This window comes from Sus scrofa, chromosome 3 (genome assembly GCF_054392235.1).
Source record: "Sus scrofa isolate SSC_HxYL_T2T_F1_AM1 chromosome 3, Sscrofa_HxYL_maternal_Yorkshire_Landrace_v2.0, whole genome shotgun sequence".
Classification (NCBI taxonomy): domain Eukaryota; kingdom Metazoa; phylum Chordata; class Mammalia; order Artiodactyla; family Suidae; genus Sus; species Sus scrofa.
Window position 1 is genome coordinate 58,178,583 of NC_139385.1, and position 119,397 is coordinate 58,297,979.

General features: G+C 45.1%; 3 protein-coding genes across 9 annotated transcripts; all 3 read right to left on the reverse strand.

The window, feature by feature from the left end:
- Window positions 1-19,015: 19,015 nt before the first annotated feature.
- MALL (mal, T cell differentiation protein like) lies at window positions 19,016-46,018 on the reverse strand. The gene is given in 4 exon segments (NM_001243633.1): window positions 19,016-20,856; window positions 22,989-23,111; window positions 25,738-25,905; window positions 45,857-46,018. Coding segments are annotated over 4 exon segments (459 nt in total). The 5' UTR covers window positions 45,962-46,018; the 3' UTR covers window positions 19,016-20,793.
- A 9,532-nt stretch (window positions 46,019-55,550) lies between these two features.
- Window positions 55,551-114,495, reverse strand: NPHP1 (nephrocystin 1). Of its 7 annotated transcripts, none has more exons than XM_013995824.3 (20): window positions 114,381-114,495; window positions 109,076-109,149; window positions 102,355-102,415; window positions 100,908-101,032; window positions 98,452-98,680; window positions 98,038-98,139; window positions 94,613-94,710; window positions 93,917-93,959; window positions 92,949-93,033; window positions 91,267-91,361; window positions 89,003-89,131; window positions 78,195-78,269; window positions 76,357-76,467; window positions 75,094-75,176; window positions 72,074-72,150; window positions 70,779-70,878; window positions 62,190-62,302; window positions 60,042-60,115; window positions 57,984-58,028; window positions 55,551-56,024 (listed from the first exon to the last, which is right to left on the reverse strand). In XM_013995824.3, exons 1-20 carry the CDS (start codon window positions 114,447-114,449, stop codon window positions 55,752-55,754), a joined length of 2,061 nt encoding a protein of 686 aa, XP_013851278.2. In that variant the 5' UTR covers window positions 114,450-114,495; the 3' UTR covers window positions 55,551-55,751. The 7 variants fall into 7 exon arrangements, 6 of the variants coding, with proteins under 6 accessions (XP_013851278.2, XP_013851277.2, XP_084874596.1 ...); XM_013995823.3 differs by having other exon boundaries at window positions 92,949-93,036; XM_085018470.1 differs by lacking the exon at window positions 102,355-102,415.
- Window positions 114,496-116,000: 1,505 nt separating this feature from the next.
- MTLN (mitoregulin) lies at window positions 116,001-118,804 on the reverse strand. The gene is made up of 2 exons (XM_003124818.5): window positions 118,472-118,804; window positions 116,001-117,900 (listed from the first exon to the last, which is right to left on the reverse strand). Exon 1 carries the CDS (start codon window positions 118,779-118,781, stop codon window positions 118,611-118,613), a length of 171 nt encoding a protein of 56 aa, XP_003124866.3. The 5' UTR covers window positions 118,782-118,804; the 3' UTR covers window positions 116,001-117,900; window positions 118,472-118,610.
- Between the last annotated feature and the right edge of the window lie 593 nt (window positions 118,805-119,397).

The window sequence follows — 119,397 nt, forward strand, 5'->3', positions numbered from 1 at the left end:
TAGTTTTTGTCTGTGATAACTGATAGTGTGGGCCTTCTAGGAGGTTAAGGAAAAGGAGGTGGGGGCTTGCCCTTAGGAGAGTGATCGTAGCCCCTTCTTGGGACAGTGCCGTTATCCTCCTCTCCTCTCCCCAGATCTGAGGAGTCAGTCCCTTTGCACGTTAGTATTCAGGAGTGCTCAGTCAGGCCCAAGAACACAGTTTGGGCTCCCATAGGTATTGGGGGTGGGGGGCCATGAACTTCACACTACCCCTGGGGATCTAGGGAGTGGGAAGTGTGCTGGTGACAGCAGCGGATAAGCAGCCGCACACAAAGAAGGCGGGGAGGCTGCTGCCCCCAACCTGGGCCACTTGGGCAGAGAGATGAGTGCCATCTTTTCTACCTCAGGGGGGTCCAAGCAGCACCTCTTCCCACAGGGTTGCCCAAAGCACGCAAACCAGAGTCCTGCCCCAAAGGACAAAAAAGAAAAATGACACCAAAGACAGCATGAGGCCCTGGAATGGCCTTCAGTAAGTACCTGTTGCTCTGGAAACACATCAGAACACCCAACCCAGAAGAGCACTGCTCCTGTGACCCACACTGCAGTGACCCAAAAGCAGATGTTCTTGAGCAAGAATGCAGTCCCCAGAGCCTGGCCAGTTAGCACCCTTCATTTGGGTGTTCCCACGCAGAGGAGGTGTGGGTAAGGAGAGAGTGGCAACTGAAAGGCTGACACACATGCCCCAGTTCCATCCCAAGCCCTCTCACTGTGGTCTGGAACCAATAAATAAACCAAGAGCAGTCTCCCGACAAAGCTATTCAAGAGCCAGCGATCACAGCCACGCCATCCTGCTCACAGCGCCAATTGTTTTGTAAGACTTAAAGGTTCCTTTGATGGTGGACCCAACACAAAGATCCTCACAGAGATGAAAGGCAATCTCTTTGTTACTTGCAGCATCAAACCAGAGCAAGCTGCCAGGCAGGGCCACATGGGGGCTCGCACCCAAGGACCGAGGGCTGGGGACTAGGCAGCTGGAGCTATGGGGGCAGCTTGGGAGTGGCAAGTGGGTGGGATTAGCTAGGTTTCTCAGGCTCCCTGGAGATTGGCTACCATGAATAATTTCTCATTTGTCATAGAGTCAGGCCCGAGGCCTTCCGTCACAATCACAATGAGCCTGTCATCTAGTATCCCCCAGTGCAGAGCCCAAGGTGCAGAAGGCCTCCCGCCCCCCGGCCTCTGATGTGCCAGGACCTGGATATACACAGTGGCTGCAGGGTCACCAACAGGCTCCAGAGTTCATAGCCTGGCAAGAGGCCCTGGGATGTAACCTGGGTTTCCATCACTCCACAGCTGGGACAGGACTGAACATCACTGGCCCATGCTGGGCTGGGCCACTGGTCACTGGGTGCCTTTAATCCTGCATCCATGATGGACTGTAGGGCAGAGTCCAGTGAGCCTACAGTGAGACTGATGGGTGAGAACTTGGTCCCAAGATAACTGGCCGAAGGAAAACAAAGACCTAGAAGAACTGCCTCAATATAAGTGATTTAAATCACCCCTTTGGCACATTCTCCAGCAGCAGCAGCGTCCACACTCTTGCGTGTGCTGATTAGCTTCTAAACTCCTCCCTTGCGTGCTCTCCCACATGTTGTACTGTGTCTCTTATAATAAACTGCACCTTTCACAGTCTCTGCCTCTGAAACATTCTTGCTTTCAACAGGGGCAAGAATCAGGCCAGTTCTGCTTTTAACCTCTGCTGGTCTAGTGGCTAGGATCCCTGGTTTTCACCCAGGCTGCCCAGGTTTCGTTCCTGAGCAAGGAATTAAGATCTTGCTTCAAAACATCAGTCACTGATGTCTCTCTGAGATCTGCCATGTGGAAACTACGATGTGAATTTCCAGTAACCTGGAAAGAGGTTCAGACTTACTCCATGAAGGGACTGTGTGTGGTTAAGAGCTCATTTAGCTGTACACGTGTGTGGTGGACATTAACACGGAAACATAGGTTTGGACAACCATGGACAGTGGATGCTGCATTTCACAGGAGTGACTGGACTTCCACTGTGTAGGAGGAGGGGCCAAGTGCACTCTAACCGAGGTTGAGATGCAGTTGACTGAGGACATGGAAGATGTTGGGGCCAGGTGCACAGCTGTGCAGGAAGGAAAATGTTCTAGAACAGAGACCAGAGTGCCTGTTCAGAGCAGAACCATCTTGTGAGAGAGAGCACAGCACCATGAGGTCATGTGTCCAAACACCCATGCATCTAGTGGATGAAGAAACCCAGAAAGGGCATTGGGAGGCCATCCCAGAAGCCCGGAAGCCACGTTGCTTTAGATCACACTTGGGGAAGCTTTGGCAGAGAGGGGAGGGCTGGTGCCGGAGGGCTTTGGAATTGTGTTTTTGCAAAACGAGGTGGTGAAAATCAGTTACTAGACTCCTAACTGCACACTCATACCCTGGGGTAAAGGCTGAGAGTTGGAAATGAGAAGGAGCTTTTGGGCAGCCAGTGGGAGGATCCCCAAGGGGAGGGAGAGGGTATAGTCTGCTTCCTTTCAAGGCAAGTGCTTTAAGGAGCCTGCTTGAAGAGTCTAACCTGTGACCCCACCATTTGAGGGTACTGGTCTCGGATTCCAGCCTGAAAAATTCAGAGCGGGAGTGCCTGGCTGGTGGTCAGCTCTCCTGCTGGAGTGCCAGTGGATCGTGACAAAGGATGCTGGGAAGGTGTGCCAGGGACCCCCACAACGGGGGAGGGTCCCGGGGTGGTGTGACTCCTGTGGGAAAAGGGCCACACTAAGGGGCTGGAGGCGGAGCTGGCTGCCCCGGCTTCTCAGTAGGCAGTCAGGAGAGAAAGACACAACTTCCCTCAGGGTCTGCAGGCTAAAGGTGCACAGAAAGCACTTGAAGGGGCAGGATCTCCCCAGGAGAGAAAACACCTGTCTGAGAAAGGGACCACTCCCACCTCTGCCAGTGCCAGGTCACACCACAGGACCCGACTGATAAAATCTTTCCCACTCATTCCTCCTTCTCTGCCACTCCTTCCTATTTTCCAATTTACCTGGAAGCATTAGAAGCTGCATTGGCTGGAAGGGGCATGAGGAAGAGGGGAGAAGCCGGCCATGCCTTCCCCTACCCTGGGCTGCAACAGGCTGGAGCTGGTGGGGGTGGCATGGTGGGTGAGAAGGGACATTACATGGGATCCAGTCTTTATCACCTAAGAATGACCTGGCCACTGCCCCTGTTTGCATCCAGGATGAGGACTAGCCCCAAAGAGTGAGTGAAGGGTCAGAGGGAAATTAAAATGCAGCTGCTTTTCTGAACAGATCAATCAGTCTGTTGGAAGGGCTGTGCTTGGTAGGAAAAGTAGAAGCAACTCTATTTCTTCCTCTCCCTCTCCCTACCTTCAGATGCCCCACTGAGCCCTTCCTCTCCACTCCTGGCTGAAATCTCAGCTTCTCCACTCACAGCAGCACTGTCACAGAGAGAGAACGTGAGCCACAGTTGGTGCATCCTTAGGTCCAAACATTCTAATAACCTCAGAAAAATGGAGCATGTAGGGTTAATTTTAATAGTGTATTGTATTTAACTCTATATGTAAAGCATTATCATTTAAACTGTAATTAATATAAAATTGAGATATTCTACATTTTTTTTCATATTAAGTCTTTGGGATGCAATTTTTTTTTTTTTGTCTTTTTGTATTTTTTGCCATTTCTTGGGCCGCTCCCGTGGCATATGGAGGTTCCCAGGCTAGGGGTCTAATCGGAGCTGTAGCCACCGGCCTACGCCAGAGCCACAGTAACGCGGGATCTGAGCCGCGTCTGCGACCTATACCACAGCTCATAGCCACGCCAGATCCTTAACCCACTGAGCAAGGGCAGGGACCGAACCCACAACCTCATCGTTCCCAGTCGGATTCGTTAACCACTGCGCCATGATGGGAACTCCGGATGCAATGTTTTTTAAGATTGTATTTTGTTGATGGTTTCCTTGACTGTACAGAAGCTTTTTAGTTTGATGTAGTCCCATTTGTTTACTTATGCTTTCTTTGCCATTGCCTTTGGAGTCAGAGCCAAAAAAATTCTGCCAAGAGCAAGGTCAAGGAGCCTCCTGCTAGGGGTTTTATGGTTTCTGGTATTACATTCAGGTCCTTAGTCCATTTTGAGTCAGTTTTGTGTGTGTGGTATCAGATGGGGTCCAGTCTGATTCTCTTGCATGTGGCTATCCAATTTTCCCAGAACCAGTTATTGAAGAGACTGTCCTTTCTCCAATGTGTATTCCTGCCTCCTTTGCTACATAAGTTAATTGACCATAAACTTGTGGGGTTTTTCTAGGCTCTATTCTGTTCAGTTGATCAATATGTCTGTTCCTAAAAACAAAAAAACAGAACAAATGGGCAAATGAAACAAAACTTATAGATACAGAACAGATTGGTGTTTATCATAGAGAGGGGTTATGGGGTGGATGAAAGGCTGAAGGGGGCCAGCTGTGTGGTGACAGATATGGAAACTAGACTTTTGTGGTGGTCAGTTTGCAGTGTATACAAACATTGAGTCTGTTATACAGCAGAATTAGTATACTGTTAATATCGGTTTTATGTCAATTGAAAAAAATGAAATGCGGAGTTCCCACTTTAGCACAGCGGGTTAAGGACCCAGCATTGGCTCGGATTTGATGCCTGGCCCAGGAACTTCTATGTACTGTGGGTGTGGCTAAAAAAATGAAATGCAATGTGTCTGTTACACTTCTCACACATCTTCAACCGGACCAGCTTCGTTTCAAGTGCTCCATAGCCTCATTTGGCTCTCAGATAACAAGCGGTGGTTTTGTTTTCAGGTATTAAAAATCTGGTCCGTTGTGGAACCAAAGCTGTGGTCTTTTATCTAATTCAAAAGTCCCCTTCCAGCCCAGACAGACTTGGCCTTGGAAATCTGCAGGAGAAGGGGCAGTGGGGATGGGGGTGGGGGTTTGCTATTTTCTCTTCTCACCTTATCTCCTCCACTGTCTAGATGGTCTTTCTGCCCCTCCTCGGCACCCCTTTTCCTCTGACCAGGACGAGGGGGCAGCGGCAGTTAGAGAACAGGGCAGGATCCTAGGCCCCTGTGTCTCCCTGAAGTTGTTCCTGCCAGGGTAGCCAGGAACGCCACCTCCGGTTCCATGATGGTGGCTCCTCCTCTGCTGGCTGTTTGCAACTGTTTGCAACTGTTTGCAACTTGGCTCTGGGCTCCTGGCTGTGCCCCCTCCTGGATTCCCCTGGGGGAGGTCACTCTACCTGTGCAGGCCTCCCGGACCCTCTGGAGGTGCCCATTCCTACAACTGCTCATGCTGCCCACCCACGGAGACCGTGCACGCCTGCCATCACTCTTTCCCGCTCTGTGCTGAAGGCAGCTCCAGCCACAGCTCTTGCTCTTGGATTCCCCAGGGCGCAGATCTGGTGCTGCGCCCTGTCGTCCACCTCCCCACCCCCAGGGGACCTAGCCAAGTTCTCTGGCAGCTCCTTTGATGCCCCTTTGTTTGGTTTGCGAACAGTATCCTGCTACCCTCTGCCATCAAAGTGGGTCATGGACAATAGTGGCAGAACATCCCTGTGGTAAAACCTTCGTGGCTGGACTTCTCATCTCTCCATGGAGACACTAAGACCCCGTTTTCACCCTGTCACATTTACAAATACAGTCAGGAAGGGCAAGCCCCCAGTCCCCAGATAGAAGCATTCCAAGGGATTTTTATTTTTACTTTTTGCATCTTGGCTTTTTAAAAAATATTATATAAATGTCTGCAATTTATTATTTCTATGATGAGTTGTTTGTTTTTTCTCTTTTTAGGGCCTCACCCTCGGCCTATGGAGGTTCCCAGGCTAGGGGTCTAATCAGAGCTGTCGCTGCCGGCTTACACCACAGCTCACGGCAACACTGGATCCTTAACCCACTGAGTGAGGCCAGGGATCAAACCCGCAACCTCATGGTTCCTAGTCGGATTCATTTCCACTGTGCCACGGTGGGAGCTCTGAAATTTTTTTTTTTAGAAAACAAATGATTCTTGGAGTCAAATAAGAACATGAATATTCTAGAGGAAACATGCATAAAGAGTGAAGTAACTAGCCTGTGTTTTTGTGCGGGATCTGTGTACACACGTATAAATAGGATGCTGTGTGTTTGGAGAATAAAGCTTCTCATACTGCAGCCCACCTCCCTCCCTTCCTCTGCTCTGTTCCACGTCATCCCCTGGGCTCCTGGATGCTAGTGTTTTCTTGCCTTTGGCCAACGGACAGGGGTGGGAGGAACCCTATTCTTTCCCTGCTGCTCCCAGTGGTTGTTCAGGTTGCAGGGTTGTTTCTTCTCTTTCTGGTGGTTGTTCTGGCTCCGGGGGCCTCAAAGTCCCCCATGGCCATGATCCACAGCAGCAGTGTCCGCAGTGTGGCCTCCTGGGCTACATAAGTGTCACCACCTCCCCTCCTGTGTTCCCCTGGCACATACCTCCTGCAGTTACTAATCTCTAGGTTCCGTCTCATTCCCCTTTTTGTTCCTTCAGCCCTTCAAACCATTTGTAACAACTTCCCTAAATTAAGTCCCTTCTCTGTGAAATACCTAGCATGGCTTCATTTCCCACCCTGGACTCTGGCGTAGTGAGTCAGCCGAGCACTTCCCCACCATCAGCCTGGGACTACATGGTGCAGCACCACGACTGGATCTGCAGCTTCCAGCTGGGTTCTCTGCCTCCCACAGGGAGCAGCCTGGTGCACTTGGCCTGCGGCCACCTTGGTTCTGGGCCTGCAGTGGCCAGTGACCCCTCACGCCAGGACTCCTGGTCTCCGTACCTAAGCCTGGCCCTGAGAACCCCCAGCCTTCCAGGGACAGGGCACATCCCTGGAGACCTGTCTGTTCCTTAGACCTGAGGAGCCTCTCACCTGTAGCCTTGGGCCACACTGACACCACAGCTACGACCCCAGACTGTTCACACTGAAGGACACCTTTGGGACATTTAAACCTTTGTCTTCTGGATAAGGAAATGAAATGCACATGGAAGCAGAGAGAAGTGGTCTGTCCAGGGTCACACAGTGACTTGATGCAACAGCCATGGCCAGATTCCAGGCTTCCTGCCTCCTCATCCAAAGCCCTTTAAAAAAAAGCAAACTCCACGTTTAATTTTAGACCACTGTAGAGTCCCAGGCAGTTGTAAGGGTAATACAGAGAGAGTCTGGTACCCTCTAACCAGTTGCCCTCCGTAATAACATGTTGCCAAACCATAGAACAGCATCACAACCAGGATGCGACATTGACCCAGGCCCCTGGTCCTGTTCAAATTTTCCGTTCCTCATACTTATTTGTGTATATGTGCATGTATTTAGTTCTGTGTAATTTTATCACGTGTTGAATTGTCTATCCACCCCACAGTCAAGATCCAGACCATTTCCACCACACAAGGATCCCTTCTGTGTCCTTTATAATCACACTCACTTCCTGCCTACCCCACCCCCTCCTTAGCCCCTAGCCCACTAATCTGTTCTTTATTTCTATAATGTCATTTTAAGATTATTTTTGATGGAATCACATAGTATGTGACATTTGGGGACTTTTTTTAACTTAGCATAACTGTCTGGAAATTTATCCACATTGTTGTATCACTAGTCATTTCTTTTTAACGACTGAGTAGTATTCCATGGTATGGATGTACCACTGTTTGTATAACCAGTCACTCACGGAAAGACATCTGGGTTGTTTCCAGTTTCCGTGAACTCTGGTGCACAGGCTTTTGTGTGAATAAAGTTTTTATTTGTCTGGGCTAAGTGCCCAGGAGTACATTTATTAGATCATACAGTAGTTTCAAGTTTAGTTTCACAGATTGCTATGCCATTTTTTATACACTCCCATCAGCAGTGTAAAAGTGATCCGGTTTTCTGTATCCTTGCCAGCTTTGGTGTTGTCATTGTTTAAAATTTTAGCCATCCTGATAGGTGTGTGGGTTTAATTAGCATTTTCCTACTGGTAAATGAAGTTAACTTGTCATGTGCTTATTAGCTTATTAGCCAATATACATATTTTTAAATTCAGATTCTTTGCTCACTTTTTAATGGGATTTGGTCTTTTTATATATTCTTTATATATTGCCTTACAATTTCCTTATCAGATATATAATTTGCAAATATCTTCTCCAATTCTGTGAGTTGTCACTTTACTCTTTTAATAGCATCCTTTCAAACATAAATATTTTTAATATTTATCAAAGCAAGTTTATTTTTTATTTCTTTTCTTTTTTTTTTTTTTTGCTTTTGGTTTTGGTGTCCTACCTAAGAAACCATTGCCAAGGTCATGAACACTTACTCCTATGTTTTCTTATAAGATTTTAGTAGTTTTAGCTCTTACATTTAAGTTTTGATTCATTATGTATTTCCTTTGAGATATTCATTAATTATTATTATTATTTTTTGGCTACATCCATAGTATATGAAGTTTCCAGGCCAAGAATTGAACCTTTGCCTCAGCAGTGACCTGAGCTGCTGCAGTGACAATGCCAGATGCTTAACCCATGATGTCACAGCAGGAACTCCAGGATGTTCATTAATTTTTATATCTGGCACAAAGTAGGGATCCAAATCCATTCTTTTGTGTGTGGGTATCCAGCTGTCAGCATCATATGATGAAAAGACAATTCCTTCCATTCTTTCCTCATGTCAAAAATCAGCTGACTATAAATGTAAGACTTTAATTCTGGATTTTCAGTTCTATTCCTTTGATCCATTTGTCTAGCCTTTTGCCAGTACCACACTGCATTGATTACTGTGCTTTGCATTAAGGTTTTTTTTCTTTCTTTTTTTTTTTTTTTTTTTTTTTTTTGTCTTTTTAGGGCTGCACGCACAGCATATGGAGGTTCCCAGGCTAGGGGTAAAATTAGAGCTGTAGCTGCTGGCCTACACCACAACCACAGCAACTCCAGATCCAAGCCTCGTCTTCGACCTATACCACAGCTCATGGCAATGCTGGATCCTTAACCCACCGAATGAGTCCAGGGATCGAACTTGTGTCCTTATGGATATTAGTCAGATTTGTTTCCTCTGAGCCATTATGGGAATTCCTGTATTAAGTTTTAAAGTCGGGAAATGAATCTTCCAACTTTCTTTTTTCTCAGAATTGTTTAGGCTATTCTGGGTCCTTTGTATTCCCATATGAATTTTGGGGTCAGCTTTTCCATTTCTGCAATATCTGCCACTGGAATTTTGATAGGGATTGTGCTGAATCTGTTGGTTTATTAAGAGAATATGCCTATCTTAACAATGTTAAGTCTTCTGACCCATAAACCTGGGATGTCTTTTTGTTTATTTAGTTCTTTTAAATTGCAGCAATGTTTTGCAGTTTTCAGTGCGTGCAAGTTTTGCAATTTTTAAATTTATTCCTAAATATTTTTTCTTTTTGTTGCTATTTCACCCAGAATTCTTGTCTTCATTTTCTTTTGGGGTTATTCATTGCTAGTGTACAGCCAGCCATCACTTTTAATGGGCCTTTGCTTAACATTTGTTTTCATTCGCAAACTTAGTTAAGGAAACAACTTCCAACATTTAAAACTGCCTTTCTAAGTATAATATATGTTGTTTTCCTTTTTAAATATTTCAGTGGTCTGACAATGAAGTCATTTTGAGTCTTTTAATTTCAAATATTGAACTTGAAATGTGATTAAACTTACATTCTCTTAAATGTTCCAGCACTGTTTACAAACTTAGATTTCAGCCTAAAACCACACATCTAAAGCAGTTACCTACTGGAGTCTGAAAGTCTCAATGTCTAATACATTCCTTGCCTAGAATTCCAGACATGAAATTCCTTCTTGACACCCAGACCCAAACGTTTCTGAATTCAAGCCCAGTCCTTCTGATGTGGGCGTCCAGGTGCCTGCTGGGAAGGACAGGTCCTGTCCCAGTTACCTGCAGACCTTGGGGGCAAGTGCACTCACTCAGCTGAGGAATGATCTACAAACGTCTTGATCAGGAAATGACTGTAGCCAGAGAAACAAACAAGCTTACCCCCGAAGGGATGTACGTAAATGCAAGTGCAAGGTTTTTTTGGAAAATGTATTTGGATGTTTCATACCAATTCCATGTTTAACATCTCCCCAAACTTTTGCATTTATTTTTTATCATACTTATGTGTTGTATATATAAAAATAATGTCATGAATTTTTTCACTGAGCCCTCTGTGGTTATCCCAGTTTATCCCAACGTGCAAAAAAAGTTGTATTACTTTCTATGTGTTCCTCAAAGTGTGAAAGATTGGGCAGTAAAAGGTGAAGGGGTTCTACTACGTGCTAGGCTATTGGTCCACATTGCTTTACTTAATTCTCACACCAGAGCAGCCACAAGGAGAGGGAACTGCCCAGGATGGAGCCTCTGACTGCTTCCCAGTTGGATCTCAATAAATAAAACATTTGCTAAGGAAGGAATGGCCTATGTCTGCCACTTATACTTTGGTGTGAATTTACTTTGCTCTCTCCTTGTGAAAGGAGAGGCAAAGGCTTCATTTAAAATGCACCAGTAAGAGCTATCCATGGGGCTGGCTGCTTTCAGTCACACAGGTGTTTCAGCCTAGGGCTGCAGAATTCTCTGGCCTGACTTGGCCCTGAAAACAGACAAGATCTATCAATGTTGGGCAGATGAATCCACCTACCTTGGGAATTGTGGCTGCACTTCAGGCTGGAGGGGAGTCGGCAGCTTTCTGTGGGAAGCCCAGTGCCTTGCAGGCAAGGGTCCTCCCCAGAGCTGGGGTCACTCACGCCCTGCTTTTTTCCCCCCTTTCTTTTGTTAAGTTGAGGTAGAGTTGATTTACAATGTTGTATTACATTCAGGTGGGCAGCATAGTAATTCAGCATCTTTACAGATTATATTCCGCTAAATTATGACAAGATAGAGGCTATAGGGGTTCCTGTTATATGTAGCTCAGCGGGCTAAGAACCTGACTAGTATCCATGAGGATGCGGGTTCGATCCCTGGCCTCATTCAGTGGGTTAAGGATCTGGTTAAGGATCTGAATTAATTCCCTGTGCTGTATGATATACCTTTGTCAGTTCTCTATCTTATACCTGGCACTTTGTATCTCTTAATCTCATGTCCCTAACGTGCTCCTCCCTGCTTCCCTCTGCCACTGGGAACCACTAGTTTGTTTTCTGTATCTGAGTCTGTTTCACTATATACATTCATCTGTTTTATTTTTTAGATTCCACATAAACACACGGGGACTAAACAGAATGGTACTAAAAACCCAGTGGGTTAATGACATCAAACAGAAAATCAGAAAATACCTCCAGACAAATGTAAATGGAAACGTTTGTCATAATTTCAGCAAAGTAAATCAGTAATACATATGCACACATCTGTTCCTTTTCAGATTCTTTTCCCACATGGGTTATTACACAGTATTGAGTAAATTTCCCTGTGCTATGCAGCAGGTCCTTGTCACCCATCTATTTTATATCTAGCAGTGTGCATATATCAATCCCAACCCCCTAATTTATCCCTCCCCCCAACCTTCCCCCTTTGGTAAACAAGTTTGGTTTCAAAATCTTTGAGTCTGTTTCTGTTTTGTAAGTTCCATTGTATCATTTTAAGTGAAGTCAGTCAGAGAAAGACAAATATACATGATCACTAAGATGTGGAATCTAATAAAAAGGATACTAGCCAGATTCTCACACAAGCACCTGAAGTCAGGGGAGGAACCCTCCCCTTGACAGCCAGGGGGCGCCACTGGTCCCCAGCTTTGAGAGCTGTGGGCTGGCTCTGTCCCTTCCCCCACATCCATGAGCCCCCAGCCCACACTGAGTGAGACCCAAACCTCCATGTCAAACACCAGCCACGGAAAGCAGTGAGAAATCGCCTTCCCTCAGGGCTTCTCAAGGCTCCTCTCCTGGCCTGCCCCTCTCTTCCCTCAGCTGGAGGCAGCTGGGTTCGCCCACAACCCTGCAGCTTCCAGACAGTTCTCCACACAGTGCTGGGTGACAGCTGCTCTGGGCTTTGCCTGGGGGCTGAGCCCAAAAGGAGAGGTTGCCAGAGTTCCCAGGTACCAGTTCAGGTTGAGATGGCACTATGGCAGCACACTACGCTGAGGGTGTGTGCGTGTGTGTGCATGCAGGGCTGTGTGTGCGCCCAAGTGTGAACTATGCAGGCTGTAATTTCCAAAACTAAAATGGACTTTTTCCTGCTTTGTACATTCTTTTACATAAAGGAATTTTACAGAAGCATAAAAATGAAATCATATTCAGCTGTTGTTCTAGCGGATCACCATTGGAAAAAAAGAAAAAAAAATTACTTTCTATGAAGCTGGGGGTCTTTTAAGACATTCCAAGATTCCCAGCAGTAGAGGTTCTGGCTAAAGACAAACCTGGGCTGAAGGTAGGAGCAGGAGAAAGCGGGAGCCTGTCCCCAGGGCTCAATTTGGCCCTGAGGATGGCAGTCTCTGGTGGTGTCCACCTTGGCACCCACCTCAGTGTGCCCGGCACCTTGCTCGGCCTCTTTTCAGCTTCCCTGGTTTCCCTCACTGGGGCTCTGTGAGACCCTCAAGAGCAGAGGCCTTTTTCTTTCTTTCTTTCTTTTTTTTTTTTTTTTTTTTTTTTGCCTTTTCTAGGCCCACACCCGTGGCACACAGAGGCTCCCAGGCTAGGGGTCTAATAGGAACTGCAGCTTCCAGCCTCCTCCAGAGCCATGGCAATGCGGGATCCGAGCCGCATCTGCAGCTTACACCATGGCTCACGGCAACTCTGGATCCTTAACCCAATGACCAAGGCCAGGGATTGAACCCACAACCTTATGGTTCCTAGTCGAATTCATTAGCCACCGAGCCACAATGGGAACTCTGGGCAGAGGCCTTTTTCATCTCGGTGCCCAGCCTGTGCTGCAGTAGGTGCCTTGAAATTGTCGGAGTATCTGAGACCAGGTCCAGGGTTGGGGGGAACATAGATGGGCCCTGATTCTGTGCTTCGTCCCCCTCCTCAGAGTCCGATGCTTCTGACCCTGCTCCCTCACATTTCAGGTGACCTCCAACCAGGACCAGGGCCTCCCCGCCTCCCTGGAGACTTGGGCTCTAAGCAGGGTTGGAAGAGGCCCACGTCTGGAGCCTCCTGTCCCGGCTATGACATGGAGGCTCCTGGGAGCCACAGTGGTGAGGGGACAGCCCTCTCCCACCCCCACCTGGAAGCCCTCACTGGAAGACAGCACTTCCCACTCCCTTGCGGGGAGACAGCCAGGGTGTCACTTAATACCTGTCACATCTCCTCACAAGCCTCCCCGATGGCCAAGGGAGATGTGTTCACAGGAGGGCTTGAAACTATGAAGATCTATGAGAATTTGGCTATTGTTAAGTTACTGATATAATCACCAATTTATTACTAGTATGAAAAGTGTAATCTTCCATATATATGTATATATCTCATGATGTGCAATCCAAAATGGCAGTGTTTTGTCCTTGGAGAATTTAAAGTGCACAGAAGAAGCCACAAGTCCCCAAAGAGGCTCTGGGCTTTGTCCCCCAATGTCCTTCTGCCTGCCCAGGAGGCAGGGTGGCCAGTGTAGGCACAAGGACCTGCCACTCCCTTAACCCTCCACCTCTACCCTGAGCTCCCCACCCCTGCAGGAGAATCATGGTAACAGCCAACACCTGTGAGTCCAGTCACCCCTGACCTTGGCTGCTGCTGGCTCCTGAATTGGCTGCTGTGGACCCCAGCCCTTCTCTACACGGTTTCCCATCCCGACTGCCTCCCCACCTAAAGGCTGCATCTCACCAGCTGGGTATGTGGTTGAGAACGATCCTTCTGGTAACTTTCTGGGGCCCTGGTTTTGTTTTTGTTTTTTTGCTTTTTAGGGCCACACCTGTGGCATATGGAAGTTCCCAGGCTAGGGGTCAAATAGGAGCTATAGCCACTGGCCTACACCACAGCCACAGCCATAGCCACAAGCAACACCAGATCCTTAGTCCACTGAATGAGGCCAGGGATTGAACCCAAATCCTCATGGATACTAGTCTGGTTTGTAACCCGCTGAGCCACAGTGGGAACTCTTGGGGCCCTGTTTTCTAGGAGGCCCTGGGTAAAACCCCTCCCCTGATTGCCCTGAGACATGAGCCCTCCAGCCCCGCCACACCCCAGTCCTGAGTGCCTGAGAACAGAGCCCTGCCCAGCCAGGCAGGCAGCAGACACTGAGCAAATGCACAGGTGACAGAACCAAACCCGTGGGTTTTCAGGGCTGCCCCAGAAGGCATGTGCCTGGGGCTGTGCCCTAGCTGGAAGCTCTCAGCTGCTCCCACCCTGTCTCCTGAGTCCACACCAAAGGAGCCTGGCTTGGAGGGGACCCCTAGGTATGACCTGGACCTCATGACCTGCCCTCCCACTGTACAAAACTGGCCTGGGGTCTCCTTCCTCCATTTTCTGCCCCTACACTTCTTGTCGCCCCCCTCCCCCGCCCCAGAAGAGGCAGTGGCCCCAGAGGACTTTCGGGGCATCTCGCATGCCCCTTGGTCCACAGAGAAGCAGACCAGGGTTGTGGGTGTTAGTGCACAATGGATCCAGATGCGGAATTTCAGCCACGGGTAGAGCTGAGTAGCAGGGCTGGGGCCCCAAACACCTGCATAAATGCATCTGTTCAGGGGCTCCAGAGTGGGCTGGGGAACTGAGGTGGGGGGGGATGTCAGGGGTGCCTCTGGAAGCATCTGGAAACCTGAGCATATACCAGACAGGCGGGTTGGCTTTTTAACACTGCTGAAACCCTGTGATCCTGCAAGTTCAGCCTCCCTGCCTCAGCAGCCCCTGGGAGCGGCCTGAGCTCAGCTCCTGCCCAGCGTGCTGGCCCTCAGCACAAGCTCATTGTCCAGGAGACCAGCAGTCTGTGGGCACTGGGTCAACACAGCTGAGCAAAGGGGCTCAGTGGGTGGTGATGGCCCCAAGGGCATCAGGCAGAATCCCTCCATCCCCCTTCCAGGAAGGACAGACCTCTCCCCATGGCTTGGGGCCAGCCATCACTTGCCCCCTCAGCGACAGAAGGGTCTCCGTATGACCCCAGCCCTCCGTTTAGCTCTGATCCAACATGCAAACTGCCCAGGTAGGTCTGTCCCTGGGCCTCTTTGCCCACGTGTGAGGCTGTGGGTAAAGCCCTGAAGGTAGGGGGCACTTCTGTTGCTTCCTGCCCAAGGGGCAGCCTTTTCTGGCAAGGTCTTCGAAGACCCCACCGGAGTTGGCCACTTCCCACCACTGGCCAGCCCTGACCAACTCCCAAGACCAGGAACGCCCGCTCGGTCCCGCATCGGAGTGGAGCCCGCGCGCCGCCCACTGGAGCCCTCGGGTAACTGCACCGAGCTCCTTCAACCAGTTTCCCATCTCCATCTGGCTCCTGAATTATTCTCTCTTGAAAGGAGTTTGAACTCTGAAGGGAGATATCGTTTCAGGATCTTAACAGCGGCAGAGTTGTTTCCTGTCATTCCTAAAGGAAGGGACTATACCTTGGGGGCACCCTCGTGGGTTCCTGCCAAGATTGATTCTTCAGGTCAGTAATGATCCCGCTTCACAGGCTCCTCTTCTGTGGTTGTCATGGCTTTTACAAGAGCCTGCAACTGATCTGCACCTTGAGATAACGTGACACTACATGCACCTTAACATAACAATATCTTAGTACAACTACACCTAGCCTATCAGCACCTTAACCTAATACCCTTGACATCACCAAAGCTTGTGCAACTGCATCTTGACCTAAAGGCACCTTGATGTTACTCCACTTCTGCCTAAGTCATGGCACCTTAACTTCTCTGTGCCTGGAACTAACTTCACCTGGGCACAACTCTACCTTGACACAGCCCCGCCTCCATGTAACCACACCCCAGGTGTTACAGTGTGGGGACCTCATGCCTCCCACTTTCTGGAGAAGAATTGAGTCCGGAAGCAGTAACGTGCCTTGCCTGAGTTCACAAGGCTGGAGGGAGGCAGAGACAGATTCCACATTCATTCAGGACGTAGAGTGTCTGGGGTCAGCCCTGAGGGGAGGCCAGGTTTGGGGAGAGGGGAAGGCCGGAAAGAGCACGTCTCGGGCAGCAGTGCGTTCAGCTGCTGTGTCCATCAGCTGAGCGTGGGGCGGGGTGGGGGGGTGTTAGACATCGAGTCCTCTTAGATAATGAAAAGTCTGAGGGAAGAGGCCTGTGTCGGGGCCGTCTTTGCCATCTCCTTGATGGTAGCTTGGCCTTGATGCTGTTGTTCAAGGCAGGAAGGGGACAGGGTGGGCCTGGTGGGGCCTGCTCAGCTCATCTCTTGAGCTGATGGACACGTCCCTCCAGAAATGACCTAATGCCAGTGACGGCTGATGGGGGAGACAAAGGCTCTGACTTTTGACCCAGGGAGGGGAACCCTGGAGAAGCGGCCAGCGCATCTGCCAAGGCCGTGGCTGCAACCTCATTTCAGGCCACCCCCTTCTTCTCCCTGGTCCCACCTCTCCACCTGGCCAGGTGCATCTCCTGAGAGTCCTCCCCAGTAAATCAGCACCCACATGGCCTCGGCCTCAGAGTCTGTCCCTGGGAAACTCAATCTAAGATGGCCAGTGAGGTCTGACCCCTCTATCCAGAAAGCAAAAGGTTTCCCAGATCCTGGACCCCACCTTCCCCTGGGGCCGACCTTGGCTTCTCCCTCAGTGGCCAAATGGAGCCCCAGTTGCAAGGCAGCCCAGGTACATCGCTGCCATGGGGCAAAAGCAGGATCAAGCTGCCCTGGGGCAAAAGTAGGATCGAGCTGGCAAAAGGAGGAGGCAAATGTGGGTGTGGGAGCCCTGACTGTCACACATGCTTAACTAACAACCCTGCACTAATGTGACAGTGGGAAGAGAGTGTGACTCAGAGACACAACTTTCCCAGGATGTTTTAATAACTGCAGGTTTTGATAAACAGGGCTATATTTTTCTGCTTTCCATGTTTTGGCAACTTATTACAGCTAAGGGTCAAGACAGGGAAGACAGCGTGAAGAAACACCAGGGCTCTGATCTACGACTTGATGGTGCAGCCTTCTGGATGTGAGATACAGATGTTTTCCTCTTCTGGAAGGTGAGGACATGGCACTTCGGGTGGGCAGATACGGGGAGCGGGGCGGGCTCTGCAGGGCTCGGGGAGATGAAGTGGGGGGTGGGGTGGGCTAGAGAGGCCTCTCCTGGTTCAAACCCTCTACCCCCACTCCCAGAGAAGCAGCCAAAGGCCCTGGAGCAACAGTGGCAGTTGGAAAACTGGGGCCATGGGGACACTGACAGGTGCGCAGAAACCAGCACGCCTGCTGGGCGCCCCAGCAGGTAAGTTAGAATAAAAGAGGCACTTGTGGGGACTTGACTCACCCCAGGTGCTTAACCACTGTCCCCAATGTCCCTTCTCTGATAAAGACATGCATGTGGGAGTTAGAGGGCCTGGTCCAGGTTTGTGTGCAGAGATAAACCCCAATGTGATCAAGCCCAAGTCCACTAGGTGGTGAAAGTTCCTGGGAGCGAAGCCTCTGGGCAGGGACGGTCCAGCATCACTATGGAAATGTCACCCACACACTCCCAGCCTACGGGCTGCTAAGAGGTGATGGACTAGCTGCTGTGGAATGACCAGAGGCAGGGACATGCGAACTTGGTGATGGTTGACCTGGAGAGGGACAGGTGTGCAGGCAACAAGGAGGCTTATTATCCTCCAGTGTCCTGGGAAGCACCAGGTGCTGCCTGGGAGACTCTGGCCCTAGAACATGGGGTTTGAGCTCTGCAGATGTGGGGGACAGAGGCACGTGTTTCCTCGCCCCCTGTCACATTGATCAAGAACTTGCATGTGGTTCTGCACAGTCAGGGTCTGGCTTTCACTGAGACGTGTTCCATGTCAGAGTCCTAACAGAAAGGTCAGTGACAGATTAGGGGGCAAGAAGGGGAGGGAGGTGGGGTAACACCCTGTCAACTGAGGGATGTCTCAGTCCCCCTGGGGTTGACCCCAGAGCTGGGTCTATTGTTTATTTGAAACTGAAGTCATATTTTTTCCCTGTCTCATTTAAAGATCGTAGCCTCATAGTAAAACAACAACAAAACCCACAGCAGTCCAAAAGGAAATGTTACAAACTCTACACATTGTTTATATATTTTCCTCAAAATGTTCTCAGATTTTCAAAACAAAACAGCAGACAAACAAAAAAATAAAGATCATAGCCTGGTTCTTGGCCAACACAGAACCCCGGCTGTCCTGGACAAAGCTTCCAACCCAGCCTGCTACCGGCCTGTTCAGCAAGGGCTGTGGGGTGTGGCTTGAGGGACCCCATGGCCCATCGCCTGCAGCCCGGCCCCCAGCACTGCTGGGTGCTCAGGTCATGGGAAGTCTTAGTCTGAGTTCCCAAATGAGGCAAGGACTTGGGTGCAGGGTCCAGGGAGCCTGGTGAGAAAGCATTGGGGGTGGGGTGGGACAATGAGGGAAACCCAGCAAAGCCGAGCCTCGGCCCAGGGGTGCGCCCCTGCTGGGGGCTCTGAGGAGCCTTGTAGGGTGCCTCCTGTCTTCCCACAGAAGACGGGAGCCAGGGAGAGTCCTAGACAGAGGGAACAGCCGTCCTGAGTGCGGGAAGGTGGCTGGAACTTAAGCAGCTGCAGGTGAACTGGGTGGTGGGGGTATGCAGCTCTGAGCTGGGCCCACAGAGTCTGCCCTGGGGGTGGGGGTATTGACAGGAGGAAGGGACAGCAGCCAGTGAAGGAGAGCAGGGATGTGAGGCCGAAGGCCAGTTGAGGGGTCTGCTCCGCCCACCCAGGCCTCTGTACCTCCCTGGCCTGGCCAGGCCACCCCTAACTTGGCATAAGTTTGGTTTCTGGAACTTGCACCCAAACTATTCTTACTGAGGTAGAAATAACCGCACAAACCTCTGAGCCCTGGAGACAGAGCTGCCTCTGCGTGCAGTTGCCCTAGAAGCAAGGCCGGCGGGGGTGGCGTGGGTGTTGAGCCCTAAAACCTCCACAGGGGGCTTTTGGTGCAATTGCTGTCGGGACCTGTGACCTGATGGCCAGTTCCAGCTGCCAACACCACGAGAGCGATCAACTCAAGGCTTTTTACTGTACAAAGGACTTTTATTTGGATGTGGCTACTCAAGTAAATATTAACAGTGACCATCCCAGCAGCTGCCAGGCAATAACGTGAGAGATAAACAGTGGCTTTTCAAGCAATGGGGATAGGATTAGAAAGTGAGCTGTCAAAAGTGAAGCCAGAATTTTCTCTCCATGACTCCCCCTCCCCTGTATTTCCCCCACCACCACCACCCCGGAAGCAGAAAAGAGTTGATACAAAATTGTAAGCCCTGGAATCAGCTAAGACAAGTCCCTTCTACCTAATAATTTCATTTTAAAATGGCAGCAGGCCCAGGCGTTACTGGGCTGAGTCCTCACTCAGGCCAGGAGACTGACCCTGACTCGTGTCAGAGACTGGGGACAGGCAGCTGGAACCCCAGCACAGGGCCAGAGAGCAGAGAGCACAGCCTTCTTTTGAAAAACATTTCCTTGGAGATCAAGCACCCGGATCTTACATTTCTGGCTGCCTTTGAAAATGGTCCTGAAGTGCAAATGCCTTTGCACATCCAGGCCCCTGGGAGCCCTTCGCTGCAGGAGGTGGACTGGGTGGTCCCAGACCCCACCCAGCTGGACCACTGGGGGAGGCACGTGGAAAAGCAAGACCTGGGGGTGGGGCCTTTGTGGCTTCTTTGAGGAGAATCCTTGCAGGTAACATCTGGCTTCTTCCCCAAGGTCGTTGCTGAGGGCCAGTCCTTAAGCAGCCGGATCTTGGAGGCCTGACTCAGGCATTCAGCTGAGCAATCTGACTTAAGAAGCAGGTTAGGAGTTCCGTAGTGGCTCAGTGGTTAACGAACCGGACTAGTACCCATGAGGATGTGAGTTCGATCCCTGGCCTTGCTCAGTGGGTTAAGGACCTGGCATTGCCATGAGCTGTGGTGTAGGTTGCAGATGTGGCTTGGACCCAGTGGTGCTGTGGCTGTGGTGTTGGCCGGCAGCTGCAGCTCCAATTCAGTCCCTGGCCTGGGAACTTCCATATGCCGAGGGTCCGGCCCTAAATAGACACACACAAAAACACCCAACAAAAAACTTTTCCTTCCTGACCCCTTGTGCCCCCCACTCCCCGCCCAGAGTCCTTACTGTATAACAATTTTGCAGTCATGCGTCTTTTTCCCCACAAATCTACCCTCAAAGCTGATTTTACACAGATTTCCCTTGGGTCCCAAATCTGGGGAGGGAAGGAGAGGAGACATGAATGGGGGTCGGGCAGGGTGGGAGGGGCAGGGGGTCTGGACCACGGCGGCCAAAAGAGGTGGGACCACTGGAACAAGGTCTGTGAGTCTTCAGATCTGAAAGCGTTGACAGCACCATTTCCATTTTAAGGAAATCATGACGGTTCCCATAAACCTGCTGTGGGAATCTCCTGGCTGAGGTGTGACGTCACCAAACAGGTGTGATGACGGTTGAGCTGGAATTTTCCACGGCAATAGCTTCAGATGTTAGCTTTCCAGAAGAGCGAGGTTCATTGTCAGATAATTCCAAGAGACAGTTACTTTCCCAGGCAAAACAAAACAAAACAACACAAAACAACAAAGCCCCCCAGCCCCGGCTTTTTCATATTCATCACAGTGAATTAAAATGTCCAAACAGATCTGCCTGAGTGGGATGTCATCACTCAGTCTGAAAAGATGGTCTGTTGATCCCCTATGTCATCGTTGAGCTTCTGTTTCGCATCCAGACAGCGAATGCTGGAAACTACTTCCAGGAGCCGATGCTCCAGGTTTTCCTAGAGCATCTTCCAGGTGGGCGAGGCCCCTGCCTCTTCAGTGGTAATAGATGCTGAAGGCATGGAGGATGTAGAGCAGGGCAGTGATGAAGGCAAAGAACTGGGGGGAGGGGGGGCATGAGACTGCCTTAGAGATGCCGGACAGCCGCACCCCCCAAGGGCCCTCAGCCTGGGAGGCCGTGTTCTGATCCTGCTTCATCCACTGTCTGCCCACAACCCGCCAGGCCTGAGGGCTGCAACCCCTGGCCAGTGCTCCATCCATCCTAGGTATTCTGAGGCCACACTCCCACTGTCCCGCTGTGACTGTCTAGGTGTCCCTCTTTGCCTGCGCCCCTCCACCTGGCTGTAAAGTAGGTCCGTCTCCATCCCCACCTTGCCCCCCTCCCCCCACTGTTCTCTCATCCTGGGCTCTCTGTACAGCTGCCCCCCCCCCCCCCCCGCTTCAGCCACTGTTTGTGCTCCATGAGTTTTACTCACCAGCCCAGAGCCTGACTCTGCACCCCTGCCTCTGGGCTCCTCAGAGCCTTGGAAGCCTCACAAATTCTTTGTCGTCCAAACTGTAATTTTTTTTTTCTTTTTATGGCTATACCTGCGGCATATGGAAGTTCCCAGGCTAGGGCTCAAATCAGAGTTACAGCTGCTGGCCTACACCACAGCCACAGCACCACCATATCCGAGCCATGTCTTAACCTACACCACAGCTCAGCTCCTTAACCCACAAGTGAGGCCAGGGATCTCTTCATGGGTGATCTTCATGGGTTTGTTTCAGCTGAACCAAACGAGAACTCCTCTATGGTCCAAACTGAAATCCTGAGATTTCCTGAGAAGCTCGTTGGGCCCAGGACCCCCACCTCACCCAGATTCCCAAGCCGGAAGCCTGTGATCCCTCAAGCTCCTCCTTTTCCATCATCCACCACGTCCGAGGCCACCCCCAAAGTCTCCTGACTGCACTGCCTGACAACCTCTTGGCCCAGACTGCAGCCTCACGTTGCCTCCCTATCTAATCACACTCTGTTTCATTCAATCTTTCATTCATTCATTCATTCAACAAGTATATTGTAAGCACCTGGTTTACTTCAAGGACTATGGGTTTAATGGTGAACAAAAAATCCAAAAATTCTTATCCTCAGGGAGTTTCCATTTTAGTTGCAGAAGCAGAACATAGGATAAACCGGGAGAGGAGTAGGTAAGATGGGGCTAAGTGCCCAGGAGAAAATAAAGTGGGAAAAGGTGGGGGAGGGACATGGTCTCACGGGGAAGGTGACAAGTGAGGAAAAAAGGAGGCAAGGGAGCTGCTGAAATACTTGTGACCACCCTAGCGGGGTCACCGCGCTTGCCCGACATCATTCTAACAATGGGGACAGCACCCCGTGCCGCACCCCTGCTGCTTGATCCCTACGAGGGCCTCCAACTGATACAGGACTTGATCTTTCTGGTCAGGGGTCGAAGGGGACCCGCCTGGGCTGAGAGTGCTTTTAAGGAAGGATTAGGGAAAGGTAGGCGGCTCCAGAGGAGGAATCTGTCATGTGAGCCATCGGCCACGCGAGGGCGCCATCCCACCGCGAGAGGCAGGAGGCTGCGGTGCAGAGACTGGAAAGGAAAGGCCCGGGCCGCTCTGCCTGGCGTCTCAGGTCCCAGCGGACCTAAGGTCTGCCGGGCGGGGGAAGGGGAAGGGGCGCCCTGCTCATCCCACGACTCGCCCAGACACTCTGCCTTGGATGCCGCAAGCCAATATACTGTCACTGAAATAAAAGGACATGGGAACAGCTCAGAGGAATCCCACCTCCATTCCACCAGCAATGGGAGCCATCCAAAGATTTTCAATAAGAGATTTGAAAATTTGGAAAATTTTTGTTTTGGAAAATAAAGAAAATTGTGTTTTCAGTTTGCATTTTGAAAAACAATTATTCTAAGGGCAGCATTGTAGGTGTAAGAAGGAGCAGGAAAAACAGCAGGTGAGAGATGACACCTGAACTTGGACTTGGCATGATGTGAGCTTGGGCGCACACCTGATGACACACATACACACACACACACACACACACACACCCTCTTCCGCCTGTCCATTCCACACCTGATGACACACACACACATAACCCCACGCCCTCCTCCACCTGTCCATCCTGCAAAGCTCCTTCAGCCGAGAGCTGAGGGTTGCCTCCTCTGCACAAGACAGAATGAAGCCTCATGCCCTTCCCTCCCCGGTGGCAGATGCTCTTGTCCAGCACTCACCGAGGCCGCGGTGTTTATGAAATAGTTTTTCAGGTCCTGGGTCTCAGACACAATCGTGGCATGCGCTTGTAAGACGGCGGCGCTCATGTACAAGATGCCGGTGGTGCCGTGGTACAGGCTGTCCTGGAAGGATGGAGCAGAGGCCACGCCCACCGTCACGCGGGCACATAGGCCAGCGGAACTTTTCTCTCTGACTATGTGGCTGGGAAGAGGCAGCAAAAGACCCTGCTCCCCAAACTCCTGCTTTTTCCTTTTGCAGTGTTTCTAGGGAAATGTCTAGGTCGTGAACAACAATGGATTAATAAATGGCAATAATAATACCAACACGGGCCAACAGTTACTGAGCCCTTTTCCTTGCCAAGCTCTAGGCTAAGCCCTTCCCCCATTTATCTCATTTAACCTTGACAACTAGGAGGTAGGTACTATTGATCATTAGCGCCATTTTGAGGAAAAAGAAGTTTCAAAGTTGAGGTCAGTGATTAAACCTGAGCCAGAATTTGAATCCAAGTGACATTAATAACACCAAACCTGTGCTCTCAACCATTAGTGTTATGAAGCCCAGCTGTGTTCTGGGTACTGTCCTAACCATGTGCACATGTTGTGTCATTTTATTTTCACAGCTAATTTCATATGGCTGCTACGACTGATAGCCCCAGTTTACGATGAGGAAAGAGAGGATTAGCTGACAAGTGCTAGAGTAGGCTAATCCGACTCTAGACTTCAATTTTTGAACCTCTGTGCTAATATCTTCAATGCCACAAAAATGTCATACAATCAGTTCTGGAAGGAACATCATAATAGGCCAATCGGCATTTTGCAACCCCTGAAGACATATTCATTCACTTTCAGAAAGATCCTCAGTAGATGGAAGACAGCATTAGAGAAAAAATTGATGGGGTAGGGCTGTCACTGGAAGAGGGACCACAAGTAACGGTGTGTGATGTGACTTAAAGCCATTTACAAAACATTCTTGCCAGAAAAACTTAACCTATCTTCACTTTGGCCTTTTAAGTGCTAACTTTCAGTTTACAGAAAACTCAGGCATGAGAGGAGCAAGTCAGATCCCACCAGGAAGAAGCAAACAGATAAACTCCCAAATGTAAGCCCCTCTACAGGACAGCTGACCACCCCATTTCTTCAGCAAGTAACTGGCAGGGAGAGCCATTCTAGATTAAAGTACCCAAGAACCATCACTACCAAGTGGAAGCGGGTCTCGTGAGGACCTGAGGCCAAGTGTAGAAACAGGCCAAGTGCAAAAACATGTCTCAGTTAAAACAGAGGACCTTGAATGTGACCTTGGTCTTAGATGCTACTGGGGAATTAACTTTATGTAAGTGCAATAATGTAAGAAAGTTAATGTATTTTTTTGGAGGTATGCTGATGTGTGTAGAATGGAATGATGTGATGTATGGGGGTTGCTTTAAAATTCTTCAGGGGAAGGGTTCCCATTGTGGCTCATTGATTAATGAACCTGACTAATATCCATGAGGACGTGGGTTTGATCCCTGGCCTCGCTCAGTGGGTTAAGATCTGGCATTGCCGTGAGCTGTGGTGTAGGTGACAGATGCAGCTTGGATCTGGCATTGCTGTGGCTGTGGCTGTGGCATAGGCCAGTGGCTACAGCTCTGATTCGACCCCTAGCCTAGGAATCTCCATATGCTGTGGGTGCGGGCTTAAAAAGACAAAAATAAATAAAGAAATAAATAAAATTCTTCAGGGGAAAAAAGGGCTGGGTGAAGCAAGTGTAATAAAACTTAAAAATACTGGAATCTGGTTTGTGATTATGAGGGGCCGTAATGTAATCCTCCCTCCATTTTGAGTTGTTCAATATAGAAAATTTTTCAGTGGGTATCAAGATGATGTGGTGACATGAAAAAACTTAATGACAATATAAAATCAAAGAATCTACATCCAAAATTATAGGTTCCCAATAAGAAAAAGAAACAGACTCATGGACAAGAACAGACTTGTGGTTGCCAAGAGGGAGAGGGATGGGGGAGGGAGGGCATGGAAGTTTGGGGTTAGTAGATGCAAATTATTACATATAGAAATGGTGTACAATAAGGTCCTACTGTTTAGCACAGGAAACTATTTTCAGTGTCATATGATAAACCATGTGGATGATAACATTAAAAAAGAATATTAAAAAAGAATTATTTTGTTGTTCAGTAGAAATTAACACAATTGTGGCTATGGTGTAGGCCAGCAGCTGTAACTCTGAGTTGACCCCTAGCCTGGGAACCTCCATATGCCCTAAAAAGAAAAAAAAAAAAAAGAAAGAAAGAAAAAAAAGAAAAAAAGAAACAAAATTATTGGTTCAGTGTGATTATATTTACATATTGCAAAAAATGTGCCAGGAGTATGGAACCCAGCAATTGCGATAGGACCTTGAGACTGGGGTGATTCTTTTTCTGCTAGCATTTTCTTCAATGCTGCTCCAGTGATTTTATCATAAACTAAATTTAGAGGGAAATGTTTCAGGATGTGTTTGATCCAGGAGTAGCCAGGATGCATATATCCCTCACAAGCAAGGCAGTGGAATGCCATAAAGGATGGATGCTGGCAGAGGAAGGCTCTCCTTCTCATCTGGTAGTAAACGCATCCAAATAAAAGCCAGGGTAGAGAGGGTCCAGCCCAGGAAAGGTCCCAGCTTCCCCCTCCCCATCCAGGAGGTCCACTGTCCTCAGCACACCCAGGACTGGAGTTTGGGAGGCGTCCCAGGGACTGGCTCACTCTCACTGGTTCTTACCAGGATTTTCCAGGACTCGTATCTTTTGTAAAATCCAAACACATAAGACAACAGGAACATCAGGGAGATGAGGAATGAGGTGAGCGAGACGTACATCACCCATCCTTGCAGCAGCGGATTTGCTACCTGGGTGGCGGCTACCAGGATCCAGACCCAGAACCCAAATACCTGTAAGAGAAAAGCACAGGCGAAGGGGCTTCATTGGCTGGTGTGGGGTACGTTTCCCTTTGCAGGTTGTCCTCCGGCCCTGGTTAAACATTCTTCACACGGAGTTAGGTGGGAATCAAGAGGGAAATGGGGAAGGAAGGCTGGCCTTCGAAGTCAGAGTAAATTTTGTTAGGAAATTCAAGTGGTCGACACAGAGGGTGCCAATGGAAGGGCTTGGCTAAATGTGGCCTGGGGATGTGTGTCTCCTTGGCCCAAGTAGCTTTGGCATATAAAGTTTTAAAAACATTTCTCAATAAGTTTCCAACATTTGAAACAGGATATTTCACAGGAAAAATCCAGATTTCAGACATGTCTTGGGAACTTTATAATCCTGGCCACAGAGAACCCATTTCCAAGGCCAGAGTAGTCTGAAGGCAGTTGTGACTCTCTCTTTGAAGAGGACCTGGAGTTCTCAGTGGACCATATCCCCAACTTTCCCAATGCCAATGCCATTGCGTGGCCCATTCCCTGGTGCTCACTTTCACTGTGGCTCCTTCTGCCTCCCTTCACCCACAGACAGTGTCTGTCTGGCCCTGTGGACTTTTGGTTTGGAGCTTCCTGGTAACTGATGCCCTGGAGTCAGTTACCAGTTGGGCAGTACAGCTTCAGTTTCATCACCTCTCAACTCTGTGCAGCCATTTATTATTCCCTTGGTGGAGAAACCCAACCTTTTTCCTGTTGTCTCTGGGCTCTGCATTTGTTTGCTTTGGGGCTAGGCTTGTAGCCATGCTGGTGAGTCCAGAGGAGCAACTAAATGTCCACCAGAGAGCACCTCAGTTAGAGGCCTGGAGGGGAGGGTCACATGCCCAGGAGCACCAGGTGGTTTTTGTTTTTTTATTTTTTTGTTTTTTGTTTTTGCTATTTTAGGGCTGTTCCTGAGGCATATGGAAGTTCCCAAGCTAAGGGTCGAATAGGAGCTGTAGCTGCTGGCCTACACCCCAGCCATAGCAACTCGGGATCCAAACCGCATCTGCGACCTACACCACAGCCCACAGCAACACCGGATCCCTAACCCACTGAGCAAGGCCAGGGATCAAACCCTCATCCTCATGGATCCTAGTTGGGTTTGTTAACCGCTGAGCCAAGAAGGGAACTCCACCAGGTGGTTTTGTTCTTGGTTTGTCTCCTCTCCTCCCGGGCCTCCTTAGGATGTCCTCATGAGTCTCCTGGATGCCTCCTCTCCTCACTCCTGTTACACCTGTGCTTGGAATTTTCTCTGTGTCTCATTAGATTTCAATTTTTGTGATTACTAATGAGATTGAGCTTATTTTCCTATGATTCATGTATTTCCTCTTCTGTGCAATTTTTTGTTTTTTATTGGTGACATATTTCTTATAGGCTTGTCTTTTTCTTATTGATTCACAGGAATTCTTTCTACAAATTTTATATGCCATGAACTGTTATAAATATTGAGATATATTCTGCCAGCGCATTGTCTCTCACATTCCTTTGTTTTGTTAGACTTATTCATTTATTTTTTTAGATTCCATATATAAATGAAAATATAGAGTAGTTGTCTTTTTATGTCTGCCTTATTTCACTAAGCATAATACCCTCCAGGTCCATCATATTATCATAAATGGCAAAATTTCATCCCCTTTTAGGGCCAAGTAATATTCCATTGTATACATGTACCACATCTTTATCCATTCATTTGTTGATGGACACTTAGGTTGCATCCATGTCTTGAATGTTACAAACAGTGTTGCTATTGGAGTTCCTTTGTGGCACAGAGGGTTAAGGATACGGCATTGCATGTAGCATGGGTTTGATCCCTGGCCTGGAAGCTTCCATGTACAGCCAAAAAAAAAAAAAAAAACAACTTTTATAGACACTGAGGTGTGTATATCTTTTTTTTTTTTTGCCTTTTCTAGGGCTGCTCCTGCGGCATATGGAGGTTCCCAGGCTACGGGTCTATTGGAGCTGTAGCCGCCAGACTACACCAGAGCCACAGCAATGCAGGATCCGAGCCGCGTCTGCAACCTACACCACAGCTCACGGCAACGCCAGTCCTTAACCCACTGAGCAAGGCCAGGGATCGAACCCGCAACCTCATGGTTCCTAGTCGGATTTGCCAACCACTGGGCCACGACGGGAACTCCAACAACCTTAACAATGTATATCTTTTTGAATTAGTGGTTTTTGCTTTCTTTGGATAAACATCCAGGAGTGAAATTGCTGGATCATATGGCATATGGTAGGTCTATTTTTAATTTAGAATTTTATATATATATTTTTAAGGCTGCATATGTGGCACATGGAAGTTCCCAGGCTTGTGGTTGAACTGGAGCTGCAGTTACAGACCTACACCATGGCAACACTGGATCCAAGCCTCATCTGTGACCTATGCTGCAGCTTTGCAGCAGCGCTGGATCCTTAATCCTCTGAGTGAGGCTGGGGATCGAACCTGCATCCTCACAGAGCCAACATCAGGTCCTTAACCTGCTGAGCCACAATGGGAACTGCTATTTTTAATATTTTTGAAGCTGTTTTCCATAGTGGCTGCACCAATTTATGTCTCTCACATTTTACGATGTCTTTTGATAAACTTCTTAATTTTAATGTAATTGAGTATGTTAATCTTTTCCTTTATAGACTGTGTTTTTCTGGTCAAGTAGAAGAAATCCTTAAGAAATGAAGATATTCTTGCATCTCAGATATTTCTTCTGGAATCATTTTCTTTCTTCCTGCAGTACAACCATTAGTGTTTTTTTAGAAAAGGTCAGCTGGCAGTAGTCAGTTTGAGTTGTCCGCAAATGTCCTTATCTCCCCCTGACAATCATTTCCTTCTAAGGTATTTACCTCCCACGGTGTTCTCTGTTTTTCCATATTATTCCATTGTATTCTGGCTTCCAGTGCTGCTGCTGAGCGGCCAGCTGTCAGCTGAACTGCTGCTCCTTTGTCAGAATCCATCTCCGGTATCGGGCTGCTTTTAGAGTCTTCCCGCTGTGTTTGGTGCTCTGCAGGCTGTGCAGGAGTGGTGCAGTGTGTTGTGGCGTGGGTATCTTTTCATTCATTTTGCTTGGTATTCCATTTTTGGTCAGCATCTGACAACTGCATTGTCTGGGTCTTGGGGTTCTGATTCTGCCCTTTGTGGCTTCTGTTAACTTTCATTCCTGTTCACTTTTCCCCTCCTGTGTTTACTGCAGTTTGATTGTGATCATGACCGTGGGGGTAGCTCAGTTCTGAATGATGCTCTTAGAGACTTTCTGGACTAAACAATTCCACTTCTGTCTAGCTTGGATGGAAGATACACAACTTTCAGGTCCTGGTTTTCTGGGACTAGCAGTTTTCATGTTACAAATGAAAAAACATAGCACAGGAGTTCCCATTGTAGCTCAGTGGTAATGAACCCGACTAGGATCCATGAGGATGTGGGTTCGATCCCTGGCCTCGTTCAGTGGGTTAAGGATCCGGCATTTCTGTGAGCTGTGGTGTAGCTTGCAGATGCAGCTCAGATCCTGTGTTGCTGTGGTTGTGGTGCAGGCTGGCAGCTGTGGCTCTGATAGGATCCCCCAAGCCTGGGAACTTCCATATGTCATGGGGCTGCCCTAAAAAGACAAAAACAAACAAATAAACAAACAAGCAAACATAACAAAGATATGTCATGCTTATGACCCTTCCACTGCTGTTGTCCTGGAGAGGAAAAGCACTTTTGAATCTGTGGAGAATCCCTAAACTCCTATGAAGAGGAAGGGAATAAGAGGAGAAGCCAGAACAGACCAGGGGGTTGACCACGAGGCAGAGCCTATGAGGCTCTTGTAGGGCCGGCGACGCTTCCAGTCTGGCTGCTCCTTAAAGCACCAGACCTCAACAAACAATCTCCGAGTGGATTTTTTTTTTTTTTTTTTTTTTTTTGCTTTTTAGGGCTGCACTCTTGGCATATGGAGGTTCCCAGGTTAGGGGTCGAATCAGAGCTATAGCTGCCAGCCTACACCACAGCCACAGCCACACCAGATCCGAGCCACGTCTGCGACCTACACCACAGCTCACAGCAATGCCGGATCCTTAACCCACTGAGAGAGGCCAGGGATCGAACCTGCCTCCTCATGGATACTAATCAGATTCGTTTCCACTGCGCCATGATGGGAACTCTTCCAAGTGGATTTTGGAAGTCCTAAGGTGAGTGAGTCAGGTTGGGCTGCCCTGAGGATGGGCTGCTGAGGGACGAGGGCCACCGTCCCTCTGAACGGGGCTCTTGCATGTGGATCCCAGAGACGGGGGCTGCTGATGTTGCAGGGAGGTGCCGGGGTTGGGCTTGTGGGCACCTGCCAAGCATCTCTCCCGCCAAGCCAGGGGAAGGGCAGGAAGGAACACGCTGGCCCACTGCCAGTACCCGAACAATGCTGGTTACTAATGGGAATGGCATTCAGGACTTAGTGACTGTACCACAACTCGTAAAATTTTAGACTCACAGGAGACCTCTGAGAGCAGAGAATGGTCGGTGCCCTTCATTGCTGTATTCCTGGTGCCCAGCACAGGGCCTGGCACGAGGCAGGTGGGGAGGGTGTCAAGGAACACCCTCTGAGTGACTCAAGGATAAGCCCCCCATCACCCCATCACCTCACATTCACTAGGTGCTTTAGAGTTTGTGAAAATACATTCACTCGGATGGCCTCATGTCATTTGTACAGCAGTGCTCATCCTCTTGGGCTTTCCCAGACCAGGAGCTGCCACTGGATACCTGCCGCCACTTACTGCCAGCTCACCTGTGCCAGGCCTGCGGCAGAAAGTGTGCCTCAGCCCCACGGGCCTGTCAGGGCTGGCCAAGGGGTCCCTGACCTGCTCCAGCCATCAGAGGCTGCCCTGGGCAGACACTGCCGCCTGCAAACCACCTGTGTGTCCGCACTTGGTTCTCACTTTGGACCACGAGGTGGTGCCGTCCTGGAGGGGACCGAGGGTCTGAGGCTGCCCGGGATTCAGGGTAGGATACCTCCGGGTCTCTCCTCACAACCAGGTTTCACAGCCCGAGGGCAAGGCCTCCGAGTATTTGGGGATCTTCTCAGATTGCACGGGAACCTTCTGAAATGGTGTTAGGGTTGCATAACCAATGTTAGGCAGAGGAATGTTATTGACTTTTGATTCCCGCACCCTCTGCCTTCTGAGCAGTAGGAGGGACCAGGGCCCAAGACAAACTCCAGGTGAATTTAAACCCAGTGGAGTGTGTTGTCCTGTTTCTGCCTCAAGCAGCCTAGGCTGGATCCATCATAGGTAAGGCAACCTTGAATATTTGTCTTGCCTTTTTTTTTTTTAATAAAACATATTTACCTTTCCAAATTTTCTTGGCAGCCTAAACTATTCTCTCGTTTTAATCCTCATTTCGTATTTCTCAAGAGCAGGAGATATTTTTAGATGTTTGGGGCTGGCCCTCGATGTGAAAGAATCTTTTATTATAGGTGGACATTTTGAGCAAGTGTATTTCAAATACAATTTAGGCGGAGGCAAACACAAATTGCTCATCCTTGCCTATTCTAAAGGCTGAACCGAAACTTGAAAGGATCGTTTGAAGGAGGCTAGAGTGTAACAGTAAGTTTATTTATTACTCATTCTCTAGAACACAGAGAAGAACTCTTTCACGTTTAGAGAGCTGGTTAAAAACTAGAGGATGCAGAGTTCCCGGGGTGGCTCAGCAGTGACGAACTCGACTAGTATCCACGAGGACGAGGGTTCTATCCCTGGCCCTGCTCAGTGGGTTAAGGATCCAGCTGCAGCGTAGGCTGTAGATACGGCTCGGATCCCATGTTGCTGTGGCTGTGGCTGTGGCAGGGGCCAGGCTGCCACAGGGCAGTGAACTTCACACTCTATAAGCTTCTGAAGCTAGAGCTACCCTCGTGGTGACCCCATGTGAGTAGGGAGGAGAAACTGTCAGCTCTGGGCCAGGCCGGAGGTGTGGTCGGGATGGGCCCGACCAGAAGCTGAGAACCAGGAGATGATACGGAGGCAGGTTCTTCTGCGAGGCTGGGCGGGACTTCGGCGTGGTGGATCCCCTCACCACCAACACTGAGCTCCTTCTCTGACCTCTCATCTTAATGTTCACGAGGTGTTCCCTGCCCCCCCTCCCTTCCCTGGTACTCGGGCCAGTGCAGGCTGTACTGCAAAGCCTCAGAAACTGCAGGCAGGGAGGAAGGGCCCGAATCAAGATGAGGCAGCCCACCCGCAACAGGGTCGGGGTGTCTTGGGAGCGCTGGGTTTCAGGTTCCATCCCCAGCCTAGCACAGTGGGTTAAGGCTGCGGCTTAGCTGGCAGTTGCAGCTCACATCTGACCCCTAGCCCTGGAACTCCAAATGCTGCAGGGGTAGTGTTGCCAAGTGAACTGTGGCTCCTGGTACCTCTGAGGGTCCAGGAGGAACAAGCTCCTTGAAGACAAATTCTAGCTTTGCCCACAGTGGGGACCAGGAACGCCCCCCCCCTCCCCCACCCCCAGGGCTCCCTCCAACGATGTAGTGTTTCCAGATGAAGAAAACTATAGTCCCTCACATCCAAGCTGTGCTAAGTCCAGGGTCCCTTGGCCCTTGTTTACCCCCTTCCCCTTTTCCCCCTTTAAAAAAATTGTGGTAAAATACACTGAACAAAATTTACCATTTTAACCTTTTTTTTTTTTTTTTTTTTTTGTCTTTTTAGGGCCACACCTGTGGCATATGGCAGTTCCCAGGCTAGGAGTAGACTGTAGCTGCCCGCCTACACCAAGGGCACAGGAATGCCAGATCTGAGCCAAATCAGTGACTTACCACACAGCTCACAGCAACGCCGGATCCTTAGCCCACTGAAAGAGGCCAGGGATTGAACCTGTCCCCTCATGGATGCTAGTGATATTCATTTCCTCTGAGCCACGACGGGAACTCCCATTTTATCCATTTTGAAGGTAAAGTGGTATCAAGTGCATTCACATTGTTGTGTAACCATCACTGCCATCCATCCCATCTCTGCAATATATTTTATCTGGCAAAACTGAAACTCTGCACCTGTTCAACAACAACTCACCATCCCCCCTCCCCCAGCCCCTGGCAACCACCATTCCTTCGCCCCACAAACTGGACTACTCTAAGTACCTCGAATAAGTGGGATCATGAAGGCTTATTTCACACAGTGTCACACCCTCAAGGTTCATCCCTGTTGCAACATGTGTCAGAATTTCCTTCCTTTTTCTGGGCTGGATAGTATTCCACTATATGACTATATCACATAGATATCTTGTTTATCTGTTCATCCATTGATGGACACTTGGCTATTGCTGAGTAGGCCTGCTATGAATGTACAATTATCTGTTTGATGCGCATCCTTTTACAGGGAAAAATAAGAGTTCCCATTGTGATTCAGGGAGTTAAGAACCCAAGAGAGTGTCTGTGAGGATGCAGGTTCCACCCCTGGGTTAAGGATCTGGCATTGCTGCAAGCTGAGGTGTAGTTGGCCGACTCCGCTTGAATCTGGTGTTGCTGTGGCTGTGGTGTAGGCCAGGGGCTGCAGCTCCAATTTGACCCCTAGCCTGGGAACTTCCATATGCTGTGGATGTGGCCATAAAAAATAATAGTAAAAAGGGAAAAATAAGAGGAGGCCCATCCAGTGGGTGTGCTTTGGACCCCATCAGGCAGTTCTGGTGCACAATGCCCTGAGAGTCATAGCTTGAAGGAAGCAGAGCTGCCCTCACCCTTCACGCCCTGTGGGTGCCCCTGTGGGTGCCCCTGTGGTCAAAGCAGGCGTTTCTTGGGAGCTTGGTACCATCTGCTCAAAATACCTCGACTCCAGGGTGATTGCAACGGCTTAAACTGCATGGTAGGAATTCGATCTGTAATTGTTTTTCAACCTTAAGATTTTAAATTGATTGAAATAATGTTAACAGCAAAGGCATTTTTCATTATGTTGTGTTCCTTCCCAAGCCTAGTGAACATGTACACGTATACTTGATAAAGCTGCAAATCATGGTGAGCATACATTTTCTACTCTTTTTATATTTTTCTATTTTGCTACGTGGCTTAATAACAGAATTGATTCTTGTTGCTCAAGGCAGTTCTATAAAGTTGTCCTGGATACTGGCAAATTTAGTTATGAATCCTGAACCACTGTTCTTGGGGAAATACAGAACTAAGTTCCTGCAAGCTTGTGGTCACAATATTTTCATCACTGGTAAACACATAACTTTGTTTTATGCGTGATTCTGTTTAAAGACACTTTGTTAATATATATTGCTGATCCATTAGCCTTGAGCTCTCAGCCAACAGCCCTAGAAGAATAAGCTTATCTAACACAAATTTCTCCGTAAAGCCAATCACAGCCTTCTCAATCTTAGGAACACTAGACACTGCTTTAGCAGTGCACTTGGGACTATTTTAAACAGCAAAATCACCAACAAAAAGCACGAAGACACATGAGACATAGCACTAAACAGACCTGGAAGAGGACTCTCATTTACAGTATGAGCTGAAACAAGAAGGCAAGTATCGACCTCGGGTTGAACGTGTGTGTCTCAAATTTGTGACTCAGATGTTTCCCCAGCTGTGCACCCGTCCTCGAATGATAGTGACAACATTGCAAGTATTGATTTGGGGGTTACAAATAAATGCTAGTGAATGTGCAAATGCAGCATCTGGGTAATGAGGCCTTTCAATGCCTCCATTATATTCCACTACGTTGATAAAACATCATTTACTCAGGCCCCAGCGCTAGGATGTTGGATGTCTCTAGCTTCTCCCTGTTGTTGATGATGCCACAGTAAATAATGTTGCAGAGACAGTTGTCTTCTTTTAAATTCTCCCTGTGGGGTAAACTGCCCAGCCGGGCATGCTGGTGGATGGTGTGGGCCAGGAGGGGATGTGGCGGGTGACTTCCCAACAGCCACTGGGCTCGTTGCATCTCTTGGCTGGGACACATACGTGACCACCCTGACCAGCGAGATCCACACCTTCTGGGGACTCCTGGGAAGGGTTTCTTTCTGCCTCAGGGGACCAGGGTTGAGACAGTCCCTGCCCTTGCTCAGGCGGTGGCTGTATCTGGTATTAGACCTGGTGACACCATGTGGAATGTGGAAGAGGACAAAGAAGGAGAGAGCCTGGGCCGGACGACACAAACTAACCAGCCCCGGCAGAGCCCGCCCGGCTCTGGGCTTCCGGGGACCTGAGATGGTTCAGCCAGCCTGAGCCAGCGACAGCCCTTGTCACAGCACTGCCAGGACCATTTGGAATGTGAGTCTGCTCACACCACCCACACCTTGAACCCTCCCCTCTTAAAACTCCCCACCGGCTCCCCGTGACGCCCAGGCCAAACTCAGCTACCACCCAGCAGGCCCTGCCTGTGCCGGCCTCCCTGAGCCCCCTCGGAGCCCCTGCCCTGGGCCTTCCAAATGCGCTCAGAGATGGGCTGGTGGGCCTGAGATCTTCTAGTCACCACCAGCATTAAGAAGCTGAGCGGACTAGCCGCGGCAGCATGGACGGACCTAGAGAGGGTCGTGCTAAGTGAAGTAAGTCAGACGGAGAAAGACAAATATCTTATGAGATCACTTATATGTGGGGTCTTAAAAAATGGTACAATGAACTTATTTACAAAATAGAAATAGACGCACAAGCATAGAAAACAAACTTATGGTTCCCACAGGGGAACAGGAGGGAGGGGGAGGGATAAACCAGGAGTCTGTGAGGAACAGATACACACTACTGTATGTAAAATGGATAAATAAGAACCTACTATAAAGCACAGAGAACCATATTCAATATCTTGTAATAATCTATAATGGAAAAGAATTTGAAATATATATATATATATTCAGATAAAAGAGTATATATATATCTATATCTCTCTGAATCACTTTGCTACATACCAGAAACTAATACAACATTGTAAATCAACTGTACATCAATAAAAAGCAGTTTGCTTTGAAAAAAAAAGTTTAGAAGAGAAAATACAGTGCATTGTCCATAGAAAGGGAAGTGCTATTTCCTGAATCTTGGGTTCAGTCTCTCACACACACAAACACACATATACACACGCATGAAGAGGTGGTGCATCACAGGCAGCTGTGGAAACCCTGCTGCCGCCTGCCTCTCTTCCTCCGGCCCAGGGCCCTGCCCAGGCTGCTGACCCCCTCCACACAGTCCCTGTTCACAGCACCGTCCAGGCAGGCAAACACCCACCCCAGCATCAGCTCACAGCTGTGGGGGTTGCTGCCTCAGGAGCCCCTCCCGGGGCCTGGGGGTGGGGGCCACACTGAGGCCTGAGAGGGAAACATGAGCTGCTGACAGGAAGGGAGAGGGGACGTGGGTTATCCACCACTCTCTGCGGTGATGGGACTCAGGGTAAGAGAGCTGGGGCCTCCACAGCTGGAGGGTCACTCCGGGCTGCAGGCAGCACAGGGCCCCCAGTGCCCCCGTAGGTGCTATGGCTGGAGCCTGGCAGCCGGTGAGGCTCCCTGGGCTGGCATGTCACCTCCACTGGCCAGGGGAGGAGACCAGTTCTGAGAGGCCAAGCGACTTCCCACAGTTACCTGTGGCGGGTGGCAGGCCTGGGTGGCCACCCAGGACCCGCAAGCAACCAGCTCATGGGGAAGGTCTACGCTCCATGATTCAACCCGGGACGTGTCCACCCAGAGTTACCATGTCCTGACTCCAGGAGCAAGAGCCTTCTTTCTGGGGCTTTAAGGTTAGCAGGAAGTTGGCTACCTGGTCCCCTTGGCCTCCTGTGAGGGCCCCTGTCTCATCTGGTCCCCTCCAGCAAAAATGGCACCAGACAGAGCTCCATCCACCACAGGTCCCCAGCAGAACAAGTCCCATAAGGAGCCCTTGGTTCCCATAAGTGCTCTCAGGGCTGGGCTGGCTGCGTGCCAGGGAAATCAGTGCCCGTTCTGGGGTGTGTGCCTGGGAGGGGCAGGATGCCAGGGAGGGGCTGGTGAGTCAGTGGCCAGGCCTCCTGGCCTTCCGCCCCTCCTGCCATTGGCTTCCTCCCCCAGGACCGCCCCCGCCCGTTCAGACGCCACCCCCACTGACCCAGCTTCTCACTGACTCAACAGTCCAGACGTACAATGTCACATAAAATAGGATAATAAAAACATTCTTACTCCTCCAAAGTCTAAAGGGCTTTTCCTTCTTGTCTCTTAAAAAAACCAAAAAACAAACAAACAAACAAAAAACCCCAAAAAACACCACCAAGCATTTTGGAGGACAAATTATTTTTACCTTTAGAACAAAAAACAAAAAACGTGTGTGCCTTAGAAAGGTTAGAAGGTACAGAACAGCTGCAAAGAAGCAGGATAAATGGTTCCTGCTCCCCAAAGCAGCCCCGTTCCCTGGTTTCCCTCTCTTGGGCTCCAACTACGTTTATTAACCTGTGTCCCCTGCCATGTGCCCAAGAAGTCCTCAGAGGAGCCCTGGAGTCGGCTCGGGAGGGCCTCACCTCCTCCTTCCCTCAGGAATAGCAGATGTTTTGTGACCAGTAGCCACCATCCCGCCCTTCATCAGGCACTGAAGACCCAAGGATGTCACCATTCACTCTGGCCTCAAATGACTCCTGCTCAGTTCGCCCCTACCCCAGTGTCTAAGCACAGACCCTCGAGGGCAGGGACCAGACCAATGTCACCCCCTCTAGGAAGCTGCTCCTGACTACTCCTCCCCTGTCCCTGCGCTCCCAGATGCAGGCCCCTGCCCTGTGGTCTTCATGTCCCTACGTGTGGCACGGAGCCTGGCACAAGGCAGGTGTGCAGCAGCACACGTTGTTCCAGGAGGAGGCAGGAGGCAGCTTGTTAGACTCTCCACTCGCTGGCTACTCCATCCCGTCTGCCTGGGCCTGATTCCTACACAGATGGCAGCACCTGGTGCCCTCTAGGCCTGCCACTGGCCCTGCCACGGACCGTCATTTCTGCCAGGAGCCGGGACCAAATGGGGACAAACACCCACTGTTTCATCTCCATCACCTCCCGGGCCCCAGAAACTTCCAGATGGGGAGCGTGTCCTCTGGGAGAGCAGCTAGGACTCCCTGTAAGCTTCCCCCATCGCCTGCCTCCTCCTCTGGCGCATGGGAAGGACTAGGCAAGAATGTGCGTTCAGAGAGGAATGGTGTTCAAATAAACACACCACCCCTCCCACTCCCAGCGGCATCTCCTGGGAAGAGAGGGTCCCAGATGGGCCTGGGCGGGGGATGGGGTGCTGTGAGCTGTGCAGGAGCAGAAAAGCAGAGAATCCCCCCCAAAAGAAGGGACTGAGAGGGATTTATTTATTTATTTCTTTTGCAGTAGGTCAGAGGAATCTGGAGCCCCAAATCTGTAATATCTGGCCCTGCTGTGGAGGCTCCCTGGAACCTTCTAGATCCAACCTGAGGCAGGAGGAGGGGAGCTATGCTTCAAGGCCCTGTGGGACGTGGGCACCAGGTGACTCTGCTCAACAGGGTTGGGTTGAGATGGACAAGATCTGAGCAGGTAGTGACAGCTGAGGGACAGGCTGGCTGGCGGGAAGGGGAGGAGGCAGGGAGGGGCTGGCGAGAGAGGAGAGGGGTCAAAGTTAGGGGACCTGTGTGGGGCTCCCGACCCCGCCCTCCTCTGACCTGCTTCCTGCCACCTGCCAATCGGAACAACCCTCTAGAAACCTCTCCTGCCTCCCTCAGAGCTGCTGTGCCCTGGAAAGTTCTCCAGGCAGGAGCCTCGGGAAGGGCGCTGGCTGCAGGTGGGGCCTTCTTATCACTAAGACTTCTTATCTGGGGCTCCCGAGGCCCTGGGGGACAGGGTGTGCTGGTCCCCTCCCTGCTACCCTCGCCCGGGGGACCCGGCTATTTCCTTCAGGGCACCGGCTGGTAAGAGAGATCCTCCCTCTGAGTTCCCATTGTGGCTCAGCAGAAACGAACCCAACTAGTATCCATGGGGATGTGGGTTCGAACCCTGGTCTTGTTCAGTGGGTTAAGGGTCCAGTGTTGCTGAGGTGGTGCAGCTCGGATCTTGCATTGCAGTGCCTGTGGTATAGGCCGGCAGCTGAAGCTCCAATTCAATGCCTAGCCAGGGAACCTCCATATGCTGCAGGTGTGACCCTAAAAAAAAGAGAAAGAGAGGGAAATCCTCCTGGTAGGCTGACCTTCTGGCAGCAGCCTTGGTTGCCTGTCTTATCTGAACTGGGAGACTCCAGCAGCTTAGGGAAGTTTGCTCGTGGTCTGAACAAAGGGGAAAGGGAAGAATAGGACCAGAGTGCCAGCCTTGGACAGAGGGGAGGGTACGGCTGTGGGGATGTGGACTGTTAGGTAGTTAGTTAGTTCCGAGGGTCCCTCAGTTTAAGCCCATCCTGCGGTGGGCTGAACCCTGCAAGCCATCCCGTCCCCAGCTCCCTTTGAAGCTGGACTCCTGCTGGGATCTGGCACTGGAAGGGACTGGAGGAGGACTGGGATGGGAGGCTTTTCCAGGTCCTGTCACTGTCACTGCAGCAGCAGTTGGTGCCAACCCCAAGGTCCCCGTGCCCCTCCTCTGGGGTGACCACTGCCTCAGAGCACCTCCTGCAAGTGGCAGCTGGGCGGGGCTCCCTCCGGAGGTCCGAGCACCTGCCACCTCTCACCCCACTCTGGAGATGGACAGTGGCGGCTCTGCGGAGTCACTGCTCTCTGGCGGGTCAGCATCTTCTTTCTGCTTTCTCAGCCTTTTAGCAACTGTGTAGACCACTCCTGATGCTGAACCCACCTGTGGGACAGTGCCTTCCATTCCTTTCTGCACTCCGACAGGCACCACCTATTGGCCTCCTTGGCTAGTCTCCATCTGCCCCCATTAGGCATCAAACTCCATTAGGTAGGGGCCATGTCTGTCTTCTTCCTCTTCCTATGTTTGTGATTGGCAACTCAATAAATGTTTGTTGAGTGACTACATGGGATTTTTGTTGTTGTTGTTTTGCCTTTTCTAAGGCCGCTCCCGCGGCATATGGAGGTTCCCAGGCTAGGGGTCTAATTGGAGCTGCAGCCACCAGCCTACGCCACAGCCACAGCAACACGGGATCTGAGCTGCATCTGTGACCTACACGACAGCTCACTGCAATGCCAGATCCTTAACACACTGAGCAAGACCAGGGATCGAACCTGCAACCTCATGGTTCCTAGTCAGATTCGTTAATCACTGAACCAAGACAGAAACTCCTACATGGGATTTAAATGGGGCCATCTTCCTCTTTCCTTACAGCCTGATTTGTTTGTGAACACATTCCCATCCTAGGAAGTCCTAGTCTGAACAAGCAAACATCTCATCTCTTAATCCAAACCCATTAAGAATGCCGAGCCCTCACCCTGAGGGAGCTTGTCCTGACAACTTCTCTAGCTCCTGGAGCCTTCGGCAAGTGTGGCTGTACACCCCTACTTTCTACCCTGTTTCCTATCTTGGGGTGCTCGTCAATGTTCATGCATCACTCCCTTAAGACAGGGTCCATGACTTAACCACATCCCTTCTGTTATTACCTCCTTATTCTTGGCTCTGCCTGAGTGCAAAGCGTGGGGCTGGAGCAACAGTAGCATCTCAGTAAAGATTTGCTGGTTTACAACTGGAATTTGCTCACAAGAGACCCAGGCTTTCTAGTGAGAGACCGGATATGACCACCACCACCAACGTGGGACGGGCTCACGTTTCTAGAGCAGTTGTCCGGTGCTGATGCTTCTTCTAGTCAGGGTCCTTACTGAAACCCCAGAGCTGACCTGGGAGATCTTTGCTGCTGCTTTCCTCATTATTGAAGCTCAGAGTGGTTAAGTAACCCACCCAGCGTCTCACAGCAATGAAGCAGCAGAGCCAGGCTTACCCTGTTGAGTTGATTCAATTTTACACAACCCGAACGTGCTGGGGGCCTCCCAGGGTCAGGGCTGGGCCTGGGAAGTCAAAGTGGGTCCTGGAGATGGGGAGGTTGATCTCCGACTCCTCTCCACACGCCCTGCCTCTGTTCTTCTGAGGGGAGGGGCTTGCTCGACCCCGGCCCCACATTCTAACTTTCCTTCCCTTTGCCCCAGTCTCCCTTCCTGTCACAGCCCTCCAGGGCCTCCCAGAGCATCATTCTGTTGGGACTCAGTGGTGCCCTGGGCATGGAGGCTGTTGGTTCCCTTCTCCCGCAGAGGATGGCAAGGTTGGGGCGAGGCTGGGACAGGGCGTAGAATGAAGAGAGGGACAGATGCCACAAAGACGGAGTAAAAAGGGGCACACTGAGTTGACTTTGCTGCTCTGCAGAAGTATGGAGAACTGAAGGGGGAGCGGAGGAAAACAAGAGAAAGGACTTCTCCTTCTAGAAAACGTGACATCCTGAGGAGTGTTCCAACAAAGGGAAGGCGCTTGGCCTCAGCCAGGCCCGAGATGAGCCCTGATTCCCTCTTGGCCCCACACAGTTGACAGACAGCGCCAGGGCTCAGGAAGTTCACAAACAGGCTTTTACATATAAGTGGAGTAAAAGAAGAGGCAGGCTGCAGCGCAGGTGAAGCTGGGGGCTGGGCTAAGACAAGAAAGTGAAGCTGGAACCTTCTGAAATGAGCTTCTTGCGGGGGTGGGGGTGGGGGCAGCGCTGTTAAGTAATTCCTTCTGACCACTGTGCAGGCACGTTAAAAAGCCGAAAACAGAGGCCGAACAGAGTGTCCAAATCTCTGATTAACTGGCTGACTCTCTAGAAGCCTTCTTAGCTGTTTCTTTGTAATTAGTCAAGTTTCTAATTAATAAGTGAAGAAGTGAAAAGGTTGGAAGTTAATAGACTTGCTTGGACTCATTCATGAAGCCCTCCCTCCCTCAGTCACAGCTGCCTGGGTCAGCTCTGTGTCCACCTTCATCTTGTAAAGTAGCTGATGCGCCACCTCACACCAGGCAGGCAATCGGGTAGTCACGTGACCCCCAAGCCTGCTGCCTGCATATCTGCTAAGAAGAGCGAGGCAGTGGGGCTGTGAGTCACCTGGTCCCCAGCCCCTTCAGCGCTGGCAACCAGTGGGCTCCCACACTCACTGAATGGAAGAGACAGGAGAAAGCGTCTCTACTCCTCTTAAAATGCCCTGATTCAAAGGTTCCTCACACTTTGAGATTACATTTTGGAATTAATACTGTTTTCAGATGAGAAATCTGAATTCAACTGTAAACTGAGCAACATACAAACTTGAATGTTAAATCTCAAAAGCCTTATCTGTTGCAGGTGGGAAGATAAAATGGCACAACTACTCTGGAAAACAGTTTGCCAGTTTCTTAATGAAAACCAAGTATACACATTATACAAACCAGTAAACACACACTCACTGGCATTCCCCAGAGAAGTGAAAATTACATCCACCCAAAAGCCTGTATATGAACACTCACAGCAGCTTTATTTAGAACAGCTAAAAACTGCAAAGGACCAAAATGTTTCTCGATGGGTCAGTGGTTAAACAAACCACAGTAAATCCACACCATGGAATACTATGCAGCAATGAAAAGGAGACATGACTGATACACATATGATTTGAATGGACCTCAAGCACATTATGCTGAGCGGAAGAAGCCAATTTCTAAAGACTACATACTGAGTGGCTTCATTTACTTCTATAACTTTTTTGGAATAACAGAAGTATAGAGACAGAATAAATGGTTTCCAGGGGTGAGGGAGGACCAGGTGGGGTGACTACAAAATGGAGCAGGAGGGAGATCTTCGTGGGATGGAATGCTTCTGTGTCTTGATGACGGTGGTTACAGGAAACTACACATGGGAAAAAGGTATGGAAGTACAGACAGCTTTCCAGCATCAGTCACCTGGTGTCCATATCGTTATAAAGAGTGATGAAAGATGTGACTACTGGGGGACACTGGGGGAAGGGCACGGAGACAGCCCTGAACTATCTTTGCAAGTGCCTGTCAATCTATAATTATGACAAAAGCTTTATTTATTTGTCTTTTTAGGGCCACACTCGTGGCATATGGAAGTTCCCAGGCTAGGGGTCAAATCAGAGCTGCAGCTGCCGGCCTACACCACAGCCACAGCAACATGGGATCTGAGCCACTTCTCTGACCTACACCATAGGTCACAGCAATGCTGGATCCTTAACTCATTGAGCAGGACCAATCGAACCCATGTCCTCATGGATGCTAGTTGAGTTCGTTACCACTGAGCCACAATGGGAACTCCATGACAAAAAAGGTTTAAATGTTCATTTTAGTGTTAAAGACTCTCAGATAAAGCAATTTGGGAAAGATCTGTAAGAGTGGGCTGTGGGGAGCAGAGTTGGTAGGAAGCATGCAGACCCCCTGGTGTCTGTGCCACCTCGTATGTCATCGTCACTGATGTATAAGAGCTGGAGGCTCTTGGCAGCAGAGGTGGCCCGGGGCCTCAGGGGAGCCCTTGTTTAATTCTGCTCTCCTTGCGTGTCTGGCCCCTCGTTCCTGTGGGAGGCCCTCACTGTCTTAGGAAAGAGTGGCTGGAGGGAGGTGTGCCTGCAGTCACCTCCGATGTCACCCTGGCCACCCCTATCATGGACAACCTCAGAATCCAGATTAGGGATTTCACTTTCTCTGCCCCCTTTGGCTGCCCTGAGCTCCCAGCTTTAGCATCCACGCTCTGGACTGATGGCCTTAGAAAAGCACAGGCCTGCCTGTGATGCTTTAGGCCCTAGGCTGAGAACCTGAGGCCCCAAGGCCTGGGACTCTGTGGTCAGCACCTTGGGCGGCCAGGGACAGAGGGGCTTCTGCAAGGCCGATTCTGCCCTTTCCTCTCCAGCCCAGAATGTCTCCTGGCATCAGACTCGGCCGCCAACTCAACAGTCTCCCCTCCTCTCCCATTTACATCCCCATCTGCACCCCAGACATACCTGGTCTAGCTTTCACGCCAGGAATGCTCCTGGAGGAAAAGAGCAGGTGCAGAAGAGCATGTACAGAATAACCCTGTGACACAGACACACGTGTGTACATATATGGATATAGGCATCTATATGGATGACAATTCTTTCTGCATTTTCTGAGTTCGACCATGAAAAAAGGATTACTTGTAAATTAAAACTAAAGTTTCGAGGAGGAAACATCAGACAAAGCTGAATGGAGGGACGTTGTGCAAAATGACGGATCAGCATTGCTCAAGAGTGTCAAGACAAAGACGGGGGAGCTGGCCCAGAATGGAGGGAGGAGGGCGACATGGCGACCAAACGTGATGCAGAATCCTGGACTGGACCCTGGACCAGGAAACGGAGGTTTGTGGGGTATTCAGCACAACCTGGACAAGGTTCACTGTGGCAATTGATGGTACAGTCCTGATGTGAATTCCTTGTCTGTGATGGTTGAACTATGTAAGCTGTGGCCCTGAAGGGCAGCTGAGTAGATAGGCTATGAGGACTCTGTACGATTATTACTAGTGTTGCCATACATCTAAAATTATTTCAAAGAAAAATAAATGAATGAAATTGAATCAGTGACAGCATCCCACACCCTAAGGCACTTCAGTCCCCGGAGCCAGCAAAGCACTCACTTTCCTCCCTTGGGGGATTCTGTCTGCAGGAGCCCAGTGTGTGGGGGTGGGTGCACCAAAGAGGTGGCCATTCGAGTGACTGCAGGATGTTTTCCTGATTCCAGAAGCCCCTCCCTTTCGCCTCCTGCCCTGCTGGCCTCTCCTGGGTTCCAGGCCTTTCCCTCTCCTGGCCCCCAGCCTATCCTTTGAGGCTCAGCTGCAATGTCGCCTCCTTAGGGAAGGCCTGGACCCCTCCCTCCCTGATGTGACAAGGTCCAATGGCCTCTCCTTGCTGGTGCCCAGCCCAGGACCATCGCCCTCCCAAGTCTGGTCTAACTATAGGGAGAAAGTGATCTCCAGCCTCCCTCTGGCAGACAGGAAGCCTGGGGGGTGGGGCATGGGGGCAGTGGCCCTGTGGCCAGGGGTGGGTGTGACTGACTTGAGCATGTGGTCCATGGAAACAGAGGCATCAGTCATCCCCAGCCCTGGACGTTCCTGTGGTTGTGAGGGGCATGCCCGGGCCTGGCACAGAGAACTCACAGGAGCACGGAGACCCATCTGTCTGGCAGAATGCCCTCACTGTGTCCCCAGGTGGCAGGCCTGGAAGGAACCTGCTTCTTGTGGGGTTTCGGCTGGAGCCAAATGCGGGGCCCACCCTGCCTGGCTTCCCTCTTTAGCCAGTTTGCGGAAAGGCTGCTCAGTGGGGCTGGCCTTCCAGGCGGACGACAGGGTGAGAAGGCCTTTGGGTCCAGCTGCAAGCTGGAACCACTTTCTGTCTTTTCCTCCCTGCCACGGGGGCAGCGCTGCCCAGTTCAGGACTGGTAAAGCTAGATACTTCAGAAAGTGTCTGAAAACCAAAATAAACTCTGCCTTCAATTAATCACACAAACTTGTGTGACAAAGGACACAGTGACAGCTGGCTCAGAGTGTTCTGTTGAACACTGTGGACCCGGGAGGGGTTGGGGTCCCAGTTCAGCTGCAGGGACCCAAAGAGGAAGGCAGTAGCATGGAGCTGAAAACACCCAGCGTGCTTCACAGGACAGTTTTATGGCAGATGTGGTCATAAGCCATCTCCCATGGGGAGTCCACACAAGTCAAAGTTCAAAGTCAGCTGAACAATGAAGAAATGACCATGAAGAAAATACTGGAAGAGCTGCTCTCAGAAAGAAAGAAGTTCTGAGAAGTTCTGAACTTCAGAAAAGCACAAAGGACAAGTAGTTGGAAAACAGAAACCATGTAATTAAAAGTCTATTCCCAGCATCTTCCTGAGGACCCAGGATATTGGAGCAGTTCCCCCAAACCTCTGATCACCAGGTCACCTGGCCAGCTGCCCCAGGGGGGTTCGTTTCAGAAGGAGGAGCCCCCACCCTGTACTGCAGAAGCCCAGAGAAGCTCAGGGAGGGGCCCTGAGCCCCATGGGGGAGATCAGAGGCCACGGCAGCCCAGGCCTGGTCCCCCTTCTCCAGGGAGATTCCACCTCCAGGTCGGCTTCTCCCAGCAGCACCGCCCCCCCCCCCCAACCTTCTGCAGGTGGCCCCCACGGCCGCACTCACCAGCTCCGGCACGAAGAAGGTGTAGGGGATGGTGAGGAATAGTGCGACCCCTGAGGGCACATCGGGCGGAGCGTAGGTGGTGGCGGGCGGGTCCCGGGAGGCCATGCTCTCACCCACTGCCTGGTGCCCTGGCTCCACAGCCCGCGCCTGCAGCCCGTCAAATATCACCTCCTGCCCGACACACCCATAGGACGTCGCCTGGAAAGAAAAAAAAAAAAAAGAAAACGTTCCAGCCGAGCAGGTCCTTCCACTGGCTCCAGCCAAGAGTATCCTCAGTGAAACTCGGTTTGTGCATCAGACGGGCGGGGGCAGAGCCGCTAAGGAAAGGGAGCGGGAGTCCCTTCCTGTACTTTCCTTCCAAGGAAGCTCTGCATCCCGGGCGTGTTAATCCGGGGGAGGCCAGCTACAGCCACCACCCCAAGCCAGTGCCCAGGGGACAGGCTGAGCCCCTTGTGACAAGGATAGTTTATTGAGAACCTACTAGGAGCCAAGAAATCTGCAGACAACTCTGGTGCCCCCCAGCCCGGCATGTGGCTGTTTTGCCCCCATTTCTGTGAGGAGACCAAGAATCTGCCAGGTCAAGTCAAGGTCACAGTGCTGGTCACTGACAGTCCTGCTGCCTGGCTCCCACCAAAATCCTTGGTGGCCTCAAGGCAGAGGCAGAGGGGCCGCTGCCACTTCCAGGTCCCATCACATCCTGGGGGCGTGGTGCTGCCTTCTCTCTCTGTACACTTGTCACCCTCCTCCTCTCCTCTCATCCTCACCAGCAGAGGGAGAGGCTCCCTGTCTGGGAGGGATCTGCCCCAGGGGCGCCTGAGAAGGGCCCAGCCGCTGGGTGCTGCTTCCAGACTGGGTCCGCCCCCCTACCCCGTGCCTCCACGGTTCCTTCCTGCCTCCCGCCCACCTGCTGGCCACACTCTGGGGCTGTGACCCAGTGGCTCCTTTCCCTCTAAAGCAAAGGCCTGGAGGTGTGGAACCTTTTCATATCTGCCTTAGAATCGGCCACCCTGCAGAAAGGCCTGGTGCCCCAGAGTCTGCTGGGGGTGCTCCTGCTGCAGCAGCGACCCAAGCCACAACAGTGACACCACATCCCGCCTCCCTGCCTCTGCAGGCTGGGGTGGAGGGGAGGGGACGCCCATCCCTGGAGGGAATGAGGGAGGAAGATATGACAAAACAAAATATGAAAAATTTGGCATATTTTAAATGTTTTACATTTAACCAAGCAATGTTTTATTCTATGTGACAAAGTACAGCATACTCTACAGGCTATTTATAAGAAAACTATAAAATTCACAATGGAGCAAAGGCAGTGACATTGCAAGAGGGAGGAAGTTTAGAATTCTAAGAGGAACACCTTTGCCTTCCAGCCCAGGGGAGGCCTCACTAGGGCCGTGGGTATGAACGCACTTGGAGACAGGGTCAGAAGCCAGATGTGGAGTTGTGGGGCATGGCAATCTCAGAAGGGCCTTCCAGACTCCTCTGCAAAGGCCTGCTGGTTTCTACCTCATGAGAATTAGAATTAGAAAACTGAAATGGCCCGTTGTGGCTCAGTGGGTTAAGAACTCTACATAGTGTCCATGAGGATTTGAGTTTGATCCCTGGCCTTGCTCAGTGGGTTAAAGATCCAGGGTTGCTGCAAGCTGCAGCACAGGTTGCAGATGCAGCTCGGATCTAGCTTTGCTGAGGCTGTGGCACAGGCTGGCAGCTGCAGCTCTGATTGGACCCCTGGCCTGGGAACTTCCATATGCCATAGGTGCCGCCGAAAAAGAAAAAAAAAAAAAAAAAAAAGAATGTCCCCAAATAACTCACATGGTACTTGGTGCTGTTAATCACTATTATCATTGCCTGCATTTTCTTTGTTAGTTGGGGCAAGGAAATGAGATAGTATATTTGAAAACATCCAGGGCAGTCTGGCTTATGGCAGATGTTTTACAAGTACTTGTTCATCTAATTCTAATTCTGAGATCATTTCTCTGCTGGTGCTCCTTTCCAGAGAAAACCAATACCTCCTCTGCTAATATTTCCTTTCTGACTTTTAGAAACCATTTCAAAATGGTTTTATTGATGCATAGAATGATTATAGAAAAATGCACAGAACATTTTGTGCAAGACCATGAAACCATCACCCAGAGCAAGAACTAGAACGTTGCCAGTCTCCACCCAATTAATTAACTCTCTCCCTCCTCCCCAAAAGTCTGCTCCCCTGATGTCTAACTCCACTGATGGGTGTTGCCTGATTTTGAATGAATTCCTGTATGTCTGGCAATGCAACTGTATTTACATACATTGGTGGATATATAAATGGTTTAGCCACTTCAAAAAATAGTTTGACAGTATCTGTTAGGAAACACATACTACATGACCCACAATGCCATTCCTAAGATATTTCCAATAGAAATGCATACCTAGGAGTTCCCTGTGGCTCAGCTGGTTAAGGATCTGGTTTTGTCACTGCTGTGGTTTGGGTTTGATCCTTGGCCCAGAACTTCTGCATGCCATAGGTGTAGACAGAAAAAATATATATAGAATTCTGGGTTGACAGTTTTATTTTTCTTTCAGCACTTAAAAAAAAAGTTCTGCTACCTTCTGATTTCTGGTTTCTGATGAGAAATTCATAGTAATTCAAAGTGTTCCATGTTGAAGGCATTTTCTCCCTTTGGTTGCTTTCAAGACTTTTTCCCTTGTCTTCAATATTATTGTTTGATTCTGCTATGGCTGGGCATGGCTTTCCCCTAGTGTATTGTTTTTGAATCTGTAACTTTAAGTCCTTCATCAAATTTAAGAAGTTTTCAGCCATTATTTCCTCAAAAACCCTTCTTTTCTGTACTACGCTCTTTCTCCCCTTCTACTGAGATTATGGTGATGAGAATGTTAGACCTCTCTGGATTGTTCCATAAGTTCTTAAGGATTTATTTCTTTCAATCCATTTCCTTTCTGCTGTTTAGTTGGACAATTTGAACTGATCTATCTATACTGATTTATGTTGATCTATTTGAACTGCCTTTAAGTGTACTGCCTTTTCTATCATCTGCATCGTTATTGAGTCCATCCAATTAATTTTTTTCATTTTGGTGACTACATTTTTTTTCTAAAACTTCAGTTTGGTTCATTTTGTATCATCTGTTTCTCTGATGAGACCGTCTCTCTATTCATTTCATGGGGATCTGCCTTTACTCCTTGGAGCATGACTGTTAACAGCTGTGCAACCATCTCAATTCCAACAACTGGGTCATCTCAGAGTATCTCTCTTATTGTCTTTTTGTTTTTTTCCCTTTGAGAGATGTTGAGATGGTCCCAGGTCTTCAACTCTCAAGTAATTGCAGATTGTATCTTGGGTTTTGAATATTACGTTACGGGATTATGGGTCTTATTTAAATCCTATAAGAAATGTTGATTTGGTTTGTTTGGAGGTGACCAGCCTGGTGAGATGCAGGTTGCAAGTTGCTATTTGCCTTCTCCGGTGTGAAACCACCTGAACTTATATCAGCTGTAAGACTTTGCGGTGCTAGTCAGATCTGTTTGGTGTGTGTGCTGGTCTTGGACCTGGTCTGGGACCGAGGAGCTCAGTTCTAAAATCCTTTGATATGCTATCTAGGGGTAGCTGTGACCTTCATACACTGCTTTGTGGGATCACTTTCTTTAGCTCCCTCCTCCCATGATCCCCCAACACTTTCTAGTTCCTAGGAGACCTTGACCCCTCCTCCCTCTCCGTGGTCCTCTGGCTGTAAAGCCAGGGTTTTACTTTCTCTGCTGCACTCTGCCAAAAAGCAACAAGATATATTTATACAGAGAGAGAGAGAGAGAGAGCACACGAATGTGCATGTGTGTGAGAAAGAGACAAGATGTGTGTTGTGTATGTGAGAGAGAATGTGTGCGTATGCAAGAGAGAGACAGAAATTGTGTGTGTGAGACAGAGAGAATGTGTGTGTGTGTGTGTATGTGTAAGAGAGACAGCGTGAGAGCAAGAATGTACACAACAGGGATTTCCCCCCATGCTCTTAGGACCACAGTTCTTTTGGTCAGAGAGGAGGGCTCCCCTCCTCAGAGTTTAGTTGTCTATCTGGCTGCCACCGCCATTGCCACTCCTACTGTCACTAGATTGCCTGGGGGGAGGGGCGGGGCAGGGGCAGGGGCAGGTGAGAATGGGGGGGAACCCACAAATAAACAGGGGGTTTCTACACTCTCTCTGACCTGAACGAGCTGTTTCCCACTTCTCTGACCAGCAGTGGTAGGCTTCTCTGGAGATGGCTTTGACTATCCTGTGCACAGTGCTGGGTTTCACATTGTCTCTGAGCTCAGGCCTGTAGGTACTAGAGGGGGAAAAATGAGAAACTCACCACCAGTTTAGTAGTATTTTAAATTCTGGTTTCCTTCTCAAATCTGCTTGCTTTTATTTCTTGTCCAGAGTCCTCAGACAGCTGTTCCATGTGTTCTGCCCAGGGCATGAGTTGCATTTAGTGGGCAGAAGGTGTAGAACAGCCATCTCTAGTTGACCAGAAGCTGAACTCCACTGGATTGTTTTGATTCTCTGCGGCAGCACTTATCACTACCCAATATTTTGGTTTATTGATTCATTTGCATATTGTGTATCTCCTGCCCCTGCCCGTCCCTAGGGTCTTGGCTTCAGGAGAGCAGTAACTTTGTTCATATTGAATATTGCCTGGCACACAGCAAGCACTCAATAAATGTTTTTGAAAGACTTTAGAGACAACAGCATATCTCCTTTTTTTGACTCCTCCCCCTCGAACTCTCTCCCCATCAATAAATCACCTTCTATTCAGAAAATATTTTTTTTGATTGCTGGGGCAGGCCAGGAAAAAGCCAGAGCTACTTGGGAAGAGAACAGACAGTGTGTCCATTCTTCCCATTGCAAGAGTTAGATGAACCCATCCCACCTGGCTCTAACAACCAAGGGAATTTATTTCCTCAGGTGGGTAAAAAGTTGGGGGAATGTTGGCTTTAGGTGAGGATTGATCCAGTGACTCAAATAATGCTACCAAGACCTAGACCCCCTCTGTATGTCAGCCCTGCCTGTCACTGTCACTACTGTTGGTTTCATTTAGAACCTCACTCAGCACTACCCCCATGTACACACAGCTCTAGACTCTCACTTCCTGGTAGTAAAATCACTGCCGCACAAAGAAGCTCTAGGTCTCACCTCTCCTGCTACACTGGGCAGGTAATGAGAGTGCCCTGGTGAGTAAATCTTCTGGGATTTGCTTGCTATTGGTCCATTCCCAATCCCAGTCACTGTGACCAAGGGAGCTGGGTATGGATCCTGGAGCTGTGATGAAGGAGTGTGTGTGTGTGTGTGTGTGTGTGTGTGTGTGTGTGTGTGTGTGTATGTGATGTAAAGGGGGCTCCTCTAGGAGGAGTGATGCTACCAGGAGAAAAGTCTATGGATGCCGGGCATATGTCCCACTGGCTCCAGCCTGATTTAGACATGGCTGGACAGCAGCTCCTGTCTCTACAAATCAAGGTCACTTCGACTCTCAAATGGGGGAGTTACAACGCATGCACTGATTGACCCAGGCTGGGGAGGGGGCTGTGGTTAATGGAGCTGTGGTTATCAGGCAGAACTTGGTTTGGTTCCCAGTGTCCGAAGCCAGGGAGGGAGGTCTAGGCAGACACAGGATGCTTCAGCATCAAGGGACAGCTGCCAGGCAGAGGACAGACTCAACACGACAATGTTTGGGTCATCCAGTGAGACCTACCTGGAGAAGGGCTCAGAAAGCCTGGAGCCTTTTCTGTGATCTCCTGAAGAGACCTCTTCGAAAGGACAAAGTTCTGCCAAGTTAATCCCTGCTGGCAAAGTCTGACTTGAACGAGCAAGGTTAAGGTTCAGTCTGTCTCCAGAGTGTGAGAAATGGACTAAATGACAGCCATACCGCAAAGTCCCCAGTCCGAGCTGTCTTCCATTCACCGGTTCTCATTTCCCTTTCACTCTGCTGCCCGCACCCCTGCGAGACCCTCATTCAGGCTCAGTCACCGAGAGTCGCAGAGGCCGAGGCCTCCGTTTTCCTACCCTGCAGGACACAGCAACTCACTCCCCATCGCTGATGTCTCCTCCCAGCCCTCCCCGTCAAATCTCATTCCTCAGTTGCTGCCTTCAAATATCAGAGGTTCAGCCAGCAAGTCTGGATCTTGAGGGATCCATGGGGTACTTTAAAATGTTTTTTATTTTTTGGCTGTGCCTGTAGCATGTGGAAGTTTGGGGGCCAGGGACTGAACCTGCACCACAGCACTGACAAGCTGGTTCTTTAACCTGCTGCACCACCAGGGAACTCCCGGGACCCACATGTTATTAAACCCTTGTATTCCTGAGTTTCAGACAGTGAGTGGGGACAGTTCAGATAGTGAGGGATTCATCCGAGAATTGAGCGGGAGCTATCTGCTCCCCAATGTGGGATGAGGGCGTTTAGAGAGTGGGGGATGGGGGCATTTAGAGAGTGGGGGATGGAGCCTCTGCTTACCTGGTGCTGGCTGCTCTTAATGCCTCATCTACAGGATTGTTGGAATTTCAATGTTGCAGCAACAGAAAGACACAATGAGAGGCCCCTCGAGCAGTCTGCGGCTGGTCCACTGAATGCCTGGTAAGTCAGAATGGGGATCCTCTCGGGCTGTTCCACTGTGTCCTCAAAGCCTAAGGTGGTGCCTGGACTGGGACAGGTGCTCAGAGAATACACACCGAATGAGTGAATGAGCAAACAGGAGATTATAAACCTTGGATGCCTTGAGTCAGTAGGGTTCTGTCTTGGATGCTCTGTTTTGAGGAAACAGAACACAAAGCAGCTAGGTGACAGCCAGCTCTGGTGACCTCCACACCCCGAGAAAACCTCACAACCTGGACCACTTCCCATGAGAGGAAGTCAGAGGTCCACGGCAAAGGATGTCCTGTAACACAGCATACCAATGGAGGCCTGGGCTGGCGGGTGACCGCTCCAGCCCCTCCCTGGTCCCTGAGGGTTTCCCAGATGCTTCGGGGTTGGCCACTCAGACCTGATCCGTTTGTATGTGGTATGATGCATTTCTACCAGTCCCTGTGAGCTGTTCTGGCCTCAATCTCAGACCATAAAACCACTGGCAACTGAGGTCGTACCTGCTCTGCAGTACGTGCCCCAGCCCAGCCACCCAGGCCAGGGAACTGCAACATTTTCCACCTCCAGCACACCTGACAAATCTGATGCTCAGTCTACAGCATGCTGGTGTAGGAGATGTGGGCAGCATCATTCACGGTTTAGAATCCTCTTCCCCCCAATGGGTCTGGTGTCGGGGACCCCCACCCCTGCCCCCACCAAGAAGGAAGCACTGTGCTCCTGCCACCCTCTTGCTGCTCCCCTCCCTCGGCTCACAGCTGTGTGCTGCCAAGTTCTGCTCCTTGACACAGACCCCCCAGGATTCATTTCCAGGGCGTTTTTGGCTCCTCGACAACCTCTTCCTGTTTTGGAAGCTAAAAAGTGGCATTGAAAAAGCCAGAGAGGTTTCATTGTTTAAAAAAAAAAAGCCTCCGCTGACTGAAGAGAGAAGCTGAGTCTCTAGATGGCAAGGCTGCTCGCCCCTGGGGGAACGTCCCCTCCAAGCAGACTAACTGCCTTTAGCCCCACTTTGGGGCCTAAGCATTACTGGAACTTTTCTCTCCAGTCTCCACGTTTTCCGTATGTGTCAGACACTCTGAAGTTGCCCACATTCGTCAATCATGACACATCGCAAATGAATACGGAAGACAGTCTGTGAAAACACCCTCTAAAGAAAGCTCCCTCTCTCTGTGCTGTGCATTCACTGAAAGGAATTCACCAGCAATATTTTCTTTCATTCAAAATGCTCCCCAGCCTGATGCTAAGAATAAGCTAAACGATTAGAAAACTAGAAAAAAGGTGGAAGTTAGGAATTAAAGAGTCTATAGGAAAATGACCTTCACAGTGGGGAGTGACATGTTTTCATGTTCCTTCACACCACACCTATGACGAGACAGCTTGGGCGGATGGGGAGGCCCTGTACACATTCCTGCCACCTCCGCTTGCAAAGGCGGGAAGCCCGCTCCTGTGTAGATGGGGAGGTACCACCTGGGAAGGGGACTGGCAGCCCATCACGATGGCAGATAAATGGTGCCTGGACACTGAGCTTCACACGCTTCCCTGAGAGGTGGGTGAGAGGTGGGGGGGGTAGAGGGAGAGAATCTCTGGAAACCAGATCTTGGAGAACACAGTGAAATCTTTTTTCCAAGGCCAAGTTCCCTGGTGACATTTGCAGCTGGGAGCCCTTTCAGACCACGTTAATTTCTGAGATGAAGGCCCAGGTGAAGTTTCGGTTCAGGATTTAGCATAAGCTAATAACTAAGTCAGATGTAGCCCAGGCATCTCACAAGTAATGGATCTCTAAAAGTAAACACCTTTTCAAAGGCAGCACACTGTCAAAAAAAGTTTCTCAGTTGGCACTCTGATAATTTAGGGTTAACTCCAATTTGATCCTATTTTTCTTCACGTTTTATTTTCACTGCAATTCTTAAATCTTCGCACTGATGAGGGATCGTCTTAGGCTGTAGAAGATTATACAGGGTATCTTTACTCAGTATTTTAGCTATGCCACTTACCTGCTCTCCAAGGCAAATGACTTCATCTGCCCAGTCCATCTCTTCAGCAGTTATACAGGAGCAAGCCTGTGCGATTTCCCATAGTCGTGAGGATGATCCACTTAAATGAGAACACACACAGCAGGCACCTGATAAACGCCAGCGGTACTGTTACCATTAACACCAAAGGCTTGGGGAGTTCCCACTGTGGTACAACAGGATCAGCAGCATCTCTGGAGCTCTGGGACACAGGTTCGATCCTGGCCTGGCACAGTGGGTGAAGGATCTGGCACTCCCACAACTGTGGCAACTGCGGCTTAGATCTGATCCCTAGCCTGGGAACTCCATATACCACAGGGCAGCGAAAAAGAAAAAGAACAAAACAAAACAAAACAAAATGGTGAAGGCTTGGGACGATTTGTGGGCAGTCAGGTACAGGGGTGGGTTAACTTATTTCCCAAAGCCTGGACATTTTCTGTTTGTTTGTTTGTTTGTTTGTTTTTGTCTTTTTGCTATTTCTTTGGGTCGCTTCCGTGGCATATGGAGGTTCCCAGGCTAGGGGTCGAATCAGTGCTGTAGAGCCACAGCAACTCGGGATCCGAGCCACGTCTGCAACCTACACCACAGCTCACGGCAACGCCGGATCCTCAACCCACTGAGCAAGGCCAGGGACTGAACCTGCAACCTCATGGTTCCTAGCCGGATTCGTTAACCACTGCGCCACAACGGGAACTCCTGTTTGTTTGTTTTTTAATAGCACTAATTATATGGACTCGAAAAGGTAAAACTAAGTTCTAATATCTAATTAAAGTAAACCGCATTCATATAATAGACTAAGTGATTAATAACATAACTTTCTCAAAGATTTCTTTGATCTCTCCCTTTCATTTCACAACATAAATTTTTCTAGCAAAACTCAGGTATTTAATATATTTTGGATCCTAGATACTTATCATATATATCATTTGAAAACATCTTCTATTTTGTGGATTAAATTTTCACTTTCTTGAATAATCATAAATTTAGCTTTTGATAAAATCTTGCTTTTATATAAATCTGCAGATACAGTCAACTTAAATTAGTTGGGTTTTGAAAAAATTCTCTTTAAATTTAGATGTGACAGTATTCCTTCTAAAATTTTATTTTATTGTATTAACACGAATTCGAATTATCAGATAAATATTTCTTATAGAATGTGGCATGTACAAAGACGCATAAAGCCTAAGTTATAATGTGACAGTTACTTGCGGTTCTGTCATTTATTCGGGTCTTTGTGGAGGGTCTGTCAGACTCAGGGCGGGCGCTGAGGGTCAAGGGCCACCACTGTCAGGCTGTGTTCTTTCTTATTTCACCCAAGAAGTCATAGGTCTGCTCCGAAATGTCAAAAGGTTCATGGACTCCCTCTGGTGACAGCAGAGCTTGGAGGGCGCCGTCGTTTTCTTGGTTCTGCTTAAGGAAGTCGGTGATGACCTTCCAGCGGGCAGCCTCACTCTCCTCCTCTGCCCACCGGAGCTGGGGCAGGAGCGTGGAGTGAAGAAGCGGGAGTGCACAGTCGTGGTAAACCAGGAGGAATGCAGCCTTCAGGAGCTCCTTGTCACTCTGGGAAAACACCAGCACCACCAACTGTGAATGGAGCCATGTCATCACTTTCCAAGTGTTACATTCTATCAACTCTGCTAACAGCAGCCGGCTAGGGGGTGAGATGGAGGTGCCCTCAGTGCCTGGCAGGTAATGGGCTCTGAACCAGCTGGGGACACAGGCAGGAGTCACTGCAGGAGACATGAGTGGTTCTCTCTGAGTTTCTGTGAGGGGCTCCCTGAGACCAGGCCGACTTGCACAATTCCATCAGGGAGATGGGCGAGCTGGAGTCTAATCCTGGGGACGAGGGTGTGGTTCCAGGTAAATGGAATTAGGACAAGGTATTTCAGGAGAAGGGCGACAAGTGCACTGCGTCTGAAATCCAGAGAAAGGAGCCCCCAGGAGTAAGACTGTTTGTCAGGTCCTCTCCAGAAAAGGAGCCCCATTGACACTGGTTGGTGGCCTGGCTCTGACAGCTGGGGTGGGGAATGGCAGCGGAGAGACGGCCCCTCCAGGAAGGCCGTGTGTGGAGAGTCAGCTTCCACAGGCTGAAGGCCCAGCACCTGCTGCCCACTGCTGAGCTAGAAGAGCATTACATCTGCCACTCTGGGTCAAAGGGAAGCTCAAATAAGGACATAATATGTTCACTTTTTCCCCTTCAATTTTTAGTGTCTTTGTTTGTTCTCTCACATTCCTTGAGGATAATGAGAAGTTCAGATTAGGAGTTCCCTGGTAGCCTAGTGGTTAAGGATCTGGCGTTGTCACTGCTGTCTGTGGTTTGGGTTCGATCCCTAGCCTGGGAACTTCTGCATGCTAGTGGTGTGGTCAAAAACCAAACAAACAAAAAGCTCAAAAAAGAAAAAAAGTTTGGAAGTCCAAAGAAAACCATGGACCATGAGCCCAATGCAGCCGTGCCAACAGTTTTACAGAAAATAACCCTGCTCAGGGCTGTACTGTCTGTAGCTGTATTGTCTGTAGCTGCCTTGTGTTATGACGGCAGAGTTGAGTGTTGGAGACAGAGACCACAGTGGCCTGAAAAGCTGCAAATATTTACTCTCTGGCCCTTTACAGAAAGTTTGTTAATCTCGGATTAGAGCAGTCAAGCCACTGCTTGCTGACCACTGACAGTTGGGGGCTCTGTTTGGTAATGACCTTGCCCTATAGCAATGGAAGCAATGGAAACCGTGCATTTTCTAATGTATGCAATAGCTTGCACCAATTTTCTTCCTCCTTTTCTTTACCTGATATGGACTTTGAGAGCTAGAGGACTTGTCTGAAATGAGAGAAGTCTGAGAGCCAACTGGGGACATTTTGTCTTAGAAACTTCCCCCCATTCAATACAGCTCAGTGATGTGACACGACTGTCTTGATCAAATGTTTCTCTCTGTTGCCCACAATGTCCCCTATGACACCTACCTGAGTATCTGCCTTGAAGATATACAGATCTCCTAATTTTTGTTGGCTCTGATATTTAAGTTGAACTTTATGAAACTCTCATTTTTGAAGGCCAAAAAAATGGCTAAAAATTAGAGATTTCATATGGTTCAACCTAACATCCACCTTCTTGGAAGGTGTCTTTGCAACTGTAATCGCACAGTTTAACTGTCAAGAGGGATTACGGGAGTTCCCTTCATGGCTCAGTGGATAACAAATCCGACTAGGAAACATAAGGTTGCGGGTTCGATCCCTGACCTCGCTCAGTGGGTTAAGGATCTGGCATTGTCATGAGCTGTGGTGTAGGTCACAGACTCGGCTTGGATCCTGCATTGCTGTGGCTCTGGTATAGGCCAGCGGCTACAGCTTCGATTAGACCCCTAGCCTGGGAACTTCCATATGCTATGGGTGTGGCTCTAGAAAAGACAAAAAGAGACAAAAAAAAGAGGGATTACAACCATCACTACTTGGGCTAAAAAAGAGGCATGATTAGAATGTGCAGCAAACTCTGTGCACGGGTGCACTCAGGGTGAGCAACCACACTACCTTCTCTGATCTCTTCAGTGAACTCTCCTTCTCAGCCCAGGAACTCTAAAAAGCAAAAGGAAATATTACATTAATCTGAGAATTCATAAGTCTTTGCCCCACCTCTGCAACTTCACCCTGTAATTAAACTTATGGACGAGGTACCGAACCTGCACGTATACAACGTGACTCTCTCATTAGACATCAATTGCTCACAACCCAGAACCAGACCAGCTAGGGGGTGCATTAGTGAAAGAGTCCTCAGAAGCCCATAATTCTTACAAGTCAAAACTAGTTTAAGAACAGAATCAGTGAAACACTAACACATCCACATAAACTGCACCAACACAGCACCTGAACAATAAAAAAGCCCATAAAGCTTTTATGGTAAGGCAGTCATGAAAATAGAAAACTGCCAATACCATACTTCTTTACAGTTCTGCCTGCTGAGATGGTGACAATGTTCAGGGAGAAAGAAAACAGTACAGCTTTGCAAATAAATATTTCCAATCTGGTCACAAGGTTTCACAAAAGCTTCTTTGAAGAAATAAAAAACCCAGAGATCAATGAATCCCATAAAAGTATGAATCAGAGACCTTCCAGGGCCCACCATGGTGTCCTAGCCACAGTGGGCCCCTGTGAAATAGTTGTTGAATGAATCAATGTATATATATTTTATACAATGAACAAACACTATGACATCAAAGGGGAAGAACGAGAAATTCTGCGTTATCGAACTATAGTGCCAAATGAATGTGTCTGAAGTTGTGGGTAACTATACATCATGAACATTTTCTTACATCTTTTTGCTAAAACCTTGCTGTCACTGTTGACACCCCTACTCCAGCCAAACTAGCAAATGAAATCCAAGTTAAATAAAAATCTCTGCAGGTGTCTGCTTCCTCCTTCCATTGCTGCCAGGCCCGCAGGCCCTCCCTGTCCCTCCTTATCAACAGGAGTCACCTCCCATCATCACTCGCTCCCTCCCTCTGGTACCTGTGCTTTCCCACCTCTCTGTGCTGGCAAGTTTCTCCTAAAGCAAAAGCCTTCAGGGATTGTCCACCACCTGCCATACTCCTCACCCACAAAACGGGACTGAGACTGACCTTGACTGTCTAAAGACGACATCCGACATGGCAAACAGGGTCACCTGCTCTTCTCAAGGACAACTGCCTCGAAATGTTTGCTCATGCTGATCCTCCCACCTGTAATGGCTTCACTCCCATCTCAGTGCAGCGGCCTAACTCGGTGCCCAGCCTTTTATTCCATCTCACCGAGGACACTATCATGATCCCCACCTGCTGCCCTCTTTAAGTCCTCAGGTGCTGGATTACACATCCCCTGTAACACACTTATGTTACCTGAGTATCTGCCTTGAAGATATACAGGTCTTCTAATTTTTGTTGACTCTGATATTTAAGTTGAACTTTATGAAACTCTCATTTTTGAAGGCCAAAAAATGGCTAAAAATTAGAGATTTCATATGGTTCAACCCAACATCCAGCTGCTATTTCATAGAGCAGGTAACATATGTCAAATTAAAATAAAAATGGGGGAGTTCTCTGGTGGTTCAGTAGGTTAAGGATCCAGCATTGTCACTGCTGTGGCTGAGGTCACTGCTGTGGCATGGCTTTGATCCCTGGCTTGGGAACATCTGCATGCTATGGGTGTAGGCCCCCAAAATAATAAAATAACATTAAAAAAATGATAGGCATGCCTTTGCCCCTGACAACTCAGTCAGTTTATCTACCAAACCATTTTGGAGTTTTGCTCTTAGGACACAATCACTAGCCATCTTAAGTCAAGACACAGATAATAGGGAAGAGACTGCAATGGCGTACACAGCAGGCACTCCATCTGTTTACTGGGTCAGGGAAGGCAGGCCTGGGGAAGTAACATTCCTACTAAGAAAGGAAGGATGAGACCAGGTTAGCGAGATAACACACAGGGATCGGGGGACGCCAACCAGATAGGGGGAGAAACGACAACATCCTTGAGCAGGTGTTGGAACTCACTAATGTGGTGTATCTAACCACTTTCAGAACCCGTCAGCTTTCCATCAGGATGCGTGCTACTCACTCTGAGTGCATCCATAATGTCCGGCTGCTCTAACAGCTTGGGGAAAGTGGCCAGTACTGGATTACTAATTAAATCTGAAATACAAAAGAACAAAAGGGACTTTACACAAACTTCATCCAATGTACTTTACTGTAGCAGACGTAATGGCAGCCATTCAGGTTAAGCTGTTGTGCCACATGATTTGTTGATCACCCATTCTATACACTTTCCCCTCGAGGAGGGCTGGAAGCTGCCCCCTCGAACCTCCATCTGCCCACAGCCATACCCTGGGAAGTTCTACACTGAGCCTGCTACCAAGTAGACAGGGCTTTTAGGGTGGGAGTAAGGTGGCTCTGAACAGAATAAGACAAGGAAATTTTGTTCTTCTTTCTAGGTTTTTTCCAACTTCTCTTTCCTCCCTTGACTGCAGTGTGGTGTGGTAAGAAAAGCCTTCCAGTTAGGAGGCATCCAAGCTCTTGGCAAGCCGAGTGGGAACAGGAAGCAGGGGGAAGGAGGCGGAGGTGGGTGGCTCAGGCCTGGCTCCCGTCCACTGCTGTGCAGGGAGGGGCCTCCGCCTGGAGCTGCTGGGTGGTAGCCAATGAAATCCAAAGGAATCAGGAATTGGGGAGTCTGGCCATGTGCCTAAATACCGTGCAGGAGGATACTGATATTTCACAATCAACAATGGCACGTGAAGGGCTGTGCAAAGAGGAAGGACACTTCAGAAACGGCAAGGCAAAGAACTTCAATAATCTTGTGTCCTCAGGAGAGAAAAATCCTTCCTGTAGATCTTCCCAGGTTTATTTTGATGTTCACATTCAAATCAAGTCAAAAATTCTGAGTAGCCTGCTTACATATAGGAAAACTAATAAGCCTTATCCTCTTTAAGAAGTCATGTCATTCAGTGAAGTTTTCCTATAGTCATTCATGAAGTTTTCCTATGGTCATTCCTAGAGTCATTGAAATAAACTGAAAGGCAAGTGATGATGAAAAGGCTCACATTGCCCTTTCTTTAGAGTTATAGTTATTCCTTGAGAAATGCTGGTGCTCATCTGTCTCCAAGTTCCATTTCTATCTACCTACCTAGATGGTAAGCTCCAGGGCCAGCGCTCAGGTTTAACCATGAGCCCCCCTGTCCACGAGCGCTAGGCTGTCATGGGCTCTCCCTCTTACTCTATTCCAGCCACACACCTGCTTTCAATTTCAGTCCAACATACTCTGGTTTTCTTGCTATGGGTCTTCAGACATGCTGGGTCATCTATGCAGAAGGATCCACCCCATTCATCTCCCCATGTGTCTAACTCCTCTCTCAGGTCTGGTCTGAAATATTTCTCGTCCAGAGAAGCCTGGCCTTCTGAAGTGTATTTCCTTTCAGAACACTTAAGGTTGAAAAGAATTATTCACATCATTTTGCATTTGGTCTGTTGCTCTACCAGGGTAGGGATGACGGGGCCTGTCTCATTCATCACTGGGCGCAATGCCTGGCAAATAGCAGGCACTCAATAAAGAATGTCCAATAAAATTAAACTTTTTTTTTGGAGGCAGTTCTTACCACACATGCTTATCTCTGTGCAAGTCCAAACATGTGTGACAACTCATTGACTTTTTAAAAAACTACTTAACATTTTACTCGGAAAAAGTTTCAAGCTTACAAAAAGGCAGTGAGAATAAAACTAGATACTTGGGTACCTCTTACCAAGATTCACTCATTTTACTGATTTCAAAACTTCTTGCATAAAGAGCCAGTTACTTTGGGCAGTTTTGGTCTCTTCCCCAAAAGATGATATACAGACCAAACATGTGATAAAAAAAATTATTAAAGACATTACATTAGTAAATGTCTTGAATAATTATTAATAATGTCTTTAACAATTATTAAAGACATCATAATTAAAATAACGATTATATCTGAGTTTCAGGGTTTCTAAGCTCTAGGATTTGAAATGTGAAAATATGTGTATCGTAAAGGACAGAACATGTACTCAGCTCACACAGGATGCATACTGAGCACAATGCTTTGCACCTGAGGCAACTGTTAGACGCTGATGCTATATCTAAATATTTTATTCCAAAAATCACCTTCAGAAGCAGAAAATAAAGGCTGGCACAGGTTACATTTACTCAAAGCAAGATGCACTGCTGTGCATAAGGAAACTGCAGACTTCTCACCAGCACTGTCCATGCTCATCCTGTCTTTCAGAAGCACATCTCCAAGAATTTGGCGATAAAATATCAACAGGTGAGTGGAGCACATACTTCCGATTAATGTTTCTGGCAGTAGACTATTGAAGAAGAAAAAAAGGTATTCATCATTAAATAGCCCCCTACAATCAAAACTACAGTGTTTTTGTTTGTTTGTTTGTTTTGCTTTTTAGGGCCTCACCTGAGGCATATAGAGGTTCCCAGGCTAGGGGTCGAACTGGAGCTGCAGCTTCTGGCCTATGCCACAGCCATAGCAACACAGGATCCAGGCAAGATCTGTGACCTACACTGTAGCTCACGGCAATACTAGATCATGAACCCACTGAGTTAGACCAGGGATCAAACCTGCATCCTCATGGACACTAGTTGGGTTCTAAACCCACTGAGCCACAATGTGAACTCCCCCTACAATGTTTTTTAAATGTATACTTACTACTATAATGAATAGCTCTAAGTTTTCCTATATGATTGGAAAAATTTTAACAATTTTAAGGAAAATTTCTACAAGTAGGCTATGTTAAACTTCAGAAAACATTTTTTACGTACATACTTTCAAGTCACAACTCTGTTACCTACCATTCCTGCATTTCCATGTTAGCATATTTACCCATGTTAAATGTCAAATAAAAAGAAAAGCCATAAATTAGGTGTTTTAAAAAGAATGGGACTAGTCAGCTACAAGTTTTAACAAAACCATGTTCCTACCCAACCTGACTGATGAATGCAGAGGAAACATGAGTTCAGACTGTTCATGGTGCTGAGTGGAACATGGGGGAGGGTGTGGCAGACCAAACTGAATTCTGACTTTGCTACTTCCTAGCTATGTGACTTTGGGTTAATTATTTATTCTCCTTGTGTTTTGGTTTCTTCATTTGTAGAACACTTATGGTCATACCTGTATCTTGGGTTACCAAAGGATTAAAATGAGGTAAATGTGGAATGCTTGATGTAATGCCTGGTGCATACAAAGGGCTCAAAAACAAAAAAGCAAAATCAATACTGAAGTTGGTATCAGTCTAAAATAGATTGTAAAAACTTGAGGATGTTGTACATAATCCTGCTGGTAACTATAAAAGAAAAAAATCTAAAGAATATACACAAAAGGTAGTGAAAAGGGAATCAAGATGTATCACTACAAAAAAAAATCAATTAAAAACAGGAGTTCCAATTGTGGCTGAGTGGGTTAAGAACCTGACTAGTATCCATGAGGCTGTGGGTTCGATCCCTGGCCTCACTTAGTGGGTTAAGGATCCGGTGTTGCCATGAGCTGCAGTGTAGGTCACAGAGGCTACTCGGTTCTGATGTTGCTGTGGCTGTGACATAGGCTGGCAGCTGCAGCACTGATTCGACCCGTAACCTGGGAACTTCCATATCCACAGGTATGTCCCTAAAAAGAAAATAAACAAATCAAGGAAGGCAGTAAGGGAGGAAATGAGGGACAAAAACAAAAACAAAATTTAAGAGTACAGAAAACAAATAACAAAATGGCAATAGTAAGCCTTTCCCTATCAGTAATCACTTTCTTTTTCCCCCCAAGACTAGGGGTCCAGTCAGAGCTGTAGCTGCTGGCCTATGCCATAGCGACAACAACGCCAGATCCAAGCCAGGTCCCACATCACAGCTTGTGGCAACACCCGATCACCAACCCACTGAGCAAGGCTGGGGACCGAAACTGTATCCTCTCTGATACTAATTGGATTCGTTTCTGCTGCACCACAACTTTAAATGTAAGTGGATTTGGGAGTTTCCTGGTGGTTAAGGATTTGATGTTGTCACTACTGTGGCTCAGTATGATCTTGATCCCTAGCCTGGGAACTCCTGCATGTCATGGGTGGAGCTAAAAAAAAAAATGTAAAAGGATTAAACTCCCCAATTAAAAGTCATAGATTGGCAGAATGGATGGAAAAAACAGGATCCAACTATTTTCTATCTATAAGAGACTCACTTTAGATCTAAGGACACTCATAGATTTAAAATGAAAGACAGTTAAAGATATTCCATGCAAACAAAAAAGAGGATGAAACAGACTTAAAGCCAAAAAGCTATTACAAGAGACAAAAATATTATGTAATGATAAAAGGGTCAATTCACCAGGAAGATATAACAATTATAAACATATAAAACAAATAATAGCACTCCTAAATATATGAAACAAACACTGACAAACAGAGCTACAATCTTAGCAGGAGACTTCAGCACCCCACTTTCAATAAGGGGTAGAACAACCAAATAGATTAATAAGGAATGAGAACTTGAACAACACTGTAGACCAACTGTAACTGACAGACGGAGTTCTGTAGAACACTCTGCCCAAGAACAGAATATACATTTTTCTCAAATGGGACATTCTCCGGGACAGCCATATGTTAGGCCACAAAAGAAGTGTCAACAATATAAAAGACAAAGGAGTTCCCATTGTGGCTTAGCAGAAATGAATCTGACTAGCATCCATGAGGATGCAATTCGATCCCTGGCCTTGCTCAATGGGTTAAGGATCCGGCATTGCTGTGGCTGTGGTGTAGGCCAGCAGCTAACAGCTCAGATTTGTCCCCTAGCCTGGGAACTTCCATGTGCCATTGGTGCGGCCCTAAAAAGACAGGGGGAAAAAAAAAAGACGAACCATACAAAATATGATTTTTTTCTCAAAGTTTCTTTTCTGATCACAAACTAGAAATCAACAGCAGAAGGAAAACTGGAAAATTCACAAATATGTGGATATTAAACAACATACTTTTAAACAATCAATGGCTCAAAGAAGAAATCACAAGGGAAATTAGAAAGTATATTGGGACAGATCAAATGAAAACATGGGAGTTCCACCATGGTGCAGTGATTTAAGGATCGGTCTACAGAGGCTAGGGGTGTTACAGAGGGCAGGTTTGATCCCTGGCCCTGGCTCAGTGGGTTAAGGATCTGGCGTTGTTTGTCTTTTTGCTATTTCTTTGGGCCGCTCCTGCGGCATATGGAGGTTCCCAGGCTAGGAGTCGAATCGGAGCTGTAGCCACCGGCCTACGCCAGAGCCACAGCAACGCGGGATCTGAGCCGCGTCTGCAACCTACACCACAGCTCACAGCAACGCCAGATCCTTAACCCACTGAGCAAGGGCAGGGACCGAACCCGCAACCTCATGGTTCCTAGTCGGATTCGTTAACCACTGCGCCACGACGGGAACTCCTAAACATTATTTTTTTTTTAATTTATTTTTTTCTGTGTGTGTTTTTGCCTTCTCTATGGCCGCACCTGCGGCATATGAAGGTTCCCAGGCTAGGTGTCTAATCAGAGCTGTAGCTGCTGGCCTACTCCACAGCCACAGCAATGCGGGATCTGAGCTGTGTCTGCGACCTAGGCCACAGCTCATAGCAACGCCAGATCCTTACCCTACTGAGTGAGGCCAGGGATCGAAACCGCAACCTCGTGGTTCCTAGTCGGATTTGTTAACCACTGAGCCACGATGGGAACTCCCAGCGTTATTTTTAGAAATACATGAACTCTGTCACTAAGCATGAAGAATGATCATATAGGAAATCTCGAAAGCCTTGCAAACAATGGTCTCATTCAAGGGAAAAAAGTCTTAGGGCTAAGAAAAACCACCTAAAGTTAAACAACAGATTTTAACTCTCAGAAATTAGTCCTTTATTTGAATTTTAGGGATGAGAATATTACAAAGGAAAATTAATCACAGCTATAACATCCAGGCTTCCAACCTGTTGGCAGAGAACAGAATAAATGCAATCCCTATGATGGTGCAGGAGCAATGGGTCCCCATGGGTAGTTTCACAGAATTTAGATATGTGTCCTTGACCACTCCCTAGTCCTTGCATTAAAATGCAAGATAGATTTCTCCTACCATATTTAAGTTCATAGAGACATTTGGTACACAGAGCTAGAAACCACCTTTTTCCAAGCCTGCTAAAACTCTGATCTCGTGTATTCCTGACCTAGATTTCAAAGACTGGCTGCAGGGGAACCTGGAAGCTGCCCTGATGCCACCACATCCCTTCTTGGTGCCATGCTGTGATTCCCAAAGGCTGTTCTAGGTCCTGCCCTTTGGTCTAGTGCTCATGCACACAGCATTTCAGCTGTATGCCCAAACTTATGTCTCATGCTGAAAAACAGCCAGTAACTTGCCAGGGGAAGGGGTGGAGACCTCCTTCCGTTCTTTCCTCCCCCCTCCCCCAAGGCCCGCCAGCTCTGTCTGTCTGGCAGGCACCACATCCAGCCTGCAGTAGAGGCCTTCGCTGCCCATGTTGCAGGCACTCCTATCCTTTTGGCACCTCCCCATTACATGAAGCAATGCTGCTGTATCTTTATCAGAGTTTCCTTTAGGGAAATCCTTCGATTTTCCCAAACCCAAGATGACCAAAAAGCTCTGAACTGAAGACAAAAATATACTTCCTTCTGATCTCATGGCTAGACAAGCAGAAGTGTGACGAACATAATGGGCCAAATAATACTATTGCTTCATTTATTTTTAGCAACAATACAATGGAAATAAAAGAGAAAAAGAAAGATGGAATACATCAGCAAGGTGAAGGAAAATAAACACATTTATAGCAAATTTATACACAGGCACAGAGCCTACTCTATGGCCCACTGTTTCCTGGTATTCAGAACCCAGGCACTGGGTGTCTGAGTCTAAGTTCAGGGCTTTTCCCAACCAGGGGCTTAAAAGCATACCTTTGGAAATTACACCAGGTTAAACCTCATCAAAAAACAGCTCCAGAATGAGAAAGGCAAGTCCTGGTGAGATAAGGGATCTATTTGCTCCCTCTTCTGTCTCAGCTGTGGGGCAGTGTGATCACAGCTGTCTCCATAAAAGGAGACCCGTGGTCAGGATTCTGGTGCTGTGTCTTTGCTAAAGAAGATAAGTCTAGGAGTTCCTGCTGTGGCTCAGTGGGTTAAGAACCTGACATAGTGTCCATGAGGGTGCAGGTTCAATCCCTGACCTTATTAGTGGGTTAAGGATCCAGCGCTGCTGCAGCTCTCATTCAACCCCTAGCTTGGGAACTTCCACATGCTGCAGGTGTGGTTGAAAAAAGAAAAAGGAAAAAAAAAAAAAAAGAAAAAAAATGTTCTGCATTTTCACAGGGCTCCGGCAGCCAAAGGTACACACATGGAAGCCTGCTGGCTGGCAGCAAGGCAGGATGAAGCCAACCAGCAAGGATGGTGGGGAAACTGGGCACCAGCGCAGACTTTAAGTGGACTGCCTGCCCTCGGCCCTGCCTGCGTTGTTACATGTCCCTCAGCATCACAAAAAGAGCCCCTATCTCCTTCAAGCAGAGAAATCTGACTAAACAAAGATGAAATTCTAAAGCCACGGAGAGTGGGGACAGAGGTGGGATGTACTTCTGAAGGAGAGGATGAGAGCTGTTGGTGCCATCCTTGGCCTTCTTTTCCCACCCACTGCAGGTGGCAGTTCAGGAGGAGGAGAATGAAGGGTCAGTCCTGCCTCAGTCTCCACCTCCACGGCGCATAGGCCTGAATCCAGCCTTCATCTGGAACCCATAGCACAGCCCTCGCACTGCAGCCCGCGGCCCTGCAGCAAGGCCTGGGGCCTCTGGGTCCACTGTGCCCACGCCTGGCTCTGTGAGTGCTGCCCAGGCCATGGCCGAATGGGTGGATCCCACAGCCCACACCTGACTGTGCCAGGAATGTCCATCTCCAGGTCACTCAAAGTGGGGGGCGGTCTCTCTCTGGGCTCTAGGGGGTTGTGGGGGTGGGAGTGGGGAGAGAGGAGCCCTCCCCAAGATAAGGCCAGGGACGCAGAGCAGCTCCTGACCCATACTGTTTCACACCAGCAGGAAGATCTCTACTTTGAAGCTATTTCACAAACATTTTCTCGGGCGTCTACTATAGGCCGTGACCAACAAGGGCCTCATCTCCTGAGGACATGGGATGCTTCTTTGGGAACCCAGCTTACAGAGAAGAGTGTTCATGGTATGGGAGAATGGCCTGCGTAGCTGACCTCCACACATCCAGTCAGACCTGGGCTCTAGACTGTAAAGTGTATCTGCAAACCAGTACTTGGGGCCAGAGAAACACTGGTAAGAGCAGTACTTGAACGATACGCTTGGCAGCACTTGGACTCTTGGAGGCTTATCAATGAGAGGAGCAGTAGGAGCTGAAGCAAGAGGAAGAATGAGGCCAGACAGGATTCTAGCTTTTCTTTTACAAAGACTGCTACTGTGCTGCTTTTTTTCATCATGAGAAATAACCATTATCCAAGGAAAGACTGGCCAAAAAAGGGGAATTTATAGGCTTTAGGAACATCCAGGAAAGAAAAAAAAAAAGGCAGGAGAAGGAATACTACCCATGAATATATTATTAACGGCTATTGAAAGATTTAACTGTTAACACTATAATTGTAAAAGGCATTTCAGTACTAGAGATAAGAACAAGGGATATTTAAACCGGGAGCATGGTCTGGAATGAGAAAAGCAACCATCGCAGAGGTGTGCCAAGCTTCCCTGCCTCCTGATGACCCGAGAGCAAAGAACAGGTCATGGTGGGACAGTTCACCTGCCCTGGCCCCAGCCACATGCTTCCCTCCACCCCTCTCATCCACGGTGTGTTCCCCACACCCCCACGTCTTCAAATGGCACATCTTCCAGCCTTCGGAGCCTATTTCTAATCACCTCGATCTTACCAGCTACATAGCACATCCTCACTTGAAAAATGTTATGACAGCACTAGCTACCTGGCAATATGTTTACAATTATCTAGACATATGATAATAGTAATAGCATGTAATTACAGCTGATACTTATTGTGTTTTACTGGTGCCATGCACTATAACTACTAGCTCAGCATTTTAAATATTTTCTTTTCATTAAACCTCATTAGAGCTTTATGGGGTTGATATTATTACTATGCTCATTTTAAAGATGTGGACATTGAAACCCAGATAAAGATGGTTAAATGACTTGTCCAGGAAGTTAATGGTCAGAAATAGATCTGGGATTCTGCCAGTGTAAAACCTCCCTGAAGAAAACACAAATTAAAACCACTTATTAAAGAGGACAAAACAGACAAAGAGGGATCATATCAAATGTCAATCAAGAATATGGAGTAATGGGGGAGTTCCTGTCATGGCGCTGTAGTTAACGAATCCGACTAGGAACCATGAGGTTGCAGGTTCGGTCCCTGCCCTTGCTCAGTGGGTTAACGATCCGGCGTTGCCATGAGCTGTGGTGTAGGTTGCAAATGCGGCTTGGATCCCGCGTTGCTGTGGCTCTGGCGTAGGCTGGTGGCTACAGCTCCGATTCGACCCCTAGCCTGGGAACCTCCATATGCCTCGGGATCGGCCCAAAAAATAGCAACAACAACAACAAAAGACAAAAGACAAAAAAAAAAAAAAAAGAATATGGAGTAATGGGACCTCTCAAACATTGGTGGCGAGAGGATAAAATGTCTCTTTTGAAAACAGTTTGGCAGTTCTTTATAAAGTTAAATACTAGACAATCTAACAATCCCACTCCTAGGTATTTATACCCATGAGAAATGAAGGCATATGTCCACACACAAAAAAACCCTCATATGCAAACATTTAGAGTAGCTTTGTTCATAACTGCCCAAACCTAGAAACAACCCAAATGTCTGTCAACTAGTGAATAAATAAGCACATTATGGTATATTCACCAAATGGAATACTAGTTAGAACAAAAAGGAACAAAATGATAAAACATGCAATAGCATAGATGCATCTCAAGTGTGTTACAATAAGTGAAAGAAGCCAGACTCAAAAGGCTACATAGGGTGTGATTCCATCTGTAGGACATTCTGTAAAAGGCAAAACTGTTGGGAAAGAAAGTAGATGAACTGCTGCCGGAGACCAGAGCCGGGGAGCTGATTACAAAGGGGCCTGAGGTTACAATTTAGAGTGAAGGAAACATTCTTTACCTTGATTATATGACTGTATATACTTGCCAAAACTCAAAGACCTTAAACTAAAAAGGGCAAATTTTAGTGAAAGTAAATTATACCTCAAAAAAATTGATATTAAAAACAAAATTTCCCCAAAGTTCCCTGGACCATGAATGTTAAGTCCCACTCAGTCACAAGTTACTATACTATTTCTGACCACATCTATCATTTGTGCTGACGGGTAAACAGAAGAGTAAGCCAATTTGAACTTTACTATTATTCCACGTCCCTACTTATCTTGGACAGATGAATTAGTGGGGAAAAACAACAACAACAACAACCCCCCTCCCCCCCCCACCCCCCAGAGTTCCTGTTGTGGCTCAGCGGTTAAGAACTGGATATAGTCTTTATGAGGATGCAGGTTTGATCCTTGGCCTAGCTCAGTGGGTTAAGGATCCAGCGTTGCTGTGGCTGTGGCCTAGGCAGGCAGCTCCAGCTCTGATTTGACCCCTAGCCTGGGAACTTTCATATGCCACGGGTGTGGCCGTAAAATAAATACATACATACATACATACATACATATATACATAAACTAATAAAAGATGACCAAGCAGGAGAAGAAGCCAGAAGCAGAGATGGTTCACAGATGCCGAATGAACTCAGCTTCACAGAGAGGGAAAAGCAGATACCAACCTTAGCATGTTCCTTGATCTTCTGTTTAAAGATCTCAGTTTTACTAGAAGTTGAGGCTGCCTTCTCATTGTCATCATCTGATGGAAAACACTACCATGTGCTTTAAAAAAAAAAAAAAAAACCCAAAAATAAATCTCAAAACTTTAAGTGCTTAGGCAGGGAATATAATAAAACAGAATATTTTACATAATTTTTTAAATAAAAATAGGATGAAGTTTTTCTAGTACCACTGGTGCTGAACTGTATGAAAAGCAGGAGTGACCCATATACCTGAAATGAGCCCTACCAACCTTCAGAAGGTGCCCCTTACCTGCCCCCCTCGAGCTGCCACTGCCTCAGATACTTTGACAGCATCACTGCTGCCAGATTACAAAGAAAAGGAGAGTTTTAAAAAGCATCTCTGAGACCAGGTAGAACTAAATGCATCCCAGATCCCAACTTCCTGTTCCAAGAAGGTAGGACTGGCATTGCTGGGGTGGCAGCAGGGCTGTGTGTCCTAAATTATGAAACGAGGGGAGGGATGTCTGAGGTGTGAGAGCTTGGGAGTTTCAAATCTGTTGGGCTCTGAGCTCCCAGAGTCAAGGACCCTATCTGTCTTAGTCTCTATTTTCCCCTTACCTAGCACAGTACCTGGTCAATCAACCCACTCAAAGATGGTCATTTCTGGAGTGCAACTTGGCATGTATATCACAATTTCAAATGTCTATATCTTTTGAACTAGCAATAGGCAGTTTCTGAATAGGCCTATTCAGTTAGTTCTGTGGCCCAGAGTTCAGTGAAAAGGAACTAATGCAGGGCCCTCATGCTTCCTAATTTCCTACATTAGATTCTCATATATGCTACCAAGAAAATAAGCACTTAGATAAAAATGATTAAGCTCTTTTTGCTTTTTGTTTGTTTTTGCTTTTTAGGGTTGCACCTGCAGCATATGGAAGTTCCCAGGCTAGAGGCTGAGTTGGAGCTACAACTGCCAGCCTCTGCCACAGCCACAGCAAGGCCAGATCAGAGCCGCATCCATGACCTACACTGCAGCTTGCAGCAACACATGATCCTTAACCCACTGAGCAAGGCCAGGGATTGAACCCGCATCCTCATGGATACTAGTTGGGTTCATACCCCATGGAGCCACAACAGGAACTCCCTGATTAAGTTTTAAAACCAAATGACATATTTTTACACAGGTGAATTCAAGCAAAAAGTGTCATGCTTATTAGACCATAGCCATCTTCTCTGATGCATCTTCCACTAGTTTCATCTTTAAGGAAAGGAAAGGAAGCAACACAGAAGAACAGTACCTCTTCTGGATACTGAAGGGTCCACTTCAACACCTTTTTCGTATGGGGTGCCTCCATTCAAGAAGAGTTCGTAAGTTCTACAAAAGAAAAATATACCATGACAGATACATGTTAAGGATATCGTGAAACAGTGGAGTCAGCAGTGGAATATTTTTTAGCATGATAGTTCAGAGACATTTTATTTAGGTCTCACTGGCAAATGAGAATTAAAGTTGTTGATCCTTCCACGAGTTATCATCTCCAAAAACAGAGTCTCTCTCTTTCTTAACTATGAAATGTAGTAAATATATTTTCCACATTAAAATGAGAAAGATTAATTGATGTCATTGAAGTATCTTGACCTTAATGACTTATTTAAAATATATTTTCCAAATGTTTCAAATCATCACTTGAAATAAAGCTATTATGAAATTATATTATTTTTTAAATATAAAAGTAACATGTAGGGAGTTCCCATAGTGACTCAGTGGTTAATGAACCCAACTAGCATCCATGAGGACGTGGGTTCGATCCCTGGCCTCACTCAGTGGGTCGAGGATCTTTGGTGAGCTGTGGTGTAGGTTGCAGATGTGGCTCAGATCCCATGTTGCTGTGGCTCCGATTAGACCCCTAGCCTTGGAACCTCCATATGCCGCTGGTGCAGCCCTAAAAGACAAAAAGACACACAAAAAATGATATATATTATTTTACATATATATGTATATAAAAGTAACATGTAGATTGTTGTAAAAAAAAGTTTAAATGGCATAGAAATGATAAGTAAAAATTGAAAAATTTGTAAGTAAAAATTGAAAAATTTGTTCCTCTCTTTTCCACCCCATTTTTTTTTTTTTTGGGTCTTTTTCGTTTCTGCTGTGCTACAATGGGAACTTCTTTTCCACCCTATTTGGGTTATCCTACCTCTTTCTGTACAAATGGAAACCAAAACCTTCACACAGTCAATCTCAAACTGACCAACACTTCCTTTTAAAGTTGTGGACTATGTAAGTGTGGAAGCAGAAGGAAAAAGGCCTTGTTTTTTCTTTTTGCTTTTTAGGGCTGCACATATGGCATATGGAAGTTCCCAGGCTAGGGGTAGAATCAGAGCTACAGCTGCTGGCCTACACCACAGCCACAGCAACACGGATCTGAGCTGTGTCTGCAACCTACACCACAGCTCACCATAGCAATGCTGGATCCTTAACCCACTGAGCAAAGCCAGGGATCGAACCTGAGTCCACATGGATCCTAGTAGGATTCGTTAACTGCTGAGCCACAAAGGGAACTCTCAAGAGGCCTCTTTAATCCTGTAGTACCACCTCCCCAATTCTGCTCCCCAGAGGCAATATCTGGCAACAGTTTCCACACATGCATACAAACAGAGTTCTTTGTGAACAGAAGTGTCTTCGGGATACACAGAAGATTTTGTGACTTGCTCTTTTCATATAGTAATAGACACTGGAAATATTTCTGCATCAATACATAGGCCTCCACCTCATTTGAAAAAAACAGTTATGACTTCACTTTAAGAAAGACTGAACAGACACACTTTTCCCTCCCACTAAGCACAACTAAAATCTTGAACATTATTAAAAACAACAACAACAAAAATCACAAGAACCCTGGGTTTCTACTCTGCAGGCAGTAGGTGGGGGTGGGGATAGGGGTGATAAAGTGCCCCTCCCCCTTCCGCTGGGGTGATGTTAGAGGTGGCCCAGTGGACTCAGGACTTCTGCTCTGCCCTGTGCTAAGAAGGTCACCCCATCCTGCAGTGTCAGTAGAGGTGGAAGGGGAGCATTATCTGAATTTAAACTTTGGGGTTAGGAACTACTGTAATCTCCCATTTTAAAGAGGGGGAAATTGAGGCTAGAGACATTAAGGAACCTGCTTACAGACAGAGCCTGGACTACAGCCCTGAATTTTATCGTTCCAAATCAGAGATCTTAATCACCATCCTACTGACTGGCCATCTGTATCTCTTCTGTGACTTTCTTGGATATATCCTAGACTGAGATTTTTGTGTATGTGCCCATTTTCAAATTTGCATTGTCTTCTTAATTTTTGAGAGTTCTTAATTTTTTTCTCTTTAAGTCTGCACCTGTGGCATATGGAAGTTCCTGGGCTAGGGGTTGAATCGGAGCTGCAGCTGCTGGCTTTATGACACAGCCATGGCAATAGCGGATCCAAGCCACATCTGTGACCTACACCACAGCTTTTGGATCCTTAACCCACTGAGCGAGGCCAGGGATTGAACCCACATCCTCACAGACACTACGTCACGTTCTTAACCTACTGAGCCACAATGGGAACTCTGTGAGAGCTCTTTTTGTATTAGGGATACTAATCTTCTGATTGCTTTATATATGTTGCAAATATTTTCTGCTAGTTTGCCTTTTGGTCATAAATTTTAAATGTGTTTACAGTGGCTGCCACCACAATTCAATTTCAAGGTACCACTTACAGAAGAAGATGGCGTTGAAGACCCGGGGACCCCAGGGCTCACCTTTCTCAATCTTTGGTGAGCATCTGGCTCTGTTCAGTACCCTGAAACGGGCTAATACCACAGGGAATTACTGAGGGAAAATTCTCAGCAGGCAGCTGGCACAAACATCTTTTAAAAAACCCTTTCCAAATGTGTCATTTCTTCCAACCTAGGATGAGACCATATATGCCATTTTCATACACTCCCTAAAAGAACATTAAAATCAACATTAAAGTTCCCATTGTGGCTCAACGGGTTAAGACCCGACATAATGTCTGTGAGGATGTAGGTTCGATCCCTGGCCTTGCTCAGTGGGTTAAGGATCTGGTGTTGGTGCAAGTCATGGGGTAGGTTACCCCTAGTCTAAGAAATTCCATATGCCACAAGTGCGGCCGTAAAATGAAAAAAAAAATTTTTAATTCAACATTACAAGCCCTCTCCCTAGGGCTGGCATTAAATACTAACAGAACATACATATATTCTGCAAATTTGAGGTATCGAGGCTCTAAAAAATGAATTTCTACATTACCCACTTGGAAGGAACACAGAGTCAACTTACTTTGCTGGAACAGGAATTCCACTGGCATCAAAAAGCTTAAGAAACACCCAGCCACAACTTAATTCTCCTCTTTCACCAGTTGACTAGGAAATAAAAAAGTATAGGAAAATTAAATCTATAAGCACATACCAAATTCTTTTTAAAGGAACAAAATTAGTATTTGTCTTTTTTTTTCCTGCGGCATGTGGAAGTTCCTGGGCCAGAGATTGAACCTACACCACAGCAGCAACCTCAGCCACTTCAGTGACAAAGCTGGATCCTTAACCCACTAAGCCGCACAGAACTCCAGTATTTGCCTTTATAATTAAAAAATTCTTCACAAGAAAATAAGATGAAACCCAGTGGAGGCCCATTTGACTTGCATACTGGTAAAGGCAGGATGAAAAGTGAAAATCTTACTTATCTTATTAAATTGCTCCAGAAAAAACCTTGAACCTAATGATATGGCAACTGTTGCTACCACTTCTTGAGTGATAGAAATATGCTGTGGGATGATCTCAGAACACATCAACACTACATGAGAAGTGGAATGAGCCAATGAAATCATTTGAGGGTCTTTCAGCTCAGAACTTCACCCTGATCATCAACTGTCAGAGGCCACTGGGGTTCACATGGGGCACCTGCTCCTCTCCCCATCTTACCGCCCTGCCCCCCGCCACCACCCCCCTAACCACCTACATCACATACAGATGCATCTGCCTTAAAGAAATAAAAGGACAGCATAACACCATTAATGCACTAACAATGGCTCTCTGGGTTAATGAGGCCAAGCATGTATACTACCCCATCAGGCTGTTAAGAGAACATGGAAACATATAACTATTATCATGCCCACTGATTCAGGAGTTTATATGATGTAAACTAATCCAAGTTTCTGGTGTTCCCTTTATAAAAATCACCACTCTGCCAGGTGCCTGAATTTATAAGGTTAAGGATATTCTGACCCTCTGGGACAGAGGTAAAGCACTGTGTTGGGAAACTACTGAGCATCTTTTATCACTTTCTCCAAAACCCCATATTTTTCAAATCTTCATTCTTTTAAAGCACTGGAGTCCATTCAAGCTATAAACGTAAACACACTTATTTTAAATGCTACTGAAAAAGCAGCATCATCAAAAATTACAATCACTGCCATTCCCATTCCTCAAGAGATTAAAATTCTATTACGCATAAAAACCTCAATTATTTTACTAAAAAGAGACATTCAAAAAACCTTCCCTTTTAACTGATACATTAGCAAGCTTTATCTTTCAACCAACATACATTGCGAATATAAGAAATTCCAAGTTCAAATAATATTCCGAGATCTGGAGATGAAGAATTGGACCTGATGAAACAATCACCATCAAGCAAGCACGGCAGAATGCCAGTAACCTGAAACAACAGCGAAAACTAAAGTTACTGGGAAGTATTAAAAAACGGGAGGGAGGGCTCAGCTCTACTCATCTATAAGTGGTTTATGCCTCTGCATCATCATAAAGGTTTTGTAAAGGAAACAAAAAGCAGACCAGGGAATCATCTACACCAATGATTTGAAATTTAAAAATGTAATTTGAATTAGGGAAAAACACCTTCATGTTCACTTACTCTTTGCTTAGAACAGCGGCTAATGTGGAACAAGTACTGTCCTGAGGTCTTTGGAGGTAGCACAGAAATAGTTTGACATATGATATTTGTATTTCTATTAACCATTGTTCTTTTTCACAGAACTAAATTGACAGACTGCACATGTGTGTGCTGAACCTTCCTGAGGACACCTTTCCTTCCCTTTGGCTCATTCCATTCCCTCTCCCTGGACAAGTGCATCTCTCTTCCTTGTCCATAAAATCCTAACCATCCTTCCAGGTTTAGTTTCTCTTCTACAAAGCCTCCCCTGAGCCTAAGAACTAGCATTAATTTCACCTTGCTCTGTGCTTCCACAGCGCTGGGAGCCCCATGACCATATTCCATCCTGCCCCTGTGACAGCTGTCAACAGGACCCACCCCATAGGGCCACTCTAAGGATTACACAAGAAAATGCACAGGGTTAGAGCTCCATAAGTGGAGGATACTGGTGTTATGTACACATGTTTCTTCTCTACTAGAGTGGAAGTTCCCATAGTACCTAGGAGGAATGCCTCACACCCAACGGGTGCTTAATTTCATTGAGCAAAGTAACACATGCTTATTATTGACCCCCCCCCCCCCAAACAGTTCATCTTCATATCCAGGAAAACACTAGAAAATTGTACCCTAACTGCTTCACATACTCAGAGATGCACTATCAGAACTGTGAAGTGTTGGGCCAAAATACAATCAGCAGGGGGTTTAGAGAATCAAACAGGACTTGTAGGGGTCACGCTGTAGATGATGTGGGTATGCCTGGCACACAGGTGAGGGGCCAGGCTTCCTCCACGTGGCCTGCCCTCTCAGTGACCCTCTCTCTTGCGGTAGGATCTTTTGATGCAACAGGAGAAGGTTAATGAAAGGCTCTCAGGGTGCAGTGGCTCAAGGGCGTTAGCTGTGGGAGGGAAGTAATGAAACTCTGGAGGCAGGAAAAAAAGTAAATGAAACTACAGACTATGAGTGTTATTAAAAGAACAGAAAGACATATCTTCGTCTTCACTGGCATCTGAAGCCACTTAACCTCATTCCAGTTTGCCTTTTTTTTTTTTTTTTTTTTTTTTTTGTTCCAGTCTCGACAGTGCCTGGGTGTGAGGCACTGTCCCCTAGGCGTCACCCTTGATTTTTATCTGGACAAAGCACAGCTCTCATTAGCACAGCTGGAGACTACATTTTTGAAAAACACTTCCTAAGTGTTATCTTTTTGCTTTCAGTTTTCATTGGAGGGCATTTTCTAAAATTTGCCCCTGAAATCCACTGAATGAGATGACTCATAGGAATTATAACTTTGGAGAGTCAGAAACATGAGTAATTCTAATCAAAGCCCTCAAAGAACATAAAACAATTGAAAGATTCATATCTGACCCTGTAAAGTCTGTGTTAAATATAAATATGTTATTTCAAGAATATTTCAGACAACCTTGCCTTAGAAATTAATCATATAATACTTAACAGATAAGAGAAATTCATGTTTCGTTCCATTCATGCAGATTACTGACCTGGGGAGAAAAGGTCCATGTTTTGGGCTTCTTAGGTTGCCACGTGGCCCTGACTGTGTGAATGTTGCTCAAAACCTGAAATGAGAGTTTCTCATTTGAAATCACAGAGTAGGAAAGCTCTCTGAAACATCACCACTTCCAGGTCCCAAATAGTTAACGATGGCTATATGGTTATACTGTGTGGAGCAGAGGGAGAGGAGGATATTTTACTTCTTACTTTGTGCATTTCTGTAACTTTTTCTTCTTTGTACATCTAGTACATACACAGCTTTTAAAATGATCAATAATCAGTGAGAGACAAACATCATGATATTACTTATACTGGAATTTAAAAAAGGATACAAATGAATTTAATTGCACATTAGAAGCAGATTCACAGATGTTGCAAAACTTATGGTTACCAAAGGAGACAGGTTGCGGGGGGACAGAAATGTTCTAAAATTAAGCTGTGATGGTTGTACAGCCGTAAATATAAAATTCATTTAATTATAAAACAAATAAAATGATCAACCAAAACAAGTGTTAGAGTGCTTACTTATAAAACAATGAAAACTGGTCAATGAATTCAGACTCAGATCTTTGCACTAGTAATACATTATACTGAGTGAAATACTTAATATCTGAGACAATCAGAAAATTAAATGAAATTTTAGGTAGAAACAACCTTCTAAGAAGTGTGACACAGGAATTCCCATTGTGGCTCAGGGGATTAAGAACCTGACTGATATCCATGAGGATGCAGGTTTGATCCCTGGCCTCGTTCGTGGGCTAAGAGATCCAGCATTGCCGTGAGCTACAGCACAGGTTGCAGAGGCCGTTTGGTTCTGGCATTGCTGTGGCTGTGGTGTAGGCTGGCAGTTCCAGCTCTAATTCGACCCCTAGCTTGGAAACTTCCACATGCTGTGGGTATGGCCCTAAAAAGACAACAAAAAAGAAATGGGACCCATAAGAACATTTTAGGTGCAATTCATTACCCTGCCATCAAGACAGATACTGCTACCAGTTTGGATACATAATTGCAGTTTTCTTGAAGTTCCCCAGGCCGATAAACCATATTCTTACTGGAATTTAATGAATGCTACTACAAGAAGTTAGTCCTACAATATACATAAAGTAATGAAATACAAAAGGAGCAAAAACTTTAAAGAAGAGTTCAAATTCTGTAAAGTTATTACTAAAATCAACCTCTTCCAAAGGAATGGATAATATACAATTTTTATTTAAGATTAAAATATTTTAGTATAGGAGTTCCCGTCGTGGCGCAGTGGTTAACGAATCCGACTAGGAACCATGAGGTTGCAGGTTCGGTCCCTGCCCTTGCTCAGTGGGTTAACGATCCGGCGTTGCCGTGAGCTGTGGTGTAGGTTGCAGATGCGGCTCGGATCCCGCGTTGCTGTGGCTCTGGCATAGGCCGGTGGCTACAGCTCCGATTCGACCCCTAGCCTGGGAACCTCCATATGCCGCGGGAGCGGCCCAAGAAATGGCAAAAAGACAAAAAAAAATAATAATAATAAATAAAATATTTTAGTATAGCACTTGTAAATCTAAGCTTTAAAAACAATTAGAGATGGAGTTCTCTTCATGACTCAGTGGTTAACGAATCCGACTAGGATCCATGAGGATGCAGGTTCGATTCCTGGCCTTGTTCAGTGGGTTAAGGATCCGTTGTTGCTGTGAACTGTGGTAGAGGTCACAGATGAGGCTCCAATCCTGCATTGCTGTGGCTATGGTGTAGGCCAGAAGCTGTAGCTCTGATTGGACTCCTAGCCTGAGAACTTCCATATGCCGGGAGTGTGGTTCTCAAAAAAAAAAAAAAAAAAAAAAAAAAAAAGGCAAAAAATTTAAAATATTAAGAGATCGGAGTTCCCGTCGTGATTTAGTGGTTAACGAATCCGACTAGGAACCATGAGGATGCAGGTTCGATCCCTGGCCTTGCTCAGTGTTGCTGTGAGCTGTGGTGTAGGTTGCAGACATGGCTCAGATCCTGCATGGCTGTGGCTCTGGTGTAGGCAAGCGGCTACAGCTCTGATTCGACCCCTAGCCTGGGAACCTCCATATGCTGTGGGTGTGGCCCAAAAATGGCAAAAAGACCAAAAAAAAAAAAAAAAAAAACCCAACAATTAGAGATCATCCCAAATCGATCACATTATTTATTTAGTTAGTTAGTTATATTTGGCTTTTAAGGGCCACACTCATGGCATATGGAGGTTCCCAGGCTAGAGGCTGAATTGAAGCTGTAGCTGCCAGCCTACACCACAAGCCACAGCCATGTGGGATCCAAGCCATGTCTGCAACCTACACCACAGCTCACGGCAATGCTGGATCCATAACCCAATGAGTGAGGCTAGTGATTGAACCTGCTTCCTCATGGATATTAGTCAGATTCATTTCCACTGAGACTTGACTGGAACTCGGAAAACATGTCACATTAGCTCAAATTAAATTCACTGCCCTCCATGTCGCTGTTGGTAGGCAACTAGGAAGATGTTATGGGCAGCCAAGATGTCTTCCACATAGAAAGTCTCCATTTCTTCAACAACTAATATATATTAATTTATTTAAACTCTTCCTAAAGTGATAGATAGAGTCTCAGCCTGGGCTCTTAGAGTATAAATTCCTCTTAATTACTACCTGGTGTTTAAGGTAAGACCACTTTTTTTTTTTGGTCTTTTTGCTATTTCTTTGGGCCGCTCCCTTGGCACATGGAGGTTCCCAGGCTAGGGGTCTAATCGGAGCTGTAGTCACCGGCCTACGCCAGAGCCACAGCAATGCTGGATCTGAGCCGTGTCTGTGACCTACACCACAGCTCACGGCAACGCCGGATCCTTAACCTGCTGAGCAAGGCCAGGGATCGAACCTGCAACTTCATGGTTCCTAGTTGGATTCGTTAGCCACTGCGCCACGATGGGAACTCCAGTAAGACCACATTTTATTTATTCTAAGGTACTTCTTGGTTTTTCAAGAAGTCTTTGCCATTGCTAATATCCAGGAAGTCCTTGGCAATGACTGAAATTAAAATCTCATATCCTCTTTGCTTTTATCTTCTCAACCTGGACAATGCTGATTTTGATTCAGGATTTGATTAACTTCTTCTGCTTGATAATTTAATATCTTTCTTGATTCACTGATTCTGAAAGCTAAAAAGGACTTAGTCCAAACATCTCATGATACATTTAAGCAAAACTGCAGTTAGAAAGGGTGAATGACTGGCTCAGGATCATTCTGTTTTCTGCACAAAACCAAACATAAGGATGAAGTAATCAAGGATTCAAAAAGTTTAGAGAGTTTTCTCCTTAGCAAACTGCATCAGGAATGCATAAGGACTTCTGCTAAAGGTGAATTACTCTTTAACACAGCTGCTCTGCTCCAAACATAACAGTAATACTTAAAAGTTGAGGAGAAGAGTTCCCACTGTGGTGCAGTGGGTTAAGGACACGCCACGGCTATGGCAATGCAGATCCTTAGCCCACTGTGCTGGGCCCACGATTAGACCCACACTGCCACAGAGACAACACTGGATCCTCAATCTGCTGTACCATGGTGGGGAATGTGATCCTTTAACCCAATGCCCTAGGCTGGGCATTTAACCTGTGGCTCTGCAGTGATCTGAGCTGTTGCAATTGTATTCTTAACCCACTGTGCCATAGTGGGAACTCCTGCAGCACTTCTTTTTAAATTAATAGACTTATTTTTTTAGAGAAGTTTTAGGTTTACAGAAAACTAGAGCAGAAAGTCCTTATTTTTTATTTTTAAAAAAGTCAGAAATATATACTGAAAACTGAGAGGCTTCACTAGACCTAGAAGATAAGGTCATGGGTAGCTGTTATGTTTTCTCTGCATGTTTCTATGTATTTGGAATAGTTCCTAATTTAACAAATATTGCAAATGCCAATAAAAGTCAGATTTGCATATAAAATACATGTAAAAGAAGAAAAACAAATTGGAAGATTGTTAAGAGTCTAAACATTGAGTTTTAGGTTTGTTTTCTATTTCTTTTATTATTGTCAGAACAAGATATATAATTAGCTTCTGTGTTATTTCTTAATGAGTTCTAATGGAATTTTAGTCAATTTCTAAGAGTGAAACATACAATGATGGTTATTTATAAGTTAAAGGAAATTTATAGTGAACACCCATAAACTTATCACCTAGATTCTGCCATCAACATTTTACTATATTTGCTTTATCACAAAGATTACCTAACTATCCATCAGTTCACATTATTTTCTGAAATACTACAAACTTGTAAACATAAATAAACTTTTCCCCAATACATTAGCATGCATATCATTAACTAGTGTGTGTTATTTGTTCACTTTTTTTTTGATGGAAAATTTAATACAGTGAAATTCAGAAGCCTTAATTCTATCTTCTTGTAACATTCAGAGTAGAGAGAGTAAAGTGGACTGCTTAGGGATCACAGGTCCTGAGGAATGACACAGTGAGTGCTGTCACTGGAAGTCCAGTCAGGAGCCTGAACTTCCATCAGAGCCTAGGGCAAGGAAGCACACCTTCCCCAGGGCTGTGAGCACAGGCCAGGTGGGGAACCCAGACTTCCATTCTCACCTGGCAGTAATGACAGGGAGCCCCCTTCCCCTGCCAACACGGCATCAGAAGACTCTTAAATAGAAGTTAAACTTCCTAAGATCCAGAGACTCTCAAAGCCCAAAATGTCCAGGATACAATTTTTTAAAAAATCATTCATTATACAAAGTACCAAGAAAATCTCAATTTAAATGAGAAAAGGTAATCAAAAGATACCAACACCAAGATGACACAGATGCTGGAATTATTTGACAAACATTTTAAAGTATCCATCTAAAAATGCATTGCTACATAACTACAGAGATGCTTAAAACAAATTTAAAATATAGAAATACAAAGTCTCAAGAAAGAAATAGGAAATCTCAACAAAAATTGAAAGCTTTAGAGAAGACCCTAGAATCCTAGAACTGAAAAATATAATAACCAAGAATAAACACACAGAGACACACACACACACTCACCTCTACACAAGTCACTGGATAGTCAACCACAGAATAGAAAAGAGAGAAAAGAATCAGTGAACTTGAAGATACAAAAATAGAAATTATGCAATCTGAACAACTGAGATAGAACAGAAGGGAAAAAATGATCAGAGACTCAGGAATATGTGAGATTATAGCAAAAGTTGTAGCATTTATGTCATCAGAGTCTCAGAGAGGAGAGGAGAGCAGAGCTTGGAGCTGAAAAAGCATTTTAGAAAAAATGGTGGAAAAACCTCCAGATTTGACAAAAGACATAACCTACAGTTTAAGAAGCTGAGAATACCCTGAACAGGATAAACATGAGAAATCTAAACATAAATATCTTGAAACAGTGAGAGGGAAACACCACCTAGATTTACCCATATGGGAAAACCAACTCCAGTGACAGTGGATTTCTCATCAGACATCATAGAGGGCAGAAGGAAATGGAACAGTATTTTTCAAGGGCTTAAAGAAAAGAATTGTCAACCTAGAATTCTGTGTCTAGGGAAAATATCCTTCAGGAATAAAGAGGAAACAGAGATGTTCTCAGATAAGGAAAAACTAAGAGAATTTGGAGCTGGCAAACCAACCCTAAAAGAATAGTTAAAGGAAGTTCTCTAAACAGAAAAAACATGATAAGAAGAAATCTTTGAACATCAGGAAGGAAGGAAGAACAATAGAAAAAGTAAAAACAAGAGTAAGTACAACAGGTTTTCTCTTAAGTTTTCTAAATTATGCTTGATGGTTGAAGGAAAATTATTATAGTGTGTGATGTGGTTCTCAGTGTATGTAGAGGAAATATTTAAGACAGTTATAAAACAGGGAGGGTAAAGAGGATTAAAGGGAGGTAAGGTTTTTACACATCACTTGAACTGGAATGTTGACTGACACTAGCAGACTATGGGAAGTTATATAGCTATAAAATAATACCTAGTTCTACTGCTAAAAAAGCTGTATGGAGTGATCCACTCAATAGCACTGCAGACAATTCAGAGTGGAGTTCTAAAAGATGATCAGGTAAAACACAAGCAGACAGAAAAAAGAAAATGGAGGAATGAAAAAGAAGGAACAAAGATGAAAAGCAAAAGAGTGGACTCAAGAGTTAAAAGACTCCCTTCCAGGATCTGCCTGTTTTGAGATACTCGCCAGAGCCTTCAGGGAGTCACTTTTTGTATAATACCCAAAATTTACAGTGGTCATCGCTGGGCAAACAATTTGGAGAGGAGCTTATTCATTATTAGAAGTGATGTTTCATTAATTAGTTTTAGTAACAGTGCTTTTTATTTGTAACTTGGCTTAGATTTATTAAAGAAGCATTCTTAAGCAAGTGGCAGGAATGTATAAATATTATGTTCTACCTATAACTCAATTTAGAAATTTGAAATAGATTTTTTTTCATAAATTAACCTCTATTATGTTGATATGTTACTCAAAATAAAATTCCGGTCTTTGTTTTATGTCTTCCCACATGAGAAGCAAAAAGAATGGTACCAGGTCTCAGGAAAAGAAGGCAAGTCCTCTGTTGATCACTGGTGACACCTACTGGCCCATTTATGGCAGTGGTTTTGTGCAGAGTGTGCAGTGTGCAGAAGTGAAGGAAGATTCTTAGGGTAACACAAGTTCATTCATTTACTCCTGGTTCAGATGAAAGGCATTTTCCTCACCCTGTGAGTTAGAAGTATACTCAACAGGAGCAAAGGTAAACCCCAAACTCCTACACACCTGACTCGCCATCGCCATCTCTGCATGTCCCCACCATCCATCCTCTGATGTGGAAGTCAGAGACCTAGCGTCGAACTTGACTCCTGCTCTCCCTCCCCCTCCCCCATCCAACCCATCACCAAATGGGGCTGGTTTCTGCCTCCTCAATATCTTTGTAGCCATAGCGCTCATCACCACCTCTACTTCCCTAATCTAAGTTACTATCATCATCTCTCATCAAGTGCTTTACTGACATTAACTCACTGAGTCCTCACATTGATCCTAAGGGATGTATAAGAGAGAGGGACACAGACAGAGACAGAGCAAGATCAAGCCATTTGGTCAGCATCCCACACCCACTGGGGGAGCCACAGTTAATCCCAGGCAAAATGGCTCCAGATTTTTTTTTTTCTGTTTTTTTAGGGCTGAACCCGAGACACATGGAGGCTCCCAGGCTAGGGGTCGAATCAGAGCTGTAGCCGGTGGCCTATGCTACAGCCACAGCAAAGTGGGATCTGAGCCACGTCTGCAACCAACACCTAGCAATGCCAGATCCTTAACCACTGAGCGAGGCCAGGGATTAAACCTGCATCCTCATGGTTACTAGTCATTTGTTTCTGCTGAGCCATGATGGGAACTTCCGGATTTTGTTTTTTTGAAGATGACACTTGCTGCCCTTTGACCACCACACTGTGACATAGCCCCCAAATGGTCTACTGGGGTTCTCTGCCCCACTCTAATCGATCTCCAGAAATTGGCCAGAGATCGTTCCCAAACACGTGGCTAAGTGTGTCACTTCCTCCAATGACTTTCCCTGTTTTTAGGATAAAGATAAAACCCCCTAACATCATGGCCTACATCTTAGGCTGTATTGCCTCCTGACATCTCCAGTTTCATCCTGTCCTCTTCGCTCTCCACTCAGCCACACTGCTCCGCTTCCCAAGTCCCTTCCAGTTAAGGCCTTTGACTGTACATGCTCTCCTTTTCTCTCCATCTCCTTATGGCCTATTCACCCCTCAGACCTCAACTTAAGGATCACTCCCTAAGGAGGTGAGACTGTGGAATTGGGAATTCTTTTTTTTTTTTTTTTTTTTTCTTTTTAGGACTGCACCAACAGCATATGGAAGTCCCCGGGCTAGGGGTTGAATTGGAGCTGCAGCTGCCAGCCTGCACCACAACCAAAGCAATGCCAGATCTGAGCCACATCCTCATAGATACTAGTCGGGTTTGTAACCCATAGAGCCACAATGGGTACTTCCAAGAATTCTTTTCTAGTGCTACAAATTTCCCTCCAAGCAATGCTTTAGCTGACATCCCACAAATTTTAATCTTCATTTTGTGTTCAGTTCAAATATTTCCTAATTTCCCTTAAATTTTATTTTAGTCCATTGATTGAGAAATCTGTTGTTTAATTTCCAAGTATTTAAGGATTTTTCCAGTTATTTGTTTCTGATTTCTAATTCGATTCCACATGATCAAAACCCTACATTGTATGATTGATTTCAAGTCTTCTAAATCTGCTCAGGACCATCTATTTTGGTGACTGTTCCATAGGCACTAAAAAGAATGTTTATTTTACTATTAGGGATAAAGTGCTGTACAAATGTTAATTAGATCCAGTTTGTTCATGGTGTTATTCTATTCCTCTATATCCTTACTAATTTTCTGTCTACTTGTTCTACAGACTACAGAGAGACAAGCATTAACGTCTCCAACTATAACTGTGGCTTTGCCCATTTCTCCTTTCACTTCTATCCATCTTTACTGCTTGTCTTTTGAAGTTTGGATGTTAAGTGTTTACACATTTAGGATGGTCACATCTTCTTGGTGAACTGTCCTTCTAATCATGTAATGTACCACTTTATTCCTGGTAATCTTCCTTGTTCTGAAGTATACTTTGTCTGATATTAGTGTCTTTTGAATGGTGTATCTTTTCCCATTCTTCTTTCAACATGCTTATTTTATTATATTTAAGGTGGTTTCTTGTACATGGTTAGAGCTCTCTCACTCTGGTTTTAATTCTGCATTTCCTGGATGACATACGATATGTTGAGTATCTTTTATGTCATATATTTTCTTTTTTTTAGCGCCTGTTCAAGTCTTTTGTTCATTTAAAAAAACCCAAAACCTGCGTTATCTTTTTATTTCTTAGATATCCTTGAATCATTCCTGACAGTAGGGGAAAAGTGTTCACACTAAGTTCCCCTTACTGTCCTTTACAAATCTGAAATCCCCTTCTGTTCACATTTTGGTAGTAACTTTAAAAAAATTATAAATGGGTGTTAACATTTGTCAAATGTTTTTTCGGTATCTATTGAGATGATCTTATACATGATTTTTCTTCTTTAGTTCTGTTAATACGGCAAATTGCAATGACCTCTCTTCAAATGTTAAATGTTGGTCACACAGGTGCGTAGTTTTGAATTCCCCAATAAGTCACGATATACTATCCTTTTCATGTGTTGCTAGATTCAACTTGGTAATATTTTGTTTAGAATTTTAGTTTATATATTCCTGATGGATCCGGGTCTTATAATTTTTCTTTTTGGTAATGTCTTGTTGTATTTTGGTATCGTGTTTTTCCCGGCCTCATGAGATGAGATGGGAAGCCATTTCGTCTTTATTCTTTAGAAGAGTTTGTGCACTACCGGCATTAGTCCTCCCTTAAATGTTTGGAGGAATCCACGTGTGAAACCAAATGGGTCCGGAGGTTTCTTTAGTAGAAAATTTTAAATTACAGTTTCAACTTATTTAACAAGGGTTATATTCACATGTTCTATTTCTCCTGTGTCAGTTGCACTAAATTATGGTTTTCAAATAATTTATCTGTTTTTCAATGTTATCAAATTTATCGCCATAAAGTTGTTCATAAGGCCCTCTTTTTGTCCTTTTAATGTCTGTACAATCTGCAGTGAGGTCTTCATTTTCATCTCAGAGAGTGATCATTTGTTTTCTTTCCTTTTCTCTTTTTAAAATTTCTTAATCAGTCTTACTAGGTATCTCAACTTTATTATTCTTTTCAAAGAATAAACGTTTGCTTTTTCTGATTTTCTCTTTTGTTTTCTATGTCATTTGTTTCTACTCTTATCTTTATTATTTCCTCCATCCTAATTCCTTTGGGTGTAACTCACTCTTCCTTTTATAGTTTCTTGACTTTGAGCATAGATCACTGATTTAAAATCTTTCCTCTTGTCTAGTATATGCAATTAAAGTCATAAATTTCCATCTAAGCACTGTTTCAGTTTTTTCTCATAAATAAATCAATTAACTAAAAGTCATTCAAATTTTTGCTGGGTACTGGGTGAAACATATTTTTTTAGGAATCAAAGAGGAACAGAATAGAAAAGGACACAAGGAAACTCTGTAGGTAATGGTAATGCTCCATGTCCTGATTGGGGTGCTAATATACAGGAGTGTACATCTGTCAAAGATGCAATGCTCTACATGTAAAACTGAACTGTACACAATACTAGAAGGTAGATATAGGTGCCTTTTACTCAGAGGAGTTAACTGTGATGCATGAACATCACACACTTAGCAACTGTAAGAGCCTATGTCATCAGAACGCTTATGGTGTGCACCTACCACACATGATTTTACATAGGTATTTACACACATACACACCACTCCCATGGGGCAGCGGGGGAAGGGAGAGAGAGATTGTGAGAGAGAGAAGGAGACAGACAGACCCCGTGAAGTATATGTTTAATTCGTGGCATTAACAAATATCTTCCGGAGTTCCCGTCGTGGCGCAGTGGTTAACGAATCCGACTAGGAACCATGAGGTTGCGGGTTCGGTCCCTGCCCTTGCTCAGTGGGTTAATGATCCGGCGTTGCCGTGAGCTGTGGTGTAGGTTGCAGATGCGGCTTGGATCCCGCGTTGCTGTGGCTGTGGCGTAGGCCGGTGGCTACAGCTCCGATTCAACCCCTAGCCTGGGAACCTCCATATGCCGCGGGAGCAGCCCAAGAAATAGCAACAACAACAATAACAACAACAACAAAAAAAGACAAAAAGACAAAAAAAAACAAAAAACAAAAAACAAAAAAAACAAATATCTTCCCATGCTGGTGTGAACTGGTTTACCTCAGTAAGCTTACCTTGCTGCCGTCAAACACACAAAGGCGCACATGTCTGCTCAAAACCTGGATGCTCGCTCCTGGAAGAGGAATCATTTTACAACTCCAGAGGGTCAGAATCAATGAGACACGACTTGGTCTTGACCTAATCTGAGAGGAAAGTTAGTTACAAGAAAGGTTTACTTTTATGACTTTAAGACAAATTCATTTTCAAAGCATGTTTTGTATATGCTTAAGAAAAGGTATATAGAATAAAGAAGAACGAAAAGAAGAAATTTTTCACACCTACATACACAAGAAAAGTTAAGTCTAAATCAAAACTTCAGTTAGAATTTTCATAGACATTTATATTTAAAATATTTGATTTTATTGTTAAATACACACAAATTGTGATGAACAGTCAGTTCAATCAAAATGATTAAAAAGAGGAGTTCCTGTCATGGCTCAGTGGTTAACGAATCCAACTGGGAACCATGAGGTTGCAGGTTTGATCCCTGGCCTTGCTCAGTGGGTTAAGGATCCGGCATTGCCGTGAGCTGTGATGTAGGTCGCAGATGCGGCTTGGATCCCCCGTTGCTGTGGCTCTCCGTGGGCCGGTGGTTATAGCTCCGATTAGACACCTAGCCTGGGAACCTCCATATGCTGCAGGTGGGGCCCAAGAAATGGCGAAAAGACAAAAAAAAAAAAAAAATGATTAAAAAGAATGACCTGACCCTGGGGATCAGCCGTATCAAATGTTCTTATGGTTCATTCTTACATAAGGTGGATTCACGGGGAAGGTTAGCACAGCATAATAACCAGTGATGCCCAGCACTAATATTACCCAGCTGGCTCCTCCTTGTTTTAATCCTAAGCATTTACCTACATCATCTCTTGGCTTCTTATATAGATTTTCTGACAGAGAGAATGCACTGGCCATTGGATGATGTTATCCAGTTCTACTTCCCAAGATAATTCAGAACGTCAATAGACAAATTGGCCTTCCAGGCTTTTTTAAATTTAAGAAAAGCTTGAATTATTAACATTCTGCTTTATGATCATGGGCCTTTCCATTTAAATAACATATCACTGAAAAAGTAAAACAATATCTATCAGTTTGTCACCTTTGCAATTTAAAGAATTAGAGCTCATTATTTAGTTCTCTGGGTACAAGCTGATAAAATTAAGTGTCATTTATTCACCTACTAGTACACTACACAGACCAAATATAACATATTTGTTGACTTGCAATTAAAGGTACTTAATACAAGAAGGTTCCAGGCAATGCTCTGGCTGACAGGAAAAAGTGCATGAAAATTCTGCACCATCCCTCTCCTCAAAACCTGACCATGCTGGGACCTCTTATTCTGAGGCTCTGGGGGAGAAAGGGAGAAAAATTAGAGGGTAAACAAGAAGGGGAGTGATTTATATTTTAATCTATATATATGCTTTTTCTTTTCTTTTTTTTGGTTTTTAGGGCCACGCCCCAGGGCATATGGAAATTCCCAGGCTAGGGGTCAAATTGGAGTTGCAGCTGCTGGTCTACACCACAGCCACAGCAATGCAGATCCGTGTGTCTGCTACCTACACCACAGCTCAGGGCAATGCCAGACCCTTAACCCACTGAGCAAGGCCAGGGATCGAACCTGCAACCTCATGGTTCCTAGTCGGATTCATCAACCACTGCGTCACGAGGGGAACTCCTGGGAGAGTGATATTTTTGAATGTTCCTTATACTTGCTAAAAAGGAGAGGAGAATTAAATGTCAAGAGCATTTCCTCCTTGAAATAAGGGGGAATACCAGGAATCCTTTACTCCAGCTCTCCCCCAAAACTATAATCAGAAAGTACTGCCAAGTTCCTCATTCCTATTTAATTAAAAAAAAAATCACTGCTACTACCTCTACTAATGATACCGGCTAACATTTACTAAGTTATCATATGTATGAGGCACTGTTCTAAGCCCATCACACATACAATGTAATTCTCATCACAACCCTATGTTGGAAGCATTATTACTACTATTCCCTTTTTATAGGTGAGAAAATTGAGGCAAAGAATGCTTAAGATAGATATTTAGTATTATTTCCTTTGTAACAATGAGAGAAGAGAGCCATAGAGAAGAGAAACAAGATAAAGTCAAGGTAACGCACATTTTGCCTTAGCTATGAAATCATCACTAAGTCTTCAAAATTAGAATTCAGAGACAATTTTGTTGTTTTCCATAAACCATTAATTATTTACATTACTTGCAGCCATGGCAACATCTGGACAAGCTATCATTTTACTGATAGTGACCATACTTACAGCGCCTGTTTTAGCATCCCACAGAAGATCTTTGAAGGCCAGTTGTGAAGGAGAGAGCTCTGGCTGTAAGAAGTAACTTGCTCGAAACTGATTGCCTGTAAAAATAATTTTTGCTTTTTTTATATACAAAGAATGAATTTAATACAAAACCAAAACTCCATGATATTACGGCACAAAACATAGGAAACCGATGTCAAAAAAATGCCAGGCAGTTTATTAGAAACTTGCTTCCTAAGACAGATGTATCAACAGAGATAAGAACAACCATAGGAAATGTAAAGATAGAAGGACATAAGAGCTGATCTTAAAGCAGCTTTAGGAAAGATCTTAAAGACTTTTAGGCCAGTACCATGCCCTGTAATGAAGATTAATCATTCAAATATTCTTGTAAAATGCAGAAATTCTGTAAATACCTTGTGGATATTTTTTTAAAAGTAATCATTACTTTTCCTTCTTGGCACAAAAGCATGCTAATATGGTTCTTTCCTACTTCGGTCATGAAGAGTGCTTATTACCAAACCATTTACTCATTTCTGAGCTCCCACTCTGTGCCAAGTACTATGCCAGGAGTTGGAAATGCAAACATGAATCAAATACAGCTCCTGTCCTCATCAGCTTATGGGTGAGCTGGAGAAACAATTCAGAAAAGTTAAGTAGACAAAAGACTACATCAAAGAATCATAAGCCAACTTAGACCCACGAGGGTGTTGGAGTGGATGGGAGTAGGAGAAGTTCCATTGCTGAAGGAAGGCAGCTCTGGAGGGTGGAATTCACCCCGAGGCCCAAGCATGGGAAGGAGCTGGGTGTGCGGGGAGGTCTGAGAAGAGCCTTCCCTGTGGAGGACCCCCCAAGCAGGCCTTCCACGGATAACTCAACAGCTCGGGGTAGAGGGGAACCTCCCCTCAATATTAATCCTTCCTAAAGGGAGCTTATGAACAAATGCTGCCCCATATGGGGAAATCCAAGAATGAATAAAAACAAAGACACAACGAATAGAGACAGCTCTTTGGAGAAGTCTTGCTTCAAAGAAAAGCAAAGAGAGGGAGGCTTCAGCCAGAACAGGATAGGGTTGGAGTGGCTGGTTTGTAAAGGTGGGAGATTTTAGGTTTTCTAGGACTACTGAGAGGGAATGAGACAATGTAGGGAGGGAAGATGATGAAGATATAAGAAAGGGTGACCTTTTTTTTTTTTTTTTTGCTGTTTAGGGCTGTACCCATGGCATATGGAAGTTCCCAGGCTAGGGGTCCAATCAGAGCTGCAGCTGCCGGCCTACACCACAGCCACAGCTATGCCAGATCCAAGCCGAATCTGTGACCTATACCACAGTTCACAACAACACTAGATCTTTAACCCACTGAGAGGGGCCAGGGACGGAACCCACATCCTCACGGATACTAGTTGGGGTTGTAACCTGTTCAGCCACAACGGGAACTCCCAGGGTGACCATTAAGAGTTGTGTTTTTGAAATAAAGGAAGGTGGCTGGAACCGGAGCACAAATAAGCAGCTTGGCCTCTGACAGGATCAGGGCTCCTTTCTCCATTGTTACAGGCAAGACGAAGTAAAGATGGGCATCCAGGAGGTGTGCATCTTCTCCAACGACTTGCTTTGGCTATGCCAGAAAAATTAGTTGTAAACCATGACTTTTCTACTAAGCCTGCGATGGCTGATGGATACTCGTTACCTTCCTCCAGAAGCTGAAAGAGTGTGGAGGGCCTGAACCCGGCAGGAATAGCGCCCATTGTGGTCAACACATCCACAGTGTTTATCTGCTGAAAAGAGGAAAACAAAATTGATTCGTTTGGTTTCCTTCACCTCAATAATACTCTCTTTAATACTGGAGCAACTAAAACTCTCCCAAAAGAAAACACTATATAGACTTCAGTGGAAGAATACAGCAATTTAACCCCTAGTTCCTCAGAAGATGCCGTCTCTGAATCCTGGCCTCCCCCAAGGACTTAAGCCCCATGCAGTGCCCAATGGGCTGAGCTCTGTGCTCCGGACCTGCTGCTTCCTGCAGGGCCCCCAGGACAATTGCCTGTCTTGCTTTCCAAGGCACAGTCATGTCACAGATGAGTTGATATCACAAACTGATATGCACTGAAGAATTATTTATTTATTTATTTAGTCTTTTTAGGGCTGCACCCATGGCATATGGAGGTGCCTAGGCTAGGGGTGGAATTGGAGGTGTAGCTGATGGCCTAGACCACAGCCACAGCAATGCCAGATCTGAACCGCATCTACAACCTATACCACAGTAACACCGGATCCTTAACCCACTGAGTGAGGCCAGGCATCGAACCCATGTCCTCATGGATACTAGTTGGGAACTCCCTTTTTTTTTTTTAGTATTAATTAAAATTTAACAACTGTCTTTACCCAAGAGATAGAAAGTTCAGGCAGAATCAATGAGAGATGTTTCCAAGCCCTCAAATCTAAATCTAAAGACCTAATGAGACCTGCCACTTGGAGCACAGCACAGGTTTACTAAACCAGAAATGTACGCTTTCTGATCTGTGCATCCCATGCCCTGCACCCTGTTTAAGTTCCGATGTTATCATTTAAAGTTTTTGTCTTATTTTGAATCTGACCTCTTATTAGAATTATTAGGTACCAAAACAAGGCATCATTAACAAGGCAGAAAATACCAACCTCTGAGATGGCTTTTCGGACAGCACTCCAGTGAGAATCAGCTCTGGGGAGACAGAGTAGGCAGATGCGTGCATACAGAGGTTATTATACCTGTTCACTCAATTAGGGAACTTTTTTTTTTATATAATTTTTTTATTTTCCCACTGTACAGCAAGGGGGTCAGGTTAGCCTTACATGTATACATTACAATTACATTTTCCCCCCACCCTTTGTTCTGTTGCAACATGAGTATCTAGACAAAGTTCTCAATGCTATTCAGCAGGATCTCCTTGTAAATCTATTTTAAGTTGTGTCTGATAAGTCCAAGCTCCCAATCCCTCCCACTCCCTCCCCCTCCCATCAGGCAGCCACAAGTCTCTTCTCCAAGTCCATGATTTTCTTTTCTAATATCCAGCACAAATGAACATCTCCTCAGAAAAGAAAATCATGGACTAGGGAACTTTCTGAATCAAAGAACAAGGTACATAACTGTGAGTTCTGAAGACCTACCAATGCTTAGAGAAAACTAAGAATAATACCATGTACCAATAATAATCACAAAGTTAAAGTTGTAAGGCTCTTTCAGCAAATAGTAATATTAAAAGTCCATACTACAAGTTGTTTCCATTTCAAGAAATTCTTGACTATTTATGATAGTAAAAATAAAGAAATCAAACGTTTCCTAGACCTGTTTTGAGGTCCCTAGTGCCCCTTTACCTCTGTTTAACTTCTGCTCCCTCTGCCGTTTCATTCCCCACCTCTGTGTCTTCGTCACTGCCCTCTTCACTAGATTCTTCGCCTTCTTCATTATAGGGCTGAAAAATTATTGAAATATGAAGTGAATTTTACCTTCTGCACAAATCAATCAATAAAAGTCCGATCAGAAAGACTCGAGTGTAGGTGGGGATTTAGTAGATGACAGGCATGTCAAAAATCAGTGGGAAAAAGATTTTAAGACATGGTTGATAATGTCACTATTTGAAAAAAGTTTTAAGGATAGAGGAAGAAAACAGTTTAATCAAAATAAAGGCCAGATGGAAGCTACTCAAACAAAAAAAAAAGAAAAGATATAAATAAAAGAATCATAAAAGTGTTAGAAGAAAGTAATCTTGAGATGAGAGTATTTTCCAATCATGACACCAAAGCCAAAAGTCATAAATGGAGCATTGACAGACTGAACTATATACAAAGTAAATGTGGCTCAAAGGAAATGTGGCTTTTTCTTGACAGACAAAGAAGGCATCTGTCACGTTTCCAAAGGTTAACATTCTTCTTGTTAAAATATTACAGAAACTCATGAATCAATCTAATTTTTAAAAATCTCAGAAAAATGGTCAAAAGAACTGAAAAAGCAGTTTACAAAGAACCAACAGAAATGGTCATAAAGTAAATGATATGAGGCTCAACCTCATTAGTGGTACAATAAATGCAAATAAAAAAACAATAATGAGACTTTTTTTGGGTGTATCACTTTAGCAAAAAGATTGATGACAAACATCACTGACAAATGTGTGGGGAAAAAGTACCCTCAGATGCTGGGGATGGGCATACAAATGGGCATAACTTTTCTGAAAGGTAAAATAGCAAATTCGATCAAAATATAAAAGTTTAAACCCTCTGCACCAGCAATGAGCATCTAGGAACTCATCCAAGAGGAATAATCAGATGGTCTACAAGGTGAATGTGCAGACTGAGCATAACACAGGCTCTTTTTTCTTTCCTTTTCTCTTTTTTCCTTTTCTTTTCTGTCTCTCTCCCTCTTTTTTAAACTTTATGGCTGCACCTGCGGCATATGGAAGTTCCTGGAGCTAGGGTTTGAACTGAAGCTGCAGCTGCTGGCCTACATCACCGGCACAGCAATACCAGATCTGAGCTGCATCTGTGACCTATAGTACAGCTTACAGCAACACTGGAGCCTTAACCCACTGAGGGAGACCAGGGATTGAACCTACATCCTCATGGATACTAGTTAGGTTTGTAACCCCTTGAGCCACAACGGGAACTCCTGCAGTTGCATTTTTAACCCACAGTGCCACGGGAAACGCCAACATAGGCTTTTCTTTTCTAACAAAAATCCCTGATTGTAGCAGTGAATCAGCTAAAAGACAACATTTTCCAAGCTGTCTCTGAAGCTAAGGGCTGTCAAGAAACTAAATTCTGGTCAAGGAGATATAATTGGAAGATTTTTTGGTGTAACTTCCAGGAAACCTTAAAAAAAATAGCACCTCATGTTTTTTAACTTCTTCCCTTTCCTCTTTCATGCTTGGAATCATTAAAAGATCTAGCAGCCGACCTAAACTAGAGACAACAACCCTAGGTAGAGCTGCTCCCACACTAACCACAGAGTAAAATACGAGAGAGGGTCTCGCCATCCCGGCATCGCACGCCTCCACACCTCCTCCACACACGAGAGAAGTATGCTTCTACTTTATTTAGGTCACTAGTCTGCAATTCACAGTGGAAGCTAATCCTAGCTTCTTTGCAACATAATGTATAGTTTTATAGGTTGGAAACAACCTAAATGTCCACCTACATGAGACTGGAATACATTGCTACCATGAAAACTGATGATCCAGACTTGAGCTGGGCAATAGGACAGCCACTGGCCGCCTGTGGCTACTGGCACTTGAAATGTGACCAGTCCAAATTGAGATGTGCTATTTAACTGTAAAATACACACTGGAATTTGAAGGCTTACTATGAACAAAAAAGAAATGTTGTTAATACACTGAAATAATAATTTTTAACATACTGATAATATAAAATACATTTTAAAAAATAATGTCATGTTTCTTTTTTATTTTTTAAAAAATGTGTGTGGTATAATGAAAATATGTATTTGGTATTCACGTCCTGTTCTTGGCACAGAGTTCCTAAAACTTAGAATTTCCTGAGTACAGAAATGTCTTTTGTTATTCACAATGAACCCCCTTCAAACTTACTTGAGTTTATGAGGTCACAGCTTGTGGGGATGGGGATAATGGTAGCGAGAGGAACTAGTGATTAGAGGGTTGAAACTTTTAGTGTCCCCCATCCCTTGACCTTCAGGAAGAGAAAAGGAGCTGAAGGTTGAATTTAATCACCAACAGCCAATGATTCAATCAATTGTGCCTATGTAATGAAACCTCCATAAACCCCCTAAAAGACAGGGTTTAGGGAGCTTCCGGGTTGGCGGCCACCTCGATGTGCTGGAGGGTGGTTCCAGGGAGCAGATGGAAGATCCAGGTCCTAGTCCCTTCCTTTGCCAGTACCTTGCCCCGTACACCTCTTCCACTGGGCTGTTACTGAGCTGCATCCTTCACCATCAACTGGTAAACACAAGTAAGGTGTTTCCTGAACTCTATGGGTCCCTCGAGCAAACTATCAAACCTTAGGAAGGGTGTGGGCATTTCCATCACTCAGAAGCACAGGTGGCCCCTGGGACATATGACTGGTACCTGAGGCCCTTATCTTGCTGGGTCTGTGCTAACTCCAGGAGTTAGTATCAGATTTGAATGGAATTTTTGGACACTGGTTGGTTTCAGAGAATTGGTGTGAAAAAAAAAAACACATGTATTTAGTGTCAGAAAAAAACCCTTACATTTGGTTTCAGAAGTGATGTGAGAAAAGCAAGACCTCTCAAGGCGGTCTGAGAAAATGTTCAATCACATTTGTAGCTTGCATGATATTCCTACTGGTCAGCACTGATCTAGTCAGATATCTTATCTACATACATAAGGCCCAGAAAATGACCATGCTATATTATGAAATATAAAAAGACAGGCTACAAATATGCATATGTAGGATGTCAGCATCTTAGTAAGGGAACATACATTTGCAGAAGTTAATGCAAAGTTAACAGGGGTTTTGTTTACAATGAATAACAAATGCCTATTGATTTCTGTGATCACCACTGGTCCACAGAGAGCATCTTCATCGCAGGAGAATGCTCTAGAGCTCAGCTGCAGAAGAGCCCTTCACGGGTTCCCAGGACCATTACTACACTGCTTTCTCCCCATGCCCTGTTCCTCTACAGCTGAAGCAAATTCTGTATCTCAAGTCATTCACTAGTCAGTTGATCAAAGAATACAGCTTTGTGTTTCATTATAAAGGAAAAAATGTTTTGAACGAGAGATAGGGAAGAATGAACATAAAACACTAACCTCTAAGTAGGTTCTGGGAGTAAGACCTTTGTTTCCTTGGGCGTTCTTGGCCAGCCACCAACCATCAGGGTTTTTTTCAATTATGAGGAGAATTTCCCCTTTCTTAAAGCAAAATAAAGTAAAAATCTGAAAATTAAAACTTACCCCCTAAGTTTAGCATTAGAAACCTTAAAACTATTTTCAGAAGCAGAAGAGCATTTACTCTTTTACCATTTTACTATGAGGTAACTTTGATAGAATTTTCACATGACTACTGCTTATAAACCATAATTCCTACTTATTTTATATAAACAGATTGAATCTTTAAAAAGTTACTATAAGGGCTTTCTAATCTAGGTATACAGACAGAATTTCCATATTCTGTTAGGTATACAAATTTATCCTTAAGTTGGGTCCCAGTCTGTTTCTACCTACCTTAAATGTAAGATCTCCGACTTGCTGAGCAGTGAAATCTCCAACAGCAATGTATCTTCCACTGGGTGCCTCTTGGTGAGGCTCATTTTCCTGTTTCTTTTCCTCTTCCTTTTCTGTTTCTTCTTCCTCCCCACCACTTTCTTCACTTTCTTCTTTGTCTTCGTCTTCTTCTTCTTCATCTTCTTCAGCAGAACTGTCATCTTCCTCTCTTTCAGTAAGTGCCCGAGTTCTGGAAAAAATAATTCTTTGACAAGGATTGCTTGAAATAACGTAGAAGAACAGATCAAGAATAAGTGTAACTTTTATATGTAGAAGAACTGGCCCATATTTGGAACTGGCAAATTAAGGAAATAAAGGGAAGGTACCATTAATAATTTCTACCATCTAGCAACGAATACGTGACCTGAACACATGAGAGAGATGAGGGAGTGCTACCTCTGGGGAACGCATGTGGCAAGGTAGGGCATGCACTGGACTTGAGGCCAAGAGACTTGCTTTTAAATCTTGGATTCATCCATTCAGCAAATGTTGCTTGAGCATTATTGCATTGTGGTTAGAGCATGGACTGGGAGCTTAAATTCTAGCTCTATCTCCTTGTTGAATGATCATGGGTAGGTTTCTTTTTTTTGGCTTCACCCATAGCATGTGGAAGTTTCCGGGCCAGGGATAGAAACTGTGCCACAGTAGTGACAATGCCAGATCCTTAATGGCTAGGCCACCAGGGAACTCCAATTGGGTAAGTTTCTTTTAAGCTCTCCATTTCTCTTTGGAAAAGTGGAGATAATACTAGAACTTGTCTCATAAGGTTGTCCTGAAGATCAGAGGAGTAACAAACTTGCAGTGTTAGAACAGTGCCTGCCCACAGCAAGCTTTCAATAAAAGTCAGATGATGATGATATGTCACGTTTCCATGGATACAAGGGTAAACCAGAAACAATTCCCTGACTTGGAGGAGCTTACATTGAAACAACCTAGTAGATGGGAAATTATAATTTAGTTCAATGACACTGCAGTAGAGGTAAACACAGGATACTAAGGAAGCACATAGGAGAGACACCTAATCTAATCTGCATGGGTGGGGATGGGGAAAGACTTAGAATTAGGTCTTGAGAGAAGAGCTGGAGTTAATCGGGTAAAAGGGGAGGAGAAACACAGGGGAGTGGTGAAAGGAGGCTCAAGGTCAAGGAACCTCAAGTAGCTCATGAAAGGTAGGAGGAGGCGTGGCAGAAATGAGCAAGAGATGAGGTGGAAACGAGGTGAGCAGAATGCAGCCCAGGGGAGCTTCACCTTTGAGGTATTTCCTAAAAATGAAGTGGGGGAAGGGCAGGATCTGATCTGTACTTCGGAAAGCTGATCAGCCTGCCAATGTGGGAAGGAGACCTGAAGAAGGGCTGAAGGCAAAGTGAGACCCAAGGCAGTATAACCGGAAAAAAAAAAAAAAAAAAAAAAAAAAAACCAGCAGTAGGGATGCAGAACAAGGTGTCTGGGAAAGATACTGAGGTAAAATGGAAGGTGAGGGAAGAGAGAAGAGCTAAAATGTCTGCGTAGACGCAGGACTCCTCTCTTAGCATGTCACCCTGTATTCGGGATACCACCCCTGCTTGGTTGATGTTCAATGACTTCAAAAAGTTGTTTTGTCTATTTTGTCCAGACTTTACAGCTGTTTATGGGCAGGTTAAGTCCAATATCAGCTATTCTGTCATTCTCAGTATTGGAAGTCAGTGGGAATTCTAGAATCCCTGCAGCTATGTCCCTTAGCATTTTTTTCCCAGGATACATTGTAAAAGTATGGGAACAGCATTCGATGAGTCTAAATAGTTGATTTTTTCCTTTTTGCTTCCCATGAATTGGGTCTGTTTATTCCATCACATTTTCTTTCCATTTTACAAAGGCTATTGTTAATGTCCACTCCAGCAGGAAAAGAATGTACTTTTGTACCTCCAATTTTTCAAAAGTATTTATGAAAGGAGGAAACATGCCAATAGACAACCCAAATAATCTTCTTTTTACACATCAACACTCACGTTAAAAGCATGATCCTTATTTTTTAACATTTGTTTATTTAGCTTTTCAGGTCTTTGTTTTGTTTCCCCAACTAGCTTCTAAATTACCTGAGGGCAAAGATTACACTTCTACTTCTAACATCTCTCACAGGGTCTCACACTTTCTAATAGACACAATAAATACATATTGACTGATTATACTGTTACTGCCATTTCTTGTTGTCTATATATGACTTTATTCTTTTTTTTTTTTTTTTTTTTTTTTTTGGCTGTGCCTGTGGCATGCAAAAGTTCCCAGGCCAGGGATCGAACCTGCACCACAGCAGTGACAATACCAGGTCCTTCACCAGCTGAGCCACAGGGAATTCCCATATGTGACTTTATTCTGAGTCAAACATTAAAATTGTTGATGACATAGTATCTGAAAGAAAGAAAGGAAGGAAAGGAGCATACTCAGTTATATTTTCTTTACTTATGGACACAGAAAGTTCCTGCAGTTGGTGGGTAAGCTTATCCAAAAGATTGTGTTCATCTTCTTTCTTCTGATTATAATTCCCAACAGGTGCAGGTTCATCCGCCTATGAGAAAATATGAGTCCATTTAACTACAAAAAAAAAAAATTTAGTTTCCTATTTCATTTATTTTAAAATAAAACAACTCCAATGAGTGCCATAAGACAAAGTAAATATCAATATGACTAGGCCTTAGAAACTTGAGATTAAAAGAAATGAAATGTAGATTATTATGTTGGAATGTGAACCAAATTACAAAATAAAATTAGACTATTTGTTTTTGTGTTTTGTTTTCTTGCTAGGTGGTATAGACCCTCTATGATCAGTAAGGGACAGGTTCCAGACAGAAATCGGCTTAGAAGTAAAAAGACAGGTGCCAAGTTCAAATTCTGCCACTCCCTGGCAGTGAAACACTGGGAAAGCTGCTTCACCTTAGGAAGCCATTTGTGAATAGTTAGGGTTTCAAATTTAGGGTCAGTCTGTCTCCTGAATTATAAAATTTGTGTCACTGGAAAAATTCAGAAGAGACACTCAGTGCGCTCTCGTCTTAGATGCAGGAAAGGGGAATCACACAGGTGGGGAGATGACTTTCATATACCTTCCACCCTAAATGCTCTGAAAGTCTCTGGCCCTGGATATCCAGCAGAAGCTCAGGCTCATATTAAGAGAGGAAATCCTGATGGGACCGTCAAGAGCAAATTCTACTTTCCTCTATTTCTGCAGAGTCAGCAATATCAGAGCTGCCATGTAATACAAAAAGCTTCTTTACCATGTACCCTCTGGGCCAGATTATGTACTCTCCTTACAATGGACTTTAAAAAAATTTTTTTTTTTTTGCTTTTTTTTAGGGCTGCACTTGCAGCATATGGAAATTCTCAGGCCAGGGGTAGAATTGGAGCTGCGGCTGCTGGCCTACACCACAGCCACAGCAACACCAGATCCAAGCCACATCTGCCACCTATACCACAGCTCACAGCAATGCCGGATCCTTAACTTGCTGAGTGAGGCCAGGGATGAAACCCACATCCTCATGGATACTAGTTGGGTTCATTACCCCCTGAGCCACAACAGGAACTTCCTAAAGCAACTCTAAACTATGAAACATAAAATTTACACAATACAAAAATAAAAACATTTCTTCTCAGTTTTTCTGAGTGTTCAATGCTGAGTGAGTTCACTGAAGCTGAACATTTATCAGTACTGAGAGCCCTGGCTTTTCTGCTCCCCAGCACACACTTGGCACGACTGTCCGGCAGGTTAGCACCAACCACACTTATACTTCATCACTTACGTGAACCCAGGGACTTACCCACTCTAATAGACTGCCACTTAATAAGATATTTGGGTAAAAACAGACTTTTTATAATATGATCAACTATAATACTTACTTTGTTTAATTTTTGAAGAGCATTTTTATTTTCATCTATTGCCTGTTTTAACTGGATACATCTAAATTTTTAAAAGAGAAAAAATTACTGAGTTTTTAGTTGTCAGAACCAAAAGGCTATTTTATATTGTCATAAGTCTTTAAGCAGGCAAGGCAATTTCTATTGTGTGGATGTCAAAAAATTCACAAGCCTTTCCACTTATTAGCTTGGATGATCCTCACAGCCAAGATTTAAGGTACAAAAAAGGTATGATAACCAAAACTCAGAAAACTTAAGGGCCTCTGGGCTTTAGTCTCCTATCTGTAAAATAAGGAAAACACTGGACTTTAAAATGATTCTCTATCTCTAAAATTCCATAAACCTAGGATGCAGCCAAGAAGATACAACTAATAATGATCATAACAACTGGAATTTATTTCTTGCACCATGCACAATGCTAAGAAGTTTACAAGTATCACCTCATTTTAGTTTCATCACAACACTCACTCCAGCTGAAGAAAGCTGAGTTCTAAAGTTGATCAGAGCTAGTCCATGGGAGAGTAACAACGTGCAGGCAGAGTTTTGGGTTCTACAGCTGGCCTCTTCCCAACACAGCAACTTCTCTTGTGAACTTAGCCCGTCCGTATGGGTAGAGTGTTTTGGTTCTTCCATAGACAGTTCATACACAAAGTCTTAGACACCCAAATTATAAGCATAAAAATGACCAAAAATGGGCTATAGTTAGTGATGAGTTCTTAAACATCAAATGTTTTCCCCAACAATCTGTAAAAGTCAATATTTTTATGCTGAGTTATATCTTTTTTTCTCAGAGAGGTTAATAAAATGAAATAAGCAGTGAAAAGGGGGGTAAAAATCCTTTGTGAAAGAGGCAGAAAGAAGTGGAAATGTCACTCTGTGGCTGACCCTCTAGTTAGCTACACCAAAGTCTTTCTGCCACCCTCCACAATGGCATGCTCGGCCTTCACTGTGGCTAAGGTGGGTGTCTGGCCCAGTGCTGGCCAATGAAACATAAAAGAAACATGTTGGGGAAGTTCCTTGTAGTACAGCAGGTTAAGGATCCTGTGCTGTTACTGCTGTGGCTCAGGTCACTGCTGTGGGGTGTGGGACTGATCCCTGGCCCAGGAACTTCTGCACACCATGGGTGTGGAAGAAAGAAAGGAAAGAAGAAAGGAAGAAAGGAAGAAAGAAAAGACAAAAGAAAAGAAAAGAAAAGAGAAGAAAAAAGAAAGGAAAAGTGAAAAGTGTCAGGCATTTTCTCCCATTTTATTCTCCCTGAAGGAGCACGTAAAGAACCCATCATTCCTTCTACTTTTAGATACTGATGCCTGAAGACTTTGTAATGGTGTGGACAGCCACCACGGTCAAGCCAAGGATGACACAGCAGAATGACAGCAAGGGCTGGTCCTTAGAGACATCAGGAGCCACTGATTCAACACGGGAGAACGTACCTCCAAACTTTTTGCTGCATGAAACTGACTGGTTTTAACAGGTTCCCTGTCACTTGACCAAAAGAATCTTAACTGAAACTTAGACTCATAAGTCTCACCTAAGAACCAGAGTAGAAAATTATTTTATATGTATACAAATTGAATTATTTATTATGATTACCTCCTTTATTATTATGATTACCTCCTTTAGGATTACCTCCTTTAAAATTATTAAAACCCTCAACTGTTAGATATTTTAAGACTTCTGGATCAGAATAAAAACTAAGTACATGTTCATCTTCACCACTTCCTGAAGCCCCACAAAAAAAATGATTACACTATTTTAAAAGGAAATGAACCCTGGATGCAAGAGAATGAAAGAGAAATGACCTGTTAACAAGAGATTTCAACAACTTGCTGCTGCACAGAAAAAAGGTGGAAGCATGATCTTCTATAAAGAGAGGAAGAAGTCACACCAGCATAGGAGGGATACAATCAGCCAGGTAGAAAGTGCTGGGTTCGCAGGTATGAAGGGCAGAGGGTCAACTCAAGTATGTCTAAGGGAACGCATTATGAAGTCCTACAGATGAAAAGCCATGCACAATGGCTGTGGTTTGATTTATATATTAATTATACATTATATTATTTGTTTTATATAAATAAAATCATTTACATAACATCTAAGCTACAAAGAAGGAAATTAGTCTTAAGGCAAACTAAGATCTTTATATTACTCAGGGAGAGAGTAAAGATACTGATTAAGTTTAGATTTAGTTTAGGTTCTTTTATAATAAAATAAGAAATATTTTATAATAAAGTCTTTGACTTTTTAAAAAGTCCATTTACAGAAAATCTAAGCCCGTTAGTTCCCCCTTCTCTTATCTCACTCCTCTCTACCCTCCCTCCTTACAGGAAGACTCCTCTCCTCTAAAACTAATAAATGACCTGGGAAAAATTATAGCTGCTAAAGAAGTTTTGTGTACAACAGTGTTAAAGCCTACCCTATCCTGAGGATGGAGGCTCCTTGGGCTAAGTGCTTGTTCCCAAATGCCTCAAAATCCCTGCCCACATATAAAAACTTCATTCTCTTTCAGGGGATGGTACCAGTGGGAAATGGTACCATACAAGAGTAGAAGAACCCATGACAGCTCTCTAGAATAATCAACCTAGTCTCTCATTCTTTCAAAACAAACAAACAAACAAACAAACAAACAAACAAAGATAATCCAAGGATTATTGGACATAATAAAGAAAACCAGTAACATAAGAATAAAATTTAAGACTAAACACAAGTAAATAAAAAACAATCTGAGCCCAGAGGAACAAAGACAGCTTAGAGAACAGAAAAGAATTTAAAAAAAAAAATCCCAATCATGGAAGTAGTAAGGAGATAACCAAGAACACAATGCTATGAAAAGAAGAAAAATTAAAGAACAAGAAAAGACAATTATAAATGAACAGAATGGCCACTGAAACAATTAAAAGAAAAAGTCAAGAGAAATTCCCAGGCATAAACAAACAAACAAAGAAACAAAAACTAGTGAGGAGAGACCCAGACAAAAAGTCCAGGAGGTTCAAAACCTGACCCAACAGTGTTTCAGGAAGAAACTAAAAGAAGTAAAAAAATTATCTTTTCATAAAAGAAACTCTCCCAGAGCTCATGAGAGACAAGAGTTTTCAAACTGAAAAGACCCATTGAGTATTGAGAAGGATAAGAACAACTCCTGATTACATCATGATGAAATTTCAAAACACCAAGGCTAAGGATAAAAGCCTCAAACAGAGGTCAATTACAAAGGAATGACCATGAAAATTATCAGCATCACTGGGTGTAAAGAAACCAGACAAGGTCTTCAAAGGTTTATGCAGAAAATATTTTTACTTCATATCCAGCCAATTATTAATCAAACATAAGGGCTGAATGATGTTTTCAGGCATGCAAATACCAATGTGAATTTTAAAATGACCATGAGGTAATCTTTTTATACAGAGGGAAAATTATTACTTGGGTTTAAAAATAATTATTAGTTTATTAAAATAAAATTTAAAAACTTAGTTTTCCCTGGGACTTTAAATTCAGCATATAACTTATTCTATTTTAAAATCTGATAAAGCAAGGGCAATCACCTTCACTTTTTCTTGCATTATTGTTTGATTAATTCAAATTGAACTAAATTCCTTAAATAATAAATTCTACTAATAGTTAATTAAATTCCCTTCAATATCTTAAAATTCATTTAAATTTCATTTTGCTTTTAAATACTCTGAACATCTGACTTAAGTAAAATTTTTTTCAAATTTTCTAATGAATCATTTAAACTAGTAGCATGAATCTCATATTCCCACGAATGTTATAAATTCTTTTTCTTTTGGCCATACCCAGGGCATGTACTGGGCCACAGTAGTGACAATGCTGGATCCTAAACTCGTTGAGCCACCAGGGAACTCCTGAATGTTATAAATTATTTAAATACCCAAAATATACAGATTTTTAATGATGTCCTAAACTTAGTACAAAAGTTAACAGTTAAAACAATCTAATTCAATTAGTTTATCATGTCTGTGTAATTTTAAAATCTATTTAAACTCTCTGAGGGATTAAAAAGAAAATGCAAAACAAAACAAAAAACACCTATCTACCAAGAGAACGGTTTTCCCATCTCAAGAGAGGTAGGATCACCATCCCAAGCAAGGCAGCATTGCTGACAGACAGGTCACAGGATCTGGGGCTGCACAGGCCAAGGACCTTTCACAACTCAGTCTAAGCCAATGATGCTCACTCTGAGCTGTTTTTGTAGTTTCTGTCAAAGGAACAAGTCCATAACCTTCGGTTTTAGGTTTGTTTCTCCTAGACCCAAGTTATACCATGATATGTGTTGCATTCAATTCAAATGAACCAAAGGCTGTAACTCCACTGAGACTGGAGTGAAGTTCCTTCTCTCACTCAATTAAATTCTGCATTTCTCGGACAAGTTTCTAGAAACATACAGCCCACCAAAACTGAATCAAGAAGAAATAGATAATTTGAACAGACAGATCACTAGAAGTGAATTAAAATATGTAACCAAAAAACTCCCTGCAAACAAAAGTCCAAGACCAGATGCCTTCACTGGGAAATTCCACCAATCACACAAAGAACTTATATCGATCCTTCTCAAATTTTTCCAAAATACTGAAGAGGAGGGAACACTTCCAAAGTCATTCTATTAAGCCACTCTCACCCCGATACCAAAAACAGTCAAATATAATACCAAAAAAAAAAAAAAATTAAAAAAAATTACAGGCCAATATTTTTGATGAATATAAACTCTCAATAAAATATTAGCAAACTGAATCCAACAACACATTAAAAAAATCATATTCCATAATCAAAGTGGATTCATCCAGGGTCACAAAGATAGCTCAACATATGCAAATCAAAATATAAAAATCATTTTTAAAAAACCATGCAAATCAACCAACACCGCATCAAGAAAAAAAGACAAAAACCACAAGATCATCTTGACAGATGTAAAAAAAGTATCTGATAAAATTCAACATCCATTCATGATGAAAACTCTTACTAAAGTGAGTATAGACAGCACATATCTCAACATAATAAAAGCTGTTTATGACAAACCCACAGCCAACTCAATGGTGAAAAGCTAATGATCCAGCAATCCCACTCCTAGGCATACATCTGTATAAAACTATAATTTGAAAAGATACATGCACCCTTATGTTCACAGCAGCACTATTTCGCAGCCAAGACATAGAAGCAACCTGAATGTCTACTGACGGAGAAATGGATTAAGAAAATATGATACATATATATATATAATGGAATACTACTCAACCAAAAAAAGAATGAAATAATGCCATTTGCAACAACATGGATGGACCTAGAGATCATATTAAGCAAAATAAGTCAGAAAGAGAAAGATAAATGCCATATGATATCACTTATATGTGGAATCTAAAATATGACACAAATGAACTTATCTATGAAAAAGAAACACACTCACAGAGAAAACAGACCTGTGGTTGCCAAGTGGGTGGAGAGGCAGGGGAGGGATAGATTACTAGTTTGGGATTGGCAGATGCAAACTATTATATTTAGAATGGATAACAACAAGCTCCTATTGAATAACACAGGGAACTATATTCAATACCCTGTAATAAACTACAGAGGAAAAGAATATGAATAAGTGTGTATATAGATATATATTCATATTCGTATAACTGAATCATCTTGCCGTATACAAGAAACTAACACAACACTGTAAGTCAACTATATTTCAATTAAAAAGAAGTAAATTCTGCATTTCTTATCAATCTTAAAATATTTTTATTGCCTTTCCACTTTAATGTTGTATAGCTAAGTAATGTTAGACATATTAACTATGAACCTTAATTTTCTCATCAATATTAATGAGTATCTCACAATGTTATTGTGAAAATTAATTAAGAAAAAGTTTGGAGTTCCTGTCATGGCGCAGTGGTTAACGAATCCGACTAGGAACCATGAGGTTGCAGGTTCAATCCCTGCCCTTGCTCAGTGGGTTAATGATCCGGCGTTGCCGTGAGCTGTGGTGTAGGCTGCAGATGCGGCTCGGATCCTGCGTTGCTGTGGCTCTGGCGTAGGCTGGTGGCTACAGCTCCGATTCGGCCGGGGACCTCCATATGCTGTGGGAGCGGCCCAAGAAATAGCAAAAAGGCAAAAAGGCAAAAAAAAAAAAAAAAAAAAGTTTTTAGAGAGCTTGGTACATACAGAGTACAAAATAAATGTAAGCTGCCACTTTTTAACATTTTAATTCTCTATTTAATCTTATAATTCCAATATTTAGACTTGGCAGACATAGATAATTTAAGGAATATTTGAAAATACATTTTGGAAAATTTCATTCCTTGTTACCTCAGTATTATTGCCCATTATTATTTTGTCTTTTTAGAAACTGTATTAGGCATTCCCATCATCGCTCAGCAGGAACAAATCTGACTAGCATCCATGAGGATGCAGGTTTGATCCCTGGCCTTGCTCAGTGAGTTAAGGATCTGGTGTTGCTATGAGCTGTGGTCACAGATGCAGCTCAGATCTGGTACTGTTATGGCTGTGGTGTAGGCTAGCAGCTACAGCTCCGATTAGATCCCTAGCCTGGGAACCGCCTATGCCACAGGTGTGGCCCTAAAAACAAACAAACAAGAAACTGTATTGATTAAAAACAGAAATACTGCCTCAATTTCTATGCTGTATATACTGCTCATTGATATGTAAGCAGAGTCCCAAAGAGCTTACACAATTTAGTATGCTTTACCTTTGGTAAATATCTTGTCTTTTGCTGGCTTCTAGAGCTCCTTTCAGTCGACTCTCAGAAAGCAAACCTTCAACCTACAATAAATGGAGACTTTAAAATATTGTATTGTTAAATATAATAACTTTAGGCAATAAAATTTTCTCTTTTCCAATATCTTATAATGAACACTTTAAACATACAGTTGAAAGAACTTTACAGTAACATCCAGGTACCCACCTTCTAGATTCTACCATTTTACCATTCTTTTTTAATTCATCTCTTCATCAATCTATCTATTTTTTTATGTATTTCAAAGTGAACTACGATAATCAGTATATTTCCCCTTAAATAATACACAATGGGCATCACTAACTAGAGTTCAATATTTGGTGTAAAATTTACATACAGTGAAATGCACTGATCTTTTTTTTAAAGAAATGATCATTAATTTTATTCCAGATCTCAGGCTTCAAAATATCTTTTTTTTTTTTTTTTTTTTAAAGCCACAGTTGCAACCTAAGCAGCAGCTGCAGCAACATCACATCCTTTAATCCACTGCATCAGGCTGGGGATCAAACCTGAGCTTCTGTAGTGACCTAAGCCACTGAAGTCAAATTCTGGTTTTGTTTGTTTGTTTGTTTGTTTTTTAGGGCTGCACTCGAGGCATATGGAGGTTCCAAAGGTAAGGGTCAAACTGGAGCTACAGCAATGTGGGATCCGAGCCACATCTACAACCTACACCACAGCTCACGACAAGGCCAGATCCCTAACCCACTGAACGAGGCCAGGGATGGAAGCTGCATCCTCATGGATACTAGTCAGGTTCGTTTCCGCTGAGCCACACCTGGAACTCCTGCAGCCGGATTCTTAAGCCACTGCACCACAGTGGGAACTCCTGAAATGCACAAATCTTAGGCATACATTTGCTGAGTTTTGGCAAAAGCATATGCCCATGAAAACCAAACCCCTGTCAACTGTCGGGAGCCATAAGGCTGCTCCAGTAAAGAAGTCACAGTCAGCACCTGCATGAGGCTTGTCTGGTTAGCAGAGCTACAGACAGGCTGAAGAAAGAAGAAGGATTGCAGAGCAATTCCTTGAAAAACATCGGTTTCCTGGAAAAGAAAAATGATACCCCCTAAAAAACATGCTGATTTACTTCTTTGTGTTTGTTCTTCTCTTTCCATCTTTGACTCATAGTTTCCTTATAACTAGGGATTTTCCCTGGGTACGTAAACACCAGGACCAAAACAGAGTGAAGTCGCTTAAACAGTGTAATGGAAAAATCCTTTGTTTTGGAGTAATAATTTATGGCACCTATTTTGTAAAAGTATACAAGGGAAACTTTTATGACTTCAGTCCCTTCACATTGGGAAGAAGTTCGGGGCTGGTATAAGTGTTGTATATGGCCTACAAATTGCCATTCCCTACAACAGATATATTTTCTATTAAATAACAGTGTCACCTGTAATTTTTATCATCCCTTGTGGGGGCACTTGGCAATTCTTAGGAATAATACTCCTCCCTATTGGAATTGGTGGTTTAGACAAATAGCTTATATAAAGAGCTTACGTAAGCCAGGACAATAGGTTATATGCTTAGCTCGCTGGCGCCAAATAAACCGCAGCCCCAAGAATGTCATGAGCCTAAGGCTCTCATGCGTTTCTGTTAACCACATATGCCTTTAGCTAAAGAATGTTAGGTACCACAGTCTATCACTTATTAAAGCTTTGTTCTTAATATAGAATAGACTAGCTTACTATTGACCTATTAAGAAAAATACAGTGTTAAATTTTAAGTTTCTAATCTTAAAGAAAAATCTGAAACTAAAGGAACATGTTCTGACTAATCTCTTTTTTCATCTCGGGTGGAGGGTACAATAGGGGCTTTAAATCAAGTGTTAATGTCAAATCTTACATAAGACTTGTTTGTAAAATGGTATAAAAGCTGATGCTCTTCACTTAATAAATTGGGTCATCTGCAGCATGTAGCTGAGGAGTTGGCTCCAATTCTTTCCGAGCCTTTTGTAGCCCCTCCTCCTGTTCGTCGTCTCCTGGCTGCTAGGGCTGGACCCTGGCAGTCAACATATAATTTCCATTACTCCAGAAAGTTCCCAGAAAGTATATACTCTTTTGTGTAATCATTTCACACAGAATGTTTTTGAGACACTTCCATATTGTTGTGTTTATCATTAGTTTATTCCTTCTTATTGTTGAGTAGTATTCATTGTATGAATAAACCACAGGTTTTTGAATCCTCATTCTTATATCTTATACAGTGACATAGCAATTTCCAAACATTACATACAACTTTGCCAATGTTTCCACAAAAGAGGCACATACATCTTTTGGGTTCTTTCCTCTAAAAGATAGAATGGATGAAAAAAGAGAAGCAGAATTTCTCTACTTTTGCCATTTTGTATCTGAGTGTTATTTACAAAATTTGCACATTTGGTGACAGGGTGAGTCTTCACAGGCATGACCCAGATGGGCTCTGGATCACTTGTCCCAGAGATCCCACGGATCCCAAGCTGGAAATCTGTTCCCTTTTCTGCTTTGGGTGTCTTCTGTCGGGCCAGGGAAGAATTAACTCACACCATCACAGAGCCCTTTGCAGACAGATAACACTTGGTGTATCTAAAGGTTCCAGAGCCAATTGGTCTCCAGCTTGAATAAACCTGGCAATTGTTTTGTTTCATCTTTGGTTTTTTGTTTTTGTTTGTTTTGTGGGTTTTTTTTGTGTGTGGGGGGGGGGGGGTTGGCCATGCCCACGGCATGCAGAAGTTCCTGGGCCAGGGATCAAACCCACACCACAGCAGTGACTTGAGCCACAGCAGTGACAATGCCAGATCCCAAACCCACTGAACCACCAGGGAACTCCCTGTTTCAAATTTGTATTAATAATAATGTTAATAGAAAATCTCTTTGTAGTTTACTTCTACAACATTTCCTGGTTCTCCTAATATTCCACTAAATTTAAAATTAGATACAGGCTTTCCTGTTGTGGTGCAGTGGTTAATGAATCCGACTAAGAAGCATGAAGTTGTGGGTTCGATCCCTGGCCTCGCTCAGTGGGTTAAGGACCCAGCATTGCCATGAGCTGTGGTGTAGGTCGCAGACGCAGCTCAGATCCCACGTTGCTGTGGCTCTAGTGAAGGCCAGTGGCTACAGCTCTGATTAGACCCCTAGCCTGGGAACTTCCGTATGCCATGGGAGCAGCTCAAGAAAAGGCAAAAAGACAAAAATAAAATATAAAATAAAATAATAAAATAAAATAAAATTAGATACAGACCCATATTAAGCATCTTGCCAGAACTCAGCTTAAGTCAATGTCTTATGAAGTTTTATTTTTATTTCTACCAGGTAAGTATTCTATTTTGTTGTACCATTCTAATCCCACTAGTGTCCCTCAAGAAATATCTATCCATCCGATCTTTTATACTTTTTAAAGGAAAGCCCAAAACTGGATAAAATATGAGCACTCGGTATATTTCTTGTCTGCCAAAGATTATAAAGTAATTTTATTTAGTGGAAACAAAGTTGGTAATAGGCCAAATGGAAAATAAAAACTAAAATTAGCAAAGTGAAATAGGAATTTCAAAAAATAAATTAACAACCAATTAATTACTAATTACTTTTTTCTTAACTTTTAGATATAGAGTGTTCAAAGTTATGAAAGTATCAAAAAGTATGAAGTGAAACACACAATAGTCATTAGCATTCTACCACACAGAGTTACCATTCTGGCATGTTTCCATCATTTTTGTGTGCATATTACATATTAAATTTTAAAATTGAAATGCTATACATTTAATATTATATGTCTTTATAATATGTATTATACTATCTATCCATTATGTTATTTTTTCTAACTTGACATTTTATAAAATATTTTCCCTAACACGTTAAAATCTTAACAAAATTTTAATCACAGCATTACACCCCACCATGTTTTTCCATTCCCCTACTACTGATGATTTAAGTTGTAGTCAGCCTTTTCTACTATAAGTAATACTGTAATGAATACTTTCACATTTCCACCTCTGCCTCAAATTTTTTTTTTTAATTACTGTGTATGGTAAACTCCTAGAAATGTAATTACCCAGCCTAGGAGCATGACTATTTGCTACATCTTGTCAAACTGCTTTTGGAAATGCAGTGCCAGTGTCTGTTTCAACACAGCCTCCTCAGTACTGAGTATGTGCTTTTTTAAGTGTTTGTGATATCTTATTTCCTTGGCAATTACTTGATTATCTTTGAAGATTACTTTTCTCCTGTTACCTGAATTTCTTCTTTAGTTCATGTCCTTTGTTCATTTGTCAGGTTTTAATATTTTTCGTGTTTTTTAAGACTTTCCTTTGACCCCTATTTTGCTTGGGTTCATGTGAAGCAGACACACTCAATAGCCTCCACTACTGGGATAGTGGAGGGATAAAGGAAAGGGGGCATGGAGAATGACACTCTCCCCCATCGATGTTGGGCACAGAGACAGTGGAACGATTACTATTGAAAATTTAGGGAGTTCCCGTGGTGGCTCAGTGGTTAACAAATCCGACTAGGGACCATGGGGTTGCCGGTTCAGTCCCTGGCCTTGCTCAGTGGGTTGGGGATCCTGCGTTGCTGTGAGCTGTGGTATAGGTTGCAGACGCGGCTCGGATCCCACGTTGCTGTGGCTCTGGTGTAGGCCCACTGCTCTGAATAGACCCCTAGCCTGGGAACCTCCATGTGCTGCGGGAGCGGCCCAAGAAATGGCAAAAAGACAAAAAGACCAAAAAAAAAAAAAAAAAAAAATTGGGGGAGTTCCCCTCCTGGCAGTGGTTAACGAATCCGACGAGGAACCATGAGGTGGCAGGTTCGATCCCTGGCCTTGCTCAGTGGGTTAAGGATCCCGCACTGCCAGGAGCTGTGGTGTAGGTCGTAGAGGCGGCTCGGATTGTGCTGCTGCTGTGGTGTAGGCCGCCAGCTGTAGCTCCGATTAGACCCCTAGCCTGGGAACATCCATATGCTGCTGGTGCGGCCCTAAGGAAAAAAAAAAAAGTTTAGATTTGGACGTGAGGTAGGTTAAGTGAATTCTTAGGTTGGAGATGGAAATGCTGGAGGCTGGGGTGGGGGTGGGTGAGGAGGGTCCTGATTTTCTAGCCCCCCCGGATTGGGTTGGGAGCGTGAGGAGTTAGAACCAGGGGTTAGTACTGGGGTGTTGGGGGTGGGGGAGCGTTGCAACTTGAAAAGGTAGGTGGGTTGGGATAGGCTCCCAGGATTAGGGTGCGCCCCACCCAGATCTCGCCCGCCGCCAGAGCCCAGGTCCCCCCTTGGAACTGCCAGACGTTTACCTGCTTCTTCAGTTCCTGACTGCGGCGCTGCAGAGACTGGAGGGGATCGCGCTGCCGCCTTGCCAGCATCTCCCTAGAGTCGGCGCGGAGCTCAGGCCGGTCGCCAGGGAAACCCAGGAGGTGGCGCCGGAAGGTGACGTCACTACCGCGTGCGGGTCTCGCCTCCTTACAGCCCCGCTGGCTAGGCGGGAAGAGCGTATCTTGGTGAAGGTAACCCGCCAGCCCGCAGGGACTGAGCTCTGTACTCGGGCTCACAGCCCAGATAGTCACCTATTCCTCACCAATCCCGAAGGACTGGGGTGGAGTTGGGGGGGAGAATGCCCTTCGGCGTCCGAAACTACAAGTCCCACAATACTCTAATGTCACGCCATTCCTGTTGGAGTTCTCGGTGGTAAGGTATTTGTTTTCTGATACCAGTTTTGCGGAACTAATCTTAAGATACAATTTAAGAATTTTAATGCCTTAAATTAACTGCACGGATAGCATGGCATACATGGTTCTGGCGTATACTCTCACTTCAAATCGGCAGTTTTTAATTCTTTGCCGTTTGGGATATTTCTTGTTATCACTTCATTGTAGTTTTGCTTGTTCACCCTTAGTTCTGTGAGGATAGTAATTCTTTATGTTTTACAGCAATCCCGTGAGCACGTAATTATGAGCTCAATTTTACATCTCTCAGGGAGGTTTGTAATATTTTCCTGAGCGGGACTCAGTCCCATAAACCCAATTTCCAATTTTTTTCCACTACACCGGATAAAAATAACTATCTGAACTAACTTTTCAAGAGGAACCACACCGATATTAAGTATTTTTCAGTACAACACACAATTCCACAGGCCCAACTGCCACGCTATTTGCGTACTTTTTTCGCAGTATAGAGAAAAGTGACAGGAACTCACCTTGCTTAACTTTCATGCTGAACACCCCCCATCTCCGTGTAACATCACAGATTAGGATACAGAACATGACCATCACCCTAGTAGTCCTCCCCACCTTCTAATCCCTGCCCACCTCCACACCCTACATCAAAAGTAAACATTAGGAGTTCCCTGGCAGCCTAGTGGCTAAGGACCTGGTGTTACCACTGCTGTAGTTAGGTTCAATCCCTGGCCCAGCAACTTTTGTATGCATCACGGCACAGCCAAAAAACAAAACAAAACAAAAAAACAAAAAAAAACCCACAAACAAAAAAAGTAAACATTGTCCTAACTTCCACCTGTAAAAATTTGTCTTGCCTCCTTTTGAGCTATGTAATGGAATCATGCAGCGTGTACTGGCATCTTGTTAGGCTTCTTTCACTCAGTATGTTTGTACATCTGTATCATTATGTGCATTATGGTTGTTCATTCTCAGTGCTCTCTGGTATTTCATTTTATGACATCCGCTAATATACTCACCCATTCTACTCTTGCTTTTTGTAGCTCATGTCTTTATTTTGAATTTTTTCTACATTACGGCTCATGACACTTCACGTAAATAACCATAGTATTTCTATTAAAAAGCTGAAAAAGGAGGTAGTTAAGTGCTACAAAGTATTTCTAGATGGATTAATAAATCAGTACATCTAAGTGATCTTGTAAGAGATAAGCAAAAAGAAAAAAAGGCACTACAGACAATCCGTCATTTATGAAATATTTATTTTACATATATGTCTATAAGTAAATGAAAAAATTCTACCTGCTTTGTAGACATTTCCATATTTTAAATGGAACAGTTACAGGGTCATGAAGATGGTACAATTCTATGTTGGTTAAAATAAACAAACTCCCTACGTATGTGTATATGTATGAGGAAGGAGGCAAAAAACTGTTGTTCACCTTAGGTGGAAAGATGAGTTTGACTTTATACATTTTTGTACCCAATTCAGAGTGACAAGCATTTATTCCTTATGAGTCCTGGATCAACATCATCGACATCACCTGGGAAACTGTTAGAAATGCCTAATCTCAGGCTTCACCACAGACCTACAGGATCAGAATCTATATTTTAATAATAGTGTTTCATCTGCACATTCAAGCTTGAGGAAACCACTTAGGTATTCACTATGCTGTAAGGAATGAGATTACTCAGTTAACTGCCTTCTTTTTCATTAATTTACATTTCTTTTGACTTATAATACCTAGCATAGTCACCTTAACACTAGTCATTGCTCTCTGTTGTCATCCCTGATGCCATTATGGAAATCAGAGTAACCTACAAGAAAGTTTTAAAGCCAGATGGCCAAAACCAAAGAACACTACGGCCAGTGTCTCTCCTGAGAACAAGCTACTTCATAAAACTCGTTATGATTTTCTTTCATCACTGCGTTACAATGAATATCAACTTTGTATAGCTTCCTCACGGATGACACTGAAAGAGAATTTAAAAGCTTCTGAGGGAATCATAGTGTAGATCTAGTGGCTAATACAGAAAAAGTAATGTCTCCACGTAAAGCAGTATTTTCAGGGGAAAAAACCAAACATGTTTAAGTAGGGCAAGGGGTAGAGAGCTAGAAGGGAAACAGTGAGAGGCAACGTTAAGGAGAACTGTCCGCCACAGTGCCGGGCCACATGGGCCCAGTGTAAAGAGGCAGGCATGACAGAACACTGAGGTGAGACACGAGAGGGAGATGAGTGTGTCATGGTGCTGCACCTAACTGATGAGAAAGGAATCAATACTGGGAAGACCAGGTTCACTGGGAACATGAACAGGCCCAGAGGGTCACAACCTAGAGGCTTAACTGGGCACATACCAACAGTCTGGGGGCACCACGCATGTGCCCTAAGAAACCTACCTTGTCTCAAAGGCCTCACCTCTTTGAGCCTCAGTGAGGAATGGTGACTTGGATACTTCAGCCAACTGCAGCCCAGAAGGGATGGAGCTCTAGAACTAACGGTTCATTCCCTGAATACTGCATTCACAGAATGAAAGTGGAAAAAAGTGGCTTTCTGTGAAACAACTTTTCTGAATTTTCTTATGTTAACATGGTGCTGGAGTTCCCTGGTGGCTTAGCGGTTAAGGATTCAGCAGTTGTCACTGCTGTGGTTTGGGTTCAATCCCTGGCCTGGGAACTTCCACATGCCATGGGCTCGGCCAAAAAAAAAAAAAAGAAAAAAAACAAACTTATCCAAGATCACTTAGAGTTTACTGCCACTCTTGGAAGTGCAAAGGTCTTACATACACCGCCTTTACTTCATTTATTTTTACAGTCCCTTGTTTTCCTGACCAGTTCCAGTAAAACAGCTGGCCAAAAAGATTCAGCTGTCTCCAGGCCAACTCTGCTTTGCAACTGTACCAAGGAACTAGCACCCAATCCTTAAAAAACAAGTTATCTGATCAAAACCACTAATATATCAGTTTTGAGAATCCAGATCTCTCAATTCAGTAAGCTGCACAGCAGGCAAGATACGTTTCCTTTAATAATAATAATAATAATAAAAGTTTAAACATCTTTGAACTTTTTATTTTAAAAATAAAATAGATTCATAAAGTGCAAGGAGAAACTATTTCTGTCCAATGCTCTGTATCCATCTTCAACAAGCTGTTGAAAACAGAAAAGAGAAATAAAAATTAGTAATACATAATCGTTAACTTCAAATTATTCTACTGTTTAGTTAAATCATGAAGAATAAGATTTGGTGTTGCAGATAAGAAACTAAGACTCTGGAAAATTTGCACAGCTCTGATGAAAAAGCCAGGACTAGATGCAAGGCTCCTTACTTCCAAGCCACTCCTCTTTCCACTTGACCAGCACAGTGGAGATGACACAGCATGAATAAAAAGATGTACTATGGTGCTACCAAAAATATAAATAAAAATAAACTGATAAGGAAGTGACAGGAACACTCTAGGGTGTTTTTTTCCTGTGTTTACCGTTTTGAAGTTTAATGTCAAGGTGCAACAACATTGCGCCTGCTAAGATTCTCCCGTAAAATACACGCAGTGAACTGAACTAGACACCCAAGTGCGAGCTATTAGGGAAACTTCCCTCCTCTGTCTGGTGTTTGTGGGGGCAAGTCACCTCCTATGGACTCTCCAAAGTCCCTTCTGCTCCAAGATATCCGTCCGTCCCCAAAGCCTCCCCTTAGAGTACCGCTATAAGTACTGCTCACCGATTCCGGGAAGAGCCTGGCACGGCGGGCGGAGAGCTTGAGGCGAGCCTGGCTTCGGCCGCCGGAGCCCCCAGCGCGGGAGAGAGGCGGCCTCGAGGTGGCCGCGTGGGGGCCGGCGGGGGTCGACAATGCGGGAATCTCAGGCCAGGTCTAGCTTCTTCTGCGTCGCCGCCAGTTTGTCCTGCAGCCTCTTTTTCCTCCAGTCCAGGTAGCGCCTCCGCAGCCGGTTGGCCTGCCAGCCCAGGAGCACTCCAGAAGCGAAGGCAACCAGCACTGACAGCTGCAGTGTCCTCTCTGACACATCCGCCATCGCTGCTCCGGGCGTGCAGCGCTGCCTACGGCGGGACGGCGGGGTCAAAAAGCGCAACGCGGTCAGGGGCGGGGCGCGGAGCCTGCGTGCCAGGCACGTCCAGCTGCGCCTCATTGGACGCACAAATTCGTCAGACTCGCCTTCCACGGAAAGCTTGGCTGGTCTTGGAAGCCTCCGTCTTTCCCTCATCGTAGGCCCCACAATTTTATTGTTTGACGTTCCATCAGATGCTGCCTTGCATTATTAGCTAACTTCGGTGGTGCGTCAGCTCATCCTCTTTGTATTTTCTCTCAGCAGTAGTATTCCAGCCAAGTGTGTGACTTTAAATTTTCTGGCAACCTATTAAAAAAAAAAAAAAGACACAGATGAATTTACTTTTAATACTGTATTTTACTTATCTCAATACATAGAGGATGTTATCCTTGCACATGTAATCGATATAAAAGCTATTAATGAGGTGAGTTTTTAAATACTAAGTCTTTGAAATCTGCTGTAGGTGTTATAATTAACAACACATCTCAATTTGAACACTAAATTTTCAGTGGAGATACTTAACCAGTATCTAGATTTCATAAAATTTAGTTGAAAGATTAGACTCTTAGACCCTCTTTGTTCC

Coding starts and splice junctions, on each gene's coding strand:
- NPHP1 (XM_013995823.3), bottom strand. CDS start 114,449: ATGCTGGCAAGGCGGCAGCGCGATCCCCTCCAGTCTCTGCAGCGCCGC. Junction 102,416..109,075: donor AGACAAGATATTTACCAAAG/GTAAAGCATACT, acceptor TTAAAAATTTAG/ATGTATCCAGTTAAAACAGG. Junction 94,711..98,037: donor CTCCCAGAACCTACTTAGAG/GTTAGTGTTTTA, acceptor ATAATTTTTCAG/CCCTATAATGAAGAAGGCGA.
- MTLN (XM_003124818.5), bottom strand. CDS start 118,781: ATGGCGGATGTGTCAGAGAGGACACTGCAGCTGTCAGTGCTGGTTGCC.